This window comes from Poromitra crassiceps (assembly GCF_964638095.1).
Source record: "Poromitra crassiceps genome assembly, chromosome: 4".
NCBI classification, from domain to species: Eukaryota; Metazoa; Chordata; class Actinopteri; order Beryciformes; family Melamphaidae; genus Poromitra; species Poromitra crassiceps.
Window position 1 is genome coordinate 11160795 of NC_139626.1, and position 143045 is coordinate 11303839.

The window sequence follows — 143045 nt, forward strand, 5'->3', positions numbered from 1 at the left end:
TTGGCATCAGTAAGACGTCAGACATCTAAACAATAGTTTTGAACAGTAATTTCCTCCATAACAGCAGGAAACACCCCTCTCCTTCAAACTCCTCCCTCCGTGTGTGTTCTTCTTGGCTGCAGCGGGCGTGTCACAAGCGAGTTGCTGCTGCTGCTGCTCCTGTCTGCTGGCGGCCGCTGGGCAAGTCTGGATGGGCTCGCTCGTTTCTTGGGGTTTCGGTTGAGAAACCCCAAGAAACGGGGTTTCTTTTGCGATTCTGGTCTTATTTATGCTGCGTGTTTCAAAGTGTGTTGCACCCATAATCTATTATGCAAATTTGCAATTCCCCACCGCCAGCAATCAGCGCGAAAGCGAAAGCGTTTTCGCCAATCCATTTTACAGTAAGAATGGTTTCATCAGGCGTTCCCCTGCAGTTTTGGCTCGGCTTTTTCTAGAATGGAGAGCACTGTCGCCACTTAGTGGGTCGGTGGAATGGGTTGTACACGTTCGGTGGCTTCAATATTTATATAAGAGATGTAAAAGGGTTAGATCAACGTCCCACCGTCAATTTTTTTTTTTTTTTTTTTTATGTATTAACACGTCATTGGCAGTCAACCGTTGGAGTTTTTTTTGACGTATCAACACGTCATTGGCAGTGAATTAAAGATCACCTGTCAATCAAACAGTGTGGGCGGGATTGGAGTTTCTATTTTGTTTGAGTGTTTTGAGATTTGGTAGGGGGCGCTCTTTTGTTTCTCACACATAGACCATAAAAATATGGACGTTTTGAAGCGTTTCAAAGTTTTGAAGGAGTTTGGCATTTTGACAGTCGCCATCTTGCTTATTTGGAGCCAGAAGCAGCTAGTCCGAGACCAGGGGTTTCCCACAGAACCGCCTGCTATTGGTCCGCGATTGGCGAGCTGCGTAGATCACTGGACAAGCAACCTGTCAATCACGATCCTCATCAATCCTGTAAACATAATCTGTTTTAATATTGAAGAAGACCTAAAACTAGGGATTAAAACCATAAACTCATTAGGAACGTGTTTACTGAGGTCATAAATCAAGTGAGAAGTAGGGTCATTTTCCAATTGACTTCCATATAATCTGATTTATTTTTGCAGCCAGTGGAATCGCCCCCTGCTGGCCAAGCATGCAGGTTTAAGGCACATCCGCATTGGTTTCGATTTCTGCGCCGGAGGTTGCCCCTTGTTCTCACAATGGAAAAGCAAACTAAGGTGCTTTCATCCACTGGCTTGAATCACTGTTGTGTTATATCACTCTGCTGCACTGGAGAGTAGCAAAAACAGACACTTTGTTATATGTCACCGAATATCATTATCGATACTGGGATTGAACAATTCTGCTCTGAACTGTTTACCAGGCAACAAGGGTCAAAGAAACTGAAAGTAAAGCGTTTTTACTCAGTAAGGAACTCTTGATGGAAGCTAGGTGCCAACGGGTATACTTTCCCCTTTGTGTGTATTTTGGCTAAAGCTCAGAAGGCCCTGAGAAGAGCTCTATCTATCTATCCATCACATCATTCATCAAGGAGTTGAGCTCTGAGTGCTGGCATCATTTGTCATCAGTGATAAACAGCAGTCAATGTGCAGTCAGGTGACAGGATGTTGTCATCGGTGATTCACAACAGTCAATAGGCTCGTTTGAGTTGACTGCCGCCTCGCCTGGAAAGCAGACGAGAGCAGGCGAGCGTAGTCAGGCGAGGCGTCAACAAGTCGAACACCCCCGCAGCACACTGCTGCTTTTCTTCTTCTACAGTTTTGTTTAACTGCGGTTTGTAAACAAATTAAAACATGCATTAGCGCCACCCACACTCACTGCTCAAATGACACAGCCCTTCAGATTCCTTATTTTTATTTTTATGTAGGCATTAGAGGTGGTATTTATGTAAAATATGGAGTGACAGCTTGGAATAGATATAAAATTGAAGTTTCTACACTTCACTGTGGGTTTGTGATGCACCTGTGTTGAACCAATGGGCGCTCAGCTCGATGTGTTTCTCGTCATCCTCTGTCATCCGCAGTCGGGCGCAGCTGGTGGGGAGCAACTGCGGCGCCTCGCTCCAAATCTGCGCCCGCCTCGCTCTCACGAGAGTCCCGTGGCTCACGCAGGCGGAGCAAGTCGGACAACTTTTCTAACCATCATGCAACGGGGCAAGCAAGGCGCTCGTCGAATCTGCGCAGAATTTGCTCATCTCAAACGAGCCTACTATGCAGTCAGGTGACAGGATGTTGTCATCAGTGATAAACAGCAGTCAAGTGTGCAGTCAGGTGACAGGATGTTGCTGACAGAGCTGCCGGAGAAATCTGTCAGAATGTCTCCCTCCCATCATGCATTTGGACACAGGGGCTTCTCACTGCAGACGGGTGGCCATGGGCTGGGGTGGTGCGGTGTGGTGGGGAGGGTAGTGGTGGTGGAGGGGGGGGACGCTAATTCTGGGCCCTGGCATTCCCGTTTGGATCTCTCGGCTCTTGTCAACTCCCAGAGGTGCGGCTGCTCGGCTGTCAGAGCCACTTCAGGAGTCCGGATATCGGGCTTGTGCTCGACCGCGGCCGCATGTGATCTTCCCCTGTGTTGTACAGTGGAACATCTTAATCACGGCTTATCGCTCCGTTGTCTCGCATGGCGTGACGTTGTGCGCGGGGGCCCGCCGGGTGCTATTTCAGGGACGCCCGTGAACATTTCACCTTATGTTGTTCATCTTGTTTAGTCATACTCTTTGGCTCTCTGGAAGCCAAATTGCATTAAAAATGTATTTAAGACGCAAATGATGATCTGTGATTCCATCTTTGTTTAGCTGTGATCAACATCAATGACCTCGGGATTCATTGCAAGTTAACACTTTCATTAAATGCTACAGGAAATAATGTCCAGTCTTTGCCTTTCTTCTCTCAATCATGATAAATAATTGTTGTAATATATTATGTCTGTTGGGGACGGAGTTAAAAAACACCGTTCATAGCGACGTCTCCCAGCACTTTGAACATGAAGGGAGGCACTATTCAGAATGAATGGATTATCAGGAAGCCGCCCGGCATAAATGACTAAATAAAACGGTTAAGCAGGCAGCCAGTGGGAGCCAACAAGATGAATCGCAGGCGTTCTCGCTCCGAGATTGGATTTATTTTGTCTTTTATTTCTCCTTTAATGACTAGCCGTGAACACCGCTCTTAATATATCGCCCGTGTTCCTAGATTACCAGTGACTAATGAGGATCCAAAATGGCCGTTATCTACATTAATGTCTTTTTATTTGAAAAGTCAATACTGCCCGTGTGCGAGAGAGAGGGAGAAATATTCGAGCGAGAGCGACCTTCAGTGGAGTTATCCGTTATAAAGCCGCGCAATTAAAACGGTTTTGGAAAACATCCCTTGTCGGACGTTAAAGTCTGCGGGCATTTCTTGCGAGGGGGTGCGTGCCGTTAAGATTTGTATGAATGAATTTGCACCACTGTTGATGTTACTCATTCGGATAAGTGCGATGTTTCGCTCCTCCATACATCAGCAACTACATCTGAATTATTAAAACCTTAACAATGTCTGCTGCGAGAGTGTGTTGTCGCCTCTTTTCTCTGCAGAGAATCAATGCTGTGCATTAGTGGGATAAATGAAGTCATACTTTACCCGGGCGTGTTGCTGTTCTCACACTGGATGTATGTTGTTGGTGGGAGCGCTCTCAGAAGGCCGTGTGGAAGCAGAGGATATAGCTCATTTTAATGAAAGAGTCCAGCTTAGTAATGACCACCGTGATTCATATATCCGTAAAGGAAATCAATCCCGCATCAGCTAAGTGCAGAAACAGGATCTTTCGCATAGCCTTAAATCTTGGCATGAGGTAATATACGCTGAACTGTAGATTACATTCAACTGAAACGTGTCACTGGCGTGCAGAAGAAGACGGATGAAGTTCATTACGGGGCGCGTTTCAGACGCAGGCAAAAACATGGGAGTGCAATAACTGCTTGTTGGAGAGGATGGAGAAGCCCGAGGCATTGCTTTGTCACTGGGCTCGGACCGGACCCGGACTTTCCGTGTGTGATTTAGCACAGCGGGGCATGGCTCCATGGCACCCATGAGAGGGCTTGATTTTCATGTTTGCCAGTCTGCTTTTATACCTGCCCGCAGTGGCCATAAATACACTTTTATGCCTCCCGGAGAAATGCTTAAAGAAAGCCTTTTGTCCACGTCCTGCGTGGCAATATTCTTGATTGATGGGCAATGGCAAAGTTTAGAAGACGCCCAGGAGAGTTTTGCAATCTCATTTGTTTGGCAATTGTAACATTTGAGTGAAGGTCCCACTTGGTTGTGTTTATGTGGGTTTTTGGACTCCAGCAGGCGTCTCTCAGAGTCTTTTGTTTTCACAGTACAGTAATGAGGGGAAGCACGGGCGGCGGCCATGTTTGTCTCAAACCACAGTTTGTATGGGGATCCTGAGATGCGGTCAGCCTCAGAAGACTAGTGAAGCATTTCTCAAGCTGAGATAAGGAGAAGAACAGGAAAGCTTCAATTACACAAAATGTCTCCCGGAAACCTTTAATGGATGCAATTAAATTGGCGCTGACCAGTTAAAGCTGTCGAGGATCATTGATGGATTTGTTCTGTATGTGTGTGTGTATATATATATATATATATATATATATATATATATATATATATATATATATATATATATATATATATATATATAGCACAACTCCTGTTAGAGATGAGCCAAGACTTTTGAGGTTAGAATCAAGTTCCAAAATATGAGGATCAAAATGATACAATTCACTGAGTCACTCCAGATCCAGATGGATATATGCCCTATAAAACAAGCTGATCAGCTTAATAGTATACTGTAGCATTTACTTAATATGGGTTTAAAGAAAATATTTGTTCGATGTTTTTTGGTTTTTGTTTTGGTCCGAGTGAAATGTTCTATGGGGTCTCTCCCGATTCTAAATATATCTGAACCGTTTGGTTTGACCAAGTAAAAAAGTATTTTTATAAGCATTTTCCGAAATGTCTATGGGAAAAATAAATGGCGGATAAAAATACAGTGCTGAAGCAGGAAGTGACGTTCACTTGGCCTCTCTATAGTGGAGTATAGACATTTCTGAATTCTTGACCACTGCCTGACTGCAGTTTCAAACATTTCTATTTGAAAACAGAGTTAAAGGATTACTCAGGTATACATGCTGTCAGTGCTGTTAGCACCTTGCCACCTGCTTAACCCCCGTTCGCTAGGCGCTATGCTGAGGCCGACACCCTGGGGGGTCTGTCTAGAAGATGAAATACCCCCAAAATAAAACCCTGCTGAGCTATACATAGAGAAGTGAGTGCCCCTTTAGCTTACTCTGGGATTGATATATGGCAGCGGAGGACTCCAGTGAAGCCGCCACACCCAGCCAGCTCTAAGCTAGCAGCTCTGCTGGTCATAAATCCCTCCTTTCACATAGCGGGGCGGGTCGCTATTGTGGTGCAATTACGCTGATAGTGTGTTTTCACGCAAAGTCTCTAACGTATTCACGTCTCAGAGCTCACACTCATTTGTCCGTGACACGTTCATCAACGGCTCAGGCCTCGGTGTCAACACTTTATTCTTATGTCGAAGAGAAGTTGATGGCGCACTGACGCACGGACGGCTATTTTAATACACAGTATCAAATTCGTAATCGCTGTCATCACTTCAATCCAAGGCAGAGCTAAATGAAATGACGCTATTTTGTGTGTGTGTGTGTGTGTGTGTGTGTGTGTGTGTGTGTGTGTGTGTGTGTGTGTGTGTGTGTGTGTGTGGAGGAACTAAATTTATAGCTTTCAACAAATAGGAGGAGTGTCCCTGAAACAAGGGGACACAAATGTGCACACATCCTAGTAGGAGTGAGATCCTACAAGAACAGACGCAGTGTAGGGCAGGCGAACAACACAAACTGAAACGGTGGGCTAAATGTTCAGTTGTAAGTCAAAGCCAGATGGGCTGGGCAATAGGCACAACATCAAATCACAATATTGTTGACCTCAGTATGGATATTGCAACAATATTGTAGAGGTGACTATTGGTGCTTTCACAAAAATATTTACACAATGAGATTTTTGATCATCATCAGTAATGTGCATAACGTGGACTAAGTGAGTAAAAGTTGAAAATGTTTAGTATAAATATTTAGTTGAAAATGACATCACTTTACTGTAATGCGGCCTTTAAAACCAGAGGACAACACTTATGCCATATCACGATATTACGATATCCCAAATCTAAGACGATATCTAGTCTCATATCATATCGTTATAATATTGATATATTTCCCAGCCCTAACTGGATGAATGCACTCTTGTCTTAAGTTTCCCTGGTGTTTTCATGACTGATGAAGGTATTGACACATAGTCAGAGAAGTGGCTGATGTGGGGTAGAAGGTGACGGAGGCGCTCCGGGGCCACATGAGGAATAGAGACTGAGAGAGCAGGCTGAACAAATGGCCTCCATCCTCATCCAGACAGATATACTGTAACGTAGCATTTAGAGTCACATTACATGCTTTCCCAGTCAATAACGAGATGATTGGCTGGCGGTGGCACGTCTCGTTAGCGGGGACATTGTAACGAGATGATTGGTTGGCAGTGGCGCGTCTCGTTAGCGGGGACATTGTTGCGCTTGACATTTATCCTAGCTCCAGGGTCATGAACCTGAAGCTAAACAGCAACTGAATCATTCAATGTGAACGGCCACAGCGTTGCCGTCTCCAAGGCACTGACATAAGTGTTCTCATGCTGAAAAGAGTGACTAACTTCCTCGAAGCTAAACACGTCTTTGTTGGAACTGGGACACTATGTGCTCGGAGGGAGACCAACTCTGGGGTTGGCAAAACAATGGCCGCTTTAACAAGCAGATTATTTGCAGCATTTGATATTAATACCAATGACTATTATGCATGGATTGAGTGAGATGGATGGATTGTTCCCGAGAGGAAAGTCATGTGTTTTCTGTGCAGAGGACAGGCCAGAAGGAATGATTACCATTCTGATTGGAGAAACGCATCACATCCGCTGTAGGCTTATACAGTACACACGGGTCTTATACCAGAACTGGAGATGACTATAATAACTGTACTATGTTCAGTACCACTTGACTTAACACTTGGCATAAGGATTAGGTGCGGGGATGGTTGAATTATCCTTAATTGTGTAAAATAATTGCCCCATATTGTCTGTATGGCAGACTTTCTAGCCTTGCCGTTAGATTTCTATTTAGTGACATCTCCGCCATGTTGTTTGCCTCTACATTGGAAAACTGGCTATTGGGGCATCTGGGTAGTGTAGAGGGAAAAGTGCTCGCCTACCGCCGCGGGGAGCGCAGTTCAATTCCCGGTAGCGAGCGGTACGTCCGGCTTGGTCAGACCTTCCTACAGACACAATTGACCGTGTCTGTGGGTGAGAAGCCGATGGGGCAGCAGGAGTCCTGGTCGCTGCACTAGTGCCTCCTCTGGTCGGTCGGGGGGGGACGCCTATTTGGATGGGGAGGGGAACTGGGGGAAACAGTGGGATCCTCCCACATGCTACGTCCTCGCTGTCGGGTGAAAAGCAGTGGCCGGTGACTGCACGTGTCGAAGGGAAGCATGTGTTAGTCTGCGGCTCTCCCCGGATCGGCAGAGGGGGAGGAGCGACGCCCGGGACAGCGGGGGGAATTGGCCGAGTACAACTGGGGAGAAAATGGGAGAAAAATCTGGAGAAAAGAAGAATAAAAAGGAGGCTTGCTTATCCCATTGATACCCGATGCAGCATTTGTGTGTGTATCCCTTTAAGACTGCGGTTCGCGGATACCCGATGCAGCATTTGTGTGTGTATCCCTTTAAGACTGTGGTTCGCGGTCTTAAAGGGATACACACACAAATGAGGGATATACACGCAAATGCTGCATCATGTATCAATGGGTTATCAGATCAATTCATTCACGATGTATATTCAACCCAACAGCCCCTTTTTTCCACTCCAAGCTTCCAAGCAAATAGGGTGCCCAATAAAAACATGGCACTGGCCCTCTCTGTTAAAAAGAATCAATATCTAGAGGACAAAGAAGCTATAGCCATCACTTACTTCTCTTATCACTGTGATTTAGGGGACAAGGATGATGTTAAAGAACTGTAAATCCTTATCTTTGACTTTGTGGGTGGTTTATGGCAGTTTCAACAGCAGTTCAGAGACAGAATGTCCATACCTTCCGCAGGATACACGATTTATAGCTTTATTACTCTTTGTCTAAAAGAGCAGAGAAACATAATAATTGAAAGGAAGAGATAGCAGCTAGCGGGCGGAGGAGCTGCAGAGAGAGAGGGGGGGTGGGGGGGGAGCGGAGGAATTGAGCGTCATCATTGCTGGAGACATATCACGGTGACACTTTTATGGCTAAGGAACCGGCCCCTCTGTGGGGTGTTTTTTTGGGGGCTTGCTGTTCACGAAACGAGCAAGATCCAATTTTCTGATTCTTCATCTGCAAATGGGTCCAGATTGAGTTTAGTATTCCGATGCCGTGGCTCCAGAACCCGGGCGGGGGCACAATCCTAGAGGTCACCGGGAGGCCTCGGCCTCGGCCAGTTGGAAGTCACGAGTTTTTGCGCCTGGCGAAAACACTGTCGCAGGCCCCCACTCATATTTCTGCCCCCCCCCCCGGTGACAACAGGCCCCATTGTTGTCCCTGATAAGGCTTCAGTGTGCACAGTAATGGGCATTAAGCAGGGCGTAAGTCACACACAAATTGGGTGACAGCAGATCGATAGATAGTGGCGAGGCCCCTGAGGGACCATTAGTGAAGAGGAGCCCTTTGTTTGTCTGGCGCTGGGGGAGAGTAAAGTGGGTGTTTGGCGTTTGAATTAACGGTGGAAACTAAAGAATACACGGAGTTCATAACGGAGAGGAACAAAGAAAGGTGACACGACAGGCTGTGGATTCTCCAAGAAAGTCACATGGCGCTGTGGTTTTCAGCTTTGCTATTTTTCGCGAGGAAACAGGCGATGTATTTTGTTACGGGGAAAGGGGGACCGCCAATCGCCGATCAATCCAGAAATCAATGCGTTACGTTCGCAACGCCGCTCTCGGATTTTCTCTTCTCGTCTATGTCCAAACGTGTCCCTGCCGAAAGCCGTGTGCAAAGCGTCTGTGCTGTTGGGAATAAAGTGAACAACGCGATGAGGAAAAAAGCCCCCGCAGGCCTAAGGATGAAAATGCATTAGCGCTAATCTTTACAGTGTTCAAAATGATTAGCCGGAGCATGTGACAACTCCAATAAAACTGATTCGCCCATTAACTTCTTAAGGCAAATGCATATTGTGGCCATCACTCTGGGACTTTCCCCCACTTAAATGCACAGATAATTTGTTGTTGCATTGCCTTATTCCCAGGCCCCACACCCAGACTCCAGCAGAGCGAGCAATGTGCCAATGATAACTAAAGATATTAATTAGTATATGATGATGGCGTTTTCACAATTAATAAATTCCAACTCGTTGGGTTGTGATTTAATTATGAATTATGGAAATGGATGCCATGAATCATTTAGGCCTATGCATTTTATTAACTAAATGGGGGGAGAGAATATGAGCAATATCACAATGATGAGGAAGTACACTTTCATGTGATGACAGCAGAACTAAGAGAATATTTCGCGGCCACATCACAACTACATACAGCCGCCTTGCTAATGGTAAAAACACATCCCAGATGAATGAATTATTGACAAAAGAGGTTGTTTAATGGCTATTAAAAGGGTTATGTTTACCTATAGGCGTTAGGTTTTAAGAGTTTCTCAGTTTATACATTAGGATTCTAGCACTGCATTATACATGATTATCACAAAAACATTCACATTTTATTCACCTTATTCTTTGCCCATACAAGGACGCTTCAGCATGACATCATTTTGTAATCGTCTTTCCGGTTTTAGACACGGAAGTAGATTACGCCTACCGTAGTCATTTTTAGACTTGCCAAAAAGCTGTTTTCAAGCAAAAAAAGTTGTAATGTTTTTCGGGTGAGAACGTAACATACTGTATATGTGACCAGCTTATCAGAATAACGCCTATTTGGAAATCTTTAACGAGCAGCGAGGACTGGCTGTGCTGACACCGGTCGGACTAGCTATCTGTCAAACCCTACTGTAGGCTACTGCCTGGCAGTGAGAAAACACTGTCGACGTGCTTTTGTAACTAACGTTAAATGCCGACCGGGTACAGCCATCGGCTCCTCTCAGCAGTAACGCTATGAACATGTAACTGAAGTTGGCCGCAGTGTAGCTTAATTCTGAATGTTGCCAAACTCCAGTCATTATTATAGTGACGTTTTGTTTTGAAATTGGCCGCCAACTAGCGCTGAACCGGAAGAACAAATACAATTGCGTGTAACGCGGAAGAGAGAAAAAGTGGGCGTGGTGAATAGAACACGAGCTTACACATGCAGTCGATGTTTCTCAACGTGTGGTCCGAGGCCACCAGGGGTCCTCGAGGGGGTTCCAGGGGGTCCCCAGGGAAAATTCATGAAGTGTTAAACCAGCATTATTTCATGTACAAAGAAGTGAACACAATGAGAAGAATGGCCGTTTTGATCATAGTTTCTGAACTACAATATGGAATTCTGTACAAAATCATATTTAACAATAGAAATCAATTTAGATTTCGGTCAGAAAAATAAAATTTCATCAAATGGGGGGTCCGTGGCTCTAACGAGGACTACTCATGGTCCTTGATATGAAAAAGGTTAGGAATCACTCTTCTACATCAGAGGTTCTCAAATGTTTTTCAGCCAAGGATCCCTTACAAGATAGAAAATATACCGGGAACCCCCTCATTCTGATTTGTGATTTTGGGCTAAGCTTAAGTGTTTCCACGGTAACGTGGTTTTAGATTTAAAGCATACAGTATTTTCGTTGAACTATGAAGCTTTTGCAAAAAAACAAACACATTTTTATTTTCCCGAAAACTTTTCGCGGACCCCCTGGCAAAGTGCCATGGACCATTTGAGAACCACTGCTCTAAGTAACACTTTTTCTTTCATACATGTTACAATATACAGCTGCTGCGTTGTTGCTTCAGCAATGAGAGGAATTGTTTGGAAAAGGAAATTGTTATCTAAATATTCAGTCATTACAGGAGCACAAGGAATAATCAGCAACCAGCTGTTTGACAGGCACATGTTTTGTCTAACAATGTGAAGCACACGTGCATGGGGGGGAACTGAACTTCGGCTATCGCAGTTTATGAACAATTGTTATCGGTTATTTTCAAGTGAAAATGTGTATTAGAGTATAGAAATATCTACTCTTTTTTTTTTTTACCACTTTCTTCTTGTCAAGTTGATGTAGTGCTGGGAACAATGATGTAGTGCCGGGAACAAGGAGTATATTTAGTTTGAAGAGGGCTGTCAAATCAAACTGTCAGGCTGCACTTTCTGATGGAGTCATATCGCTCGCTCATCTGTCAATCAAAGAGAAAGACCACTGCCAAAGTCAAATTCAAGAGTTGAGAGGGGCGGAGTTACAGAGTCGACGGGGGCGGAGTTACAGGACAAGCCAACATTTCATTGTCTGGGAATGCAGAGATGTCTGAAGGACATAGTTCAACTCTTGTTAAAAAAGAAAACGGTTCAGGGCATTTTGGCTTTTGTTATAAAGTATATTGGAGCGTAATAAGGAGGTGGATGGTTTAATGGTCCACCAGGCTGAGGAGTGTCTTCATCACTTAGCACTTAACGAGTCCTCGCAAATCCCGTGTAAACGGAGATAATAGCTTACGAGGTTTCCTGTAAGCTGTGATGTAAAACAGAACACCGCCTCATCACGTATACAAGAAGGGCCCCGTGCGTCTCAGAGCGCATGAATCACGCGCCCGGCGCGTCACGCCATGAAACACTTTCCTCAGCCCGACACAATCGACTCGAGCACCGGCCTATAAAATGCAATCATCGCAACAGTGTCAGACATTGTGCTGGCATACCGGAAAATTCCCCCCCAACGCAGCGAGCGAGCGCGCCTCTCTCTGCTGGGAGTGTTATGGTGTTTACTCACACAAGAAAGGCGGTTGCACCCCAAGGCGGGCCGGGCTCCACACACCTCACTGGCCCAGTTGTAAGTCTCCCAGTCCCCCCTGGAGGAAACACTCGATCCTCCCCTGCTGTCCGGGCTCTGTCGGTTAGCAGCAGCTGCAGGCGGCCGCCGGCCAGTGCTGCGTGCCGGGGAGCTAAGAGATCAGTGTGCAGAGAGTGGATCAGCTGGCAAGCTATTTATCAGATACAGTGGGTAAAGAATAGCTGTAATGCAGAAAACAGCAGCGGGCCAAATCGTGCTACTCTATGAACAGTAATATCACTGTGACACTGGAATAACAATCTGTTGACTGACACTGTTTTTCATTTGCGATATGGATTTCCTTTGTCACTCATTAGTTATTGCAAGGCCCTCCAGTTATTCATAGTGGATTATATTGAGGTCACTTATATCTTGGTATTCGGCAGCCTATCAAAACAAAACAGCTGTTTTTTTTTGTGATCAAATAATTTTGCTTTTATTCGCTCTTGTCTTAGAACATGTAACAATATAATAAATAAATAAAACAGTATGAATAGACAATAATGTATACATTCATGGAGGTAACAAAACAGCTATTGATGCTCTTGAGTGCCCTCTAGTGGAAACATTTCAGCCATTGCATTTTCTGCTTTGTATACTACTCTCTACATACATACAGTATCCACATCCATTCTCAAAACAAGGCGGTCCCTTTCAATATGGCTGTCTTCTACAGTACTCTTTGCTACTCCAATGCTGCCTGACATCACTGCTGCCAAGCTTGGCCTCCACCTCTCTAGCCTCCACCTCCCCAGCCTCCACCTCTCTAGCCTCCACCTCCACCTCCCCAGCCTCCACCTCTCTAGCCTCCACCTCCCCAGCCTCCACCTCTCTAGCCTCCACCTCTCTAGCCTCCACCTCTCCAGCCTCCACCTCTCTAGCCTCCACCTCTCCAGCCTCCACCTCTCTAGCCTCCACCTCTCCAGCCTCCACCTCTCTAGCCTCCACCTCCCCAGCCTCCACCTCTCTACTTCAGAGTCTTAACATGGCTCAAATGTTCATCGTGTTATTTAATGCCTTGCTTTGGGCTCACTCTTGTATACCCATGGGGGGATTCTGCATTGTGCTCCCTGATTAGCTTAGCATGCTGCTGGGCTAATCCAGGGAGCATCTTCTGTAAACAGGCATCATCAGCATAACTGTATTTCCATTTGTTGCAATAAATGGTTAAATCTATGACGAGTGTTCCTGAATGAAAACGTACCTTTAGTCCATCATGTTGTAGTAGTGCAGATACAGCACTCACTGTGTAAACAGACAGACATTTAGACCCTGTGTTAGCACTGTGTTAGCACCAGGGCCGGCGCCAGGATGAAATGACTGAGGGGGCTGTTATAACTAGCGAGGGGGCTGATTTTTTTTTTTTTTTTTATGTGATATTTTTATATCGTAAAACATAGGTTATATACCCGCTATGCCTATTTCTGGACTTTTTAACCATAATAACCTCTGAAAAGCGCAATAACAACACAAGAAAGACTACTATTCAAAATCAAATAAAACATTTATTTCACAGCAGCAGATTAAGGCATTAATAGAGGTTCAAGGGTTCATAGGTTCAAATTTAATAAATAGCTACATCTCTGACACCTTGTGACAACCAAAGCACAGCAAATAGCGCTTCCCTGCCAATTCTGAAACAACTTAAACTGATCAAATTTGATGAAGACTGCAGAAACAGCAGCCTAAACATGTCAGGTACAAACATTGCCTAACTGGCCTTTATAGATTAACTATTCTTTAAAAAAAAAAAAAAAAAAAAAAAAAATTTCAAGTGAGGGGGCCGAAAATTGAACTCCCTTAGGCCCCCTCGTGGCGCCGGGCCTGGTTAGCACTGTGTTAGCACTGTGTTAGCACTGACCACCATATCGCTTTTTACACAATGAGCCAACACAATAAACAGAAGCCATGTGTTTGACATGCAGGTTAGCCCCACCCCTTGGATGACGGGCTGCCGGCCTCCCTGAAGTCAATTATGGATAGCACTTCCCTCTGACATCATGCTTAATAACCACTTCCCTCTGACATCATGCTTAATAACCACTTCCCTCTGACATCATGCTTAATAACCACTTCCCTCTGACATCATGTTTAATAACGCGAGGTGCTCTTGACCCCCTGCTCGTGTGTCTTTAGGCACATGAGAGCCAGCGACACACAGGCCCGGCCTCGTGATATGGCGTGTGTCTGGGGTTAATGCAGGGAGCAGTGTGGCATGCATGCCCCCCCCCACCACACACACACACACACACACACACACAGGCTCCCACTATCAGAAACACACAGACAGATACACACTATGACTATCACATGGTCACAGACTTGTACGTGTGAGACATCTTGGCTGTGTTTGGCTCTTTGGCTACAGATCACAATCAGGCCTTGTGGGCTAGCTAGTTCACCAGTTCATTGATTCTATTGTTATTTTTTGATAGTGCACACACTGATGCTATGATTGGATCGATATACTGTATGGGCTTCGTAAACATATATCAGACCAATATTAGACTTTTGTTAAATATAGGATATAGGCCAGCCATGCCATCTGATAAGCTGATCAGATGGAGAAAAAGTCTAAAATTGTTCCATTGGATGTAAAATTAATAATTTATTAATTTAAAGTCCTTCTGGAGCAGTGGTTGTGGTTCTCAAACTTTTTCACCTTAAGGACCCCTAAACTCACAAAAATTAGACCACAGACCCCCATTTGATAAGATTTTGTCCCGGGGTCCCCATCTGATACTTTGGTGTATGACTCCTCTCATGTGTTACTTCCGTGAGCCAGGTTGTAACATATGAGGAGAGTCATACACCAAAGTAAAAGTTGAAACAATCACCTTATTTTTGGCGGCCATTTTGCCTTACGTTAACTATGGGTTCTATTTCCGGTGTAACCAATTTAGATAACCCCCCAGCGACCAAAAAAACGTCTATGAGGATTTTACCCTTTTACAGCAGAGCCATTCTGCTCTACAGCCGTGTCGTTCGGGTGCTGGGATAACGTAATGCATTGTGGGTAGTCGGCTACTAACTGTGGCTAATGTTAGCAGCTAGCTAGCTATGTTACATGGCAGTAAAACGCCACCAAATTGATTTAACTTTTAACCATTTCGAGTAACACACATTTCGAGTTTCCATACGGACCTCCAGCGTTGGTTAGTTGTTTATAACGTGACTTTATTTATAACTTTTATAACGGACTCCAGCTTCCGGTTTATAATTCGGGTCTGCAGCCAGAGTATAACAAAGGAAATGGCAAGCGGCAACAATGAGTCACGTTAAACCGGACCTTGTACCCACAATTCTTTTTTACAGTGGGGCATTCAAAAATAAGGTGGATAACTAAAACTACATTAAAAAAATTAACAGAACAAAAGGTGAATCGGTAGGGAGAGAGACTGAATGGTGTGAAGGCCAGGCCGGGCCAAGGTGCACCCAATCAGACTAACGACCCCAACACCAGGCTCCTGCATGACATGGCCAGCAGGGGAGTGGGAGGGTAGTCACACTTTTAGATATTTTATCACAGAAAGTGTATGAAACCCATGACCAAAATAGTCATACATTCTGTAATTGTGTTACTTATTGTTGGAATTCAAGCTAAAATAAATGAGTAGCCTTTGTGCTGGGGACCCCCTGGAACCCCCTCAAGGAAACCCTGGGGGCCCCCAGACAAAAGCCACTGTTCTAGACGTATTCTACAGTTTTCCCTACAATTGAATAGGTAGGGTGAGAGAAGGTGACATATAGGTGAGATATTGAATATCAGTCCAACATATTGGCTGCAGGTGACTTCAGTTTAAACATATTGCTATCGGCAGTGAAAAATCAGGAGTGCCCATCATAAAGTGAGGCTCAGATTCAGATTCAGATAGACCCTTTTCACACAAAAAGGTCTATTCAGACTGGCTCAAAACCAATGTCAGTATGACTTACGAAGTCATGAAACAGCAGCATGATGCCTTCACAGCTGCAATCAACAGAACAGGGAGCAAACGAACCATTATAAGCTGGGAGGAGGCTTTTCTGAGCTTCATCACAAGGACAATACTGCCCCCCTCTGTATGAACGCCTGCATCACATTTCTGCACATTGATTCACCCCTTTGCTGTGGATGTAGATTGTTTTTTAACCATATTAAAATATAATTTCAGCTGTGACGTGGATGGGATAATAATTGTGATAATATGAACAATGTGTTTATTATTTTTCTATTACATTCCATGCAACAGCCTGCAGTCTGGACTGATTAAGTCAAGCCAAAGTTGATATGCTGCACAAACAGCTTGTTCAAACACAGAGTTAAATGTCTGCAGAGTCAGACTGTTCACACATTATGCAACCAGGCAAATCATCTGCACTTTTACCTCATTAAAGCAGCTATGCCTGTTGCAATGAATATGTGTGCAGTTTAATTGACAGCTTGTGTATTGCTCCCTATGCAAATTTCCGAAATGCACTATAGAGCGACATCATCCACTCTATTGTGAAATGTTTACCCCCACCTCCCCAAACTCCTAACGTTACTGATATGAAGTTGGAGTGTGACATCTCCATTGTGATGTCAGTAAGAGTGACATCATCCACTCCATTGTGATGTCATCCACTCCATTGACACATTGATTTAGTGGACCAACATTTTTTTGTGGACTGACTGACTGACCAACCAACTATAACCCACCCACCAACCAACTAACCCACCCACCAACCAATCGAGTGACTGAGTGGGACCATGACTGGTCACAGCTAAAAAGGAAAACATTCTGGATTGTTCTGGCCCTGAGGGGGGAAAACTAGCAAAAAACAAAACATAATACAATAGTTTATGCAGTGCTTCTCAAAGTGGTCGTTGAGGGGGCTCCTGGAGGTCCCCAGCAAAAGGGGGGACAATTGATGACACAAGAATGTATGACTATTTTGGTCATGGTTTCATACACGTTCTGTAATAAAACATCTAAAAGCTAAATTCTTATCGGACAAAATGTTATCAAATGGGGTCCATGGTGTAATGCTAATTTCTTTGTGTCAGTTTACGGGTCCTTGAAGTTCGACGGTATACATATAAATTATATTATTACTTACCGCAGGTCTGTGGTGGTAACACAATAGCAAACTCGTACTTGATGGAATCACTAATGAACCTATCGGGCATGTTTTACTGTGATGTACCCCTAAAAGCCCATGGCACACCAATCTAACATTCTACAACAAACACAGACAAACATAGATGTCTGTTTGGTGTGACATGGCTGTCCTTGTTTACAGAGATGTTTGGTCAGATTCATCATGTTATTCTTGTTTGTCTGTGTTTATATTAGTCCATGGCACACACCGTTTGATTTGTGTGCCATGGACCTTTTTTTTTTTTTTTTTTTTTTTTTAAGAGCAATCCAACTGTGGGCGTGACGGCCCTATGTGGGCTACACACGTGACGCCACGGGCTTGTGTTGACTGGCATTGTAAAATAATTTTGTATAACCCAGCGAGCACAAAACGTTTTTTCAACGTTGATTTTTAGTTGAAATCTGGGTGATATTGGGTTTGAACGTCTAAGACCTAATTTCACCCTCTTTTCAACCGGCTAAAATGCGGTTACAACGTCAACGTGTAAAAAAACACAATTTGGTGCATCATATTGTTAAAACATTTGTTGTAGCTTGGAATAGAGGCAATATTGATAGTGTGTGAATTGGCATTTGTCCATTTTATTGTGTAACTGAGAGTTGAAATCTGGTCTATACGAAAACTACATTTCAACGCATTTTATGTCACATGAAATATCATAAATATGGGACTATATAGGCTATGTGGTGCCAGCAAAAAGCTTCCAGGACACAACTATGGTTAATAGTTTAGCGCAATACTATAAAATAATGAATTCAGTTCCTGCAGCAACGCAGTAATGCAAGTACTTACTTGCTAGCTATACTAACCGTGACTGACTAGACTAGACCAAAGCAAGTCTGCACCGGTCTGCACCAAGTGCGGAACGAGGTGCTCTGGGCACGCTATGTTATTGTACAGACTGTATACGAGGCTCTGTGTACCTCCTCAGTCTCTGGTGTTAAATGAAGTTAACCTCTGAAGCCATAGGCTACAGCCTATAGACAACACACACACACAACATAATTTTAGTCTGTTACATTAATATAATAGTCTCGTACACACATCACATAAAATAACTTGTCCTCCGATGTCGACAATCATGTAGTCTACAAGTTGTGTGCGAGATAGAGTATATATGTGCCCAGCTCTCTACAGAGTATAAGAAAATATATAGCTCAGCGCGTAGAGCGGACTGGCTTGAATGTGGGAAAGCGGGGTTCGAATCCCGTGTGCGCTGCTGAATTTTTAATTTAATTTCCTGGTGAAATATGGTCTAAATCTGAACGTTCAATAAACGTCTGCAAATAGTGGGTGAAAAAACTTTCACTTTCAAACCTTCCTTGCACGTTTTTTCAACGTTGACCCTAAACGTTTTTTAAACGTCTTTTCAACCGAAAAATGCTCGCTGGGAACAGGAAACTAACTAATATAGCCTATGTCACTTGACTTAGACCCTCCCACCATCCAGATCCACACAGCCATATTTATCCAAGCTCCGAAAGTCAAGACCACCGGCCATCACAACCGCTGCAACGTCTCAGTACAGTCTGTCTCTGCCATCGGTGAGTTGCTTTATGCGTTTGTTTTTTCCATTTTAACAGGCTGTTTCGCACATGTAACGTTAGCTATGCTATTTAGTGCAAAGCCGAATTGTCGTCTGACTCCTGGGATATAACGCTAAAATGATGTTTTATAGGACTTGTCTTGTTCAAATGGATTACGCATATAACTACATTTAAAAGCTGCATTTTCCGAATATGATGTTTGACTTTTGTACTCACCAAGCAAATGGCAAATGCTGAGCAACAGTTTAGCTCACGAGCCTGTTTTTAAGTGTTGTGAATGACAGTCAGTCACATGTAACCTCGCGTCACCAGGCTCTTCTCGGCGAGAAAGAGCCTGGCTCCCGCCCACAATTGATTTTGTCACCCTACTGGTTCCCGCCTAGAGCCCGCCCTAGACCGGATGGCAGCGTTTCTAGCTCGTCAACTTTCACGTTAATTTGACAATTTGACCCAAGTATCAGAATCCTCTTTCACCGTTTTGACCGGTGTGTCAGGCGGTGGTGGCGGAGATGCCATATTGCATAAACGTTTTGTTTTATGTAACGCTAGCTTTGTTTTGATCAGACTCTAGTTTAGGTAACATCACCGCGTCAAGCTAACGGCAACAAAGACGTTGTTAGGCGCATTGCCATCCGGTGTTAATTCTGGGTCCGGGGTTTACGCCCCCATGACAAAAAGCGGGGTGGAAGGTGCCCAGACTAGTCACATGACTGTGAAACCCGAGTGTGTGTAATACACGCGCCAAAGGCTTCAGTCATGATTGAGCCGCGCTTCTATTCGCAGTATTACAGCAGTAGCGTGCACGCCCAGCAAACACGGAAATCCTCGTGGTACGTTCGGTAATAGAAGATCTATGCAGTCATGTCTTTTCGCAATATTTCCAAAGAGGCACTGATTGGATCCGCCACTTTAGGAGTCTTTTTTGTCGCTGGTTATTACTTGGGTAAGAACGAAGACCACAGCCTCATGGGTCACTTAATTAAAGCTAGCCTAATACTTATAACTGCACTATTAAAATGTAGTATTGGTCAAACAAGTACCTGTATATAAACTGTTAATTGTCAGAAAAGATTTACAACTGTGTAAGTTAATATTTGAATCAATAGAAACGAAGCAGCACCTAAACAGCACCTAAACAAACCCTGTCACCCACAGCCACAAGGCACAAGCCACAAACCTCCTAATCTACTTTTTGACACTAGGGGGCGTGATAATAATATGACATTTCAGTTTGCAGCATCGGTTTGCTGTAATCCACTTGTTTCTATGCCAGTGCAGGACCTACTAAAGCAGAACAAATTACTACAAACAACTAAGCAATGACATTTACAAAATGTCCACTTTGTATGTAGATCTAGCCGTAACAGTGTGGAGAGCCAATGCATATTTACACACTGTGTGCATGCTGTACATGGTAATAATTTTAAAGTGTAAACATCTAATAACCTGTAAATCTTTATTTGCTTTGTTGCATTATCCTGAACATGTCCTTCACTCACTATTGGCTCTATTCTTTTCCTGTTCTCTGCTGTTGCAATAACCCAATTTCTCCACAGGAAGCATTCAAGTTTCATCTAATCTAAATCGAATAATTAGACTAGAGCAGGGTTCAATTTCCTGGAGGATGTACTACTAGGCAGTCATTAAAGAGTAAAAATAACAATATCATGTTTAATAAACCAAGCCAGGTCGTTGGTACCATGATGTCATGCTCTTTAGATCCTCATCATCATGATTGTCTCATGTTCTCCCCTCAGGGAAAAGGAAATCCGCATCATCCAGTATGGACATTTTCAAAAGTCACACTGGGGCCAAAGACAACCCGCTGATGCAGTACGTCCTCAATCACTCACTGAGGGAGCATCCCGCCCTGAAAAAACTCAGACTGGTGAGGAAGTCTTGGTATCAATGCTGTTCATCATTCAATTTAGGCCCTATATTCTCCAAATCTGCAATGACACACACACACACACACACACACACATATACACACACAATCACGACATAAGGATGTTTTACAATGTAATTTCCTAAACTAATATAATCTGTTTCCCCTCATGCTTTTCAGAGGACAATGGAGGATTCCTGGAATTTCATTATGGTCGCCTGTGAGCAGTCACAGTTCATGGCTAATCTGGCAAAGCTAATAAAAACCAAGAAAGCAATAGAGATCGGTAATGGAATTAGATTCTACATCACATGCAATCACTGAAGCACGGCTCTCATGGTTAAGATTACACTATGCTTTATCTATAAGGAAGACGCGCAGAAATAGAATGATGTCGGCTCCATATCTAATTAAAAGTGAACTATTTTGCTTCCGTTGAAGATCACTCATTGACTTTATGACCTGCTTGTTGCATGTCTAGGGGTGTACACAGGTTACAACACTTTAAATGTGGCACTGGCTCTGCCTGATGATGGAGTTATGGTGGCCTGTGATGTCAACGAAACCTACACCGATATTGGGAAACCCTTCTGGAAAGAGGTAAAATGTCATGTGTGGCCCCTGTTTGAGGCTCTACTACTGTGTTGGTTCGTCATTGGACCTTTGGAGATACTGCTAAGCTAAATACATCAGCGGGTTAATACATCATGCGTAACACTACTGTATTATTCCCATTCTGCTAAGTGCTGATCAGTGCAGAGGAGTATCATGCACCCACAGGTACCGTAATAGACGTGCTTCTGACTAAAGCTAAGCTGTGCATCTGCATGGGACACAGGCTCTTTGTGTCTGTCTGACTTGTGTGTGTGACAAAGGAGGTAGCAGTCTAAAGAAATAACTTTCACTTTGAAATCCCTTTTGTATTATTTGAAGTGTGATGTATCACTATAAAGAAGCATGGTTACAATACATTTCAATTCAATTAAAAGGAACGTGTGATTTGCATCAGCAATGCCTTCAAACACTGAATTTACACTGGTGTCCGTCTGAACACACACCTCCACGTGCTTCTCAGTGACTGTGTTTACAAGCATGCAGTATATTGGATAATATCTAATCCAAATTTAGATATTGGGGGTAAAGATGATTATATGCTTCTTCATATCCCTTTCACAAATATCCCTGTAGGGCTATGCATGAATAATAAGAATATCATATAAACTGATATCGCTATAATCTTATTTAGGTTTATAAGCTAATAGAAAAAACTAACTATAGTAACAGAATATTGTCATGCATGTAAACACACTCGGGTAAGAAATCCTCATATACAAGGAGGATGCCTTGGTCTAGCTCTCATCTGTTATCAGATTACTGTATGTGTGCAGTGTGCACCTAACTGTCCCACCACTTTCAGGCCAAACCCTGGAGAAATGCCTCTTTTGAAAATATTGTTTTTCTTTTTTAATTTACAGGCTGGGGTTGATCATAAAATTGATCTACGCATTCAACCAGCGTTGCAAACTCTAGGTACAGTCAATTCAGCGGTTTTCTGAAGGAATGAGGGAGTTGGTTAATTTTCAAGTTTTGTTTTTGTTTTCTTTTACTATATATATATATATATATATATATATATATATATATATATATATGTATATATATGTATATATGTGTGTGTAATAATGTGTAATAATGTGTAACAATGTGTAATACAAATCGTGTGCTGTTAGACATGCATTGTGAGGTTGTGTTACCTTTCACTGTTGGTACAATCTGATCAGTCTGAAACTCCATCCAACATCCCACTGGCAGATAAACCTCTAAGCTAGTTGACACCATGGACTGTCCTTCCTGGATTGATAATCAGTCATGTGACCACGTATCAAATAGTCTAGCTTTAAAGAGACACGTCTGATTGAATTGGCCCATTGGCTTTTCCAGATCTTCACAAGTGTAATCCCTCTCTGCTTCACTTTCAGATGACCTGCTGGCAGCTGGCGAGGCTGAAACATTTGACTTTGTCTTTATTGATGCGGACAAAGTGAATTACGATAACTACTACGAAAAGTCACTGCAGCTGTTGCGGAAAGGAGGCATCATTGCTATTGATAATGTAAGTTGTGTTTCCAAAGACATATTTCACTTTGAGCTGGGGCGTCTGGGTAGTGTGTAGAGGTAAAAGCACTCACCACCACCACCACCACCGCGGAGACCCCGGTTCAATCGGTTCAATTCCCGGTAGCGATACTTCCGACTTGGTCGTGTGTCCTAGTTGCTGCACCAGCTCTGATCGGTCGAGGTTCTGTTCTGGGAAGGGGGGGAGGTGAACTGGAGGGAATAGCATGCTCCTCCCACGTGCTACGTCCTGCCGATGAAACTCCTCGTCGTCAGGTGAAAAGAAGCGGCTGGCGACTGCACATGCATCGGAGGAAGCATGTGAGAGTCTACAACTGGCAGATTGGAGGAGGGGGTGGAGCAATGACTGGGACAGCAGGAGGAATTGGCCAAGTACAATTGGGGAGAAAATGCAAAGGAAAATAAACATAAATTAGTCTGCACACTAGAAAATAATCAGGGGGAAAAATTAACTTTGAACACTTTAGATATTGATTTAAGGATCAATCATATCAAGCTGGTTACCTTCTGAACACTTTGATTCTTACCCTGCAGGTGCTGTGGAGTGGGAAGGTGGTGAACCCTGCCCCTGATGATGCAGACACCCAGGCCATAGACAAGCTGAACAAGAAGCTGCACCGAGACGCCCGCATCAACCTCAGCATGCTCACTGTGGGAGACGGCCTCACAATTGCTATCAAATTGTAGTTGAAGATCATCACAGTACTTCACGCTCATCATCATGACAAGAGCATGTGGTGGTACCAGAAACTCAAGCCTACCTTCTCTTTGCAGCTCCTCGAAAGGAATAGTTCACCCAAAAATATATCTGTAGGTGCTGGATACCTGCTATGGCCATTGTCCCCAAGCCACTCATTAAATGGCCAGATAAGGAAGCCATACTTAAGAATATGCCCCAAATCTTCACGCAGAACTTTAAAAAAGATGCCGGTGCATAATAGATTATACTGACATTTTCTAAATAACCTGACCTACTAGAGAGTAGATTGTGATTGTGTGTGGTGGCCTCACAAACCCCCCTGTAAGTGTTGTTCCCAAATGAGTGAATTATAATTTGTGTCATCTCCTGTCATTGTAGGATGAATTGTCAAAACATTTTTGACACCCCCTCCCTCTTAATGACTAAATATGTTGTATATTGAAATATACAACATATTATATATTGAAAATGAAATTAATATTTCACTGTTGCATTGTCACTGCATCCATGTATGCTTTACAAAACATGTATTTGGGTTTGGGACTTCAAGGTTGACATTGTCAATAAATCCTTTTTGAGATACTGAATCCTAATATTTATTCCCTGCATTTTTTCAAGGTATATACTAGGGGTCGACCGATTATCGGCATTTTCGAATATCGGCGTCGATATTCATCATTTTGCCAATTATCTGGATATGTTTATAGTGTTTTTTCTGTTTTATAAAATTCAACATTTTATCAAATTCAACATTAGAATTGATATAAGAATACCTGAGGGAAAAAGAAAGTATGTTATTTTAAGAATGATTAGTCTAATCTGTGTGATCGACAGGAGAGATGATCAGAGCGGCGGAGCTTTTACCACCATCATTATTACAGGGTCTGAAGTATGGGTAGTTTCTCAGTGAAGGTGCAGCCAGTAAAGGAGTAGATAAGAACAGCCGCATCTACATAGATCATAAAAGGAGACCAGACCCTCCTCATAATCCACAAACACCCCCACCTTCTGAGGCTTCATCTTCAGAGAGAGGACACCAGGGCCAGCATGAGCTTTGTACTCATTTCCATTCCTCAACCATATACCGTAGTCCAGTAGCCATTCACGGGGCACAGTGGGATTTCTACCTTCCTGTTGATCGACCCTCTGGCCACTCCTACATCCCAGTCAGTCTTCCCTTTAACCTGAACCTCGTAGTAAAATCTTCCTGAAGAGAAGCTCTGCTTTCCTAAAACATTGGCAAATTGAGAACATCTCTTCGGGTTGTCTGGGAGATTGTTCTTTACATCACCACATCATCACTTGTTTCCCATCGTCAGACAGGATGAGAGAGGGATATGCTGGATCAGGATCCAGAGTCACATCAACTGCATACTGCTGGACCCTCTTCAGCTCAACATCAACAGAAAGCTTCTCCATCTCTTTCCTGAGTGTCTCCTCCAGCTGAGCCACAGCTCTCCTCACAGTCCCATATATCTTATATGATGAATGATGGACACTGACCCCTGTCCAGTCCTTGGTGTGTAGAGGAGTGTTCAGGGATGGGAAGCTTTGGAGAAGGTGGAGATGGTCTTCAGTGCGTGAGAGTTGCTCCACCTCAGTGCTTCTCTTCATCAGCTGAGATTTCCTGTTCCAGCGCTTTGATGAAGCCTACAGCCTGCTTCTGTTGTTTTCTGCTTCTCTTCGATCATCTTCTCCACAGACTGCATCAGAGCGGTGAGGACCCGCACACTGTCTGCATCTTCCTTGCTGAGCTCTACTGAGTGTTTGAGCTCCTGAATCTTCAGTCATCTCTCTTGGATCTTCTGCTGAATTCCAGCCTGTCTTCCCCAGTTCAGCCTTCCTTCCTTCACATTCTTCTTTCAGAGGAACAGTGTCATGTGACTTGTGGTGTAAAACAGTGCAGAGCAGACACACATGCACACATCTGGTCAGTCTTGCAGAACAGCTGCAGTGGTTTATCATGCTCTTTACACATCCTGTATTCCAGGTTCTCCACTGGATCCATCAGCTTGTGTCTTTTCAGTCCTGTCATTGTCTGATGAGGCTCCAGGTGAGTCTCACAGTAGGAGGCCAGACACACCAGGCAGGACTTCTGGGCCTTCAGATTGGGCCCAGTGCAGATGTCACAGGGCACTTCTCCTGGTTTGGCACATGGTTGGACTGGGCAGCTGCTGGCTTTCATCTGAGCTGACTTTCTGAACTGAGCAGCCATCTCAGATATGAAAGTATTCACTTGCAGCTCAGGTCTTCTGTCAAAAACCTTTTACACATGGGACACTGGCATGGGATATTACTGATATCAATCGCACTGAATATAGAATTTCCATTTTTGGGTGAACTATTGCTTTAAAGCATTTTACTGTCAAAATGTTAGCAACTTCATAAGTTTCTCAAATCTCAGCTTCAGTTACAATGCAAAATGGGGAATTTGAGTTGTGATGGAAATAATTAAGATCAACTAGGTAAAGCAGTGTTTACAAATGACGTGTATATCTATAATAAAACGAATTCAACATTTTGTACATCTATCTGACCATAGTGTTGATTTAATACCATCCTCCATGTTGTGTATTGTAATATGTATTGTATAGTAATTTCCCACAAAAGGAGAACACAAACAAATGTATATTTAAAGACTTTATTGCAAAGGTAGACATACACACGTGTACGCACACAGGGATCTTGTTCCTGATTCGTGTCCCAGTCTTCAAATATGGGGAGGGGAAGGTGGAGGATATCCATTCGCTCTCGTCACACTGAGGAAACAGAAAATCCTTTTGGCATTGTTTTGCAACTTCTTTATTAATAACTTAGAAGGAGGTACTCAAGATAGTCGAGGTGTGAAACTAACCACACAGCATGGTTAAGCCTCTCTTAAGATATAAGATAAATAAAGATCATTTCGTCAGTTATTTTTTGTAGGAGCGATCCTTTTGATGGCAGAACATCACGACTAAAAGACAAACAAAATGTGCAAATAGAAGGAAGAGCAGAAATAAGGTATATGCTACTGTGCAAAATGACAGCTTAAGTTTACATTCTAGAAGATTATCGCGCTTGAGTAAAGTAACGAGGAACAATTCATGGGTTGTCATAGGGATGAAGCCAAAGAACAGAGATGTCTGCCTTAGAGGAAGGACACATTTGACTATGGGAGGACAGAGTGATACAAGCGTTCGTCTAATAACACATCCGTTAGAAACGGGATGAGTGATTATGACCCCAAATGAAAAAGAGGGTGGTGGCGAGGTGGGCGTCTTAACAGTACTTGAGAAGTGGGTTTCTTTTGCTTTGGATTCATCTCTTTGAAAGATCATTTGCTGCTGAGCGGGGAGCAAACACACTTTCTGCCGGTGATCCTCACGCCTCCAGTTCCAGCCCCAGACCTAGTTTGTGGCCACCGGCATTGATGCTCTTCCCATCCACCAGTGCTGACAGGACTAGCTTCATACCTTGGGGGGGGGGAAAGGTGAGAAGAAGTTACTGGAAAGTCCAAAGTCCACAATCACTGGAGTTGGATGGATCATAAAAAGGAGATTGTTCTTACCGGGCCGCAGAGTCTGGGTGTAGCCAATTCCTACCAAGCTGGCATTAGTCACTTTAGCCTGGAAAAGACAGGCATTAAATCATTCCATATAAGACCAACCAATTGAAATATATATCTATAATAATTTATATATATATATGTTTCCTCATCATTATAATGCCATTTGTCTTTAATTATTCAGTTGTATGACCCAACTACGCCATTTAACCTACATCCACAGAGTGGAAGGGACATCAGGATACAGTAGGGCATTCACGACTAGTCCCTAAAGGTAGTCGACTACCGGTAGTCGTTTTTTTTTTTTCATCTTTAAGAAAGAACATGAGGTATTTACACGACATACTGTACATGGACTATCATATCCCATATCCCCCACAAAGAACATCAAAACACAACAAAACAAAACAAGAAAACTGCATAAGATACACAATAATCCAAGAACAAACAAGACTATTGGACAAACAACCAAACAAAAACAATGCATTCAGCTCCTATCCTGATAAGCCTAATGACACTGGGGTAAAAAGTTCTTAAAGTCAAACTCTGTATGTGGTTGCCATATTTTGGGGATGTCTCAGAATCTGCCTTTGCTCTTGTAGTAATTGTTATCCAACGTATGGTAGCTTGAGAGTTCATTCCACCAGTGAACTACAGATGGGGGATTGGATGCTTTCCAATTTAAAGCTATGCATTTCCTAGCTGCCAACAGGGCAAGATCTATGTATTTACTTTGAATGCATTGTTTTTGTTTGGTTGTTTGTCCAATAGTCTTGTTTGTTCTTGGATTATTGTGTATCTTATGCAGTTTTCTTGTTTTGTTTTGATGTTCTTTGTGGGGGATATGGGATATGATAGTCCATGTATGTCGTGTAAATACCTCATGTTCTTTCTTAAAGAAAAAAAAACAAAAAAGACTAGTCGACTACTAAGCACAGTGTCGACTAGTGGTTTTACTAGTCGACTAGTCTGTGAATGCCCTAGTATAAAAGAGTAATGTCATGATAGTCAGAAGCAAGGAAGATAATACATTGTCATTCCCTGCCTTCTTTCTCTCTGGTACTGTCCTTAAATCATGTGGAGAGGTTAAATACTTAGGACACTATCTGACCGATGACCTGTCTGATGATAGGGACATTCAACGACAATACAGAATGATGGACGCTCAGGCTGATATGTTGATACGTAAATTTAGTATGTGCTCATCGTCTGTGAAGATTACTCTGTTTGAAACGTTTTGCCACTTGTGGCGGCGCTACAAAAGTAGAAGTATGCAGAAACTCAAGGTAGCATATAATGATGGCATGAGGCTGCTGCTGAAAGTGCCAAGAAGGAGCAGTGCAAGCCAAATGTTTGTAAGTATTGGTGTTTCGACATGCCCTGCTGTACTCAGGAACTTCATGTACAGTTTTATGTGCAGGATCTCTGAGTCACCAAATAGCATTATCTCAGCACTTGTAAACCCTGCCATGAGTATGGTTAGGTTCACCTCAAGGCTTTGGAACCACTGGCGCTTCAGCCTATATGCAAATATTGGAACTATATAAATTTGTATCTGTCTGTATTTTATTATGTTTTGTATTCTGTATATTTTTTATTGTGATGTACTATAGACCGCCTCTGTGTCTGGAATAAAGTGTTGATTGATTGATTGATATACAGTAGAAACGGCACTTACGGACAGGGAGGCACTGGCGTCTAACTGGTATTTGGCAGCAATACCGAAGCGAGTGCTGTTGCTGCCTGCTGTCCATGCAAGGTTCACAGCAGTCTCCAGTTGGTCGTTTACCTTCTGGTAAATGGACCCGCCAAACTCTGAACCATCATTACTGGAAAGAGGAACGACGGGCACAGAAGACAACAGAATTATATTCCTAAACAGTCTCACTTGACAACCTGCCATATGAGATGTCGATCAAGTCGATACTTGACAGGAGCTTGAATCGGTCACTTGTTAACGTGTAACGTACACGTTAGTATGGAGCTGGAAGTCGCCAGTCTTGTAGCCAACGGCAAAGTTGCTCTGAGTCATCTTGGATTTGGCTGTGTCAAAGGTCATCTGGTAGCCAGCCAGCCATCCCTCGTAGCCGGCAACTGCTGCTCCGTGGATCGCAGGACCGGCAAAATCAAAGTCCACATCGACGCCAGCATTGAAATATTCACGTTTATAGGCTGTCTTGACTTTGCCACTCTTCTTGCTGTCAAGATGACACAAAACAAAGGAAAATCAGAAAGTTAATTACATCATGTTTGATTGATTACAGAGCATACCTTGGCAGGATTATTTCTAAGCAATATTTTGATGTTTAATTATTTTTCATTAAAACAGACTGACTAGCATACCCAGTATTTGGTGAAAATGTAGTGTCAAAAGTAAGTTTCAGTCCTTTGGTGATCTAAAGAAGAAAATCATTTAGACAGGTACTGTACATTTAATGTAATGCCATTTGATTTCTGATATCATCAGTTGCATGCCGGGCCGGCGTTATTAATTTACCTGATCCTCAACACAAATTTCTGTCCCAAGTGTGTTGTCGGTGGTCCACTTCTCTGTGAATGTCAGTCCATATTCACCCCACTTGTACTTGGTTTCCAGGGTTCCATTGACCTTGCTGGTGTCTGTGTTGGACGATCCAGATGTTTTGAATTCCTAGAGAATAGTGTTGAGAACTTTAATTACTGTCACTGGAGTCTGATGCAGACAAGAAGCCGACTGACACATCTATAAACAAGCGCGAATTCACAATAGCTGCGACCACATATGCAAATTTCCAAAATGCAGGAGGGCAGGGGCAGCCCGCACTACTCTGCCAGCCTGCATTTGACCACCGCAAATGTCTGCCTCCTAGGGCGAAAACTGTGGCCGCTAAAGGATGGTGAACTTTTTTTGTACCAACCAACCGAGTGCCTTATAGAGCTGCTTGCTGGTCGCAGCTAAAAAGTGAAGAAATACATAAATAAATAATATTGTCAGTTACCATTTTAGGCTGTACTCAATTAAGATGCAGATAAATTAACTGACAGAAATTGTTAAAAGCAGGAGGAAACACTGAAAAACATGTAAATATTGCTATGTTTTAAACCTATTTGTTTTGTTGTTGTTGTTTTTTTTATTGTACTGTCTGTGTTTTTGTACGTATTTTATATGGACCTGAGTCTGGAATAAAGTTTTATATGTAAATTTAGTTAGATTACTACTACTACTACTACTTTTAGTGTTGCAGTGATGTAAATAGGCTCGTGAGGTCACAGTGACCTTGACCTTCTGGAATGACTGTTAAACTCACCACTCCACTTGAAGACTTGGTCTTCACATCAAGTTTTACCAGTCCAAACCCTGCAGAGACATTCACATTGATAAACCAATTAGGCCTGCCTGGTAGTGTATTTCTCTTTCACACAGTAGGCCTATTCTGTGAAGGTTAATAAATAATAAACACTTATCAAAATGCTTTAATGTGCTTTGAATTACCATATCCTTTGTTGAAGATATCCTTTGCAGATTTTCCAAGGTCTGCGTATGGTGGAGGGACCGCCATTATGCCTGTCACACAAAATGTGGCATAGTATTAAATAGCGACACAAGTACATCTCCTAAATCATTATAAAGCAGAGCATGTGTCAAATGAAAAGCACCACCCTTACAAGTTCACAGAAATCGACTTTAATTATTGTCAGACTAGTCCGTCATCACTTATGCAAGTGTTGTCATTGCTCTGCAGTAACGTTATGTCTCTGTGTTGCGCGTTATTATGGAACCCACCGCAGATTTGGGCAGACGGAAGTCTTATCGTACACTGCAGTAACTAATAAGACGTTTGTTAAAACAAAAAGTACAAAGTCAGCCAAAGTTGGCTGCTTAATGTGGAGAAGCTGGCTAGCATTAGCTAGCTACGTTATGTTGTGTAATCTTTATGCCTCTATCACATAATGACGAGACGGAGAGCAGAATATCAGGAACGTGATTTACTCTTTACTTTACGTCTGACCAGGACGTTACATGTCCGTCACATAAACCGGTCCGTGCGGCAACATCAACCTATGACTAGAATCCACATTATAGGACATGTTGGCTTTGCTCACAGCGGTTTCTGTTGTGCATGACTGACAACAGCGTTAGCCAATCAGCGTCCGTCATTGGATTTTCAACCGGAGAAAAGTAACCTCGCGTTACCAGGCTCTCTCAGAGGGAGCCTGGTATGCGTTACTGAGGCAGGAAGACAGAAGAAGACCCGCCCCCCGGCCTGTGCCTGTGTTCCGGTGGGAATGCAATAATTGAGCGGAATATTTTTTCTGGAGCACAGCACGGTCTTCTGCCCATAGCCGGAAAACTCAGAGCGAGGTTTTTCCATCCAGGCTAGGAGAAAAGGCGTTTGCACATGGCGATTCCAGACCAAGAAGGGCCAAATTCACAACTGTGGGGTGGGCGTGGCTTCGAAGGTCTGGAGCCAGGCTAGTGTCGCATGGTTGTGACGTCAAACGAACGACAGCTAACAAGCTAACTTTTTTTTACATCTCCCTCATGCAGTCAAATGTTTAAATGTCAAATGGTTGCTGTGCACCTTTATGCACTAAAAATGGATATATCAAATGTATACGAATATATGTGTACGTAAAAACATATGTTAGCCAATTAATGTTAGCATTTTAGTGGTTTGAACTGTTTCACTTGTCAAGTTACCATGTATCTGGTTCTCAAATGGCACAAGTGGCCTCTGTCTAGGTCTACTAGGACAATAGAAGATTTCGTATTCATGTCCGAATACGGGGAGTTAGGTTATGGCTGTTCCAGTAACGTGCAGGGAGAGAGTCCGGCAAGCAAGAGACTACAGTAACGTCGACAAGAGACAGAACACAGTGAATCTTAACAATAGCGTTAATGGGGACTCTCCTGTAGTGTCTGCCTTGCCCTTCAGCGTCATTCCCCTCTCACAATAAGGACGTCAACAGGACACAGGTGCCTTGTTTTTGCTGTCAGTAACATTACAACATCCAGCAGCCACTGACACCAGCTGAGCACTGTGAGCAGTAATGTTTGCGTGATAGTAAGCTAACAGCTAGTAGGAGGATAACCGGGACAGGGGCCTCTGGCTGGCAAATTAGACGGTTGATAGCCATTTTGCTAAGTAAACGTTACTGCGAACTCCATTTGGGATATAAAAACAAAAAACATCATGCGCATTTGCGAATCGGACCGTCACGACATAGTATTTTCAACTAAAGTAGTTACTTACCGAGGCGCTGTGGTACTTTTAATGTTACTGTCAACTTTGATGAAGAAAAATAGGCCGGCCTGCTGTAGGGCGATGTGAAGGAGAGACACAGGAGACAGGACCACTGACCTAAGGAGGACCCACAAACATAGCTGTTTATTTTTATGCCCGTTTGAAATTCAAGCGCGACGAATAGTTGGCGTGATTCTCCACCAGTGTGTATCCAATATCTGGACTGATATTCAAGAGGAATAAACTTATACACATAACATGTAAAAGTCACCAATTTTCGAATCAAATTTTGTGCAACTCCTCCAAGGCAACCGTAAGTCCTCTATATCACCATGGTAATATTCAGAAGTCCATCTGTTGTGAGTGGATGCCTGGTAAACAGGATGGTTTTTTCTACGTCCTGAAATCTCTCTCTCACACTCACACACACAATATTATAATAAGAGTCTTGCCCTTGATTTTCAACTGTTTAATAATGCAAAAAACTGACAGACACATGGAATTAGTTAATGTGGCTAATGGCTATGCAAGAGCATATCAACACAACACCATCATGCCTCAATGAATGGATGGTTTAGCTAAACTCAATTTAGAAAAATGATGTAGACCTATTAATACTAAGATGCCATTTATGACCAAATCAATTACAACTATTATAGTCGCAAGTTGTTTATGTGTCAACTAAATTAATTGCAGAGGCAAATCTGAAATCAACCTTGCACTTAAAGAAAAAGCAGATTGTGTTTAAAACAAATACTGTGAGCAACTGTAAACATATTTCTCAATGTGCATGTTGCAAAAACTTTGTATATGAAATATAAAAATACCTATTGACATTTACAAAATGAAATAAATTAATACAGTATGAACAAATACATACAAATTTAAGGGTCCTTCTGAGGAACTAATACTAGAAATTCAGAAAACAATGCCAAGGGATTCATATCCTGGTTCAAATTGTACTTCAGTCTGGTATTTACACCATATCATACTGATACAAATTTACACTTGAAAGATATGGGATTTTTTTTAATACAGTCAAATGTATTGTAAGTGTGTAACACCTAAGGTAATTGGCAAATGGAATGATATTTAAGACAACTGTAAAACATTTTTTTTTACATATTTTTTGGCTGATTTCAAAATGTTCTTAACCCTATTCTTCACTAGGCCTGGTAAAGAAATGGCAGGATAATCGAACGACACAAACAAAGGAAATCCAGGTCTGCTGTAGTTATCTTACAATGAACCATGAATTACCGTACTCTTTCAGCCTTTACTAACATGGCCAAAAAGCACAGAACGATCTCAAGGAATGCAGAAGACTTCGCAATACTTTAAAGCAAATGGCAGACAAGTAACATCTGTTGCACAAGATGATGAACTATATATTGCTATACAGAACTGAGCAACAGTGTTATGTAGATCCTTTAAGTATTGCTTTTAGTGTGGTCCATTGAGTTTTGTTTGGAGAAATTACTAAAGGGGAAATTAAGACAAATTTCATTGATGTATCCTGATCCAAACCCCGACATAATCAAGAGCTTTTACTTGGACAATAATGCTAAATTGCTGAACAGGATTTGGTAAAATGATGCCTGAGGATTTTTGTTGTGGATTCCCTGTGTGCTATCCGGATACTTCTAGCCAGATACTACTGCATGTTGGGGAGGTACTGCAAAATGCAACACATACTACAAAAACGTTTTCCTTTTGGAGGGAAAAATGATGAACTAATAAATGCAACATCTCCTCACTTTTCAAATGACGCAAAGGGAGCTTATAGGACTTAACTTTTGTGGATTTTGGTTAATCCCCCCCTGAAAGTGGTGACAGGGAGGAGCGCGCAACAGCTAATTCGCGGAATATGAGGAGTGATGACTCTGTACCCTGTCAGACCATGGTACTGATAGGATCACATAAACAAAGCCATCTTCAGTACTCTGGAGTTATGTCAATGAAGCTATCGCATACCACCACAGTTGGCAAATTGAGAGAGCAGACAAAATAGCACAGGCTAAGCAGTGTCTATCAGTGCTGCGGCTGCTGCGAGTGCAACCTCCTCCCCAAGCAGCCTCCGTCCTCGTCACGGCGGGCCTGGAGAACCTCCTCCCCAAGCAGCCTCCTCGTCACGGCGGGCCTGGAGAACCTCCTACCCAAGCAGCCTCCTCAGCACAGCGGGCCTGGAGAAGGGCCAGCCGTACTCGTTGGGCACAGGCCCGTTGACGTTGCTCTCGAAGAAGGAGAACATGGGGAACCAGATGCGCGCACGGCGGCTCTGCTGGTAGGCGCGGGTGTTGGCTAGAGTGTGGTAGTACAGGAAGAGTCTGGTAGTGATGTAGAACGCTATGAAGACGTCGATGGAGTAGTGTTCGTGGGCGGCCAGGATGAAGAAGATGCCAAACAGATTGAGGACCCAGGACAGGGTGTGGATGAAGTTCCAGCTCCTTGGAGTGTCTGTCAGATAAACAAAGAGCACATTGTCAGAATTCTGGCTCTAGCCGTGGATAGTTCTCTGAGCTTTGCAAAACACTGGATGTTTACTTCTCCCCTACATCTAGCACTTCCTTATTGGACTGATCAACATTGCACAATCAGTCTGAGGCGAGTCTGGGTTGTTTTTGATTTAGTTGCAGTACCAATGAAGGACACTGGATGGCAACAAAAGGCCAATGTTTTCCACACACAAAGGTCACAGTGTTCTTCCACCTTGTCTCCCTAACTAAATAAAGTATTATTACGGTATTATTAAGTGCTGTAACATCCACCGACATATCAAGAGGGGTTACTCACACTCGGTGACAAAGAAGTTGAGCATGGTGAGGACCACCGTGTGGCCACTGAACATGTAGTCACCACATGTATGGACTCCTGTCAGGGTCATTCCAAAGCCAGTCCAGATGGCCACGGCACGTTGCAGTTTGGCCCACATATCACCATATATCTAGAGAGGGAGAAGAAAAGATAACTGCCGATGCTGCGGCCTCTGTAGGCGACAGTGATGTGTTTAAGAGACGGTACATACAGTACGTCAGGGTTAACAACAAGCTATAAGTGAGAAGTGGAATTTATACAGTCGACCATAGTCAATGTTACCTTTCCTGAGCACTGCAGGTGCTGTCCTGGCACAGACAGGGAGGTGACAAACATGGTGATGCAGCGCAGCATGAACACCGTCCCCATGAGGCTGCACAGGCGCCGTAGCAGGATTGACCTACAAGTTGTGAGAACATAGTTGACAACCGGGTCCCCTGTGTTCCTGATTTAAGGGACATGCCAGTATCCTACCTGTGTTTATGTAGGTGGTGGTGATTGGCTGGTGACTGTCAGTAACCTACCTGTGTTTATGTAGGTGGTGGTGATTGGCTGGTGACTGTCAGTAACCTACCTGTGTTTATGTAGGTGGTGGTGATTGGCTGGTGACTGTCAGTAACCTACCTGTGTTTATGTAGGTGGTGGTGATTGGCTGGTGACTGTCAGTAACCTACCTGTGTTTATGTAGGTGGTGGTGATTGGCTGGTGACTGTCAGTATCCTACCTGTGTTTATGTAGGTGGTGGTGATTGGCTGGTGACTGTCAGTATCCTACCTGTGTTTATGTAGGTGGTGGTGATTGGCTGGTGACTGTCAGTAACCTACCTGTGTTTATGTAGGTGGTGGTGATTGGCTGGTGACTGTCAGTATCCTACCTGTTTATGTAGGTGGTGGTGATTGGCTGGTGACTGTCAGTATCCTACCTGTGTTTATGTAGGTGGTGGTGATTTGTGAATGCTAGTGACTGTCAGTATTCTACCTGTGTTTATGTAGGTGGTGGTGATTTGTGAATGCTAGTGACTGTCAGTTATGTAGGTGGTGGTGATTGGTTGGTGACTGTCAGTATCCTACCCATGTTTATGTAGGTGGTGGTGATTGGCTGGTGACTGTCAGTATCCTACCTGTGTTTATGTAGGTGGTGGTGATTGGCTGGTGACTGTCAGTATCCTACCTGTGTTTATGAAGCAGCAGAACCAGCAGCCAGATGTTGCAGAGGATCACTCCGCATGCCTCGGCCATGGCAAAGGCCCATGGTATCCTAGGCACACTGTAAAAAGAAAATGAGAATGATTTATTTTGTTGCACACTACTACTGCATCTTACCCAGCCGCGGCAGCAGGGCTAGTATTGTTTTCACCGTGTGTGTGTGTGTGTGTGTGTGTGTGTGTGTGTGTGTGTGTGTGTGTGTGTGTGTGTGTGTGTGTGTGTGTGTGTGTGTGTGTGTGTGTGTGTGTGTGTGTGTATGTAACCTTGGCAAAATGTGGTCCTGGAGACACCTATTGTCTGTCTGTGGGAATATTTTGTTAGCACGTATTTTGTTAGCACGATAGTGTCGAAACCGTGCAAGGCGCAGTCACGAAACTGTACAGGTGTGTAGTTGACAAAAAAAATGAAGGCAGAGTTCGAAAATGGGTGTGACCCGAGCGAGTGGGCGGGGCCCTCCACTTTAGGCCCCTGGCCCACATTCCTTTTAAGTCGCGGTGGCTGGTGTGATCCCATCGCAAGATGGTCTTCGAGTTTTGTTTTGTTATTGAAAATCCATGAGTTAGGTCTAGGCAGGCTCCCTCTCTCTAAATCCATTAGTTAGGTCTAGGCAGGCTCACTCTCTCTAAATCCAATAGTTCGGTCTAGGCAGGCTCACTCTCTCTAAATCCATTAGTTCGGTCTAGGCAGGCTCACTCTCTCTAAAGTCCTTTGAGACAGGTTTTGTGATGAATGGCGATATAAATGAACTTGACTTGAATACTTCTAAATGCAAGCTAAGACAACTGTACACCCGTTAAAGCTCAAATAGATTTCGCACAGCCTCTATCTTCTGTGTCCAAAAATGACCGTTTCTACTTTCATGACTGATTTCAAATAGCCAAACATGCACCTAAGTGGTACACTAAAATCACTACATTCATGGACAATCTCTAAGACTAAAAGTGTCACATCTTAAGTTGAAGTTACGATAACCAGTTAATTGATGCAGCCAAAGCATCGGGAGCTTGGACAACCTGCCTCACAACGTCTCATCCTGCCAAACGCCAAACTGCTCTCGCAGCACGCCAAGACATTCCATGCTTGGCTCAAAGCTGGCCAGAAACAAAGGGTCAAAGCATTTACTGGCAAAGTAGACCACTCCAAAAGATCTCTTTGAAGCAAGCTGGCCTATCAGAATACTTGAGGACAATAATAGAGGCTTGCTACTAGAAAGTAGGGCAATTATAGTGTCCACCATCTGGTATGATATTCCGACAGCTGATTAAAAAAATAATAATAATAATCTTGCTTCACCCTGACTTTGGCATTTGGGAGCGGACTACTTCTGTCATGAAAGCAATGTTGTTGTTGTTCTTCCTGGGCTACCTGGATAAGACTTGAGATTGTCCTCACACCAAATGAGAGCGGTCAGAAACCCACCTGTCAAGGAAAATATCTGGCAGCGGGGGGTAGGTGCGCATGTCAGGCACCCTCTCGTGCACTATGACCATGACGAAGGACGTGAACCCGAACACGAACACCACATAGACAGAACTCAGCATCGTCTTCCAGTATTCTGGATCCAGGCGCCTCGTCTGCTGCTTGTACTTCCCATTAGTGTACTGGTGGTACTCCTCTCCGGCCGGTGCCGTCTCAGTGTTGTCGCAGTCTCTGCCCTGGTCTCCGTTACACATCCAGTCCAAACTACCTGCAGAGCCTGTGGGAGACTGGCCGTCAAACGGAAGACCTAGCTCCTCCAACACGTCAATGTTCTGCTTCTGGAGTTTGCGGATGGACACCATCAGCCGCTTGATGTCCCCCAGGACCTTGAGCTCCAGGGGTGGCGAGCGGAGGTCATACTCACTGAGGGTCAGCAGGCTGGTGCCGTCCAGCCGGTGCTTGTTGCAAAGCAGGTCTACATAGTCACAGAAGCCCTCTTCCTTCAGCCACTTGGCTACGTGTTTGGTGGTCCAGCGACGGACCCTCAGTTGGGCCATTTCCTCCTCACTCTGAAGACTGGGGGGAGAACGAAGAATATTTCAACACATCGGATGCTCTAAAATGCAAGTGAAACAGTTGTGTAGCCCCCTCTTGTCAATATCAGCGACATGTCGACTTGCTGACAAAAACCAGCGGCATCCTAAAGAGAAGTAGGAACTATTAGGCACACTTTATTTCCACTGAATCAGCGAAACAAAATCCACTTGAATTTTGCAAGACTGCCACATAGACAGAAAATAACTTTAGTTTTAGTCAAACACGTTCAAGACAAGTCATGACCTAGACAGGCAAGCAGAGATTTTCATAACTTGAGCAAACTTATGAGGCAAGCTTTCGCAATAAAAACTGCAAAGCAATAGTTTGCACAATGAAAGCCGCACCCTCTATTCAGTGATGTAGGTAGGTGAGGGGGCAGACCGTGCTTAGGCCAGACTAGGGTTGTCAAAAGTATCGATAGTATAGATAAAAAATAAATCAATACTAAAAAATTTAAACAGATACAATACTCATTTGCAACAGGTATCGATATTATCGATAAGTATCAATACTAAACATTTGAAACGGATACAATGCTCATTTGCAACATTATCAATATCAGCAGTGCTTTCTCTTTAATGAAAAATCAAACCTACTACTGATTTCTCCCTCCCTGCCATTGGTGGGTATCTGTTGCTTCAACAAGCTCAAAGTATTCTGATAGGCTGATGACTAGAGCAGGGGTAATCTGCTGTGTTGTGATAGGCTGATGACTAGAGCAGGGGTAATCTGCTGTGTAAGTGCAAAGTGTTTAATGAGTTATATCGGGCCTGGATTTTGGAGAAGCGTCCATCTGTCTTTGTTTATTTTTTATGCCTCTTGATGTGTTGTCACACGCCCAGCGTGGTATCGAAAATGGTATTGAGTATCGATATTTTCCAGGGTATCGGTATCGATGTAGAAATTCTAGTATGGTGACATCCCTAGGCCAGACCCATGACAGAAAGAGCTGCTCTGCTTGTCATGGATTCACAATCCTGAATTTCCCCAAGGGGATTAATACAATGCTATGTTATGCCATCTTGTCCTAGCTTATGACTGTTATTATAGCCCTACCCCTAACACTACACTTGACATTAGGGATGTAACGATAACCGGTTTTAATGATAACCGTGATAAAATTCCTTACGATAACGTACACTTTTCAAATTTTCATTATCATTAAAACCGTGGTACCGTGATTACCGTGGTACCATGAATCATGATTACAGTGCTTTGAAAAACATGGTAAATACTGTCCAACCGTCTCCCAGATGCCTTGGAGAAATTATTTCAGTGAGTGTATCAATCCTTTTTGGTTCTGAGTTTTCAATATAAAACTTGGTAAAATGATTTCTGTGAGTGTATTAGTACTTTTTGAACATTTTACACACAGCACATTTTAACAAACCGTGATAATACTGATAACCGTGATAATTTTGGTCACTATAATCGTGATATGAAATTTTCATATCGTTCCATCTCTACTTGACATAAGCAACATTAGCAAGGTGGGAATTGGAAATTAGCACCAGCCCCATGCTGGCAAAATATGAAAGTGGCTGGTAGATTTCAGACACAGGCCACATTATTGAGTGGCTGGCGAATTTGAAGATTAACTTTTTTCACATTTGAAAAGTGAATTTTCCACCCTGACCATTAGCAGGTCTACTTGTGCCATCTAGACCTGTGCTTCTCAAAGTGGGGTCCGGGGAAACACAGGGGTCCTTGGGGGTTCCAGGGCGTCCCCCAGCAAAAAGGCTAATAATTTATATTCACTAGAATTCCAATCATAAGGAACACAATGACAGAATCCAAACAAGTTCATTTCGTCTATCTATTATTAACTATTAGTTTTTCTTATTGAAAGACTGTGTGTATTTTGTCATACCTGACAGTTTCGACTGCTGCAGCAGTCGAAACTGTCAGGTATGACAAAATACACACAGTCTTTCAATAAGAAAAACTAATAGACAATGACAGAATGTATTATTTTGGTCATGGTTTCATACACTTTCTGTAATAAAACATCTTAAGTGTGATGACCCTCCCACCATGTTTTGCAGGTGCCTGGTGTTGGGGTCATTAGGCTGATTGCACCTTTTGTTCTGTTCGTTGTAGTCTGTGTTGTTCGGTGAATGACTCCCCTCATGTTACAACACGGCTCAAGGAAGTAACAAATGAAGGGAGTCACCAACGTAATTTAAGTTAAAACAATAATTTATTAACAAAAACTATAGGGAAAATATCTAGACAACAAACTACATTAAATAAACAAACAAACAAAAGGTGAATTGGTGAGGAGGGAGAGACGCCCAATGAGTTCACGGGCCCAGGTGCACCCAATCTGACCCCAACAGCAGGCTCCAGGGACCAGGAGAGTGGGAGGGGCGTCACAAAAGATGAAATCTGATCAGATCAGGGACCCTGGGATCTTAATAAATGGGGATCTAATGGTCATCTTAACCTTCTTTTTTTCCTCTTTTCATTTTGTTCAGGGATGCAATAGTCACTTAAATTATTTCTGAGTTTGTGTCTGCCCTGGTATCTGTCACATTGTTCACTACCATGGGTTTAAATCCATCCCTGGTTATTTCTCCCCAGTAAGAAGTGAAACTATAGCACTCTTGTCTTGACTGTTGGGTTCGAGTAGCATTGTCAGCTCATGACGGTCAGCAGTCCAGTTAAACCTATGAGTTAAACCCATCTTTGTTCAATGCAAATAACACATCCATGGCCATAGTGGTGCCAGGGGTAACGTTAGTAAATTAGCTAACCTGCCAACTGACAACATGCAAAACCAACCAGAACCCTCTGCGATCACAGGCCAAATTCAGCTTATGCTGAGCTCAACTAGCTAGCTAGCTAATGTAATGCGGGTACCATGAACTCACCGGGATTCCGATGTAACAGAAGATGAAGCGACACGCTATTTTGGTTAGCTAGCTATATGGCATCTCACAAGAGTCTGAAGAAATCGTATTAGCATTTTTTACAATAATAGCAGCTTTGTTGGAGATCATTTCGCCTAGGTTCGCTGGTTAGCATCACTGTAGAAAACACACAGTCATAATATCCCGAAAAGCTGCGCACAAGAAATCACAAGTACAAGCATGAATGGTCTTGACACTAGCTAGAAAACAGTGACGGCTACTGGTCAAAAGAATGTACTGCAGCATGGCTAGTGTTAGTGCTGCAGTGTTGTGACTGTCCTTGCAAAAAGCAATCCACTCTAGACTGCAGCTGTATAAAGTGTTTACACTCAAAAGACAAAAATCAGTCCGCAAAGATCTTCACATCAAACTTGACTAACATTCAGAAATTGGGTCACTGTTTTAATTTTAGACTAAAGGGAGGGATATCTCAATGGCTCTGCGGGACACCTGTCCTTGTCACTACCAACATGGTTGTAGTAAAGCCCCAACGGACTTTGGCTGTAGGGATAAGCAAGCTCATTGATGGATAGTTTAACTTCAACATATTGTTGTGTGGGCTACTATAAGGGGCCAGTCAGTCATGAACAATGTCCAGGAAAAGAGTGATGCCTCCACTGACACTCCTTCTGTGAAAGACTTGGAGAAGGTTTTATATGGTGGAAAGAGGTTTGGCAACCATGTGGATGAAGTTTGGCCTAACCTGTTCATTGGAGATATGTAAGTTTAACAATCTCAACAATAAAATAAAATGCAAGTGAATTTCCTCTATGAATGTCTTGTTCTGTTTTTTTTTTATTTTATTTTTTTATTTTTTTATTGATGTTGTGCATGTTTTTATGGCAGATATTCCTAAACGTTCTCCTCTATCACAGGTCGGTTGCTAATGATCGCTACAGTTTATGGAAGCTGGGAATCACTCATGTTGTGAATGCGGCTCATGGGAGGATGCACTGTCAGGGAAGTCATGACTTCTATGGATCCAATGTGGATTACCATGGAGTGCCTGCTGATGACTCACCATCCTTTGACCTCTCTCGCTACTTCGACCCCTCTGCTGAGTACATTCACAATGCACTCCACACGCCTGGTGGTAAATACCACATCCTGTTGCTTTATCATCTGTATTTAGTTTTTTTTTACCTTTTATTTAACCAGATTAAAAAAAAACATTTATGTCAGACTGTGTACAAAATCAAAATAAAACCTAGGTATCTAATCCAACTCATGCTTTAGACACATTTTAATCTTCTTCTCCTCAGCTAGAATTCTTGTCCACTGTGCAGTTGGAGTGAGCAGGTCTGCCTCCCTGGTCCTGGCCTATCTAATGATCCAGCACCGCTACTCTCTCCTGGAGGCCATCAGAAAGATCAAAGAGCACAGGTGGATTTTCCCAAACAGGGGATTCCTGAAACAGCTTTGTGCTTTGGACATGAAATTACACAAGACATTGTGAAAACAGAACATGAACAATGAGTGCACTCTAACCACAGTCATGTTAAAAAAAAGAAAGAAAGTAGCCAGTTATGTCATCTGATAAAGTAGCCAGTTATTTCATCTGATATTGAATCTTAAAAGGTTGCTGAGGGAGATAATTCCCACTTTTAAGAAGAAATCAAGTGTCATTTTCTAGATACAGTATCTGCATTATTCTGCCTTGTTTCAAGAGTTTGAACCTTGTCATAAATATAGCACATGAGACTACATGAAATATGTATAAAGCAATGCAATTTAACATTTGTCCATAATTACATCCAACTGGCTCTATCTGCTTCATGGAATGATTCATCTCTGTTTGAAGTGTATTAAATTGGAGTCCCACGGTAGTGTGCTGCGGCAGTTGATGTTATGCCCTCTGACTGCATGCGTAAGACTACACGCTAGGTTAAGCCCCATGGGTTAAACACTAAATTGGGGAACGTCCAGTGACGGCAGATGAACACCTGCTCATACAGATCATCCTGCGCAGGAGTAGACAGTATAACAACTTTAATGCAACAAACATTTGGGATAGTAATTGATCTGGAGAGGGGGATTTTGAATGAAAATGTCGGCACTGAAAGACAAGAGGAAAGAGTATCTCACGGTGAAGGATCTGCAAAAGCTTTTGGACGCATGCAGACTGCAACTAAATCAAGTTGACGAGGTTTGGCCCAACATATACATAGGGAATGTGTAAGTATGCATTTTATCTCAACTTTGCGCTGTAAGCAAATTATAAACCATGTTATAACCATTAATATGTGTTATTAATATTTTCACATATTCATGTGAAACCATGTTAGAACCCTGTTAGAAATGTGAAACCATGCCATATAGGACATCTCTAATGTGATATCAAATGAAACGAATTCCCAAGGTCATATTTTGACCTATACTGACAAATTCATTATTCTGACAAGAAACACTGTGCTGTTATGCTTCTCAGCATGACATGAAATACTGTGCTGTTATGCTCCTCAGCATGACATGAAATACTGTGCTGTTATGCTTCTCAGCATTCACACTGGTGTTGAACCTTTTTTTTTGTCTCTGTCTTGCTAGGGCAATAGCCCAAAACAGGACTGCCTTGCAGAAATTAGGCGTAACTCATGTATTAAATGCTGCTCACTCCAAGCGAGGCAGCATAGGGGACCAAAGCTTTTATGGAAACGACTTTGTGTATTGTGGCATTCCTGCAGATGACTCCACTCACTTTGATCTGGACGTGTACTTCCACCCTGCTGCCCATTTCATTCATAAAGCGCTGAAGTCCCCCGATGGTAAGACTCCTTGAGCCTTCTCTCCAATAACATATCAATTATTACAATTACTGTGTGCTGAGTGATTCAATCATTATGCCATTCAATAGCTATAAAGACGTCTTGATTGAGTACTTTGACGCAGAGTAAGGTCGTTCTTTTCATTTGAGTTTCCTGCACATCACATAATATCCTTTATGCCACTGCATAAATCCTTAATAAACCCATTCATTCGACGTCCCAGTGTCCCCATGCTGTCTCTTCAAAGTCACCGGGCGTCTCAAAGCAATGCAGCTTGTACCGGTATAGAACTTATTAGAACCTTATTTTCACCCAGCAGTAGTAATAAGGGTCTTACCTTGCAGAATTTAAGTCTATAATGGCCATGGCTCCTTTCAGAGTAGCTATCAAGTAGAGGACAGGATGGGATTAAAGTCACAGTCTGCAAGGGACCTCAAGTGAACAAAGGCCATGAATTGTGGACACTATTTTTAGCTCACAGCGGGGGGGGGGGGGGGGGGGGGGCAGTCATGTATGATATTAATAAGATGGAGGCCTCTGGCTAATCCTTCACGTCCCTCCCCCCTTCCCCCTCATCCCCTCTGTTCTTCAGGGAAGGTTCTGGTGCACTGCATCATGGGGATGAGCCGGTCATCCACCTTGGTGCTGGCGTACCTCATGATCTACCATCACCTCACCCTCAAGCGGGCTCTGCAGAAGCTGGTCCAAAAGAGAGCCATCTACCCCAATAGGAATTTCCTGGCACTGCTGCTGGATCTGGACCTTCAGCTGACGAGGAAAAAGAAAACATGTCAGATCCTGTGACGATGGGGATTTCGTAAACTTTTCTGGGGATGTTTTTGGATGCAGCAAAAAGAACAAACGCAAATACCTTGAAGCCCACGCACGGCGCAGTGGTGTGGCCATTCGGCCTTATGGCACTTTAGACCAGTGGTTCTCAAATGGGGGTCCGGGGACCCCCAGGGGTCCGTGGCACTTTGCCAGGGGGTCCGCGAAAAGTTTTCAGGAAAATAAAAATAAAAGCTTTTTTGTGTGTGCAAAAGCTTCATAGTTCCACGAAATTATTTTATGCTTTAAATCTAAAATGGTTCATGGATTACATTTCAATCTAACAAACCTATCAATTTAAAAGTCAAGCACGTTACCGTGGAAACAAGCTTAGCCCAAAATCACAAATCAGAATATTCCAGGGGGTCCCCGGAATATTTTCTATCTTGTAAGGGGTCCTTGGCTGAAAAACATTTGAGAACCTCTGCTTTAGGCAATGTTTTGACGGAACTTCAACATCACGGCTAATTGTTTTCAACATTGAAAATGGTCTTAACCCTAACCCCACCATAACCCTAAAGCACCCACATCCCCCCAGCCACTCCCCCTACCCACCCCTCGAACCCCGACTCTCTACGACCTTCCTATCACTAGCTAAGACCGCTTTTCCCTATCCCCACCCCTTCCATCACCGCACCCCCTCCCACCACCCACATCCCCTAGCCACTCCCCCTATGACCTTCCTATCCCTAGTTATGGCCCCTCTTCCCTAGCCCCGCCCCCTTCCTGACCACGCCCCCTCCCACTACCCACATCACCCTAGCCACTCCCCCTACCCACCCCTCGAATCCCGACTCTCTACCACCTTCCTATCCCTAGCTAAGACCGCTTTTCCCTATCCCCACCCCTTCCATCACCGCACCCCCTCCCACCACCCACATCCCCTAGCCACTCCCCCTATGACCTTCCTATCCCTAGTTATGGCCCCTCTTCCCTAGCCCCGCCCCCTTCCTGACCACGCACCCTCCCACTACCCACATCCCCCCAGCCACTCCCCCTACCCACCCCTCGAACCCCGACTCTCTATGACCTTCCTATCCCTAGTTATGGCCCCTCTTCCCTAGCCCCGCCCCCTTCCTGACCATGCCCCCTCCCACTACCCACATCACCCTAGCCACTCCCCCTACCCACCCCTCGAATCCCGACTCTCTACCACCTTCCTCTCCCTAGCTACGACCCATGTTCCTCTTCACTAAACACCCGACTCTCTACCACCTTCCTATCCCTAGCTACGACCCCTGTTCCTCCACCTTCCTCTCCCTAGCTACGACCCCTGTTCCTCTTCACTAAACATCCATGATGAGTGAGTGTGAGTTGGGTTTGGTTGCAGAACCAACACAAGATGACTGTGAATGAAGTATTAAGGATAAGGGGATATGATGATTACTTAAGTCTTGAAACACTTGTGCGGTGGTCTATTTTTCAGCACCTCAGACATTTTGTATTACAGCAGAATGGACCAAATGTTTAAGGAAAATGCTTGAGCATGCATCAACATCATCACATTTAGTAAACTCAGGTGATGCGTCATAGAAAAGGTTTCTGTCCAAAAATGCGAAATTCCTGATTTGGGAATGTACAGCATATCACTTTTCTCAAAGCACAAATGAGTCCTACTGTAGGCTACCTTTTTACCTCAGTTCTAAGTGTTAAATAGCTGTTTATTCCAATCAGTTATTGAAGTTATTGGACAGTTTAAAAAAGTAAACCTCATGTCTGTTTTTTTTGCATTCTTTCACTAAACGATCAGTGTAGCGAAGCTTGTTGGCTTGCTGGAGGCAAAGCGTTTGGGCTTGCCTCGTGAAGTGTGCTGGATCGTGGATGAAGGCTCACGGGCTGTGACCGATCAGAATCACGGAGATGGAGGTAGGGACCGACTTGTCGGTCCTGGGACTCGGTTGAAATACCACTGGGATGACTGGGTGTAAGGCAATCAGGCACCAGGGCCTGGCCGGTTGGAAGATGGCCAGGATTCAGTTCGGGTCCGGGTTTGGTCGCGGTGAAGGTGAACATTATGAAGGAAAAGGAATCTCGGAGGAATCAAGCAGATCTCTCGAATGTGGTGAATCAAGCTGGGATCTCTTGGATGAGGTTAGTCAAGCATAGCGTCACAGGACACCTGGCTTATATGCTCGCGTTTCGGTGTATGACATCACGTCATTGGTGATGTCACAACGTTCTAGGGAGCTATGACATCATCGATGTTATGTCTGACATTGCCGATGACCTCACAGGTGAGCTCTATGCTATGACATCATCGGTGTCATTGTTGATGATGTCATCATCATTACGTCGTGGCGCGCCGGCTGGTGGGCATCGACTGCCCCAAGAACAGGCTTGACGGTGGGCCATTATGGGCCCTTTTCTACAGCCGCTCCCAGATTCCTGTGGGGAATCTGTATTCTTCCAGAAATGGCCGGAATGGCCCTCTAGTCCCACCTGGTATAGGCAGGGCTTGGTTGATTATTCTGGGAGTGAGGGGGGCTGTGGTCCGCCTGGCCACCGGCCGCACGCCGTTGTCCAGTCTTGTACATCACAAGAGCCAAGATTTGGTGACTGTCCTCGTTGGCCAGGATGTGTGTGGGATCCTACTGCAGTAGCGGGCTGTAATGGCCTCTGGGGGCTGGAGCTTCCAGTTGACGAAACTCAGCGGCGTGAGGTCAGCGCGGGAGCCGCTCAGGAGCCAGGGGTCTATCCATCCTACCCATCCTACCCAGCTACTGCGGTAGTGAGGAGCCTCTGGTTCTGGTGGCTTGAGTTTCCAGTCGAGGAACCTCAGCGGCATAGGGTCGGTGAGGAAGCAGTTTGTCTGCCCTCGTTGGAGGGAGGCCTCTGCCCCTAGTGTCCCGTTGGCCGCCCCGTGGAGCGCCGGTGTGGCATCCTCACTGAGGGCGCCGAAGGTCATACACTCCTCCGGCTTGGGGGGAGCCGACCTGAGGCCACCGTAACTCGGCTTCAACTCCTCGCTCTTATCCGCAGTCGTGTGGAGTCGGGGTGTCTTTGGCCAGCTGTCTGGGTTGAGAAGAGGGAAGGGGGATCCGCAACCCCGCCTGCTGGTGGTGAGTGCGGGAAGAGGCCTTCCCCACGCAGTGTCGACCACAACAGCTACCTGTGATTGCGGTGGGTCGTCCTCCCACTCTTCCCAGGCCTGCAGCAGCGTCTCAGGTAGAACTGGACCATCCCAGCCTGGCTCCCATCTCCATCGGTGGTGCACGAGCAGGACAAGATGGATCCTCCCGAACTGATGGAGGGGCAGACTCCTCGGGCGGGATTCCTGCTGCAGGGCGGTGATGGGGCAGGGCTGCTCGCCTAGACCAAGGTTCGGTTCCGCAAGGGCTCTCTTGGTGCAACAGGTCTGCTCTGGGCAAATTGCCGGCGAGATGATGAGGGAGACGGCCGCCCCGTGAAGCATCTGGGGCTCCTGCCTCGCCGTCCGCAAGGGCATGTCCACTTGCTCCACTTGCCCTGACTTCTTGGCCTCCCTGGGGGTCTTGGCTGGAGTCGTCTCCGTGAGCCCGGGCAGGGCCAGGAGGTGAATTCTGGGAATAGGTAGTTGAGATGGCTGGTCCCGTCCTCTGGGGGGGTCCCAGCTGTCGACCTCGGCTATCCTGGGGTGGTTGATGCCGTCCGGCTGACTGTGCCCTGTGCTGTTGGTCTCAACGTTCGCCATGCCTCCCTGAGTCTGGTGTATCTCGGTGGCGGGCTTGGCCGCCCCGTTGCGCTCTATGGTATGCTCAGGGTCGGCGACCTTTGTCGGTGGACATGTCCTAGGTGGGGGTGTTGGTGTTGGTGGCACTAGAGCAGTGGGTTCCGTAATTTGGGTTGTCGGCTCTGGAGCCACCGTGCTGGCCTGACCCTGGTCTTGGGAGGTGAGAGGCACAGGTGGAACTGCCGGGGCCCCGGCGAGCAGACAGGCGTGAGGCCGGGCTGCTACGTGCTCCTGCTCGACTTGCAGCCGGGCACGAGCCCGGGCCTCGTGGTGGGCCAGCTCAGCTTGCCGCAGGTGTCGGCTTCTCTCCAGGCGGCGGGTGATCCGCTCTCTAGCTTGGAGGGCCTCCTCTTGGGCCTGTTGCGCCTCAGCGTGGGCCTGTTCTTGGGCCCGTTTCGCCGCTCTGGTTTGCTCGTTCAGCCGCTGGTACTCCTCGTCAGCTTCAGCCTCCTCCGCGTGTTGGCGGCGAAGGTCCTCAGTCGCCAATCGTGTCATATATTCCTCGTAAGCTGCCGCTTGGGCTGGGGAATACGCGTGGGCGCGTACGGTTGACCGTGAGCTGGCGCTAGAGTGTCGCGATGGGCTATGGTGACTGCGGTAACTGCTAACGCTATGGTAGTGAGAGTGACTGGGGCTCCTCAACCGGGGCTCTGCTCGGGAAGAGGGTCGGGCCCCTTGGTACCGGGCTGACCCGTGGCCGCATGGGGTCTCCCGGTCATGGGCGAGGGCCTGGGCCGAGGATATCCCTTGGGTCCTTGGATCCTCCCACTGTGTGCACCGCGTGTTGTGGTTGACGAAGTACACCCTCCCATGGTCCTGGCGTGTCTCCCATCCAGGAGGCAGTGTGCCCTGAGGGTGATGACTCCTGCGCCCGCTGGGTACATGGGCGTCTCTGTCGTCATAGGTCGAACCTCCATGACCTGACCTGTCCCGGCTTGACTGGTGGCCGCCTTGATGGGACCTGCCAGCGTGTTGGGATTCCTTGAAGTATTCAGTGATGTCCCGGTTGGTCTCCCTTTTGCGCGCGATCTTATGTTCGAACTCGGCCCTTGTCTGGGCTGCCTGAGCGGGGAGTCGGTGGTGGCTGCGGATGAGTTCCTGCCCCTGGTGGATCTTCTGGTCGGAGTGTAGGGGGTCTCGCCCTTTAGTACTACTCCGAACGCTGGATACTTGGCTGTATCCAGTATCGATCTGGTGGATCTTCTGGTCGGAGTGTAGGGGGTCTCGCCCTTTAGTACTACTCCGAACGCTGGATACTTGGCTGTATCCAGTATCGATCTGGTGGGGGAAGGGTTGCTCCTCTGGTCGACGAGATGTCGTGACCAGGGCGAGCTCACCTGACTCCTGCTCCATCTCTGAGCGTCGCAAGTCCTCGATCCGGCTCGAAGGACCAAATTGTAGCGAAGCTTGTTGGCTTGCTGGAGGCGAAGCGTTTGGGCTTGCCTCGTGAAGTGTGCTGGATCGTGGATGAGGGCTCACGCGCTCTGATCGGTCAGAATCACGGAGATGGAGATAGGGACCGACATGTCGGTCCTGGGACGCGGTTGAAATACCACTGGGATGACTGGGTGTAAGGCAATCAGGCGCCAGGGCCTGGCCGGTTGGAAGATGGCCAGGATTCAGTTCGGGTCCGGATTTAGTTGTGCTAATGGTTGACATCGTGAAGGAAAGGGAATCTCTGGAATCAAGCTGGAGTCTCTCGGGTGAGGCCGGAATCTCTTGGATGAGGTGAATCAAGCATAGCGTCACAGGACACCTGGCTTATATGCTCGCGTTTCGGTGTATGACATCACGTCATTGGTGATGTCACAACGTTCTAGGGAGCTATGACATCATCGATGTTATGTCTGACATTGCCGATGACCTCACAGGTGAGCTCTATGCTATGACATCATCGGTGTCATTGTTGATGATGTCATCATCATTACGTCGTGGCGCGCCGGCTGGTGGGCATCGACTGCCCCAAGAACAGGCTTGACGGTGGGCCATTATGGGCCCTTTTCTACAATCAGCATCCTTCTTCCTTCCTACTATAATTGGAGAGCTGTCTGTCCGTTTGTTCAGAGTTGCAAGGCGCGCTGTTGCTTGCCGAAACAGGGGTCTGGCATGACAGGGGTCATTGTGACATCATTAGTGATGTCATCGTCATTTTGATGTCATCAGTGATGTCATAAATCCTTCCTTGCTGACATTATAAATTGCATGACAACATGGATGTCATCAGTCATAACTCATTGATGACATTACTCGAGCTATTGTGATGTCACAATCTATGTGAGTGTGAAGGCCTGCCCCACAATCATCGAGTGATGTGACTGATGATACCATGTCCTACAATCATCAAGTGGGCCAGTGGTGACTGATGATGTCACTATGTCTATGACATCACTGATGTCAAAAATGTCTATGACATCATCATCCACTGATGATGTCCCATTGATGATGTCATAGACAGTGTGTGTCATCATCAGTGATGTCATATAATATGTCATCATCAGTGATGTCACTTAAGCAATTGTGATGTCATCAGTGATTTATGACAGACACTGATGGGCTGATGATATCTGCACCGCTGGTGTGATTTTTTTAAACAATGTGCCCCACCTGATGGGGCTCAAAAATCATAACATTCGTGTCAGATTTACTTGTTTTTGGTTGTGTAATAATCTTTCTATCATGCCAGATTTGTTTTCACTGTAGTAGACTTATATTACTGTTTCTCAGTAAAGGAAGCTGACAAAGGCTGAATCTGCATTGTCTGTCAGTTAATGAATATTAATAATATTGTGCAAATAATACGCAGCTGGATTTTAAGATCGTTTGCTCTTCAAATTAATCTGTATATTGGAAAATGTGGTGGGAGGAATGGTTTATGTTTATTATTTGTTATTCTCTTTTTATTTGTGTACATTTTCTCACAGTTTTCAGTTCACATGCCTGCCTATGGCTATTTCAGATTTTCTGAAAATCTGAAGTGAGGGTTTGGCCACACCCCCCTCCTGATTTTGCATACTAAATTCTTTCAACCCTCAACAAATAGGGAGAACATATTTATTCAGATTTATCATTGTAAATCATTTGTATTTATTTATTTTTAATAAAAGCATGTAACAACATGTTAGAAATAAAGTTGAAAATGTTCATAAAAAAGAGGGTCATTTCGTACAAGCAGCGTTTGAACAAGGAAGACGGCAGCGGCGGCGGCGTTGAGAACGGGACAGGCTGCAGGACTGCTGGACCTCTTTCTAGATATGGCGGCAGCAACAGGACAAGAGGTGGAGCTGTATCTTGAATGCAATGAGCAGGCCCAGGCTGAGAAGAAGATCTGCTGATCTCACTCTATTTGGGCACCAAAAGATACCAGGAGGCCTTGGCACTTGGCTCCCAGTTGCCCCAGAAGCTGAAGAAGATGGATGAGAAAGCTCTGCTGGTGGAGGTTCAGCTCCTGAAAAGTAAGACATGCCACGCCCTCAGTAACTTGCTCAAGGCCCGTGCAGCCCTCACCTCAGCCGGCCAGGACCAGCGCCATCTACTGTGCCCCAAAGCTCCAGGCAGCGCTGGACATGACATGCAGTCAGGGATCATCCATGTGGCAGAGGAGAAGGATTGGAAGATGGCCTACTCCTACTTCTTCAAAGGCCTTCAAGGAGCACCATCAAAGAGCCATCACAGCACTCAAATACTTGCTTCTCTGCAAGATTGTGCTCAACTTAGCAGAGGCGCTACAAGCCCTGATTAGCGGTAAACTGGCCCTGCGGTACACCGGGTGCCAGACTGTTGCCAGTTTATTTTCCTGTGGGTTCAACTTGTACGCTTCTTTCTGTGATTTCAACTTAAGTCTTGTATGTTTCTTTCCGTATTGTCTTTGCAGCAAAGTAAACATATGCACCGGAAGCAGAGGAGACCGGGATATGGACGAAGCACGTAGTGCGTTTCTCAGACGACGAACTTGGCCTTGGTGGATGTGCAGCTTTTGGTAGCCGTGTCTGCGTGAGACTGGTAGCCGATAGTCATCTTCATGGGGATCCCCAAGCGCTCCTTGTAAACTCTCCCTATGTGCGTGACGGCGTCCCGCTTCTCGTAGTCCGCTGTCCAGATGGCTATTTTATCTCCTTTTGTGCGGATGTTGACCACGGCCCCGCAGACCTCGTCACTGTAGTCGTCAAAGGCCTCTCCGACTAAGCACAGGAGCGCGTCCAGCCAGAAGCAGTCCAGGTCTAATCTCCTCTGTTGCTTGTTGAGCGTGGTCAGCCAGCGTCCACCACGCTTGTTCCTCTCATCCTCCCACATGGGCTTGATGCCATCCTTAAAGAGGGAGTAATCGCAGCCTGACATGAGGTTGCTTGGCAACTGGATATGGTTGTAGAGCGCCCAGAAATCTTCCACCGAGTCAAATTTAGAGACGAGTCGCAGGTTGGCCTGCCATGTTTTGCTCTTGTCATTCTTGAAGAACCAGAGACACCATCTGTTCTGGAGGGGGTGTTTGATGTAGGCGTCTGGGCTCACAATCTCTTGTCCAGTCTCCACATGTCCATCTCCGTCACCTTGGTGTGCACTTGGGTTGGTTTCCGGTTCGGCGGCCGCCATGTTTGGAAAGCTGCTTACTCCCTCTTGAATGGGTGCAGGATTGATCTGTGAGTCCATTCTGATGTTATGAGTCATACTCATACGAATCCGTCTACTGGTCATATTTATACCACCAGCCGGGTATGATTTATGACATCACTGATGTTGTCACTATGCATGACATCACTGATGATGTCTCCATGCGTCAGAGGATTTGTGACATCACTGATGATGTCACCATGTGTCAGAGAGGATTCTGATGATGTCACTAGGAGTTATGACATCACCAATGATGTCAGAAGGCTGCTTTGAGGCGTTCACAGAATGTAGGGAAACAGTGGATGGATAAATCCAGAAGGAGGCGGTAATTCAACATACTGCCGTAAAACACCACAGAAGAAGAAGGCTGCTTTGATCTTTTCTGACATAGTGAGTTTGTAAATGCAACATGTAGAAAATGTTACAACCCTTAATTGTTACACCTCGAAAATAGTTCGTATTTGGCGTCACTTCTGCCAGCAAAAGCCTCGGCGTGCCACTGAAAGTCATCAGGTCTTCATTTCACAAGTCAAGAAGAACAGGTGAAGTTTCATGAACAAATGTGGTGAGCCTCCACAAACTGGAGAGACTGGTGGACTTCCGCACCCGGCAGGGACTGTGACCTGGTACTGACCTGTCTGGAGAGAGCCGTACACTTTGCAGATCAGCTTCATGTCATTGCCGCACTGGGGTTGAGTCAATGGATTTGGTTGTGGAGGACATGAGTGCTGACTGTGCACAGAAGAACTGCTCCAGCTTCCCAAAATATAAGATTGAATTAATAATACATAATATAGGGGGAGAGCTCAGAAACGGGATATAAACACATTTCTCCATAGTGAATCATCACTGTGGCAGGGAGGACATGCACAAATAGCACCTCTGATGTAATACTCCTGCTCCTGTCCTATCCCACTCCCTGTGCTGGTAGCTCGGATAACATTTGGGAATGCAGAAGATGATGCCAGAAGTATTTTGAGCTGGGATTCAGATGTTAAAATAGCAAAAAAGGTTGTGGGGTAGATTACAGAGACGAACACAGACAGTTGTGCTGTCGACCTACATGTAGTAGCTCTTGTGAGAGAGGCAGAGAGAAAGAGAGCCCTTGACAAGCAGCGTTCCCACCCAAGGCAAGTGTGTCTTACAATGTAATTCTTCCCAGCTGTGTTGAAGATAATAGCTCATGTTGCATATTACTATGTACAGGCCTATATAAAGTGCAGTGTATATATTTACATATTGTATGTTCCCCTTCATTTTGCAAGGTAAACATGTTTATGAAGCACTACGATGATATTGCATTGCATGATGGATGCATCAGCTCCACTTTTTTCTTGTATTAATTTGCCCACATATTCAGACGAGCCACATCAGCGAGGCTAAAGGGGGAAGTGTAATTCATAAAGCTGCCAAGAGGAGGCCTGGAGGAGGTAAGAAGCCATTTTTATTTGCCCTCCTTGTTAACCGTGGGCACTTTTCCCATACATAGCATCTTTAATTACACAGAAGTGGAGCGGGAAGCACAGGTTAGCCTAAGGGGGTGGAGGCTATGAAAGCTAGTGCTGCGGCTCAACATGTCCACCAGGGAAATCAGTTCTCTGCCCTGACGGTGGGAGGGAGGGAAGGCCTGTACTTATAGATCAATGAGGAGAAAGAAGAGCCTCCAGGTACTCTGTGCACATGTTGTAGTTGAGCAGAGACACACTTTGCGGTGCCGTCAAGATTCATGACTAACACATGAACATATACACGAGTGCAAGGAGCATATTATACAAGGTTAGAATGAGGGCTGGGTGATATGGACCAAAAATCATATCTCAGTATTTTTAGGCTGAACTGCGATACACAATATAATTGTATATCGGTATTTTCTACGAGGTGGGCTAAATGTTCAGTTGTAAGTCATAGGGCTGCATGGGCAATATGGACAAAATCAAATATCACTATATTTTTGACCAAATACCTCAATATCAATATTGCGACAATATTGGTGCTTTTGTAACGGCGTTGTGTAGGTGGTACTTGCAGCAACCCATGTTAAGGGCTTGTCCAGGGGTGGGATACGAACCGCCGACCTTCGGCTTACCAGACAGCTAGAACAGTCTGGTAAAAAGAGAAGACCACACTTATGCCATATCACAATATTACGATATCTGCTCTCATATCATAGATCAGTGATTCTAAAATGGGGGTCCGGACTTTGCAAGGGTGTCTGCAAAAAGTTTTCAGGAAAATAAAAAAATATATATATTTTTTGTTGCAAAAGCTTCATAGTTCAACGAAAATATGTTATGCTTTAAAGCTAAAATGGTTCATGGATTACATTCTAATCTAACAATCTAACACTTGGATCTTAAGCTTACCCCAAAATCACAAATCGGAATGATTTCAGAATGAATGAAATCAGAATGATTCCCAGGTATATTTTCTATCTTGTAAGGGGTCCTTGGCTGAAAAACATTTGAGAACCTCTGTCATAGATAATATCGATGTATTGCCCAGCCCGATACTTAGATGCAGGTTTCCTTGCATATTCATGTTCTTATGCATCTGAGAAGTGACATGCACGTGTTAAAGCCAGGAAGATGTTTGAGTGGACACCAAGACAGCTTTACAAATATGTCTCACACATCTGGTGTCAATGACTCATCCTATGGATGCTACAACAATAAGTCTTCAAACCCCCTGTGGCTGCTGTGCCACATTACGTCTCCATAAACTGGCAGAATGCAAATGGGAAGCTGAGGCGCACTCCATTTCTTTACAATGAAGACAATGCATACACAACGTTAGTATGGTCGCCAGCCTAGAGCAGAATCACACAGCTGCCTAAACAGATGTAAATGTATACAGTTTGCATAGTATAAGCCTGGCCAATGCCCAGTGAGTCCATTGTAAATGCACAGGTCGGACTTGCCTCGAGGAAATGAAAAGCTGACGTTTATAGTCCTTGAATACCAATCTACCGTATCTCAAGAGATAGCTTTTACCAAGAGAGCTACTGTGTCTAGGCTGTGGATTGGGGAAAAAAATAAATAAATAAAAAGATCATCATTAAGTCTTCTCACTATTGTGTGTTCCTATGTGGGGTGCACTTCTTCTTGGCATGGTTTGTGGTGTACATTAAAAGCCAAGGCTAAGATCATCCCACAATGCATTTCACTCCTAACAGTAGCAGTGTCATTTCGAATGACAATACTCCCACTATAAGACAGCGAGATGGTGTGTCTAAAACACAATAAAGTTCATCACAGTAGTACAGCCATGTGTGCATGTGTTTCCTTGATCTTGTCCTTGCCTGAAGACATGGAGGCATCTCCTGCCCTCTTTTGAGGACTTGCTCAGCACTTGGCGCGGTACCATTTTGCATCACATGCGAATGCTTAAATGACAATGCTGAGTGAAATTCCCACTTGTGGTATTTCAAAATGGCAATATGCGCTGCTTCTATGCAACATGCAGGTTGCAAAGCCAGAAGGCGGAGGAGGAGCATCCAGGTATGCCCAGAGGCATCATCAGCTGCTTGGCCAGTCCTGAAGGGGGCGGCAGCAAGTATGACACGCCCCCAGCCAGGTATGACACGCCCCCAGCCTCAGAGCTCCACAGGCTGATGTGGACAAAGAAAGGGACCAGCGGCCACCTGGATGAGGTCCAGCCCAGGATCTATATAGGAGACATGTGAGAAGTGTGCATCTTACAGCTTGCATATAAATGAGCAAACATTTGTATGTATGTATGTATGTATGTATGTATGTATGTATGTATGTATGTATGTACAGTATGTATGTATGTATGTATGTATAGTATGTATGTATATATGTATGTATGTATGTACATACAGTATGTATGTATGTATGTATGTATGTATGTACAGTATGTATGTATGTATGTATGTATGTATGTATGTATGTATGTACAGTATGTATGTATGTATGTATGTATGTACAGTATGTATGTATGTATGTATGTATGTACAGTATGTATGTATGTATGTATGTATGTACAGCATGTATGTATGTATGTATGTATGTATGTATGCATGTACAGTATGTATGTATGTATGTATGTATGTACAGTATGTATGTATGTATGTATGTATGTACAGTATGTATGTATGTATGTACAGCATGTATGTATGTATGTATGTACAGTATGTATGTATGTATGTATGTATGTACAGTATGTATGTATGTATGTATGTATGTATGTATGTATGTACAGTATGTATGTATGTATGTATGTATGTATGTACAGTATGTATGTATGTATGTATGTATGTACAGTATGTATGTATGTATGTACAGCATGTATGTATGTATGTATGTATGTACAGTATGTATGTATGTATGTACAGTATGTATGTATGTATGTATGTACAGCATGTATGTATGTATGTATGTATGTATGTACAGTATGTATGTATGTATGTATGTATGTACAGTATGTATGTATGTATGTATGTATGTATGTATGTACAGTATGTATGTATGTATGTATGTACAGCATGTATGCATGTATGTATGTACAGTATGTATGTATGTATGTATGTATGTACAGTATGTATGTATGTATGTATGTACAGTATGTATGTATGTATGTATGTACGTACAGCATGTATGTATGTATGTATGTATGTATGTATGTATGTATGTATGTATGTATGTATGTACAGTATGTATGTATGTATGTATTTACTGTATGTATGTGTGTGTGTAGGTGTGTGTAGGTGTGTGTGTATGTGTGTGTGTGTGTGTGTGTGTGTGTGTGTGTGTGTGTGTGTGTGTGTGTGTGTGTGTGTGTGTGTGTGTGTGTGTGTGTGTGTGTGTGCGGGCGTGCGTGTGCGTGTGTGTGTGTGTGTGTGTGTGTGTGTGTGTATGTATGTATGTCAGCTGTATGTATGTCATGTATTCTCAGCTGACATACTGTGAAGCTGTGATGATAGATACCTCTTCCTGTACTTATCTCAGCTGACATACTGTGAAGCTGTGATGATAGATACCTCTTCCTGTACTTATCTCAGCTGACACATGCTGTACCTGTTATTCTGCTTTCCATTAGGTATGCAGCCAAAGACAAGAGGACACTCCAGGCGCACCACATCAGCCATGTGCTTAACGCCGCTCACGGGAAGTTCAGCGTGAACACGGGGGCCAGCTTCTACCGAGACACAAAAATCACTTATCACGGAGTGGAGGCTTTTGACATGGCCACCTTTAACTTCAGTCCCTTCTTTTACCCAGCGGCCAATTTCATCAAGAATGCTTTGAGCTCCCCCACAGGTGAGGAGGGCCTCTCCCCACACACAGGCTATTTCTCATCCTTTTTTTAATATGAACTCAGTACAAGGCCGTTTTTTACCCCCTGTAAAGACTGCAGGTACGGAAACATTTGTCAGTCAATTCCCATTACAGCAACCCCCAGTTGTATTAGTCATTAAAATGCAAATCAAACACTAAACATCATATCAAGCTAATATCGTCCCCCCATGGTAATCTTCTCATGAGCTCAGACCTTGGACAGGAAAATTGGTTTTAAATGGATTGCCCTGGTAATTTGTAAGCAACACTTTCATTGGACATGGAAATTACACAATTATGTTTGTGGCCTGTGCTGCTCCTGTTATGCAAAGTGGAGGCAGTATCTGACATGACAGTAATAAGACGCGGCCTCCTCCTTCACATGCTGGCTGCTCGGGGGCTCCAGTGTGTGTCGGGGCCTACAGTAATCCCCAGGAGAAATACACACACACACACACACACACACCAAGACAGTGTGTGTCGGGGGCGGGGCCTACAGTAATCCCCAGGAGAAATACACACACACACACACACACACACACACACACACACACACACACACACACACACACACACACACACACACACACCAAGACAGTGTGTGTCGGGGGCAGGGCCTACAGTAATCCCCAGGAGAAATACACACACACACACCAAGACAGTTCAATTACGCGCTCCTCTGCGCCCTAATCCACAGGCATGATAAGAAAGCAGGGATTAGCCTGTGTAGAAACAGTTGTTGCAACATTGGTGGAAACTTTGAGGCAGCAGTTAGAAGTGCTCCACTCTGTGATGTGCGTGCGGGGCGTTTACGCTAATCCACAGAGGAGTCACAAATTAGACAGTTGGAATAAAGTTAACAACAATAATGCCTGGTGGTTTTTCCTCAGCTATAAAATGAGACATGAAGCTGCCTCAATTAACCTCAATGTTTACTAGCAATCTCATGCAACATGTTGTGGGATTTATGACATCGTGATGATGTCACTGATGATGTCACTGATTCCTAGGCTCGCCCGCGGCCCGTGCTCGCCCACCCTGCAGCTCATCGAGCTGGCCCTGCAGCTCGCATAATATGCAGCTCGGCTGCTGCGTGGCACTTGAGCAATTGTGATGTCACTGATGATGTCACAGACACTGCAACATTATCGTCTATGACATCATCAGTGACATCATCGTCTATGACATCATCAGTGATGTCACTCGAGCAATTGTGGTTTTTGGTCAATAAGGGCCTGTGTCCACCTAGCGTGTTTTCATCAGCTCTGGCGTCTATTTTCAATTGTTTCCAATGGGGGGAGAGCGTATGCCGGCGCACACAGACGTCTAGAGAAAGTGCGCTGCGTCCAGCGTCTATTTTCACAGCGCTCTGGCGTCTTTGTGCGCCCGACTCCCACCGCTCCCAGCTGAAAATATTTTAACTTTTCAGTGTTGGGTGCTCCTTTTCTGGCAACTAATCATATGGAAAAACTATCGCAACAGAGACAGAAAGGCTCAATTGTGGGATCAGATCGGCTAGACGCACTCCCAGCGTTTAACAGTCGGAAAAAGACGCTAGGTGGACACAGGCCCTAATGATGTCAGAATGCCTATGACATCATCAGTGCCTATGACATCACCAGTGATGTCATAAGATGATTTTGGGCAATAATGATGTCACTGATGACATCACTGATGATGTCAGAGACATTGTGACATCATCGTCACTAGTGCAGCGACCAGGACTCCTACCCCACCGGCTTCCCATCCGCAGACACGGCCAATTGTGTCTGTAGGAACGTCTGACCAAGCCGGAAGTACCGCTGCCGGGAATTGAACCTGGGTCTCCGTGGTGGGAGGCGATTGCTTTTAACTCTACACTCCCAGATGCCCCAAACCTCACTGATGTTGAGTTTTGTTTGGACCGCTTGCCAGGTAAAGTGTTGGTCCACTGCGCCATGGGCATGAGCCGCTCCTCTACCTTGGTGTTGGCCTACCTGATGATCCACGAGGACATGACCCTGGTGCAGGCTCTCAAAGCCGTCAGCGCCAACAGGAACATCTCCCCTAATGAAGGCTTCCTGGAACAGCTCCGAGAGCTGGATAAAAAGCTGCGCGGCCAGGGATGATGACGAGCTCCTGGAATCTTGACGGATGGACTTGAGAAGATACCAAAGAATCCATTACTTTGGATGTTCACGTTGCCTTCTTGTCAATATCTGCTATAGAAATAGAGGCTATGAATGTAAATAAAAGCACATTTTAAGTATATTTCATTATTAATTCCATGTTTGCCCATTGCCAATGCGTGAAGTAATTGAAGTGTTTGATACTGTAACTGCAATAAACTGCAACTAGAAACACTGCTGTGATTTGCTAGTAAAAGATATCACAACACAAGCAGTCTGGCTTCTGTCATCGTCATCTGAGGAATAAATAGAGCGCCAAAGTGAACGTCACTTCCTGCTTCAGCACTGTACCAGAGATTTTCTTCCGCAATTTATTTTCCCATAGACATTTCGTAAGATGCTTATAAAAATAGTTCAGCTATATTTAGAATCAGGAGAGACCATAGAACATTTCACTCGGACCAAAACTTTAAAAAACATAGAAAAAATATTTTCTTTAAACCCACATTTTTTTTAACGTTTTGGTCTGAGTGAAATGTTATGCGATCTCTTCTGTTTTAAATATATCTGTACCGTTTGGTTTGAACAAGTAAAACTCTTTTTATAAGCATTTTACGAAATGTCTATGGGAAAATAAATGGCGGATGAAAATCTCTGGTACAGTGCTGAAGCAGGAAGTGACGTTCCACTTTGGCTCTCTATAGCCTGCACCCCTCCTGCCTCGACACAGGCATGCTCAGCTGTCCCTTTCCAACAACGTGCAGCCTTGACACATTCACTGGCTCACGTCAAACAGAGCAAGGCACCAAAAGAGTTGACTAATTCCTTTTCCAACACCTACAGGAAGCAAAACAATACTTGGAGGATCAAAAACAGCAAAAGAAAAATAAACGTCTGCCCAACTTTCCAAACCAAGTAAATAAAAAAGTATGTTGGTAAGTAATCTAACTGTGAAACCTTTATGTTTGCTGTAATTTGCCATAATTATACAATCATGACTAAGGGCTATGTGAAGGAAGGCGAGATGAGCCCAGAGGAGGAGGAGCTGGGGTATCAGACACTGCCCACCTGCGATCTGCTCGACCTTCTGCTGAAGAACAGACGGCCCACCGGCGCCGTCAACCAGGTTTGGCCCAACCTCTACGTTGGAGATGCGTAAGTGACATTGGCACCTCAGGGTTCAGCTGCAACATGGTAAATTCAATATGACACTGTCGGTGCACGTGACGCACGATCTGCATTTGGCTAACGAAGGGACATTTGGAAATGTGTTTTGTTTGAAAAATGCATTTACTGAGCTTCACTGCAGGCAAACACAGCTGCCCTTTGTGCTGTTTGCAGGGTAACTGCTCAGGATAAATGCCTCCTAGTGGATCTGGGGGTGACGCATGTGGTGAATGGCGCTGATGGGCCGCAGCACATCGACACCGGGCCGGGCTTCTACCAAGACACCAACATTCTGTATCATGGAGTGGAAGCAGCAGATCGTAAAGACTTTGACCTGAGCCCATTCTTCACTGAGACTGCCGATTTCATTCACAAAGCACTGGCCCAACAAGGTACCAGTCCACAGACGAGTCTGAACACAAGACAAGACTGTCAGGGGTTCGAGGGTGGACCCAAATGCAGAACACATAAGGCAGGCTTGAGAATAGGCTACAACAAGAAGGTTTACTTGAAGACTCCGGGCAGGAAAATATACTAGTCTACAATACATTCAGGCGATGTCTCGTCATAGATGCGTTCTAGCTGGGGGGAGGCGGTGTGGTCAGCGTGGGGGGGGGGGGGGCGGTGTGGTCAGCGTGGGGGAAACCACTGTGACCCGACTGTCGACTCAAACCTCAAACACCTCAAACAGAGCGCGCTCCTTTCTAGCGTCCCTCGCCACGCCCGCTGAACTGGCAGTGCTCATTTCTACCGCGCCTCGTTGGTTTGGCCTCGAGCAGACGCAGCTCCCGCGCTACGCGCGCTCGCCTGGAACTCGGTCGCTGCGCGAGCTTGCACAAGCAGCTTGCACAAGCAGCTTGCACAAGCAGCTTGCCCGCTGCGCGGCCTCGCAGGCAGCTCGCCCATACGCGGCCTCGTCTGCTCTACTGCAGTTGAACAATTGTGCGCCACGCCACCATCGGCCCTTCAATTATAGTAGTGGAGATCGTTTTCACCAACCCCCACCAGTTTGAGCCATTTTCGTTTTTGAGCCATGAGATCAATGTTTTTAGTTTTTATTTATTGTTGTTTTTAATGAGATAAAAAGTGACTTCGACATTTTTGCATAAAAGCATGACTTTTCTTACTTTTCTGATGTGTACACAAAATGTACACAAAAAATGTGCACAAAAATGTACACAAAACTTGACCGAAATCCTGACTAAACAGACCCCACCCGTCCACCTAGGCAATTTTAGAGAGAAAAAAAAGACATGTCTATTTTGATTTATGACATCACTGATGTCACAATTGATTTATGACATCAAAGATGGTATCACAATGAAAAATGATGTCACAATGGGTAAATAGAGAAAGAGTTATAACATCACTGATGTCACTCATGTCCATATTGAAACATCGCAGCTTGTCATGAACCATTTTTTTTTAAATTAAGTTGGTCTGTTTAAAGCAGCATATCATGATCATCAATCGTTGCCCTTCTTTTCTCGATGAACACAAAGCGAGGAAGAATAAAACGTAATAATAAGGGAAATGGGGTCAAAAGGGCAGGAACAGGAAGCGCAGTGAAGGAGGAAACGCAGGGAAAAAGATGCCTGGCGGAGCAGGAATCTCCTCCTTCACTGGGATGTGATTGGTTTTTCCTGGTGCAAGAACGACGACAACAATAAGTCAAAATGGTGCTCTCTCTAAAAACAAAAGAGAGAAGAGGAGAGGGGGTTGCTCGCTGGGCTGTTGTTTTGTTCCGTAAAGCCGTGTTAGGATTTGATGCAGTCGTCATCGTCGGAGGTCTGGCTGCTACTACTGCTGTCAGACTCTGAGCCATCTTCAACCTGCGCCTCCGCCACCTTCCTCCAGGGGGTGAAGTGGAGGGTCACACCGCACGCCTTCGGGAGAACCCCGTTCCTCTTCAGCTGTTCGGTTTCAGTGTGGAACTCCCTCAGCTCATCCTCTGTCAGAGGCAGGAAGTTGTCATCATTTTCTGGGTATTCCTGCCAGCCCATGGCCTTCAGCAACCTGTGCTCTGCTTCCAGGGAGCTGGACAGGTGTTCCGTGTTGGAGTCACTGAGGGAGTAGGAGAGGCCGTTCTCATCGCCGCGCGCCCTCGGGAGAACCCTGTTTCTCTGCATGCCGTTCCTCTTCAGCTGTTCAGTTTTAGTGTGGAACTCCCTCAGCTCATCCTCTGTCAGAGCCAGGGAGTTGTCATCATTTTCTGGGTATTCCTGCCAGCCCATGGCCTTCAGCAACCTGCGCTCTGCTTCCAGGGAGCTGGACAGGTGTTGGGTGTTGGAGTCACTGAGGGAGTAGGAGAGACTGTTCTCATGGCAGACTTCCTCGCAGTCGACTTTGGGCTCTGGGGTGTTGCTCTCACCCGCTCCCGACGTCCCTGGGCTGCTGCTGGCTGTCAGCTCTCCGGTGCCCTCGTCCTGCAGAGCTCGCAGGAACTCGCTGTTACGGTCCAGACCGTGACGCATCAGCTTCAGCCTCGACGGGGCAATGTCGATGGGAGGAGTGGTGCTGGAAGGGCGTTGCTCTTTTGGGGTGTTGGGTGGTGGTGCACTGGTTGGGGTACTGGGTTTGGCTGTGGAGACGGGGCTGGTGAAGACTGAATCTCGGCATGTCATGTGAAGGCCAGACTTGGTGACCTCTCTACCACTGGGTTTCCACAGCGCGCTCTTGGTGGGGGCCACAGCAGGCTTGGGGACCAGGTTCTTGTAGACACTGGAGCCCGCTATGGGATCTTCGCTGCCATTGATCGGCAGGGCGCCTGCACTGGCGAACCCTGCAGAGAAGAAGGCCATACTGCATTCCTCCTGGGAAACCTTCTTGATAAGCAGCATTTTGGACACCATCTGTTTGACACTCGGGAGGTTTTCCCATACTGCAGCGTGGGGGGCCACTGCTCTCATCTGATTCTCAGGCTTTCCAGTTGTTTCAGGGTTGAGGGAGGGAAAGTCCTCTTCCACAAACTTCAGCTTGTTGCCCTTGCATCATATAGACATAACTCAACTCATGTCTATATGAATGTCTATATGATGATCACTGATGATGTCACAATTATTTATGACATCAGTGATGATGTCACTGGTGATGTCATGTCACAATGAAAACGTGACCAAAATCATGACTAACAGACACCGCCTGTCCATCTAGGCAATTTTATTGATGATGATGATAAAAAACGGTGGCATGTAAACAAACTCGCATTTAAAGGGTTAAAATTCTGATTAGGAATGAAATGTTGGTACCTACGATAAGGGCTGAAGTTACTCAAATGGAACAGAATAGAAACTATGAAATGCACCCTCCTTTCTGGCTAGAGAACAGGTTTGGTCCTCTAACACTATACGAGTGTAGGTAGTATTAAAATAGGGCCCAAGTAAACTAGTTGTGCCCTGCTATTGTACTTAGCGATGTCACGTTACTGCACGTAACAGCATGGTTAACACTAGAAGTCTCACAATTCCAAAAAGAACGGCCGTAAGTGATCATTTTTAGAGAAATGGGATCAATAAACTTTTTTTTGCAGATGATAGAAGAGAGTCTCGTCGTTCTTTGTACGTGTTCGGTGTTTACATAGTAATATCACACAATATTCTGTGGGCCTCGAGAAATCACTGAAAACGCTCTGAAAACTCTGGCACTGGGAGCGTCCGTTCTCCAAAAGTGGCTGGCACTCAATGAGTTAAGATCCAACCCATGCATCTTCAACCACTTATCGGGGCGTGGAGGTAGCAGTTCCAGCAGGGGACCCCAAACTATCCTTGACCTCATTCTTATACATGTAGAATAGATCATAGTTTAAGTGTTATCTCTCTACTTACAATACAGATGGACTTCTGGACAAAATCATATCTAACAATATACAACATATCCTCAGATTTGAAATGCAGCCCTGATGTGTACTAAATTAGGGGTCCTTGATATGGAAAATACTGAGAATCACTCACCCTACGACACTTATTTAACTGTATGAGTTACAGTGTGCAATCCATGTAGAAGCAGCTGACAGTTGAGGTGACTTCTCTCTATTGTCCATGCAGGGAAGGTGCTGGTCCACTGCGCGAGGGGAATCAGCCGCTCAGCCACTCTGGTATTAGCCTTCCTGATGATCAGGGAGAGGCTCACCCTCATGGAGGCAGTGGAGGCTGTCCGCAAGCACAGAAACATCCTCCCAAACGCTGGCTTCCTGAAGCAGCTCTGCCACCTGGACTCGTCCCTGGCCCTGGAGAGGAAGAGGAAGTGACATTACCACCTGGACTCGTCCCTGGCCCTGGAGAGGAAGAGGAAGTGATATTATTAGAGACTGACGCATCGAGTTTCCTCACATCCTGCATTTTGCATCTTGCATTTAACATACAATCAATATCACAACACATTTCTGAATTTGCCTCCTGCTTGTTAGAGCCACTCAAACAAATAAGACAACAGACAAAACCCTTCCCGTGCATGAACACACAGTGTCTACAGTACCTATAAATAAACACTACAGTACCTATAAATAAACACTACAGTACCTATAAATAAACACTGCAGTACCTATAAATAAACAATGCTCCACTTATTTATTCACTTTTTTCTCCACATACTGTGTCTAAACTGCTGAAATCCAGCGCCGCACTATTAAAAGTGTGATGTCTTAAGAGGCTTGATACAAGATGACAGAAATATGCCAGCATGGTTTTGAGCGTGTATACAGATTCAGGTCAGACTTTGAAAACGAGATGAAACACCGGAGCCATCTTAATAAGAAATGCTCTCCAGAGCACTCGCAGGAAGAGACAGAGAGAGGGAGAGATGCTGTCAAAATAAAAGGAATTGGATATCACAGGTTTAATGATTTCACTGTCAGAATGAATGATGGCAGAGTATGAAGATATGAGGGGAAAATAAAGGAGTCGGATGGTGTGAAAACTGTCTGACATGTTACCAGCTTCATCCAGCCATGCTGCAACACAGCCATCATCACCACTCACACTTTGGGAGCTTGCATACAGAATCAAAGGCAATGTGCCATCTTGTGGAAAAGCTCATCTGTCTAACAGTCTGACACATTTAAGTTCTCTTCGCCACGGGGGGGCCGAGGAGGTGCCGGTCTTCCTTCACGGGTATCGTGGAGCCTCCATCTCCAGGCTAAGTCGAGTCTAAGGCCATGTTCACACTACAGGCAAATCCGATTTGCTTACTAAAGTCATTATCTTGATTGGTTCCCCAAATCTGATTTGGGAGAGTGTGCCACAAATGCCACAAATCTGATTTGGGCAAGTGTTCAAGTCGGATCTGTGTGTCCAGACACAATGAGCCTATTATTATAGAAGTAGCTCCATTATGAGTGAAGTTTGCTAGGTGCACTGTGTTTCTGGCAGTGTTTGCATGTCTGCTCTCTGCTCTTCAAGTCCCCGCCCCCTGCAAAAGACACTCTCAAATCTGATTTGGGTGATCAGCGCGTCCACACTGAAGACGCATCAGTCGAAAAGCAGATTGGAAACTACCTCCATTATGTGGTTTGGGACAAGTGACACAAATCAGATTTGGAGCGTCCAGACTCATAAAACCAATCTGGATATAGAATCACGAATAGGTCATTAAAGTTCACACATCGGATTTGGCCTCCTAGTGTGAACATGGCCTAAAAAGATATGCAGGAAGGGATGAGAGAGACTGACCCAATATGAAGGAGTCTCTCATATGGCTGAGCAGAAGCTCAGAACGCCCTGTTTACTCCAGTGAATCCTAGTGCAAAGTTTGGATAAGCACGACTTCCTGCCAGCAGCGGAGATTAAAGCTACGTGTTTAGAAGTGGATGGCAGGTGACTGGGTGGAAGTTTTCCCCACAGGCAGGGAGCGAGGCAGCTAAGGTCAGAGGGGCGGGGGTTCGGGGGGGTGGGGGTTCGGGGGCCTAAAAATATCCCCTGCATTTGATGCCGGTCACAGACCACTTACACAATCTCTGCCCCCGACTCAAGCCGGCCAGAATTAAACCTCGACTGTTTTTAAGAACGGCTTGACAGCAAAATGAATAAACCAAATTCTCCCGTAGGAAAATCGAGGATTTCAATTTCCCGGTGAGTCGTGCCGTGCCTTTGCTTTGCCGGAGGTGTGAAGGTGATGCATGTGAAAATAATAATATGAGAGTATATCATTTTTGTGTATGGGAAAAAATGGAGGAGGAAAGGGAGCTGTGGCAAACCCAATTGTGATATCCTCCCCAAAGGTAATGCATCATGTGTGAATGGAAGCTACAGTGAGAAAATGGCTTCTCACCAGTCAAAGGCTGGCATGAAGATAAATGTTGCCAAGGCAGCGGAGGCATCTATGGATGAATATGTCACACCTGGGGGCTATGAGCTGGAGAAGATCCTTCACCGCGGGAGTGTGGCGTACACTCACGTCAACGACGTCTGGCCTAATGTCTACATCGGGGATGAGTGAGTGAGACAAGTTAGAAAGCCTGAATATAAAACACAAGATAACCGCTGATGCGAATTAGAATATTCACACACACTGGCTTCTTACAGGGAGACAGCGAAAGACAAGCACCACCTGAGGAAGTTGGGCGTGACACACATCTTGAACGCAGCAGAGGGGACGTGGAACAACGTGGACACAGGGGCCGGTTACTACAGCGACATGGACATCGTCTACTATGGCGTGGTGGCGGAGGATGTCCCCACCTTTGACCTCAGCCAGTGCTTCTTCTCTGCTGCCCAATTCATTGATGAAACCCTAAGCAATCCTCAGAGTAAGACAATAGACTTGCAGGGACAAACACACAAAAACAACAAGATCATTCATGTGTAATATTAGAACAATTCCCTGATTTTAACTACTATCATTTAGATCTAGGCTATGTCATGGGGCCATTCATGAATTTAATTGAGAATGCAATTAAATTCCTGGAGTTGGAATTGTACCAATCTCTAAGGAGACAGAATTGGAATTGAATTGGAATGACTGCAAAAAATAACTGAATTATATACCATTAAATTGTAGAGAAGTTGTCTTGACTTGCTAATCATTATAAATCAAACACTATGAATCAAAGACAAATATACAGAACAAAAATATAAACACAGCACTTTATTTTTCTTGAGTTGAAATAAAAGATCTAAGACCTTTTCTATGCACACAAAAGGCTTCTCTCAAATTGTATTCTCCTTTGCCAAGATAATCCATCCACCTGTTGAATAAACAGCAGGATTATTGCACAGGTGTGCCTTGGGCTGGTCACAATAAAAGGACAATCTAAAATGTGCAGTTTTATCTTAAAAATAGACGTTTATTGGCCACTGAACTATGAATCTTACATGAGCAGGTCTACAGATATGCAACTTTTTGAAAACCAGTCACATCTGTGGCCTTGTGTTGTGACCAGCCCACGGCAGAAGGCACACGTGTGCAATAATCATGCTGTTTAACCAGCATCGATATGCCACACCTGTCAGGTGGTGAAGTGCTCACTAACACGGATTTAAACACATTTTGTGAACACAATTTGAGAGAAATAAGCCTTTTGTGTGCATAAAAACTCATGAAAAATGGGAGCAAAAACAAGTGTTGCATTTATATTTTTGTTCAGTATATTCAATCATAATGTATGTATTATGATCATGTTATGCATCAAATGCCACTTGAAAGGTACTTTTAACATGTTGTACATTCAGTATTGATAATAGTTTACTTGCGTAAACTTACCCTCCACTATGCCCCTGGTATTGATAACACATAACACTACTTACTGTACATGTATAAAATGATATGAAAACATTAAGAAAAAACCCTCATAAAATTTCACACAACTTCATTGAATTAAACTTCCCCAATTTCCAATTCAATAGTCTCCTGTAGCTATTCCTACCCCCAGACCCCCCCACCCCCCACCGCCCTCAGATTCTGATTCCAATTCCACAGTTAAATTGGAATTGATTCATTCATGAAACTGACCCCAGCCCTGACTGATGTCTCTGCAGATAAACTCTTGGTGCACTGCGTGATGGGAAGGAGTCGGTCCGCCACGCTCTTCCTGGCCTACCTAATGATCTGCAAGGACATGACAGTGGTGGACGCCATCGATCACGTGAAGAAACGCAGGCGCATCATACCCAACTGGGGCTTCCTGAAACAGCTGAGACAGCTGGACACGCGTCTCCTGGGAGAAAGGACACGCTCTGTGGACGGACATGACGAGAGGAAAGAATGACCATGACAAGAGCGAAACATGACGCAGCCCAAAGGAAGCATTTCATTTGGATCGATGACACAAATACTGCATGTGCTGCACAGAGATGATAGGCTAACAAGTAGAGACTAAGAAGTGTCCTGTATCACTTCAAAATACTTGTCTGTACTGAGACCTGACCTGCTTGAATTATTATTATAGATTCAAAATCTATCTTGTCAACAAACTTTCAAGAGGCATAAAGGCTTCGAACGTTTGCCCCCTCCCCCTCAGTAAACGTATTAAATCAACAGAGCAGAATCATGTACATGGTCAATCATAATTTATTCTTATGCTAAAATGTACAGCATTTTAAGTGACTGACAAAAGGAGAAAAGTCATAAATACAAGAATGTCATTCTGTCCAATTTTTGTGCACATAGCCAGGTATTTCCCCCTTGTTCTTTACCAGCAACTCTGTACAGGTACAAAGGCTACAAAAGAGCAATATAAACAAAAACACAAGTACAAGTTGCGTTTTACATGCAAATCCATTAGCTTAGTTTGGTCTATTCACAGGCTCTACTCTTCTACACTTCGGTAAAATATAAATCCAACATTTTATAAAGATAGAAAACAAATCTACAGATGGAATGAAAATGTAACTTTAAAGGCATTATGTAAAATATCAACTTTGGACTAAATTTATAGTTTTCTTTATTGTTATTCATCATTATAATCATTTAGTTCTTTTTAAATTCTGCCACACTTCCGGACACTTTGAAATGTTTTAGAATTGTCAGGGTACAAACACTGAGATATGCTTTGTTATTTTGGACAGAAATCAGTCTGCTTCATAAAACAGAAAGCTGCCTCAAGGAGATCCGTTACAAAAGACTTCAGAATTATACATACATAGCAATAAAACCTCTCAAACGGAACAGAAAACAGGACTAAGTTTACATTTTTTATACATTATTAGAATTAACAAAATATAGTTTCATCTTTCTACCTGTGGAGGGAAACCTAATAAAGGCCAGATATCTTTAAAATGGCTTGCTATTAAGCACAACACTTGTTACAGTACTACTCAATGCACTGTCACTAACAGAGACTGAAGCATGCTAGTTGTCACTTTACAAAATAAGTACAATAATTTAAATATACAAAGGCATGAGTATAGTACAAACTAATTGTCAGCACTGTTAGACAGGTACACTGAACAGGTTCATTTAGCCACGGACTCCTCTTGTAGCAGGCACATTGAATGGCTTCATTTGAGGCTGCTACACAACTGCAATACCACTGATGAAATCTCTCCCCCCCCCGAGCTCTGAACCCACCTGCTCTAAAGACACATCAGAGACACTAACACTAATTAAATAGATTTTCATCATAATGATGTAAGGCTTCCCATCTGGAGGAACAAAAATACTTATACATAGCTTTAAAGTTTACTCATTGACGACAATTTTTGCATTCTTTCCAAGTGCTGCTGGTTTTTAAGTAATAACAAACGATAACAAAAAGACACCAAAAGAAAAAAAGAACATAAAGGCCAGATCTGTGCATCTTGAAAGAGTAAAAAATGCACAGGAGAAGAACCAGCCCGGTCCGACAGGAGAAGAACCAGCCCGGTTCCCGACAGAGTTACCGCCTGATGAAAGGCCCTTTGAGGGACTGCTTGGACATGCCTGTGTTCATGTAGCCATGGTGACCAGCTGGAGTGTACACCATGTTGCCATGTGGTGGAGCCTGCATGGGCTGCTGGGGGTATGGCTGTGTTCCCATCATGCCCATCTGCATAGAGTACTGGGGCGACTGGTTCATATAGGCATGGTTGCCATGGTAGCCACTGTTCATCATGGGCTGGCTCATGCTGTAGCCGTTCATGGCGTTGAGGGAGGGCATGTTCATGGAGTTGACGTTGTAGGCCGGCGCCGGCATGATGTTCACGCTCATGTTGACGCGCGGCATGGCTGCCAGCGTCCTGGGGGGCGCCTGCATGGCCACGGCCTGGGGCGGCCGGGCGTACATCTGTGGCTGGTGGTGGGACAGCGGGGCCGACTTGGAGCGCATGGAGATGTGGCCCTTGGACGCCATCTGAGTCTGGAGCCGCTGCGACGGGGGGAGGCCCATGTTGCGCTGCAGCACCATGGGGGGCGGGGAGCCGAGGCTGGGCGGCGGGGTCATGGTGGCCTGCACCTGGGGGCTGGGCAGCCTGTGCGGGGACTGCGACAGGGACACCAGGCCGGAGTGCTGCGACGACAGGGAGGGGCTGTTTGCATAAGATGTGATGGGGTGCGAGGCCGAGTGGTTGAAAGGCAGCGAGTGCGGGTGGTCCATCAGTGTGTTGGTGAGCTGCTGCAGCTTGGCCAGACTGAAGGTGGCGGAGGGCTGCGAGTAGTGCCCGCCGCCATACTCCCCCTGGTGGTTCATCCTCTCGTAAATGGCAAGGTTTGGGTTGCCAGATTCGGGTATGTCGGCCAGCTGCATAGGCGTGGCAAAGTTGGTGGGCATGGCACACTGTGCCATAGGCTGCTGCTGGCTGTGTTGACTGTGTTGATTGTGAAGGCTATGCTGAGCGTGCTGAAGGCTATGCTGAGCGTGCTGATTGTGCTGGCTGAGCTGATTGTGCTGGAGGTGATGATTGTGGTGGTGACTGTGCTGGCTGTGGGGGTTGTGTTGACTGTGCTGGCTGTGGGGGTTGTGTTGACTGTGCTGGCTAAGCTGATTGTGTTGGCTGTGTTGATTGTGTGGGCCGTGCCTGCTGTGGGGGTTGTGTTGACTGTGTTGACTGTGTTGGCTGCGCTGGGTGTGTTGACTGTGTTGTATGTGCTGGCTGTTGCTAGGCGGCCTCTCCACCACCACGCAGCCCTGCGGCGACTTGACGTTGCAGTGCTGCGGCGAGCTCAGGCTGTTCTGCTGAATCATGCCACAGCTGCCCGGGTTGACAGCAGCCATTTGCTGGCTCACGGCGCAGCTGCTCTGGGCCAGGCCACTGGGGGGGATGCTGCCATAGGAGCAGCTGTTCTGGGAGGGGCCCGCCCCGCAGATGCTGCCCCCCATGGTGGAGTCGTAACTGCTGGGGTTCTCGTAGTTCTCCGTGGTGCTCTCGATGCTGCCCAGGTCACTGAAGCCACTGTCCACCACCTGCTGCGAGTGGTCCGACACCGACGGCACGTCCATCATGGGACTCGTCTCCATATTGTGGAGCGAGGGGACCGAGATGGCGCTGTGGTCCGGGCTGATCTGCGTGTAGCCACTCTCCAGGATGGAGACGGCCGGGCTGTTGACGGAGCGGACCGACTGGCTGGGGTGGGAGTGCGCTGAGGAGAGGGGACTGCTGTGGTCTGACTGGGGGCAATCGTCCAAGGAGGTGAGCTGGGGGCTCTGGGCCACGTGGGCGTAAGTCTGGAGGCTCCTGCAGGCCTCCTGGCTCTCCACACAATCCTGGAACACGCTCTCCTGCTCAGCCTCCTGGGTTAGGGACTGAACGGCCTGGGCCGTCTCGGAGTCGATCTCTGGGCAAACCTCTGGGGGATCCTCCCTCGGCGCGGGGCTAGGTGCTGGCCTCTCTAGTGGCTGAGGAGGTGGATGATGGGGACGAGGACTGGGAGCGCTCTCCTCCTCTGACTCAGAATCCACAGGGTTGTCAGAGTCTACGGCTGCTACTGAAGCGACTGCTACGGCTGCTGCTACGGCTGCTGCTGTTGTTGTTGTTGTTGTTGTTGCTACTGTCGTTTGTGTCACAGCATCCTGGATGCTTTCTGCAGTGCTCGCTGGCAGCTCTTCACTACACGCTACTGTGGAAACCTGCTGACTCGACTCAGAGTCATTGTCTTCTTTTGGATCTAAAAAAGGAGGGCTGCACTCAGGCATTTCTTTCAAACTTGGCTCCAGCTCTGCCTTGCTGCTCTCGGGCTCCGGCGCCGCGATGTGACTTTCGTCCTCGTCGTCCGCATCTTGATCCTCGACGCGAGTCCGATCCTCTTCCTCCTCCTCCTCCTCCTCCTCCTCGTTGTCATTCTCCAGTGATACGGCGGCGCCCTCGGTGCTGTCGTCCAGATCTTTGGCCGGGGAGTCTTGCCCGTGCTCGCTCGTCTCCTGCGCTTCGTCCTCGGGCGGCTCCGGGGACGCACTTGTGTCCTCTTGCCTGGGGGACATGGCGGCAGGAGAGCCGACAGGGGAGCACAGTGGCGAGGCCGCGGGCGAGCCCTCCGGGGAGCTCGTCTTGTGTGAACCGTGCTCGACGGGACTCTGGGGCTCAGAGGGGAGCCTCTCTAGCGTCGTGTCCACACTCGCCAGCTCTCTGCCGGCTTTGCCGCCCTCCTCTGCGCAGACGGGCTCCTGGTCCGGTTCCCCCTTGGGTTCCTCGGTGTGGATGTGGTGCTGCTCCGCCTCCATGGGGGTTTCAGGGGGCGTGTAGAGGTTGAGCTTGAAGCCCAGCTTGCGCTCGTTCTTTAGCCTCCATTTGGGAGGGCCCCGCTTCACTCCTTTGGGCCAGCCTTTCTTCCGCTTCACTGGACGCACTCTGCTGGGTCTCATGGAGAGCCGGTCAGCTCCTACAGAGGAGAGTGTGGAGGGGAAACACATCATGTAGTACTTCTATATCACCACAGAGATTCAACACACTTATAGCACAATTTGTTAATAACACAGAATGTGCTCTGCAGAAAAGAACAAAAAACAAAAACAAATATCAGTCAAGATGCAAATACCGTCTTTCCAGTGTTCCAGATTGTCTTTCTGCACATTTTTCTCCAGCCTCGGGCGACCTCTCCGGCGTTTCACCGGGATGATCGGTGTCTTGACATCCTCTTCCTCCTCCTCCTCCTCCTCCTCCTCGTCCTCCTCCTCGCCCGCTCTGCAGGTGCGCTCCAGCAGGGGCATGGGCCGCTCGTCCTCGGAGTTATCGAAAGGCTCGTTCAGCACCTCCGTGGTCTCCGAGATGGTTTCCGTCGTCACGCTGCTGTTGACTTGTTTTCTCTTGCGCCCTCTCTTCTTCAGCACAATGGCTCTCTGAAGCACACCAGACACAAACAAAGGAACAATCAACCATCGGACGTGGAGCAAAACCCCCTGTCAAACTCCATTTTCCTTTTGTAGAAATGAAGAATGCAGAGCAGGGCACTAAGTTGGGAGAACCTCTGTGAGGATGAGAGGAAATCCATTCAGGGTTTTTGTGCTCCATGTAGAACGGTCAAACCGCACTGTGAGCCTAAATGTTTGAGCCATGCATTCCCACGGAGGAGGACGGCCTGGTGTGGAAAACCACAAATGAGACAGACAAGAGTCAACTCAAACCACAGTCCATATTCTACATTCTCCAGTGTTCCCCAGTGGGCTGCCTACTACACAGCATCAACGGCTCTCCTCTCTGAATCCTTTACAGGAAGAATGTGAAATCAATACTGTAACTAAACTGTAACTGTAACTAATGCGCTAAATAAACTCCCCCACAGCCGCCGCCATTCTCTCCCTGGATTCCACACTGTTATTGCTGAACAGTTCTGCCTGACATCAGGCTGTAATATTATCTCCAGCACAAGGGGGCAGTGCCATCTAGACAGAACAGATGTTGAGCAGGCACAGAGGAGGGCCCGTAAATTAACCATGACCATTGACAATGGTACAAGGTTTAGCCTGCATAGTCTCGACACCAGCAGTGAAAACACAATCTATTATCTACAGCTGCAGGGCTGGCTCAGGGGAGGCTCCAGATGAAGCCTCCGCTGAATTCATGAATAATTATCAGACCCTTCAATCTCACCCGAGCACACAACATGCTCCCTAATGACGGAAAATATCTGATGATATAAATTCAATTCAACTTGGTGCTGGAACAACACTACAGACAATCCACCAGATAATCCCACTGGGGAAATGGCCGACTTGTGTTGTGGTCGATGCAGAAGGGGAGTAGATTCACACAAGACAAAACACAAACAGCCACCTTTCTCTTCGCCGCGAGCATGGCGTGGGCTTTCGTCAGGATGGGCGGCGAGACGTCAGAGTCTTCGTCGTCGTCGTCGTCGTTGTCAGCTTCGTCATCCTCGCTGGCGTCCTCCAGTTTCTGAAGGCCCCGCTGAAGGTCCCAGGGGGGCGCTTGGCGCCGCTCGTAGGTCCTGTAGGGAACCTTGCAGTGGACCTTGGTGGGGTGATGCCGGCTGCCGTGACTCATCGTGTAGCAGCCCTCTCGCTCCTCCTTCTCCCAGCAACTGGCCTGCTCCTTCAGCCGCTCAGCCTGGTAATTAAACAGACAGCAGACATTATCATCTCAGGGGGGGGAAAGAGACGCACGCGCCGCTCCAACATCTGAGCAACCAGGCTAATGGGAAAACAAGAGATTGGAATTAACGTCATGACAAATGGATCAGCGCAGGTTCCTCCTGATAATAAGGACGGCCCCTTGATTGGATGTTTGCCGATCGCGGAGGGAAACATCTCCGTGAAGCGACCACGGAGAGATTGCATTTCATGGAATATTTAGTGCGATCAATTATGTAGTGAACTGATTTAGGGCAATTTTGCACAACATTAAATGCCTGCTGACAGTGAGCATGCATTACCCCGTTAATGGCCTGTAGTTGAACTCCCCGGCTAATCAAACAAGACAACTGACATAAAGCATGGCAGGCGTTTTGTACACAAACAACCTGCTCCCTAGTCTCTGACGGGGCAGCGGGCGCCGGTGCCCGCTGCTTAACGAGGGAACGTACATCCATCTCTGCCTCCCTCTCCTCCTCGGACAGGGCGGCGTTGAGGCTGGTGGCGGGCGTCCAGCGCAGGGTGTCGGGGTCCACTTGGTTCAGACGCGGGCTGGCCCTCATCCTCTCCATGTGCCCCTGGATCGATCGCTCCCTTCTGATCACCACGATCCTATAGGTGATGGGAAGAAAACCGACATGAGCAGGGAGGCGGTAAAGAGAGAAGTAGCGGGTGACGAGCGGTTAAATACAAGCATAAAGACGAGCTCTTTGGGAGAGCAGGTGCTCCGTGTCCTTGGGGGTGCTTAACCTGACTTACTTCTGTCAATATTCAGCGGCATTAATGGATACGCTGTTAAAAATACCCGCTGGCCTGGATAAGTCAGAGCGCACACTGCAGGAGCGGGAGGCGGCGCCGGCTGGAGAGGAGGCTGCGCGGAGCGTGGAAACTGACCTGCCATCCTGTCTGTCAATCATGCCGAGCTGCTGGAGAGTAGCGGCGATGTCGTGCGGACACATCCCAGTGGCCCTGCTGATTCCTTTAACGCTGATGTGTTTATCTGGGTGCTTATAAAGGTACTCCAGTATGACACTTTTCCAATATGCCAGGTAGGATAAGCGACCCAGATCTGACAGAGGCTTCTCCGGGGAGCCGGCTTGTCCTTCTTGCCTGGTGAGAAGGTAACCTAAAAAGACACAATTCAAACAAAAACACAATGCTTCAGTCAAGGCAAGCCAGAGGCTGCTGAGTTATTTCAGATTGCAATTCAATTTCCACCCTCCCTTGGGAATGACATATTCATGTTAAGGATGTGACATGAAACGCTGGCTGGGATTTCACCTTCAAATAGTATAGAGGGAGACGCTATGATACATGCTGGCAAGGGCGACAAAGCAGGTTGAGAGAGAGGAGGCAGATCTACAGACAAAGCAGGTTGAGAGAGAGGAGGCAGATCTACAGACAAAGCAGGTTGAGAGAGAGGAGGCAGATCTACAGACAAAGCAGGTTGAGAGAGAGGAGGCAAATCTACAGACAAAGCAGGTTGAGAGAGAGGAGGCAGATCTACAGACAAAGCAGGTTGAGAGAGAGGAGGCAGATCTACAGAGCAAAGCAGGTTGAGAGAGAGAAGGCAGATCTACAGACAAAGCAGGTTGAGAGAGAGGAGGCAGATCTACAGACAAAGCAGGTTGAGAGAGAGGAGGCAGATCTACAGACAAAGCAGGTTGAGAGAGAGGAGGCAGATCTACAGACAAAGCAGGTTGAGAGAGAGGAGGCAGATCTACAGACAAAGCAGGTTGAGAGAGAGGAGGCAAATCTACAGACAAAGCAGGTTGAGAGAGAGGAGGCAGATCTACAGACAAAGCAGGTTGAGAGAGAGGAGGCAGATCTACAGACAAAGCAGGTTGAGAGAGAGGAGGCAAATCTACAGACAAAGCAGGTTGAGAGAGAGGAGGCAGATCTACAGACAAAGCAGGTTGAGAGAGAGGAGGCAGATCTACAGAGCAAAGCAGGTTGAGAGAGAGGAGGCAGATCTACAGACAAAGCAGGTTGAGAGAGAGGAGGCAGATCTACAGACAAAGCAGGTTGAGAGAGAGGAGGCAGATCTACAGACAAAGCAGGTTGAGAGAGAGGAGGCAGATCTACAGACAAAGCAGGTTGAGAGAGAGGAGGCAGATCTACAGACAAAGCAGGTTGAGAGAGAGGAGGCAAATCTACAGACAAAGCAGGTTGAGAGAGAGGAGGCAGATCTACAGACAAAGCAGGTTGAGAGAGAGGAGGCAGATCTACAGAGCAAAGCAGGTTGAGAGAGAGGAGGCAGATCTACAGACAAAGCAGGTTGAGAGAGAGGAGGCAGATCTACAGACAAAGCAGGTTGAGAGAGAGAGAGGAGGCAGATCTACAGACAAAGCAGGTTGAGAGAGAGGAGGCAGATCTACAGACACAGCAGGTTGAGAGAGAGAGAGGAGGCAGATCTACAGACAAAGCAGCTTGAGAGAGAGGAGGCAGATCTACAGACAAAGCAGGTTGAGAGAGAGAGAGGAAGCAGATCTACAGACAAAGCAGGTTGAGAGAGAGGAGGCAGATCTACAGACAAAGCAGGTTGAGAGAGAGGAGGCAGATCTACAGACAAAGCAGGTTGAGAGAGAGGAGGCAGATCTACAGACAAAGCAGGTTGAGAGAGATGAGGCAGATCTACAGAGCAAAGCAGGTTGAGAGAGAGAGAGAGGAGGCAGATCTACAGACAAAGCAGGTTGAGAGAGAGGCAGATCTACAGAGCAAAGCAGGTTGAGAGAGAGAGAGAGAGGAGGCAGATCTACAGAGCAAAGCAGGTTGAGAGAGAGAGAGAGAGGAGGCAGATCTACAGAGCAAAGCAGGTTGAGAGAGAGAGAGAGGAGGCAGATCTACAGACAAAGCAGGTTGAGAGAGAGGAGGCAGATCTACAGAGCAAAGCAGGTTGAGAGAGAGAGAGAGAGGAGGCAGATCTACAGAGCAAAGCAGGTTGAGAGAGAGAGAGAGGAGGCAGATCTACAGACAAAGCAGGTTGAGAGAGAGGAGGCAGATCTACAGAGCAAAGCAGGTTGAGAGAGAGAGAGAGAGAGAGAGAGAGGAGGCAGATCTACAGAGCAAAGCAGGTTGAGAGAGAGGGAGAGGAGGCAGATCTACAGACAAAGCAGGTTGAGAGAGAGGAGGCAGATCTACAGAGCAAAGCAGGTTGAGAGAGAGAGAGAGAGAAGGCAGATCTACAGAGCAAAGCAGGTTGAGAGAGAGAGAGAGGAGGCAGATCTACAGAGCAAAGCAGGTTGAGAGAGAGGAGGCAGATCTACAGAGCAAAGCAGGTTGAGAGAGAGGAGGCAGATCTACAGACAAAGCAGGTTGAGAGAGAGGAGGCAGATCTACAGAGCAAAGCAGGTTGAGAGAGAGGAGGCAGATCTACAGAGCAAAGCAGGTTGAGAGAGAGAGAGAGAGAGAGGAGGCAGATCTACAGAGCAAAGCAGGTTGAGAGAGAGAGAGAGAGAGAGAGGAGGCAGATCTACAGAGCAAAGCAGGTTGAGAGAGAGAGAGAGGGGGCAGATCTACAGAGCAAAGCAGGTTGAGAGAGAGGAGGCAGATCCACAGAGCAAAGCAGGTTGAGAGAGAGAGAGAGGGGGCAGATCTACAGAGCAAAGCAGGTTGAGAGAGAGAGGAGGCAGATCCACAGAGCAAAGCAGGTTGAGAGAGAGAGGAGGCAGATCTACAGAGCAAAGCAGGTTGAGAGAGAGGAGGCAGATCTACAGAGCAAAGCAGGTTGAGAGAGAGAGGAGGCAGATCTACAGAGCAAAGCAGGTTGAGAGAGAGGAGGCAGATCTACAGACAAGGCAGGTTGAGACAGAGAGAGAGGAGGCAGATCTACAGACAAAGCAGGTTGAGAGAGAGGAGGCAGATCTACAGAGCAAAGCAGGTTGAGAGAGAGGAGGCAGATCTACAGACAAAACAGGTTGAGAGAGAGAGGAGGCAGATCTACAGAGCAAAGCAGGTTGAGAGAGAGGAGGCAGATCTACAGACAAAGCAGGTTGAGAGAGAGGAGGCAGATCTACAGACAAAGCAGGTTGAGAGAGAGAGGAGGCAGATCTACAGAGCAAAGCAGGTTGAGAGAGAGGAGGCAGATCTACAGACAAAACAGGTTGAGAGAGAGGAGGCAGATCTACAGACAAAGCAGGTTGAGAGAGAGGAGGCAGATCTACAGACAAAACAGGTTGAGAGAGAGGAGGCAGATATACAGACAAAGCAGGTTGAGAGAGAGAGAGAGAGAGAGGAGGCAGATCTACAGACAAAGCAGGTTGAGAGAGAGGAGGCAGATCTACAGACAAAGCAGGTTGAGAGAGAGAGAGGAGGCAGATCTACAGAGCAAAACAGAGAAGCAGCTGGATGTCATTTCTCACAAGAGGCTGTACTTAAGAGAGATAATGAACAAGCAAAAAAAAGGAATAGTAAAAAGGTATGGGTGTGTAATTAGTTTTATAGCGGCCCTGTCAAGGGTCATCCATTATGAGCAGCATGAAATTAATTAATGCCTTTTAATGGCCACCCACTACTGAGAAGCAAACAAGCAAACCTAATCACCAAACTGAGCACATCATATTCCAGCAATCATGACAATATTCATTACCAAAGCTGAGAAGAGGAGCCAATGATAACAAACACAGAGCAATGAATATTCAAATAAAGCCATTACTAAAAGTCATATTTCATTCCATGTCATTTTACAAGTCTATTACCATTAATACACCAAAGCAAAAGAGCTGCTCAGAATCCTTTGAATTATGATTTGAAAAGGGAGCGTTTTTCACGCCGGCTGGCGAACCGCTAATGCTCTGCTCTCAGAGCTACCTGAGAGCCGACGTGTTCCTCTCATGCAATCCAATAGAACAGAACATCTTCATCTAAACAACTTCCAGCTCCAAAGCTACATTTTCCAATAAAGCCTTCAAAGAGCTCAGAACTCAGCTGTGTTCAATCTCCCCCCTAATCCCCGTCTTTGTTATCAGCACACTCTCAATATCACAGATCCTCTCTGCAGCATCTCTGTGGGTCTCAATGGCTCCCAAAGTGAACAGGAAATCAAATGCTCCATTACCACTCGCCCTCCCCTCCCCTCCCCTCTCTCTCCCTCACACTCGCACCACCTCTGCAAAGAGAAAACCCTTGAACTAATAAAAGTGCTATGATGACAAAGCTGGCCGAATCCGCTGCTTAAACACAGAAACCCACTCAAGGCACCACTTGTTTTCACAAGTGGACCGCGAGGCCTTCAATATTACATGGGCTGAATTTTGCCCGACTGAAACATGAAAACCAAATCAGCCCTGATACCTCATCAGAATTCAAATGGAGCAACAAAACAGGTCTTGAGGCAACGCTTAGGCCATCAAATAATAACGTCCGCCGAGAGAATCCAATGCGTTCTCTCACTCCTAATCATATGTGACTGCTTAAGCACTGAACATGAAATGCTCTTGATTTGACCACTTCAAAGCCATAACCAAATAACAGTACCTTGCCACAAGCCACAAATTCAGCCCTTAATCTGAAAAGGTTTGTAAAAAAAAGAAAGAAAGAAGAGAGTTTGGTGGGCTAAAAAAAACGCATTAAGGAACTTACTGAAATCAATCAGGAACCTTCCAAATCCTTGCCTTTGGTACTGAGGCATGATCATTATGCAGGAGACATTGTACTTCTGCTGGCAAAGCTTTTCCTGAGGGAAGGAGAAACAGATCAAGTATGTCAGAGCTCTGCTGAAGCTGGCGATTTACTGCACCTGCCACTGTCCTTGTCTAGAGCGCGCGCGCGCACACACACACATGCACACACACACACACACACACACACACACACACACACACACACACACACACACACACACACACCCACACACACACACAGATACAGATACAGATACACAGATACACACACACACACACCTACACACACCCACACACACACACATATATATATATACACACACACACACACACACACACACACACACACCAAGTGATAAGCTTTCATTAGAAATATCAATCCATTGTGAATATAAATCCACGTTAGAAAAACTGACAAATTACAGGAAGGCCTCTCTGTATCCGTATCACCATTCAGAAATCATGTGTGGTATTTCTTCATTTCCCATATAATCCCTCTATAATTCTTATAATATATATATATATATATATATATATATATATATATATATATATATATATATATATATATATATATATATATATATATATGTATATTTATATATCATATACCGGTAATCCCTGTATAATTCTTACCTTGGAGAAATAGCCCACAAGATGACAGCCTGTCTCATCATTCCTTGTAAGTATGTAGAAGAGGAAAGGCTCCACATCATAATACAGGGTCTTGTGATCCAGGAAAAGCTTGGCTAACAGGCAGAGGTTTTGGCAGAACAGTTTGCTGACATTTCCATCAACCTAAACGCAGGAATAAAAAGAGCAAGAGGACATTGTTCAAACAGTGATATTTCCCCCCTCATCCCAGAAGCCATTCAGTGGAATCTCATGCACCATACAGTTATTGCTTTATTGCTGGAAAGGGCATCTGACCTCAAACACAGAAAGGCCGTCCTTCCTGTAGATCTCATTGGCTGGCGGGTGGAACCAGCCACACTTCTTCCTGTGTCTCTGGAGGATGTTTTTGCTTCTCATGTACTTCAGACAGAACTCGCACAGATAAAGCTTTTGCAATCTGACAAGAGACAAAAGGGAGACCTGCAGTTTGTACACAGTGTAACAGGCTGCACGACGAACAAGTACGAATCCGGCTCCGCTAACGAAGAAATGTGCGATAATAATGGGGCAATCAGCTCTACCTTGAATACTCAGGCGGGTACGGTGACGAGTACCAGGTTTGAATCTCGTACTTCCCAAACTCAATGATGGCGGGGCATCGTGTCGAGTCGGTGTTAATCAAAGATCCGGTTCTCTGAAAAGAGACCCGACCAAAGCAGACGGATCAATGCAGCGCCACACCGACACACTACAGTACATTTCCAGATGATGTTCAAAGGCGTTTCGATCACAGCGTTTAAGACCAGACGTGCAAGGAAGTAGCGGTTGCCGGTTTTCTCACCTGCGCAGAGAGTTCCTGGACGCGTGTGAACATCTCCACATCCTCCTCTGTGACGTGGTCTCTCGACATGGCCACAAAGCCAGCGTGGGCCACCTGCTTCACACGCAGCTCCCCCTTGTGGCCTGTTACCGGCACAATAACAACACAACATCAACACGACCGGATAGCGCAATCAACCACGGGGCCTTGTTTGAAGTAGCCGTGGCTGAATAATCTCATAAATGCATTCTATGCAAATGTGTTTGTGAGTATTGTTGCTGAGCCTGTGTTCGAGGCCGTGTCTCTGAGGAATTTCATAATGTATCATCTTTGCATGTTTATATGAAAATCCCCAATGTAATGAAGTGAAACTAAATCACTCTAATTGCGTAACCGCTTTCATGTGCTTAGTCATCCACCAAGACAGTTTCCCATGAATTAAGAAGCAGATGCAGTGAGGGGAGCTAGTGTCGACATGAAAAGCAACTCGATGTTGGAAAAGCAAGCAGTAATTTCATGAAATACATCAACGCCATGAGTTAACCACCAAAACAAAAAATCCATTACAATTGGAAGTGATTTGTCATTAACATATTTATGGAAATCAGCTACTTGAGTCACACTGGCAGTTGTGCTCATGCACTGTATTGGTTAGAACCCCTTGAAACATATACACATGTGACCTGTTTCCCTCTACCCTCTTGCCTCAAAAGTACTGCCGCGGTGGTTGCGGTAATGGTTGGATCCCCCCTTCCTCCCCCATTTCAATATCATCCAACTGCAGCGCTGGAGCGCCACCGTGTACGTTCTGACACTTGAAGTGTACGCGCACAGACCCCGAGGTACTTTCCTTCAAAAATAAAAGCAGTTAGTTGCGAGCGATACAGGCGAGCACTGCAGCGGCCAAACACTGATGTTAGCACGCAAGCTAACGTTTGATACCTCACGGGGGACGGCTGGCTGTCTGTACCCCAGGAGCGGTGCTTAAATGTGGGCCACTGGGTCAGCAAGGTCCGGCCAGTGCGTAACGTATTTCCCTGGAGGACAACGTCCTGGCGGGGCGGGGGTCTGTGTGTAGCCTGGGGAGGGGTGCTAATAGTGGGTATGCAGTTGGACAGATTCATGGAAGGTGGGTGGGGTGAGGGGGCTGTCCTGGGTCTCAGAGGCCGACCATGGAGCTCATACTAGCGCGGGTAGGAACAGGATGGACGAGTTGCTAGCCGATTAACTAGCCAGATCAACCCCGGGAATGTGATCAATGTTGGGAGGAATTGTCTGTCAACATCGGTCATGAATCATACAAACATTCAGTCATCCTAAAGACACTAATGCACGCAAGCATAGAATATCATACCTACGCCGATTTAAAAAGAAATTTAAAAAGAAAAGAAATATCGTCTTTTATTTTTTAAGGAGTAGGTCTGTGGTCTGTACGCGTACACTTCCGGGTCTGAGAACGTAGACGGTGGCAATAGGGTACTTTGAAACAGGTAACATTTGTATCCACTTGTTTTTTTCTTGCTTGTTTTTCAAACTGCGACCATCTCCTGATGACAGTCAAAATGTAATGGCTATTGCAATCATGGTGTGAGGCGTGAGTCAACCTTGGTGGGTGAATCACTGGGTTGTATGTGTCTAATGACCATCGGGAGCTGGAGTGGAGTGGTGACAGTGATTGTGAGAGAGGGTGGAATGGGAGGAAGAGTGCTGATGCCACTACAGCCACTAGGAGGCAGCGATCACAATGTGCCAACTACTGCAGAGGGGTCAAGGACAGAGCAAGGAGCAACATGAAGGAGTTAGTGGGCCATGCAAACTATGACAAAAGCTGACGGGCAGGAGGATGGAAGCCACGTCGATTCCGCAGCCAAGTCAAACGCAACGAAACTGGGTTAAGAAACTCAATGAATTCAAATTAGGTGGCATTGGATTAGTAGAGAGCTGTTAAAATGTTGAGGGTGCCAAAATGAGCCTCTCTCTCAAAGAAAAGATTAGCTCAAGACTGGAAAAAAAATTAAATAACTGCGAGTGTCAAGCTTTGAGTTAAAAAAATAAAATAAAATAACATAAAATAAATAAAGATTAAAATAGTGGAGACGCAGGTCTTGGTTGGAGGTTTCGAGCCTTGCTTACCATGATTGTGCTCAGGCTTAATTCTTCCGTCTGTCAAGTCTCCCTTCCCTGGTGAGGGCGCTCCCTTCTGAGGGCTCACTTTATACCTCAGCCTGCCTAGCGTCCTGTGCTTTTTAAGAAAGGGGTTACGTTTGAAATGACTGACCATCTTAAACGGGTGTCCTCTGGGTCGGCCCGGCCCAGCCGATGTGGAGTGAGACAGTAACCTATTTTTGTTAAACTCTTTCTTTCCCAGGCGCTGGGGGCCCGTTTTGGACGTGAAGGACAAGTCCTGCTTGCGGTGCATGCGCTTAGGCGGTGCGTAGCAAGGTAGTCCCTTTTTCCGCGACTGTCCCTGAGTGGCATATATGTGCGAGAGTCCATCAAAGAGTCCCTTAAGTTGGTTGCTATTGCAGAGACTACTCAGGGAGGGAACACTAGACTGGCTGGAAGAGCTCTGGGGGGAGTTAGCGGAGGTGGAGCTGTTGGACACCTGCGAGGGGGGGCTAAGTCCTGGCAACGTGGGAGGGGGTGGAAGTGCAGAGTGGGAGGGGGTTAGCTTTTGAGCGTCGTCGGCCGCGAAGGCGACCGGCGGCGGTGGCTCGGGCAGTTTCTCTGGACCCTCGTCCCGAGAACAAGACTGTTTGGCGGGCGACTCTAAGCTTGCAGCTCGCGACCTACGGCCGACGGGGGAAGGGGTAAAGAATTTGGAAAGCCCATCGATAAGCCCTTTGGTTTTCTTGTTAACGGTGAGTGTAGCTGGAGTGGAGGTGGGCGTGAGGGGGGGAGTGGTGGTGGGGGTGGAGGTGGTGAATTGGGTGGCGTCGCCCGCCCAACAGGGGTCTGCAACAGCCAATCTGTCTCTGGCGTCCTTCACAGATGCAGCATGACCAGATGAAGGTGTGGAACAGACGGTAATCTTTTGACCCCTACCAGGTGGCCCCCTTCCTCCAAGTGCTACCATGGAGCCGTCACCACTGGTTACAGACCTGCGAGGGGGAAGCAAACCAAAGGATCATTCACAAAAAGGAGAAGAGATCGGGTGAAACAGCTGGTGTGCAAAATGCACTGGGGAAACTACGAGGCGGGGCGACACCATTATGAGTCGTTCTTTAGCAAAAGGAAACGGCAATATTCAGATCAATATTCAGATCAATATTCAGATCATGATCATTCAGATCAATATTCAGATCGTGCCAAACTTACATTCTTTGTTTGAGCTTATTTCTGGGCCTTCCAATAGGCTTTGCATATCGACGTTTGATCTGATCGGCTTTCTTGTGCAGCAACTTCTTCCCGTTCTCCTTTGGCCTGCAGACTTGGCAGAGCCAGGTTCCTGGAGGGGGTCCAAACACACAGAGCATGGCTTAGGCGGGGTTCATCGATTCAGAGGACATACATTCACTTGAAACATTTCCTTTTATACCGCTCACACTGACAATCAATTACTCAGCACAAAAGGAAAATCCATAAGAAAAACATTGGTTCAACTCACTGTCCACTGAAATAGACTTCATGTCAGCTCGTTCGAAGCAAAGTCGTGTGACTTGTATGAAGTGCTGCCAAATGTCCTACCACGTGCACAATCATTACAAGCCTCGCTGTAGGGCCGGTGCTGTAATCCAGAGATAGCAAATCTCCCCAGGGATGCGGGAATAATTTGATATGCATGCAAAGCTTCTAATAAGCCATTGCTGCCTCACTGTGCTGAGTGACAGCCCCAAAAGGCCTTCTATAAAGAGAAGGCTGTGGAAGTGACAGGACAGAGAGAGGGAAACACCTTGTACCTTTAGAAGGCTGTGGAAGTGACAGGACAGACAGAGGGAAACACCTTGTACCTTTTGGCATTCTTGAAAGCGGTGGGTCACAGCATTCCATGTGAAAGCCCCGATCACATGAATCGCAGAACAGCATCTCATCCTGAAAGGGAGCAGGAGGCGTGTGTTAGGGATGTAACGCCCTCTGTCATACATGTAACGCCCTCTGTCATACATGTAACGCCTTCTGTCATACATGTAACTCTGTCATACATGTAACGCCCTCTGTCATACATGTAACGCCTTCTGTCATACATGTAACTCATTCATACATGTAACGCCCTCTGTCATACATGTAACGCCTTCTGTCATACATGTAACGCCCTCTGTCATACATGTAACGCCCTCTGTCATACATGTAACGTCCTCTGTCATACATGTAACGCCCTCTGTCATACATGTAACGCCCTCTGTCATACATGTAGCGCCCTCTGTCATACATGTAACGCCCTCTGTCATACATGTAACGCCCTCTGTCATACATGTAACGTCCTCTGTCATACATGTAACGCCCTCTGTCATACATGTAACGCCCTCTGTCATACATGTAACACCCTCTGTCATACATGTAACGCCTTCTGTCATACATGTAACACCCTCTGTCATACATGTAACGCCCTCTGTCATACATGTAACGCCCTCTGTCATACATGTAACGCCTTCTGTCATACATGTAACGCCCTCTGTCATACATGTAACACCCTCTGTCATACATGTAACACCCTCTGTCATTGAACGTCTTTATACATGTAACGCCCTCTGTCATACATGTAACGCCTTCTGTCATACATGTAACGCCCTCTGTCATACATGTAACACCCTCTGTCATACATGTAACGCCTTCTGTCATACATGTAACACCCTCTGTCATTGAACGTCTTTATACATGTAACGTCCTCTGTCATACATGTAACGCCCTCTGTCATACATGTAACGCCATGTAATGCCCTCTGTCATACATGCAATGCCCTCTGTCAAACATGTAACGCCCTCTGTCATTGAAGGTCTTTATACATATAACGCCCTCTGTCATACGTGTAACGTCCTCTGTCATACGTGTAACACCCTCTATCATACATGTAACGCCCTCTGTCATACAGTACATGTAACGCCCTCTGTCATACATGTAACTCCATCTGTCATTGAAGGTCTTTATACATGTAACATCCTCTGTCATTGAACGTCTTTATACATGTAACATCCTCTGTCATACATGTAACACCCTCTGTCATACATGTAATGCCCTCTGTCATACATGTAATGCCCTCTGTCATTGAAGGTATTTATACATGTAACGTCCTCTGTCATACATGCAACGCCCTCTGTCATACATGTAATGCCCTCTGTCATTGAAGGTATTTATACATGTAACGTCCTCTGTCATACATGCAACACCCTCTGTCATACATGTAATGCCCTCTGTCATTGAAGGTCTTTATACATGCAACGTCCTCTGTCATACATGCAATGCCCTCTGTCATACATGCAACGTCCTCTGTCATACATGCAATGCCCTCTGTCATAGATGTAACACCCTCTGTCATACATGTAATGCCCTCTGTCATTGAACGTCTTTATACATGTAACGTCCTCTGTCATACATGCAACACCCTCTGTCATACATGAAACGCCCTCTGTCATTAAAGGTCTTTATACATGCAACACCCTCTGGCATACATGTAACACCCTCTGTCATACATGTAACACCCTCTGTCATACATGTAACGCCCTCTGTCATTGAACGTCTTTATACATGCAACGTCCTCTGTCATACATGCAATGCCCTCTGTCATACATGTAACACCCTCTGTCATACATGTAACGCCCTCTGTCATACATGTAACGCCCTCTGTCATTGAGCGTCTTTATACATGTAACGTCCTCTGTCATACATGCAATGCCCTCTGTCATACACTGGCGTCGGAACAAGGGGGACATGGGGACATTTTGTCCCCCTTAAAATTTGGTCCCCCTAAAAAAAAAAAAAAAAAAAAAAGTTTTTTTTTTTTTTTTTTTTTTTAAATCTGAGGGGGCAACTGCCCCTGACGCTTAGAGCCCACTTTACACTGTTTACACAGCCTGTGATGCTTGTTAAAGCCATGATCGTTGTGGGATTATTACACCTGAGACAGACAGACCCAGGGATCAAATTACAGAGAGCCCACTTTACACTGTTTACACAGCCTGTGACACTTGTTAAAGCCGTGATCATTGTGGGATTATTACACCTGAGAGACAGACAGACCTGGACTCTGTTTGCACTCACTGTCATTGGCTGCTGCTATAATCGTATACGGTTATTGTTATTTTATTTTAGTGTTTCTGCCTGTGTTGCTGTCTGTTGTAGTGTAATTGTAAAATGACCTAAAGGGAGAGCAGGTCACCAAGTGAGTGAGAAAAGGAGAAAATACTGAATAATTACATCACTACAGTATAATCCTAATGTTAATTTAAAATTAGATATTCCTCTAAATATGGCTAAAAATCATCCAGACGTTAAAAAAAACATAAATTTTTCTTGCCGGCGCCCTGACGGGAGCCGGCAAAAAAACATTGAAAAAAATAAAATTTTGAAAAAAAAAAAAAAAAAATGACAAAAAAAATTTTTGACAAAAAAAATAAAAATGTCCCCCTAATTGCAAACTCGTTCCGGCGCCACTGCTGTCATACATGTAACACCCTCTGTCATACATGTAACACCCTCTGTCATACATGTAACGCCCTCTGTCATACATGTAACGCCCTCTGTCATTGAGCGTCTTTATACATGTAACGTCCTCTGTCATACATGCAATGCCCTCTGTCATACATGTAACACCCTCTGTCATACATGTAATGCCCTCTGTCATTGAACGTCTTTATACATGTAACGTCCTCTGTCATACATACAATGCCCTCTGTCATACATACAATGCCCTCTGTCATACATGCAATGCCCTCTGTCATACATGTAATGCCCTATGTCATACATACATGTCATTGAAGATCTTTATAAATGTAACCAGGGTGGGAATTTAGTCATTTTAGGGGCAAGGCCATTTAGCCTTCTGCGTTGCAATTTTTTTAGGGCACAAGGTCACATGCCAGGGCACAAAGGCAATTTCTCTATTGACATTGTTTCTGAAATGTGTGTTAAAATTATTAAATTAAACCTCCTTTGCATAGAGCAGCTACGTTAAACTGAGACCACTGATGCTTTTAAAGCAACTGACAGTAGCAGGCTGGTAGCAGGGCACCGCCAAGGTGGCCTTAGGGATCTCAGGCCATCACGGCCAGAGGGAGGGGCAATGGAGGCCATGGCCTTCAATGTAATTCCCACCCTGCATGTAACATCATACATGTAACACCCTCTGTCATTGAAGGTCTTTATATCTGTAACGTCCTCTGTCATACATGTAACCCCCTCTGTCATAAATGTAATGTCCTCTGTCATTGAAGGTCTTTAAGTTTATACCTGTAACGTCCTCTGTCATACATGTAACGCCCTCTGTCATTGAAGGTCTTTGTACATGTAACGCCCTCTGTCATACATTTAACCCCCTCTGTCATACATGTAATGACACCCTCTGTCATTGAAGGTATTTATACATGCAACGTCCTCTGTCATACATGTAACCCCCTCTGTCATACATGTAACGCCCTCTGTCATTGAAGGTCTTTATACATGTAACATCCTCTGTCATACATTTAACCCCCTCTGTCATAAATGTAATGACACCCTCTGTCATTGAAGGTATTTATACATGTAACGTCCTCTGTCATACATGTAACGCCCTCTGTCATACATGTAACGCCCTCTTTCATTGAAGGTCTTTATACATGTAACAATGCCCTCTGTCATACATGTAACCCCCTCCGTCATACATGTAACGCCCTCTGTCATTGAAGGTCTTTTGGAAAAATAAGCCCAATTGTGCACAAGAGAGGCGTTACAAATCTGAGGCAGATCCGACAAATCCTCGGAGAGACACAAAAGCCGAGGCTACAACAGTGAAAATGCTGTGATTTAAGAACTGTGCAATAAAGTACTTACAGCGTTTTTCCCCTGTATTCGACAGGAACTGCAGGTTTTGCATTCGATACACTGCCACCGTAATCTCTTCACATTCGAGGTTAACTCCGGGGAAAACTTCAGACATGACGGATGCCCTTCACAAGTCATTAAAAAGGCATATTAGCGTTACACATTTATACCATCTATGACTGTCAGTGCTGTTACACATTTATACCATCTATGACTGTCAGTGCTGTTGCACATTGATACCATCTATGACTGTCAGTGCTGTTACACATATATACCATCTATGACTGTCAGTGCTGTTACACATATATACCATCTATGACTGTCAGTGCTGTTACACATATATACCATCTATGACTGTCAGTGCTGTTACACATATATACCATCTATGACTGTCAGTGCTGTTACACATATATACCATCTATGACTGTCAGTGCTGTTACACATATATACCATCTATGACTGTCAGTGCTGTTACACATATATACCATCTATGACTGTCAGTGCTGTTGCACATTGATACCTTCTATGACTGTCAGTGCTGTTACACATATATACCATCTATGACTGTCAGTGCTGTTACTCACACTGTACAAGGAGGTTACATATTCACATATTGCATCATCAACAATGGTGGCTCTGTATGTCCGGAACTCTTTTTTTTTCTAAACTGCAAGCTGTGTCTAAAAAACAGTACGATCAAACATCTGAGCCGCTAATTACAGATAATTTGATCTTAATGAGGCAGAAACAGTAGCAGCGCTCGTTCTAATGGAGGCCGATCCATGAAAGTCATGTAAAAGCTTGCCTCCTCTCTCACCCGGCTCCCTCACATGGCTGTAAAACAGCTGCTCTACAGTGAGAGCACCATTTGTGTACACTATGAGCGGTTAATGAAAACCACCTCAACGCTACTTAGTCAAATTTGAGCTATAAAAATGTCACCGGGAGAACAATTCCTTACGGCATTTAAAATAATTGTTCAAACACAAATGACTCCTTAGGAGAGGTAATTTTATGGAGGGGGGTTTGGTAGGGGGGGGTGGGTAGCAATTTTGTCTGGAACAAAAGAACAGTAAAGGGAAATGCCACCAATCTGCAGCGGAAAATGGTTGATCTCTGATCCGCTCTGGCGAGTCTGCTGCAGAAGAAGCTAGTGCAATCTGAATTGTGCGAAAATTACTTGGGTGATTTCAAATTCTAATGGCCACTTACAGAGCATCTGCCCTTCTTTAGTCCATTATAGGTTGCAAGCAATTTGGATCCCCTCAGCGACTCAATTTCAACATTGTTCTTCCAACAAATCCCTTCAAGGGAAAGAATTCAACCCCCGGTGCAAAAACATAGAGCAGGAATTTGGCATCGGCCCCGGCAATGTTGAGCGCTGCTGCTGCTGCTGCTAGCAGTTTAAAGGCATCACACGCCTCACTGTATTTAGCCATACATTCACACTGTGCAGACCACTGTGAGGGCCTCACTGTCTGAGCCTCGCTAGAACATGCTCACAACCTCTCAGTAGATTGTTATGTAGAGGGCGGGGCTTAGGAGAACATCCCTGTCCCACTGTGTTAGGGCGAAGTGGTGCACGAGGCGACTCACCACTGCTCCCACAGTCGGCACAGGACAGCAGCTCCTCCGGCTGCTTGTCCCGGTTTGACTCTTTCGTCCCCAGACAGAAACTGCAGATTGGGATGGGGTCGACCCGGAGCTGGGTGGGAAAACAAACAGAGAGAAACGCTTTAGATGTGTACCGTGTACGCACACAAACCGTCATGTAGAGAGAAACGCTTTAGATGTGTACTGTGTACGCACACAGACCGTCATGTAGAGCCTGTGTGGACCAGTGTCTCTTGTCAGTAAACGTGGATTTGAGATCAATGAGAAGAAGAATGAAAACATTTGTGTGGCAAATAGGTCACATAGAAGCTCAAAGAATAAAACAAAACGATCATCCCTGATTTGAGTTCTCAGAGGAACTTCTCACAGAACCAGAACCGACTCGGTAACTGGTCTCCTCCAAAGAGGGACGGTGCGCTCGAGGTCCTCCTCCTTTATCCATCAGATCCGAATGGGTAAGTGATCTTAGGAGTTGAAGGTCTTAATCCACTTCTTAAAGCTTTGCACTACAGTCTGAAAGGATTAACCAGCATGTCATCAAATTACCTCAATAATAAAACTCATTGTCGCTGCAGCGATCCCTTGTAGATGCTGCACGTCTCAGAACAAACACTCATTTAAGGGCTTAAGAGTTAAGTTCAGAGAAGTCGAAAAATATGAGCTCAAGCCTCAAGGTTTAAGAGGATTTCCCCATTGATCACTTAAGACTTAAGAAAGGCAGACCTCTGAAAGGTGGGCAAGACTTAACTCTTCATATACTAGCCCGTTAAAGCCAAACCAATCATTGGCTGAAAAATCACCATGAAACTAAATTCAGACTGAAGCAAATGGCTTTCTTATGACACACCTTGACACACAATAATAACATACAGAGGCCCCTTGAGGAGCATCAAACAGACTGCTGCCTCCTTCACTGAGAGGAGGTTCTTGAAGGAAAAGGAGACAAGCTCACAGGCTGGGACCATAAATAACCCACCTCCTCATCACTTTACACACTCAGGCCTCATCAATTGACCGGGGCTTGGAAGAGCACTCCGGGGATGTCCGTGATTAGTTCCTAGTTTCTATGAGGCAGATCCACATCCTGACCTCAAACAAAATGTTTGACCTCTCCAGTCAGATCTCCATCGGTCCCGACTCCCGACCTCCTCCTGAACTCTGGGAGGGGAAACCCAGCCCGAGAGATACAGCGGGAACGCGCTCGTTGTTCCTGGCTGTTGTATCAATTGATTGATACGGTGAGGGGAAAGCCGTTTACTGCCACATCGATGATTACTCCATTTCGCAACCTGCCAGGTCAATATGTGAAAGCGAGCACTGGCATTAACAGCTGATTGCTGCTCCACGGAGCCATGAATATAAACTTTACCCCCACGTCAAAACAACACGGAAATGCTACTGTGTGTGGGATGGCTGAACCTGTAGTAGGAGATGACATAGTAGTGGCTCAAAGGTTATCAGTGATTTCCATACGGTGTCTCAACTTAAGTGGGAGTAACACATCTGATTAGGTATGTTAGTCAGGTCGACAACTGGAAACAATCTCGCTGAACACGCCTAGCTGTAGATATTGTTCATATTCCAAATGCACAAACATAAACCCCTTGTATGTTTTCAATGCACATACACCCTAGTATGTTTTCAATGCACATAAACCCTAGTATGTTTTCAATGCACATAAACCCTAGTATGTTTTCAATGCACATAAACCCTAGTATGTTTTCAATGCACATAAACCCTAGTATGTTTTCAATGCACATAAACCCTAGTATGTTTTCAATGCACGTAAACCCTAGCATGTTTTCAATGCACGTAAACCCTATCATGTTTTCAATGCACGTAAACCCTAGCATGTTTTCAATGCACGTAAACCAGAAGCGTCATGCCCATTGTAACTGAGGGGGCAATTGCCCCCTCAGATTTTTGAGAGATGTTTTTTTCTCTCATAATGTCATTTAATTACTATGGATTTTATAACGTGTAGTTATGATCATTTTATATAAAGAGTCAAACATATAGGCTATGTCTAATTATGTCATAAATCAAACCTAACCAAAAAACACACACCCCTCCTCCCGCTGATAATGGTTTCTCCCAAAAGACGTGTCGGGTCGTCTAGTGTCCTCTAGAGAGAGAGTGGCGTCAGCGGAGGACCAAAATGCGAGACTCATTATCCAATGAACAGCCAGGAATGGGTCTCGCGCTACTTTTGCATGCTAAAATAAAGCTGATAATGTACAATTTGATTCAAGGGGAGAAAAACCCTTTCAGAGTACAACACAAACTGTCTATTTTGCTGCAACTCGACAGTGCTGCTTAATCCAGGACCTTACTTCCTGGAACTCTTGAGAGTAAAAACTGGTCCATTGGAGTGAATGGAGATGTCGGGACTCTTCTATCTATATGGCTCTGGGGTCGTCCATCTGGCTTTCTCACTATGGGCGCTTCCAGTGCTACAGTACGTAGCAAAGCCACCCAGCCAGCCACCCACACGTCACAGCACAGAGCTGACAGCAGTGTTTTTCTGCTTAACTGGTCAGTATAGTGCATCAATCCCATTTTCAAACATGTGAAAATGAAATGCTGTTAAGTTAGGCACAGTTTGCATAGCAAGTTAGTTGGCTACTTGCACCAGGCAGCTAAGGTTAGCACTGCATTGTAATGTTAGCATCCCTCATGTTGTTTACACATCATGCCAGCTTGTGGTAGCATAGCATCAATTTGGTGGTAAATGAGAGCTGTGTGAGTGTTATGCATTGTGTTATGGCAGTGAGCTGATAGACTATCAGCTCACTGCCATAGAGTGGTGGTAAAAAAAAACTATCAGTGATAGTTTTTTTTTTACCACCACTCTATCACACAGGTTATATTGTAGGCTAGTTAGCAAAACACTGAATTCCATTTGATGTCTCCACTCCAGCCAGGTCAAAATGCAAAAGAATAGAAAGTCCTCCCAGCCCTGTCTTCAGTGAAGAGGTTCTGTGAAGAGGACATAGAGGTTGATGCAAGGGGCAAGTTTAGTGATATACTATTTTTCCTTCATGGTAATGCATGCAGAATTATTTTTAAGATTTGTGTGGTCTCCCTTTTTTGTCAAGTCCATTGAGCCTGGGCAGTGACAATGTATAGTACTTAGTCTGGTGATTATGGATCTTTCCAGGAGGCTGAGCAGTTTGGAAAATAGCCTTGGATACACCTGCTCAGTCTGTTAATTTAAAATGAGATATTTCTCTAAATCTGGCTTCCAACCCCCCAAATTTGTCTGAAGTGCACCGCCAAGAGTTCACCCCCTCAGATTGTTTGCTTGCATGACACCCCTGACGTAAACCCTAGTATGTTTTCAATGCACGTAAACCCTAGTATGTTTTCAATTAATTATGCACGTAAACCTTAGTATGTTTTCAATGCACGTAAACCCTAGTATGTTTTCAATGCACGTAAACCCTAGTATGTTTTCAATGCACGTAAACCCTAGTATGTTTTCAATGCACCTAAACCCTAGTATGTTTTCAATGCACGTAAACCCTAGTATGTTTTCAATGCACGTAAACCCTAGTATGTTTTCAATGCACGTAAACCCTAGTATGTTTTCAATGCACGTAAACCCTAGTATGTTTTCAATGCACGTAAACCCTAGTATGTTTTCAATTAATTATGCACGTAAACCTTAGTATGTTTTCAATGCACGTAAACCCTAGTATGTTTTCAATGCACGTAAACCCTAGTATGTTTTCAATGCACGTAAACCCTAGTATGTTTTCAATTAATTATGCACGTAAACCTTAGTATGTTTTCAATGCACGTAAACCCTAGTATGTTTTCAATGCACGTAAACCCTAGTATGTTTTCAATGCATGTAAACCCTAGTATGTTTTCAATGCACGTAAACCCTAGTATGTTTTAAATGCACGTAAACCCTAGTATGTTTTCAATGCACGTAAACCCTAGTATGTTTTCAATGCACGTAAACCCTAGTATGTTTTCAATGCATGTAAACCCTAGTATGTTTTCAATGCACGTAAACCCTAGTATGTTTTCAATGCACGTAAACCCTAGTATGTTTTCTCCAACTTACTGGAGAAAGTGTGACAAACAGGGCCCCATTCTGCTTTATAGTGAAAAAGACAATTGACTAAGAAGCCAAGTGGTTTAAGTAATGCACAGCTGGAGTTGCAGTTAAAAACAAGGCGTCACTGTTGTCGTTACTGAAGAGTCACGGTGGATGACTCGGTGGATGACTCGTTACTGAAGAGTCACGGTGGATGACTCGGTGGATGACTCGTTACGGAAGAGTCACGGTGGATGACTCGTTACTGAAGAGTCACGGTGGATGACTCGTTACTGAAGAGTCACGGTGGATGACTCGTTACTGAAGAGTCACGGTGGATGACTCGTTACTGAAGAGTCACGGTGGATGACTCGTTACTGAAGAGTCACGGTGGATGACTCGTTACCGAAGAGTCACGGTGGATGACTCGTTACCGAAGAGTCACGGTGGATGACTCGTTACTGAAGAGTCACGGTGGATGACTCGTTACTGAAGAGTCACGGTGGATGACTCGTTACTGAAGAGTCACGGTGGATGACTCGTTGGTAAGGAGTTGCATGCGAGCCATGTTTATTATTATGTTCCAGAGACAAGTTCAAATCACTGAAAAAACAACTGTCTCGTGTTCCAGAGAATTGTCGACCAATCAGGGTGAAAATGAGTCATAAATACAGGAGAGAAAATAGAGTTTGAACTTGATAATCAGTTGCTAGGATGTGTTGTGTGTGTGCATATTGCATAAATAATGCTTACAGTTAATAGGCCCGTTTTATAATATAGGTCTCCACTGACTACACTATGAAGTCAAATCCGGAGGCCACTGGAGAATTGATGTCCAGTAGGACTATGCTCCAGCCTGGTGATTAAACCCAAAGCATGGCTCAAAGTGCTCGTTGATTTAATCAAATTAAAAAAAAAAGATGAAAATGTGAAAATAGAGAAACCAACACAACACGGGCTGCCGAGGAGATGCTGCTGATTTACTTGGGGATTCCAAATTAAGTACATTACAGGAAATGATGCTGCTTCAAAAGAGCAGGCTGTCCTGAGTGAGGGGGTGGAGTCCTATTAGAACACTGCTGGTGGAGAGAGAGAGAGAGAGAGAGAGAGAGAGAGAGAGAGAGAGAGAGAGAGACAGAGAGAGACAGAGAGAGAGAGAGAGAGAGAGACAGAGAGAGACAGAGAGAGAGAGAGAGAGACAGAGACAGAGAGAGAGAGAGAGAGAGAGACACACACACACAGAGAGAGAGAGAGCTCAAGTGGTTGCATAACACAGCAGGGGAAAAAAAGTCTCATTCCTTGCCTTTGTTCCTGCCAGAGTCTCTTCAGAATCTAATAAACTCTAAAACCAAGACTGCTCTTTTCCCCCTCAAACTATCTTATTTTCAACACACACAAACGCGCACACACACACACACACACACACGCACACGCACACACACGCTAGCTAGCTGTGCTTGGAGCACTGAGCAGGCAGGACGACGACGTCTCCTGCTTTGAAGTGAATGGTAGAACCTGAACTAGGCTAGGTGATGTCATGGAGCCGGGAGCAATAGGTTGAAATGTTCCAAATGGAAAACAGTGGGCCCTACTTCAGCTATGAGAAGCATTGCAGGACACTGTGTCTCTCTCTCTCAAACACTTCTCCGTTTCACTTTGGGCCTGACCGCAGACACAGTATCGAGGTGTCACTTCCTGACGTATTCACTGTGAAACTGGTGGCGAGCGAGCGGGGCGGCTGATGTCTCTGTTCACCATTTGAAGATGCACGACTCTTTTTAAGACGCGCTATTAGACCGCACGTTATCTTCGCAAAGCTCCCCCGAGATACGATCTGCAGAAAGACAAGACTCGCCGCAAAAACTAGCGAGCGGTTTCGAGGACCCTGCCCTGCACAGAGGAAAAGCATTTTCCATGCAACAACCTCCGCCACTCGGTCGTGTCTTCAAATTGTCGAGCGAGTACAAAACTGCTGTCATCTGAGTGAGTGCCAGTGAGGCTCGATATCTCTGCAGGCTGAAACGCACCCCTGCAGCCTGCAAGTTTGTTTACATGCTAGCTTTGATTTCCCCTCTCGGCCATCTTGGTAAACAACACAACATTTGGGCTGTGTGGAGTCTCAGAAATGTTACAGGCCGACTGGCAGGGACTGCCCCCCCCCCCCCCCCCCCCCCCCTTGCCCTCATAAATGCTTACGTTTGAGTTAACGCTATGCAACTCGCAAGACAGCCAACAGTCACATCCTTAAAGGTCATTAGGCTAGAGTTACATAACTTGTGGGAAGCTTGCATCAGACTGCTACACTGTCAGCAGTGTGACTTTCTGATTATGGAGACCGGCAATAAGACACAGGAAAAAGACAGGTCAGGCATTCGTGTGGTCACTGAATGACAGTGCAGAGGCCGTGGTGATTGAAGTGTACCTGGTCTCTCTCGTGGGGCAGAAGTGTCACTGTTGACAGGACCCAGGGGGAAGCACTTGGACAGCGGGCACCCCTTCCCTCCATACCTCCATGGTTGAGCTTATACCGCGGGCCGTTCTTTAGCAACCTGCCGTTGTTAACGCACCGCTTGGCCCCCAGCCGTAACCTCTGCCGGAAAGCGGGGTTGTCGACGATGTCCGAGAGGTCGTCCTGGTTCCTCAGGTACCTCTCAATGTTCTTCAGCGAGGAGCCGTGGGTATCGTCCAGGCCCTCAATGGCCCTCTTAAGAATTTTATTCCAATCAATATGGCGCAGATCACTTGAATTCCATATAGATCCCTTTGATGGCACAGAGACGATTGCAGGCGGGAGCGATCCAACTCTCCCAGGGTTTCCTGGGTCCTTGTACGAGGCACTCCCCTTATTTGTAACCTTGAGAATAGAGCCATCATGAACACTTAATTCCAACTGCTCAAGAACAGTCCTCTTGTCCAGTCCATGTGATGTTGCCACTGCATGACAAATTCTCTCCTCCGAGGGCCTCTGCTTTTGCCTTTTGATCTTCTGTATTGCTTCAAGAATCCACTCCGTGTACAGAGGGTTTGCAAGTTTTACCATGGTTGAATATTTAGATTCACGAAAAAGCGATCCATACAGATTCCCCCTTTCTGCTGCTAAACATTTGGTACATCCACATCTTCGATAGGGTCAAAAAGTGATGTTCCGCTCCAGCATCCACACATCTCTCTCAATCCTGGAACTTGATGAAAAGATGGCACTAGTAAATCCCACAGTGGTAGATACTAATTGACCTGGAGCATTATTTACTGGAGTTCCAGTTCAAATCTGGAGGGAAAAAAACACAAATTGGGGTCAAATACATAGAACACATGATTACCAGCATCTCTCAGTCACTATTATGTTAATTTGTCTTAATTTACCTAACATGTGGGTAATTCACAAACTTTCCTGTCATCCTGGGTCACTGTTTCTAGCCTACAGTATGAGAAATACAGAAGAGGAATCCAGAACTTTTAAAGCGTGATAAATCATGAGAAACAGATGGATATAAAGATGCAGGAGGGTCAGTTGTCTGCTAAGGAAATTGGTGACTTAATCCATATAGCCTGACACCATAATCCACAGGCCAAACCAGATTATCTATTTCAAATTCACAAACGTTAAGACTACTTTTGTTAAAGAACTGAGTTAGGCTATAACATGTAGGGGGCAACTTCTACCGAGATTTAGAAAACTGTAAACATTCTCCTCGATAGACGATTATAATAGAAAATATATCTGTATTTTCTGTTTCAGATGTATTTTTCGACAGCAAAATCTCGCAAATTAACATTTCTTCTACTGGATGAAAATGCCAACAGTGTCGGAAATGGATTAAAAATACACAAGCGATCTAAACTGTAAAGTTTAACCGTTAGTTGTCCGCACACGACTTTGACAGCTTTAATGACAGTTGCTATAATCAATGCTCACTTCCTGACAGCTGCCGCTGGATGTTTATAGTACGTCTGCAAACCATTACGCAGCCTAACGAACGACGAATCGGATAATAACTGTGTAACAATGTAACAAACCTAGAGTTGTGTCCGCTGAGTTGAGCAGATAATATGACACAATGTTGCCAGAGCATTACTGATGTCACCTAAACAGTCGCCATTTTGTTACAATGTTGTAGTTTACATGAATCCGACATGACGCTGATTACAATCCAATGGAGTCTCATTAAACCTTACCTACACTAATGTGCCCTCCCTAGCAACTTCAATATTGGCTGTAAAGACAAGATCCGATTTCTGGTTTGATAAAGCACATGTCAATCTTTATGTATGAGCTCACTCTCAAAGGCACGGCACTGGCTGCATGATCTGTCACTTCACTCAATTGACCCGCCTCTTAAGGTGCCCCGTGTAATGAATTCAGATAATTTACCTTTTACCACTCGCCTGATTTGGCCTAACGGCTCTATGGCGGTGCTAGGTTATTATCAGGTTATGCTACACACTATGACGCGAGATAATTGCCATAATACAGATGAAACACGTTAGAAATGTAACGATAGTTGCAAAAGCGGTTAACACCAGCCCACCTTTACTTGGATTCCTCCTTGAAACAGTTGGTTACACTTGAAAGTGATTTGGATCATTTTAGACTTTAATTGGCTGTTTGTTAAATCCATCATTTGTTTGCATAAAACCTGCAAAGGCTCGACCATTGGTTTAAAGCGGCACGTTTTCTCTCCAGGTAGCATATTCCTCGGGTTAAACAGACCACTGCAGGCTAAACGTGTGCAAGCTATCGCCTTTCCCCCCCCATATTCTTCCCTTTCACTATTTCCCCAGCTCCGACAAGAGCTCCTCTTTTAGTAATATAACATCATAAACTTGTGTGGCGTTAAATTGGGCAATAAATAAACCTTCCGTGTAGCAAAAAGTGGGCTTTCCGCCTGCCAACGACAATATTAACGTCCTGTGTTAGTCTAAGGCAAAATGATGGCATGACCTCGTTATCACTATTAACTAGCCTATCAAATATTTCCGATGAGAAAAATTATGAGCCGCCCGGAGAAAAAGATGATCTGCGGGAAATAGAAGTTACACGACTATCGGGAGAGTAGCTCATCACTACCTCCTCAATTATGTATCGCTAGTTTCTTTCGCTCCCATTTCTCTGCTCGTTTTCCATATTATATTAGGAAATGATACACACAGCCTGCTTGAATCTACATCGTTTTGCTAGATAAACTAGCCTACCTCGCTGCCGCCGTGGGCGAGGAGGCTAAACAAATTACGCCAAGTTTCTCATGCAAGGATGAACATATAACTAGTGTTGAGGGAAAAAAAAGAGAGGGCACTAGGCTACCGTAAATATTTGCTGGTAGTTTACCTCTTCAAGTTTGTCCCCCCCTCGGATACTCCTCTTCATTATCGGGATGATTGAAACGTCGAAGGATAAGCATGCAGCGACATATCCATGCGATTTGGTGGTATTTGATCTCTTAAGCGAAGGCTGAAAAGCTCGCACCGAGACATAGAGAGGACCTGATAACAACTAATTGAAAGGTTAATCTACATAGCAGCCTGTGACAAAGTGGTACCCTCCCCCTTCTGCTTCTTCCACCGTAGACATCCCTACTTCAGTGTAGTGGAGCGGACCGTCGCCCCTTTAGTGCGCTCCTACAATGATACTGTCAATTTCACTTTCCCCCCTCCATCAACACGACCAGCGATGAGCTGTGAGCAATGGCACAAGCAAACAGTTTTCGCACTTGAATGTGTCCCCGATTAGTCAGCTATTACATGCCCCACATTTTAATGCCATAACACAGTCTACTGCTATTCTGCTAACGTTCATTCTTTCTATGGGCAATGTTAACTTCCATGCATATAGAAATAACCAGTGTATAGTTAACTGGATAGGCCCACTACAAGATGTTTTTGATTTTCATATTTAAAGACATAAATTCTGATTTTTATTATTATTATTATATATATTTTTTTTACCATAAATATCATAAAATAGGAAATGTGTCATATTGGCACTAGCTGATAACTCTATCCTGGGCAGTAGAGTGGGATATTATACACACTTTAACCCAATAATTATCCGACTATGCCCAAGGAAAAGGGATATTTTCAATAAAGTTGCCCATTAAATTTCCAATCTTAAAGTGTGCAGCCCCGTCCTTCATAAAGTCTTTAGCAGTATTAGGTGACAGAATGCTTATTCGCCATGATGCAGCAATGTGTAATCTGAGAGAATTGGTATTCCCATAGGATCATACTGTACTAGAGCCAACTTTGAATAGGCTGTATGCTGTATGAAAACATTTAACATAAAAACATGAAATAAAAACGTTTTTATGCATTTACATCCACTAAACTCATTTGTTTAGTGCTCTTGTCATGCTCCCATTAGGTCACACGGCTCCATGAGATCCTCTGCTTATTACCGTGATGATATTCTTGCTCTTTTCTATCTGCCTGTAGACCTTTGCCATATTTGCAGTGCATTTATTTTATTTCTTGTCATACAACTAATTACATTCATTTTCATCTAGTAAGTGTTTGTAAGAAATGTACACAATACTTTGTAATACGTGTTTAATGTAACAAGGGTAGACCGTGAGAGGATTTGTGGATGAGAGTTGTGGTTTGATGAGGTGAGGACTGGTGGTCAGCACAGAGGCACTGACCAAACCGGCTTGTGTCTGCTCATAATGAATGCCACCCTGGGCCCCAGCAGGTCCTACACTGCTGCCTGGGTCCACCCTGGGCCCCAGCAGGTCCTACACTGCTGCCTGGGTCCAGGGATCATTTGAATCGGAGCATGTGCCATTGCAATCTGCCCATCCCCCTACTCAATCTCTGCCAACTGCCACACTGGTGTTCACAAACACTGCTGCCCATCTGCGGGGCGAAACACTGGCCGGGGCCCCACTTACTCCTTTGCCTGCATTCAAAGAGGGGATTCTGGCCGTGAACCCGCATTTGTAGGCAAATACCAGAGAGTCAAGTTGTCCCCACTACTTTCAAAGTAGTCAACAGCGTATATTGTCCAGAATCCTCACAGCTAAGACAGATTTCCACACAATCAAAATGGCATTAAACATTTTCAAGTTTGAGGTCCATGTCTGGACAACAAGGTAAATTCATTGTGTTGGTTTATTGGCTGTTTTTCCACCTCTTGCATTCATAGATTAGCGCAAAGTTTATTAGGGAAAGTGTGAAATGTATGTTTAGTCGTTTCCTTGTTGTGGTAAGCAGCATTCTCATGACTTAATCATGGCTCCCTCGTTTTGTGTTGTGTTTTGCCATCTGTCATCTTGAGAAGCAAATGAAGCAGCTGCCATGGAGTGTGATCTTGCCCAATCAGAAATGTGCTCCTTTTCAAAGCATCTGTGTGAAACCTTCAAAATGCGGATGGGAAAAAAAAGTGTCTCAAAGTTGTTAATAACGTTTTGGCTGGAGAATGTTTTCACCTAGATGCCCCCAATTAGCATAAATGCATAAACTATGCCTTATTACTGGAAACGGAGCCCTGGTGCAGCGAGTGTGAAAATGGATTCCTCCTGACATTTAATAATGTCCTTACAAAAAGTAATAATACAAGAAAAATATGATCTAACAGGTGGTTTTCGAATAACATAAAACGGTGTAGTCAGTCACACGTCTCAAGGCGATTGATTCTGAAAACACTTTTTTGAGACACACACCGACCAACACTTGTGCTGGCCCACGCTCGGTGCGAGGGGGAGGGGCCTCCCTTTTGATCCATGTCTCCAACCCCCAGCGACAGCACAGCTGGGTACGAAGGATCCGCCTAATTTTCAGGTCCCTCTAATGATCACCATGAAGAGCAAACCACTAATCCCTTAACTGAGAAAAATGACCTCCTTCAGCTGTGCCACAGAGATCCAGCCCTGTGTGAAGCAAGCGGCCAGTTAGGACCCGGGCAAGCACCAGTGGAGATGACTGAGCGGAACCAGGACACCAGGCTGGCCCTGGACCCCCCCTGCTAATGAGAGGGGCTGAGCTGTCCACAAATGATTAGCATGACGGAGCCTGTCCTTCATTCAATGATGCTGCGGAAAAAGACACCAGAGTCTGTGCTAGAACATTTTTTGTATTTCTCACCCAAATTGGGTCAAAGAAGTGGGCATACTGTATGTGACTACTTGTCAAAAATAATAATCGTATGTGGATACTGAATGTTTTTGGAAACAGCTGGGTAGTATCCTGGTTAGGATGAGCTAGATGTTGTTTATTTTATTGTACATGTAATAACAACAGTAACATTTGTCTCCCATTTTGTCCAGTCAGAATTGTCAATGATTGAGTAGCATAGCATTCCAACTTAAGGCAAACAAAGCTAGTGTATTGTTTAAATTGTATTAAAACATTTGAGATTAAAGTCTGAGAAGAAGAAGAAGAAGAAGAAAAATTCAAGTTGCAACACCGACTTACTCCGATGGAGTCACTGTAAATATAAAAAATGTACACCAATAGCATACATATACAAGCATCTTAGCAGAGGACAGGGACGTGCACAGTGCTGGGATGCATCAATGGAACTGTGGCTTCTCGGGGAAGGTGCAGCCGACCCGTCTGATGATGACGTTGGCTGCATAGTGTCCGGCCCGGATGCACTCCTCCAGCGCTCTCTCCTGGACCAGCTCGGACAGGAACCCTGGGTGGGCAGAGGAGTCAGGGGTCAGGGGTCAACCGTTTGTTACCTCACAGAGGAGCAGGGGTCAGGGGTCAACCGTTTGTTACCTCACTAATAGATTGGGGGGGAAAGTCGCCATTCACACAAGCCTGGAATGGCATTTGAAATATGGCACGACCCCGTTTCATCCTCAACAGGATTGAAACGACGAGTACTTTATGTGTTGCCATGATCAGTTCATACAGGGTGAAACAGCAGGCTAAATGTCAGGCTCTTATAATCTAGAGACATCACTATGTCACGTACTGTAGGTGGTCTATATATAATCTAGAGACATTACTATGCCACGTAATGTAGGTGGCCTATATATAATCTAGAGACATTACTATGCCACGTAATGTAGGTGGCCTATATATAATCTAGAGACATTACTATGCCACGTAATGTAGGTGGCCTATATATAATCTAGAGACATTACTATGTCACGTACTGTAGGTGGCCTGTATATAATCTAGAGACATTACTATGCCACGTAATGTAGGTGGCCTATATATAATCTAGAGACATTACTATGCCACGTAATGTAGGTGGCCTATATATAATCTAGAGACATCACTATGCCACATACTGTAGATGGCCTATATATAATCTAGAGACATTACTATGCCACGTACTGTAGGTGGCCTATATATAATCTAGAGACATTACTATGCCACGTAATGTAGGTGGCCTATATATAATCTAGAGACATTACTATGCCACATACTGTAGATGGCCTATATATAATCTAGAGACATTACTATGCCACGTACTGTAGGTGGCCTGTGATCTAGAGACATTACTATGTCACGTACTGTAGGTGGCCTGTATATAATCTAGAGACATTACTATGCCACGTACTGTAGGTGGCCTATATATAATCTAGAGACATTACTATGTCACATACTGTAGGTGGCCTATATATAATCTAGAGACATTACTATGTCACATACTGTAGGTGGCCTATATATAATCTAGAGACATTACTATGCCACATACTGTAGGTGGCCTATATATAATCTAGAGACATTACTATGCCACATACTGTAGGTGGCCTATATATAATCTAGAGACATTACTATGTCACATACTGTAGGTGGCCTGTATATAATCTAGAGACATTACTATGCCACGTACTGTAGGTGGCCTGTATATAATCTAGAGACATTACTATGCCACGTACTGTAGGTGGCCTATATATAATCTAGAGACATTACTATGCCACATACTGTAGGTGGCCTATATATAATCTAGAGACATTACTATGCCACGTACTGTAGGTGGCCTGTATATAATCTAGAGACATTACTATGCCACGTACTGTAGGTGGCCTATATATAATCTAGAGACATTACTATGTCACATACTGTAGGTGGCCTATATATAATCTAGAGACATTACTATGTCACATACTGTAGGTGGCCTATATATAATCTAGAGACATTACTATGCCACGTACTGTAGGTGGCCTGTATATAATCTAGAGACATTACTATGCCACGTACTGTAGGTGGCCTGTATATAATCTAGAGACATTACTGTCACGTACTGTAGGTGACCTATATATAATCTAGAGACATTACTATGCCACATACTGTAGGTGGTCTATATATAATCTAGAGACATCACTATGCCACGTACTGTAGGTGGCCTATATATAATCTAGAGACATTACTATGCCACATACTGTAGGTGGCTTATATATAATCTAGAGACATTACTATGCCACATACTGTAGGTGGCCTGTATATAATCTAGAGACATTACTATGCCACGTACTGTAGGTGGCCTGTTTATAATCTAGAGACATCACTATGCCACATACTGTAGGTGGCCTGTGATCTAGATACATTACTATGCCACGTACTGTAGGTGGCCTGTGATCTAGAGACATCACTATGCCACATACTGTAGGTGGCCTGTATGTAATCTAGAGACATTACTATGCCACATATTGTAGGTGGCCTGTGATCTAGAGACATTACTATGCCACATACTGTAGGTGGCCTGTGATCTAGAGACATCACTATGCCACGTACTGTACTGTGATCTAGAGACATCACTATGCCACGTACTGTACTGTGATCTAGAGACATCACTATGCCACGTACTGTACTGTGATCTAGAGACATCACTATGCCACGTACTGTACTGTGATCTAGAGACATCACTATGCCACGTACTGTACTGTGATCTAGAGACATCACTATGCCACATACTGTACGGTGATCTAGAGACATCACTATGCCACATACTGTAGGTGGCCTATATATAATCTAGAGACATCACTATGCCACGTACTGTAGGTGGCCTGTGATCTAGAGACATCACTATGCCACGTACTGTACTGTGATCTAGAGACATCACTATGCCACGTACTGTAGGTGGCCTATATATAATCTTGAGACATTACTATGCCACATACTGTAGGTGGCCTGTATATAATCTTGAGACATTACTATGCCACGTACTGTACTGTGATCTAGAGACATCACTATGCCACGTACTGTAGGTGGCCTATATATAATCTAGAGACATTACTATGCCACATACTGTACTGTGATCTAGAGACATCACTATGCCACGTACTGTAGGTGGCCTGTATCAAAGGTGTTGGGAATTGGGAATGGACACAGAAATCAAGCTGTGTTTGTAGAGAATAATTTGTGCATGTCTGGATCACGCTGTACCTCCCACGAAGGCATCTCCTGCTCCATTGGTGTCCACAATATCATTCTGGTCGATGTCCAGAACAGGGAACATGGTCACCTTCTCACCTACAGTCAGGGCAGAAACAGAGGGGAACACTGCTAATTAAAGGAGAACACCAATGGACACTGGTGTTCCAATTTCTGGCTTATTATCTCCTTAACTGGATATGGCTATTACATTATTCACTGGGCGTTGCACTCGCTCGCCATGGCTTTGTTAGCTTTTGTGACTCGTTTGACCATGCATCACCTGCTCATTGGTCACATGAGATAAAATCCAAGAAGCACAGGCTGTGTTTATGGCTGATACATAACCCGTGTCAAATTATGCCAATAATCAATTTCAATACATACTACTTTATTAATGTCCCCCCTTTGCTGTTTTCTCCCCAATAGAGTATTGCAGGGGGTGACATATTTTTCTAGGCTTAAGGCCCAATTATACTCTACGTTAAAGACGGAGATGGGGACAGACCGAGCCTTCTGTCCGTACTCTGCGTTCATTTCGTGCGTTTTCTGTCCGTCCTCTGAAAGCTTACGGATACGCATGAAACGGAGCAGAGCCACTCACACACTCATACATTTGACTCTCTATTGCCCACTGGTGGAGGTATTGCTTAACATGATACCAACGTGAAAGACGCATGGAAGTATGTGGGCAGTGACGATTACACCGTTTGAAATGGACGCATTTATTCTCGTATGAAAATGGATTATAATTGGGCCTTTGACTAGAAATCGCCGCCATTTTGGTTCATCAGTGGAAAATTCTATGGGGTTTTAGAATGGGGATTTCACTTAAATGCATAAAATAAGGTCTGTGGTTAACAAACGCTTATGGGAGCGCGAATTTGGGTTCAGCAGGATAATCTTCACAAACGTGAATAACTTTGATGCCTTTTGAAGCATTTTCTAAAAATTTGGTTTAAAAAAATGCATTTACATTCCAAAAGTCATTAAAAAGTTATTCACGTTTGTGACGATGATCCTGCTGAACCCAAATTCACACTCCGCAAAGTTGAATGAAAGACAAAGTTGAATATCTGCCAACAGTTTTAGAAAGTATGGGAACCTATAAGCCACAAAAGCTCTGAATCTCACAGCATGCTGTGCGCATTGAACAAATGTCAAAGTGAATTGGAAACCACAGAGATGAGTGGAAAACCTAATGCCACCTACTGTATATTTTTTCCAACGCCTCGGTCAATCAGATGTTGAATTTGTCATGTAAACATGAACTGAGACTTTTGTAAATAAAATACTCTCATATGCTGCAATGGCTTAGAATAAATAGTAGAGGAGTTGAAAGCAAATCCTCGACATCGCAGAAGTTTTCGGCGAGCGCTACGACGAATAACTAACGACGCAAGAACAGTTACGCCGTTTCAATTCAAAAATTGAATCCATTAAATGAGGGTCTCTTTATTATCTTCAGTGGATTATATTGCTTCAATTATCAGTAGCATATGCACTTCAAAGAAACTTCCAGTTAAAAGGGGGGGGAGGGAGAAACAAAAAAAATATACCAGATGACAAAGTCTTGAGGTGTAGAATGACATTAAATCAGCAACTTATGTCAGAACAATCTAAACCACACACACAAGCTTCAAACAACCCAAGGTTTCTGGTGCCGACATGAACCTTCAAAAAGGTGCAGGAGACAAAAGACTGACATGTGGATGAAAGGAACACGGGGAGGCTGACAGACCTCTTATTGAGAAAGAGAGGTTGGGAGTTTAAGCAGACGCGAGGGAAAAAACGACTACAAAAAGTAGTTTAATGAGACCCCCTGCTAATCTAACTATGGCTCACAGAATATCTGAGCTGCAGACAAGACACCCAGCATTATCAATTTGAATACACTCCTGTCCTTGTCTTACAGGGCAATAGGCCGTCGCCTGGCATATGCTCAACACCTGATATTGTTCATGTGAATTACTAAGACACTAACTTGACACAACTAACACACCGATCATTGGCAAAGGAGCGGCATAAAAAGAAAGGAGCGGCATAAAAAGAACATCTTACACAGAAGAATGTCAAGTTGATTCAAGGTGAGGTGATAAATTAAGCTCTTTCAGATAACAAGTGAGACGTTGTCATAATGACATAACAAGCACACATATGGTTTGATTGAACGAGCATTCCCCCTTTTCAGGAAAGCCGCTGATTGTCACTTTGATAACAAATTACAATAGACCGAGATCCTTTTAGGATCAGCTAATTAGTAGCATAACGACTTTGCTTAATTAATGTCGCAGACGAAGCTTGAGAATCCTCCTCCCTCTTGAAATGATTAAGCGCACATCTTACATGAAAAATGTGCTAATAATAAATTATAGTTTGTCATTTACGCCACGGTTAAGAAATTGAAAATCATTAATTGTGATTGCGCGTGTGCGACACGCTACTCAAAACAGAGACCAGGTGCTATGTGGGCTGTGACAGAGAAATCTGAAGCTGGTGCAGTTGTTCGGCATGGGATTTTGCTGTTGGGCAGACCCAGGAACATCAAATACAAAATGCACTGTTTACACACTGGTTAAAGCGAATGGTTCTTCTCTCCAGTGTGGGTGGTGCAGGCTCACATCAAGTAGATGTTCGTCAGTGTGATAAAGAAGACTTCACTGAGTGACTGGCACCATTTTACTACTGTAATAAATTATATGTAATTACAGGGTTATTACTGAGCAAGTTTATGTTATCTTATTAAAATCCTCTAATTACTGTTTAAAATAGGTGGAGATTATGTGTAAGAGCTTGTAACACTCAAGATCTGTCTGACTGTCTGTCTGTCTGTCTGTCTGTCTGTCTGTCTGTCTGTCTATCTGTCTATACACATATACACACACATAGATATTCAAATATTATTATGACTTGACACATGTAAACGCCATGTCCTATTTACAATAACTGGAATAAGTCCATATTCTAAATAAGAAACCCAGAACATGCTAGCTGGGTTACACCGATATGAAGCAGTATATTCTGGCATGTAAACACTATTCATACACTTACTGTATCTATGTACTATGTACACTTATTTATATACTACACTGTTTATTGTTGACTTTGGAAAGCAGTGCATGCGTTTCCATGGAGACACACGCATGACAATAACGCGCCACTAATGAACACAGTGAGCCAACTATATAACGTGAGACCATCTCCATGTATGCAGGTACATGCACAAACTGGTCACTGTAAACAGCATATCCTTAGCCGGGACAAGGCTCATATTCTAAACGCACTCCATGTGGCCTGTATCATGTCGTTGACGGCATTTACAGTAAGCTGAACCGCCATGGCTGGAAACGCTGGCACGGGACGTCCCGCATACCCCAGTCCTCTCCCTTCAATCAGCGTTGCCAATACTTGCACTTTTGCGGCTCGGGAACGTTCACATAACCTCGCCGAGGCAAATTATTAAATTTGACGGACATGTTAGCTCAGGTTACGCTCTAACAAAGAGCTCATTGGCAAAGGTCTGTCATGGAAATGGCAATAAAAAGCTCTCCTGCCAAAGCGCGCTGTGTCTCTGTTGTTACTGGCTTGTAGCACGTCTGAAAACATCGCTTTGCTGAACTCATTTCACTGTAATGAGAGCGGCCGCCATTATTTGCAGTCAATAAAACGTTGCCGTATACGTTCCCCTCGTGCAACACCGGAATAATAGAAAGGTTCTAGATTTGGGTCTGCCTGACAGAGTAAGTGAGCCAGCTTGTGAAAGTGAGGGACTATACTTTAGTACGTGTGTACTTTGAGTTAACCTGCGGACAAGCATTATTGAGAAACTGTAAGGCTGGAAGAATTCAAATACTTCCTTTCAATAAGCTGTAATTGTGTGCTTTTGTTAATTCACTCCTCATAATGCCCTCATTAAGAACCCTTGAATGGTGGTGATTAAACTCGAGACATTCTTTCAACAATTAAGCGACTCCCTTTGAAATGAGTATCAATTAAGCCCTTCATTATTGGCTATTCTTTTTAACGATGCCAATTCACACCACAGCGACGACAGAGAAAATGCCCCCCGAAAATAAGATAAAAAAGCCAAATAAGGTCAACTTGATTGGAAAATGATCATATTAAGCATTGTTTGGACTGTGAGACTATTACATGCTTCACTTCATTCTCTGCCAACAGACAGCGAAGCCGTCTCGACGACAGATTGCAGCAGGTAGAGCAACTGGTTGGCAGGTCATTAAAAATCAACCGTGGCAAATGTAACATTTTATTATCAACACAAATTCAACAATTAAAAGATCACAATAAATCAAGGGCACTGCCAAGTCGGCGGAAATGAGAAATTACTACTTTGCTCAAAGGCACGCTCTCGAGTATACGATGGAGTTTATCTCCGTGTGAGAAACTTGCCCAAGAATACTTGCTGGAACACTTCCTTCTGCGCTCCGGCCAAAAGCTCTGCCTCCGAGAGGAAAACAACATTACCATTTCTTGGCAAAGGTGGCGGGTTAGGGAGCGAGTTGACATTCAATCTGTTTCCTCATCATAACCAGCGTCTTTGCTCACAATTGAGTTAGAAAAAAAAGTCCTACATATGCCCGTAATGACTGTAACCACAGGCAAAAGATCATCGCAAAGCAACATCCTTCAACGAAACATGAAAGACAAACACTTCCACGCGAGATGCCAAGCACGAGAGAGGAGGTCACTCTCGGCGCCTAAGCTGTTAATTGATTCGGTCTATTTTTGAATTTGGAACACAAACATAGCCTTCCCCCCCCCCCCCCTCCCTCCCACAGACAATCTTAAAGATTCTCTCAATTAAATCTTAAAATAATGCCACAAAGTTGAATCCATATCTGGTCAGAAATTACTAATCACTCTTTACTTTTTCGAGCGAGGGGAAATCAAACTATAAAACCTTGACCCTCTCTAGGCAATATTTGCAGCAACCTAACCGCCTCCACCTCATGCGATTAGCATGTATAGATCAGGTCATGCGATTAGCATGTATAGATCAGGTCATGTGATTAGCATGTATAGATCAGGTCGTGTTTCTGCCAGTTTAAATCTGCCTCCCTCGCCCCCCTCGAGAGCCCGAAAAGCCGGCGAGGAGCCCACTCAGGCTTTATCAAGTCCTTATCAGTGATTAGCGCGCCGCAACCCCCGCTGAACGCTCCTTTATTAGATCTCCACAGCGTTCAGGTTCAGGGCACAATGATCTTAATGAGTGCTTTAATGGCTGTATAAGCAAAGAGCCCAGTGTCGTTCAGCGGCCCGTTACCTGCCTGCTCGTGGCTCTTAACCCTTGTACCCTGCTAACCCGATAACCCTTAAACGTCTGCTGGTCCATGTACATGGACCGTGATATTAATTCTTATTTTTGATAGTCTTAATTAATTATTTTTTTATTTTTTATTGATTCTTATCCATTGGTAACTTCATCTCTCATACCTCATATCAACATTTCATGCTCACTGAATTTTAACCCCTCAAATGCCAGTTTACTGTATTTTCTGTACAATAAAATTTTCAGTAGAAAACACAAAATATTATTTTTTTCCCTTCCCATGAATGCCACCTGGTGGCGCTGTGGTGGGATTAGCATAGCTATGGATTGATGACATTTTTGGCGGAGGAATTACTTTATCCCAGCTTCCATCTTTTGAGAATTGCAAATTTGCATTTTTTTAACTTTCATGGATCTTGATATTAGTACTTGTTTTTTATATTTATAAGTAAGTATTTTCTTATTTTTTATCGATCCATATCCGTTCCTGATTCCATTCCTCCCACCTCATATGCGTAGTTGAACATCCTGCTCAAAACACACGCTTGAGCGACACCATTTAGGCCATGAGTGAGGGAGCACAGAACTGGCCTCCATGGATGACGCTCTGACCGCCTCCGCCGCCCAAGGCGCTCCTTCGTGGGCATCGGATGTTACTGTGGCCCGCTGCGCCTCGCAGCTTTTGCCTGTCTCAACGCGGAAGTCATTGAAACCTCTTAGAACGGCAATGATCGCGACAAGATTACACATCTAGAGTCACTTTTTGATGCCGATTCCGAAAATGCTCGTCATGAGTCTCTAAAACGAACGGGCGCGGAGATACGATGTAGTTTCAACTAAGGTAAGTTTTACAAAAAAAAACATGAAACTGCCCATTTTCGACTTCCAGCTAGTTTTCACAAGAAACGCAAATGAGCTTCATCCTATGGAATCAAATAAGGGCCAAGCTTCAAATAATTAGTTTGCACCGGAAAATCCGCGTTCCCAGGTCATATGACCATTTTTCCATGATTGATAACTGCAGGGTACTTTTCATGTAAATCTCCATGTAATTGGTTGCTGTGCTGTGCTGTGTGATGTGCTGGGGAAATAGCGGGGGGGGGCAAACACAATAGAAACTACAAATTTGATGTCTTGAGTCGAACTGAGAGGTGTAAGATCAGAAAAATAATTATTTTTGGGGAAAGTGGCTGGGAGTCGATTTTTTTTTTTTTTTTTTTTGCAAAATTAACATTGAAGTCAATGGGAAAACTATGCAATGGAATTGAAGCCTTGTAACTCAACCAAATGTTCAATAAACCCGAAGGTTAGATATTAAGGTCAAATTTCAAGGTATTTGGTACAGGATGCCCGCTGAAAAAAATTAAATACATTAATTTTGTAAGAATTTCCTGGAGGTCTCAAAAAGGCGGTTTTAATGGGAGTCAATGGGCGTGCCGGTGGACCCCAGCAGACGTTTAAGGAGTATTTGAATTTCTGGGTGCCACGACGATGTTTTTCTAATTTTTTCAACGTGAATTACCATAATAAACCATAAAAATAACCTGTGCTTAATCTTACACTTTTCGCTCCAGGATTTTCCAAATTACACTTACGCGATTATTGCTTCGCACCGGCTGGGTGGACCAGCAGGGTATATTAACAGGCACGTCTGAAGCAGTGGGGTGTTGCAGGGCGGGGAGGGGGAGGGGGAGGGGGGGGGGGGGTCTGATAACAATAACAAATCCACATGTGTTTTTTTGGAGTATCCTAACACAGGGGAAGGCATTCTCCCATCTTTAATCACTATCAAACGCTTGAACATGACACGCAGAGGCTGGCCAATGATCAAGTCCTGTCAGGAGGACAAATTGCGAGCAAAATGAGAGATCAAGTTTATTACAGCCCCGCCTCTGGGAAATGAAAATCTTTAATTCTCTTTTTACATTGACATTTATTTGGCTGGCGTGAATAGCAATGTTCTCACACACACACACACACACACGCACACACACGCACACGCACACACACACGCACACACACGCGCACACACGCACGCGCGCACGCGCACCGATTCCGCTGCACCTACTGTACGAGTGTAACGGCTTCATCCCAATGCTAGCATGTTCAATGACACTGATCACGTTTGCCTTTGTAGATGACATGTGAAACACATTGTGTTTCATGGCGCCTGCATTCATCATGTACTTGATATAAAGTTCACAGAGGCAGCGCGGTGCTGTCTCCACGCAGGAGCAATGAGCCACGCGGGGAGGAAGTATCCATCACTGTGTGAAACACCTCCAACACAATGGATGGCTTCATTTTCCCTTTGAAAGCGCCGGGCTTCTGGAGTTCCACTCAAATATTTCTTTCAAAATAGGAGAAATTAACGTGCAATAACACTGTGCTTCCATAATGAAACATCTAGATTGTTTGTTTGTTGGGGGGGGGGGGGGGGGGGGTGGTAGTGCAGAGGTAGATTCCCTGCCTACCAACATGGTACCTCCTGCTTGGTCGGGGCGTCCATACAGGCACAAATTGGCCGTGTCTGTGGGTGGGAAGCCAAATTAAGGGTATGTGTCCTGTCCTGGTCGCTGCACTAGTGCCTCCTCTGGTCGGTCAGGGCGCCTGTTTAGGGGAGGGGGGGGGGGGGTTGCGAGAAACTGGGGGTAAAAAGCGCAATCCTCCCACGTGCTACGTCCTACTGGGGAAACTCCTCGCTGTCCAGTGAAAAGAAGCGGCTGTCGATTGCACATGTATTGGAGGAAGCATGTGCTAGTCTACAACACAGATCATTGCACATGTGTTGGAGGAAGCATGTGCTAGTCTACAACACAGATCATTGCACATGTATTGGAGGAAGCATGTGCTAGTCTACAACACAGATCATTGCACATGTATTGGAGGAAGCATGTGCTAGTCTACAACACAGATCATTGCACATGTGTTGGAGGAAGTATGTGCTAGTCTACAACACAGATCATTGCGCATGTATTGGAGGAAGCATGTGCTAGTCTACAACACAGATCATTGCACATGTGTTGGAGGAAGCATGTGCTAGTCTACAACACAGATCATTGCACATGTGTTGGAGGAAGTATGTGCTAGTCTACAACACAGATCATTGCACATGTATTGGAGGAAGCATGTGCTAGTCTACAACACAGATCATTGCACATGTATTGGAGGAAGCATGTGCTAGTCTACAACACAGATCATTGCACATGTGTTGGAGGAAGTATGTGCTAGTCTACAACACAGATCATTGCACATGTATTGGAGGAAGCATGTGCTAGTCTACAACACAGATCATTGCACATGTATTGGAGGAAGCATGTGCTAGTCTACAACACAGATCATTGCACATGTGTTGGAGGAAGTATGTGCTAGTCTACAACACAGATCATTGCACATGTATTGGAGGAAGCATGTGCTAGTCTACAACACAGATCATTGCACATGTATTGGAGGAAGCATGTGCTAGTCTACAACACAGATCATTGCACATGTATTGGAGGAAGCATGTGCTAGTCTACAACACAGATCATTGCACATGTATTGGAGGAAGCATGTGCTAGTCTACAACACAGATCATTGCACATGTATTGGAGGAAGCATGTGCTAGTCTACAACACAGATCATTGCACATGTGTTGGAGGAAGCATGTGCTAGTCTACAACACAGATCGGCAGAGGAGGTGGGGCAACGGCCGGGACATCTTGGCAGAGGGGAATTGGCCAAATACAATTGGGGAGAAAACCAGGAAGACAAAACAAACACAAAACACTATTGGTCATGGAGGATATAGTACCTTTAGTACCATTATCTAGTCTATTGCATCATATTTCCTGTGAGAACAACATATAAATGATATATACTTTAATAGCTTGGTGTTTGGAAAAGTTTGTCCCCGTTCTTGCCAACAGTGTGGCGCTGAAGACAACCCATTTGTAGACTGGTGCTGGATCAATGCTGCCGGTGTCCAGGAGGAGTGCTAACAGCGCTGCTCTACTGTTAGCTGTGCTTCTCTCTCCGGTCCCCGGTGATGAGTGATATGTTTTTACCTGAGGCCATCTTCCCCATGTGCACGTCTCACTGCTCTGAACTGCAAGGGCAACGAGGAGAGACACCCCGTGGCTCGCGACCAAGCCCAAGGCTCCCAGCAGTAATCGGAAACCATCATCTCTCCGCACATAGCTTACCCCGGCCACCCCCTGCACAGTTACCATGACACCGGCCTTTTAAAGTCCACTAACAAATATGCCCCCGTATCAAAGACATGCGATTGATTTGAGGACCATGCTGTCAACCTCTCCCCCAAGGTCGCGCTGCTCCAGCGTTACGGAGGGAGGGAAAAAAAAGAGGGAAAGGATGTAAGAGTTGATGCATTAAAAATGGCTGAGGACCGGTCTGGAAGCGGTCCAAGATAAAGTTAGGAGGACTTCCCAAAATCGATGCCTGCTCTCTGCATCCTCCACATGCCTTTGATGCTGTGAAATGAGTGAATGTAAGTGTGAGCAGAGCATTCTGCTCTTTTCAAACATCTGCTGTCAATATCGGAGGTTCACTTCAAAGAAATTACTGATAGCATTCAGCTCGCTTCAGTCGGCAATCTATCATCTATTTAAGACGGCGTTCTGCAATTTTGAGATATGAGGTTTAAGCGAAGGGTAAAGATGGCGAAAAGGAGGCCGAGGTTGGGGTGGCTTCAAGTTGTGCTCAAGTGCAACAATGCGGAGATAAGCAACAAAAAAAATACAGAGTTTTGCCTACCGACAGTGGCGACGGTGTCGTCCTTGCCCTGGGTGAAGACCACCACTCGCTGTCTCTTCTGGTTCTCCTTGGGCAGGTTCTGGGCCTTCTTCGCAATCTCTGCAATGTCATCCGTCTGCGAAAAATACAAGACCAGTAGAGTGAAGTAACCAAGTTTATTTTATCCTCCCCATTTTACATGTCCACCTTCCCCCTGCCTAAGCAGTCCCAATCGCTGTTCCAGCCCCTCTGCTGATCTGCGGAGGGTGTGTAATCTCACATGCCTCCTCCGATACATGTGGAATCGCTAGCCGCTTCTTTTCACCTGACAGCGAGGCGTTTTTTACCCGGGTGGGTGTAGCGTGTGCGGAGGAACACGTTATCCCGCCCCTCCCAGGTCCCCTCCCATGCTAAACAGGTGCCACGACCGACCAGAGGAGGCACCGGTGCAGCGACCCGGACTCTCGTACCCCCACCGGCTTCCCACCCGCCGACACTGCCACTCGGGTTCATAGGAACTTCTGACCAAGCCGGAAGTACCGCTGTCGGGAATCGAACCCGGGTCTCCGCGGTGGTAGGCGAGTGCTTTCACCTCGACACTCCTCAAACACCCCTGAAGTAACCAACGGGTTTAACATCGTCCAAATGAATATACAGTCATGAGAAGACATTTCTGTGGAGTTAATCAAAGATCACGAGTGTGAGTGAGACAGGCCAGGCCTTTGCAATATCGGCAGGGGGATCAAGCGATAATGAAAGTAGATGGGCTATGAAACCATCTCAAAAGAGATCAATAACGGTGGCTCAATGGCACTTGGATGCAGTTAAGAGCGCCGCAAAAATATGAGAATGCCATCTTCACTAAGTGAGATGAAAAGAGCCTCGCGTAAAGATCTCCAGATAAAGCTACTTTTTGTGAGCTGAAGAAGGGATAGGTGGTGCATGTACTGTATCATTCTCTTCCTGAAACAGCCTGGGCCATCTCTCCTCAGCATCTGCACAGAATGGAGATTCGCCGGGAGACGACAGAACTCTCCGGAGTGCTTGCCTTTGATCACGAGAGGGATAAAAAAAAAACACACCTGTCAGTGGTACATTATTATTAACTCATCGTGATGCATTACGAGCGGGTGGAACGTCTTCATCGCCGTCTCGCTAGTGTGTGGGGTGGACTCCACATTCCCGCAATAATACGGCACGCTGAGAGCTAGCGCTAAGGGTCGCGCGACGCGTTCGGTATCATAGCTAACGCTCGAGGACCTTCGGGGGCGGGGGGGGGGGGGGGCGAGCGAAAGGCTGCGGTGATGGGAGTTAATCAGAGAGAGATAGGCTCCATCCTGATAGCACTAGCTACACTGGCTCTCTCAGGCCAAGGAGGTTTTAACACCTCTAAATGCTTCCCAAACGTGCTTTAATCTGCCCTAAGAGGTCCGGGGAGACCTTCGGGCAGAGGGAGAAACGGGTATAACACTCTAAGTAAGTGCTAATGGTGAGGTTAATATAGAGGCTGTTAGCAAGGCAATGGCAAAAAAAAAAAAGCGATTTGTCACTGTGACTGGATGTAACCACAAGCACTCCTCCAGACAGCCAATCACAAGCACTCCTCCAGACAGCCAATCACAAGCACTCCTCCAGACAGCCAATGCTAAACCACATCACGGGTTTGGCACGTTGTCACGCGTGGAGTTTTATGTTCGCCGACATAAAAAAGGCACTAGACTCAGGTTTAGGACCTGCCAGCTGCTAGGGCCAGAGGTGGAAGGGTAAGCATCACGGTTGTTGAGCAGGGGAGGAAATAACAGCACGCACACACACCCATCCACCCAACACACACACACACACACACACACACACACACACACACACACACACACACACACACACACACACACACACACACACACACACACACACACACACAACCCACACACACCCAACACACAACCCACACACACCCACCCACACCCTCACTCCCCTTTGCCTGGCACAAATAGACCACTTACCTGACAACTTCCAATGGCAAAAACAGCACAGAAAAATAATAACGTTCAATGTGAGTGCAAAACAAATTGACAAATGATATGGTCAATTTGGTTCACTGCTGACAAATAACAATAAATATGATTGTGAGGCAATTGATCAGACATAAATCAACAAAGCATGAAATATGAAAGCTTTATAAGGCCGTTAAATTGTGTTTCTCTATTGAGTCCAATGAGAAAATTGATCGTCTCCAATGCAGGCTGCTCGTGAAACACTGGCAGGGAAAGATTCAATTACTGCCACTGTGCAGATAGTTCCTTTGAGCATTTAAAGGAAAGAGATCACAATCGTCATGGTTCAATCAATCGGCCAATCAGGGCAGGCTATACTAAGTGTGTTCGGATCTACTGATTCCTGTTATGGAGAGGATGAGCTTTTTTTTTTAATCTTGTATTTCAGCTGAAGAACTGCTTCTGACGTTTCCCTTCGTTTTCCATCATGTGACAATGCACAGCTTATTGAATTATTTAAATCAGGGCTGTCAAACTCATTTTAGTTCACGGGTCACACGGGACCCAATTTGGTCCTAAGTGGGCCCGACAACGAACATCAATGCATAATACACCTATAAACAACACCTCCACATTTTCCAGTTTCTCAGTGTAAAGAATGAAGCTTACAGGTACATTTGAACAAGACAGTTTCACATAGGGTTATCTCAGCTACCATACACCTATCATGTGCACTACTAACTGTGCGTTACAATTGGCGGCAACTCTTGCAATTCTTCTCTATATTCAAGACAACTGAAAATAGTTGAGCATTTAGTGATGAGTGCAGAACACTTCATATTGTAACTTGCTCCTGAAACCTGGCACCTCTTAGCCTTCACAAGTGCATCAATATTAGATGTCAAATCCTGAGCTTGGAAAATGGGATTGAAGGAATTCACTTTGTGAAGTCATACTATGGGCCTGAGTGGACCCTTTGGCGGGCTGGTTCTGGCCCCCGGGCCGTATGTTTGACACCTCTAATTTAACGTGTGGCATGCAGCATTTCTGGGTCACACATTGACAAGTGTGGAGGAATGATAATAATATCCAATTATAGATCTTAAACATGGCCATGCTGACCATCGACTGTTGTTGAATGTAACTATTTGGCCCTAATTCCATGTGAACCTGTATGGGGACCTGCTCGTACGCACGCACACACCAAGTGAACTTGTCATCAAAAGGTGACAAATTTTGTGGAGGAAATTTCCTTCAACTACAACCGTCTGTAGAAATAAGTACATCCTCGCGCCACACGTTATCTGAGAAATCACATCCATCCAATGCAATTTCACAAGAGTGTTCTGGCAAATCAAGTTGACACAGAAAATGTCAAAGAATTGTTACTACAAGGAGAGTGTACGCTTTGGCCTTTCCATATTCCCCTGCCTTCATCCCTTCTCCTCTCTTCAACCTGTCACTGCACATCACACCTGCATTTCTATTCCAGTCACGTTGATCACACCGTTAGTGATTCTGGATGACAATTATTCACACGGAGCAGAGCCATATTCAAGGCAGCTCTACCTTTGAAAGGGAGACGCCACTTAAAATACCTGAGCCCATTTCGCAAAACCCGAAAGGCAGCCTATTTTCAGTTTTTTTTTATTTCGCATTTAAAAAAGCCGAGTGGAGTGTCATTGCGAATATGCAAAATAAAAGCGCAAAAAAAAAGGAGCGACTGAGTGAACATTCATTTGACACTGAAGAGACAGCCCCACTTCAGGTACTGTACATTCTATGGACTAACAAGCAGTGTAATTCTCATTGACATAATCATCTAGAACCACAGGTGTCTGTAATTTGGTTATTAAAAGACGACCGACTGTGTGCTTCAAATTGGTGTAGTGCTACGTAGCAGGCGAGGTGCCACACAGCAGGCGAGGGGAGACGCAGCATCATCCCCGGGTTGCAATGAAGCTAATGAGGAGAGGCTTTTTAAGCAGGCAACCTGACGAGCCTGGAGCCTCTGCAGAGAGGACGGCTTGAAACCGTGCCCAACTTCTCCGGCTTCCCAAGAGGCTTTTGAAAATTCAATAAATAACATCTGTAGGCGATGTTGGGTGCAGACCGAGCAGAGTGCGTCATAACAGAGAGCAGGCTGAACAAAGAAACCATGACGACTGCCAGGTTTCCATAGCAACTGCTGCAAGGCCTGGAGAGTATAATAGCACATCAATCACTGTCCAAAAAGAACTTCATTATCAGCAAAAATAAACCTTTAGGATCTGTTTAGTGTGCAATTGCTGGTCAACTCACCTCGAAGCCTTGCTCTTTGGCAAACGTGGCCGCTTCCTGAAATAAAAACACATAGGAGGCAGTTAATTATGGGAGGCACAGGCGGAGCAGGATGTCACACTCGCAGACATAACGCACAGACGTCTCACTTCCTGTGAGCGGGCCCCACTCACTCACATGTGTGGCAGTGTCACTTGATAATGGGTAACTGGAGGTGGCCATTGCGATGCCAACTCCTGATTTACTAGGCATGCAGCCCACCCCATTTAATCTATTGCCCCGCTCCAGCTCGCCTTACAACCAGCCGCGGCACGAGATAACGACACCATCTCACCCCCGCGGGGCACGAAACTACCACTGAGAGAGCATCGATATGCTGCTGATACGAGGGGGAATCCCCCCGCAGCCACGAAACTACCACTGAGAGAGCATCGATATGCTGCTGATACGGGGGGGAATCCCCCCGCAGCCACGAAACTACCACTGACAGCATCGATATGCTGCTGATACGAGGGGGAATCCCCCCGCAGCCACGAAACTACCACTGAGAGAGCATCGATATGCTGCTGATACGGGGGGGAATCCCCCCGCAGCCACGAAACTACCACTGACAGCATCGATATGCTGCTGATACGAGGGGGAATCCCCCCGCAGCCACGAAACTACCACTGAGAGCATCGATACGCTGCTGATACGAGGGAATCCCCAACACCCAAATCCAACGCCGCTCACGTCAAATACCCCACCTGCTATATGTGGCTTTAGCCCCGCTAATAACTAGTCCCCTTGCTTCCTTGGGATGCCACAGCAGAAGGGCCGGTGCGCCACTCAATTCAATATGGCCGCCGCAAATCGTGACAGACAACCTCATGGACTAAATTCACTTTTGACCCCCTCAGACGGAGCGATAAGTCGATGCTATGATGCTAAATGATCCAATTATATGGAAAGGGGGGCGGGTGTTTGCGTGACCTTGGGGAGAGGTTGACAACCTGCTCGTCCAACAGAAGGGGAGGAGATGACATGGAACAATGAGGTTACTGCTCCCAGGGGAGGAGCCTCATGGCCCCTCTCTGCCTTGGATCAACCGCACAGCGTCAATTCATCACCCCCACAAGCACACAGACACACAAACAGGCAGGCAGGCAGGCAGGCATGGGGCTAGTCAATTAGGTGCACTACTCAAGCCTTTTATAATGAGCAAAGGTGAGCTAACCCCCCCCCCCCCCCCCCCCCCCCACACTGCCTCTTCAATCTATCCAGCGTTTAGGTCTCACATTTGTTTTCATTTATTTACAACCTGCATATTGACTTTTCTCCTCAGGAACATTCCATCACAGGCGAGTACGAGGCGTCGCGCGTGGGCTACGAGCAGCTTGAGAAATGTCTTGTCAAAACAGAGATATTTCATCTCAAAGTCTTTAGAAAGCCTTTAGAACGACACATGAATGAAGGCTGAATAACAGTGTTGCTGCCGGGCGGCACACACAACGTCTCTCTCTCTCTCACCCGCCCTCGCTCTCTCGTTAGCAAACTGTAGTCTCTCTCTCTCCCTCTCTCCCTCGCTCTCTCTCTAGTTAGCAACTGTAACATTTGTGAGAAAAGCCTTTCAAGAGGGGAGTGTGGGTGTTAGTAGAAAAGATAATTGAAGCAATTTCTATGAGCCACCTGTGTGCAGTGTATAATCCCTTTTAGGAATGTATTAATTTCTATGGGCTGTATGGATGCCTACATCAAAACACCCGGTGCTATAAGCTTTAGCGAACGCTAATGTATTGCTATGATAAATATGCTGGTAAATATGCAATTAATTCGACTGCACAGATGAGCTAATAAAACTGAGCTAATAATGGGCAATAAAAAGTCACTATTGCTTAAGGGGCTCACAAGTGTTTTAATTGATAACATATTTGAGGTACCGGTGCATGACATGTGCTACGTTTGACGTAGCGCTGTCTTGGTATGTTGTGGTAGACAGTCTTCACATGATGGCCCGTAGTGCTTCTTCTACAGCTGTCACTGCAGTGACAAGTGCTCGAGTGACACCTGGGCGGCGAAGTCCTCCACGTCCTAAAGAGACAGCATCTCATTGGTTGGAGATTGCAGCGATCGTGTGCTCTCTCTGTGATGGTCCGCTCTAAGTCTAGGTAAAAAAGACGACTGATGCAGATTTCGGGGCGAAGGGGGGGGGGGGGGGGGGGGGGGCGGTGTCATGAGTTCTCCTCGTTCTCTTCCTTGGGCGAGCGAGGTAGAAGATAACAGGCCAGGCTGAGAGAGAGAGTGTGTGAGATGTTGCTGCTGTCAGAGGCTCGTACAGTCACAGGGATATTTTTAGAGAAGCTTAAGCTAATAATCCAGAGCCCAGTCAGGGGGGCGGGAGCCTACAGTTCTTGCCAAGCAAAATGAGGCAGAAATACACACTTCATGCAAAAAGGGCATTTTTCAAAAGATTCACACTTTATTTTATTAATTTTTTTTTCCTCGAGACTATAAGTGACAGGAGCCAACCATCATGGCATGGATGTATCCTCCATGAGGTTATCCACGAGCTATGGATTTTCTTTTCTTTCGCCACTGAACCACACACACCGCCGAAGCCGCAGACGCACCGCGTTCTTTCCATTCAAAACTATTAGCTTTATCATACATATATCTCACATAACTATTAGCTTTATCATACATATATCTCACAACACACATTTCCTCTCAACTCCCTTTTGGCCTGGACGGCGCTAAACGGGTTTGATAAGGAGGGCCACAAGAAAAGATCAAAGAATAAATTAACACAATCGGAGAAGTTATTGGGCCCTTGAGCTAAAATAACACTGTTCTAACAAACCGCAACAAGCCTTTATTTATCTTTTCCCCCCTTCTGTGTAACAAGTTGTTTGAGCATATGTCACAGAAGGAGAGCGAGAGGGGGGGGGGGGGAATCCTATTTCAGAGTTTCCCAAAGAATCTCAATCAAAGCGCAAAGCCCAGTGCTGCTAAGGTTAGAGAAGTTGATAAGCTGAGAAGCGTAACTCCCCCGGGCCATTCACAAAATAGGCATTTGCTTGACCGTGTTAGCCGGAGCTGATGCCGAGGCAGGAATTGAATTGTGTTTGACACAACTGTGGGGAGGGGGGATGGGGGTGGGGAGGGGAGGGGGGATGGGGGGTGGGGAGGGGAGGAGGGAGGGGGGAGGGGGGATGGGCTACTGAGGAGGGTAAGTCTGACAAGTTATTTACGAGACCTGTGTTTTCTTCTTCCTTTTCTGGCCATTTCATAAGCGCTTGTTTTTCAGCGTTATGGAAACCATTCTAAAGAAACCGATTTCCACCGTTATAATAATAATAATAATAATTAATAGCTATAGACTTTGTTTGAAACACAATATGACAAGGTTGCGAAATAGCTCTTTTCGACTGGCTCTCTGATCAAACCGTGCAAACCAGAGCAAAACAAACGATCAGGCCGGCACAGAGGGTTTGGGGGGGAAAAAACAAATCACTTACGATCCCTTTAAACGGAATTGGATGTGATCGGGTCGTGACATCGCAAATAATTCCGCCATTTATCACTATTTACACATTGTGAGAGCGTGTGGCATATGACATATTCACTGTTTTCTCCGTGCCGGCGAACACATCGGCGAGGTGAGTCAGAGCTTTCATGAAACGCCCAGTAAAAAACAACATCTGGCATTCAATTCATGCGCTTGTTGCCCAGATGACTCCAGCATACATTACAGTGTCAAGTCATCCAGGCGGTGTCGTGGGCGTGCGCGGGTGACCTTGAGGCGGCCTCGGGGTCGCGCGACACGGCTCTCGCTGGATGTCGCCGTGTCAAACCCCCCCCACGGGCACGAGGCCAGCTGTGCTGCTGTACGCCGGAGATGTGCGCGGCGCGATAAGTGCCGCAGACCAGGTGATTATTAATATGATAATGCGAGCCGATAGCGCCTCCCTACTGCCGGCCGCCTGCTACTGCGGAGGAGACAGATTAGGAGGAATGAATCACCTGTACCCCGGTGCTCCTGGAGCTCCCAGGAGAATGCAGCGTTCCTGCTCAAGCATGACGTGGCGCGCACAAACAACACGCTGCAGAGAGGCAGCAGTCGCTGTTACCGCCTCTGGGAATTGACTCAACAACAGATGATGGCATGACTTTATTTTTACTGAGCCGTTAAGTGGCGCGTCTTCGACTCAGCCGAGTTCATCTGGCACATTCTGTGAGATCGGATGGGTTCAATGATCTGCAAGTCGGGGTTGTTTATTGTTGACAATTGACAACTGGCATGCACAGACAGTTTAGCTTGATTCCCAACAGGGGCGTCTTCTAGCTCCCAAATGAATACCCTCAAATTTCAAATTTGTCTTCTTTTATCGGGGTTTTTCTGATCTCGCGAAGCAAAGTTGTGAAAAAGCACTTTACAGGAAAACACCTGATAGTGAGATTATCTTCATTAAACCGAGGCTATGTGCATTATATTTAATCCATTGCTGCAAACTGCAATGCCACTTTTGCATCGAAAAATTGTTTCCTGGTTCCTTTTAGGGAATAAAGTGGATAACAACTGATAAGTAGAATTTTAATCAATGCACTCCGTAGTTTAAAATGTTCAATATTTGCACCGCGTCGTCCGCCCAGGGCGAATTGCGAATCTGCTTGCGTGTTTGCATTGACTTTGTATGTAATCACATGGCGTAAATGTGGTCTGAATGCAGCAGAACGTTTCATTAGACGTTCACTTACAGTATATAGCAACACTGCAGGGTGTGCAAACACATCAGCAGCAGCATGGAAATATGCAAATGAATGGGATGCTACAAATCACAAGTTACAACAGACCAATTCAATTAGAAAATGGGATAAGTGGAGGATGTAAAATAGTAGCACAATCAAGTAAATAAAGTGGGGGGAAAAAATCCAAGTATGATGAGATTTGTCTCTAAACTTGATGGTAACCAAGTGCAGCGTTGACCTAAGCTTTCATCCAGCCAATTTCAACAGCGCCCCCGCCTGCCATTCCATTACACGACCTCCAGTAACAGCCTGTGCTCCCATCTATCTCCGTCTGTCTACAAGGGCAGCAGAGAGGTCTCTTACCAGGCCCACAGGGACCGCGGCAATACCTACAGCGCAGGTCCAAAGGTTAAACAATGGGAAACATGTGCAGTACATAAATATCTCCGCTGATAGCCATCTCAGCGTGGGGAAAAGCAGGGTTTGCATAGGGGGGGCCTGCAGAACACAGGATGTCACCTCGGATGGAGCAGGAGAGGAAGCGAGCGGCTCCTCCGGTGGGCCTAATGGCAGCAGGAGTAGCAGCAGCTTTGTGCTGGGGGGAGTTGAGTTATCAGCCTTATCAGCACTAAGGGCCTCTATCACACATCTCACCTCTGGGCTTGAACATGGGGTCGGTCAGCAGCACACAGCGTCAGAGTACCAGGGACCGGCTATCTCTCAAGGAACCAATGAGATGAGGGGTGAAAATGGCGGATGATCTCCTCTGCGCGCCAAATTAACTACAGCTAAAGGCTTTTCACTAGAGATCGTATAACTCCCATTCAAGCCTACTTACATTTTTCTTGCAGTTGAATTTTAGAATTGAGATTTTATTAATTTATTTTGAAGCAATAAATAGATTGGCCCCGGGTTACCTAATGAAGCTATCTCCCCTGGGTTACCTAATGAAGCTATCTCCCCTGGGTTACCTAATGAAGCTATCTCCCCATGTTAAAAAATCTAAGTCTTAGATCTACAGACAAAACTCTCTTGACTGTTCTTAAGTCTCTAGACTCAAGTTAAAAACTCATTGAGCATTAACATCAGCGCCCCTAACGCTGGAACAACTTGGCTGAAACAAGCAGCTCACTCTCTGTCTTCTGAACTGAAAACTTATTTTGACCTCGACCCACAATGTTTTGTTTTCGCCCCTGTTTGTCTGTCAGCGGGATATCTCAAAAACTTGCATATTGATTTGCATGAAATCTGGTGGAGAGGAACAAGGAACAACTGAGGAGATTTTGCTGGTGATCTGGCTCTGGGATTACCGGCAGTAGCCAATTGTTTTTTTCAGCAATGTCTATGAAACAATCAAATCTTAAGGGTATGTTTGCAGGGTCAAGAAATCAACTGAAACATTTTAGGGATAAGAATGATGAGTTAAGGAATTGAGTTTGGGGTGGTTGAGCGCCTCATAAACTTGCTCGTAACTGCAGTGTTCACATTATGATTTCGCAATTTTGTTGATTTGTTTGTGTCCAAGATGGTCATTCCCTTTTGGTTGCTGCTCTTATTGGGTTTGCTGTATTTATTTTTGTCATTTTATTAAAGCATTTTATAACTATGTCTCAAAAAGCCCTCTGCACTGTCATAATTACTATTATTACCTCCACCAAGGAGGTGATGTTTTCAGTACCGTTTGTCCGTTTGTTTGTCTGTTTGTTCGCAGAACTACGTAAAAACTACTGGGCTGATTTTCACGAAACTTGGTGGGAGGGTGTAGCATGAGCCAAGGAAGGAACCTACAAAAGTTTGCGGATCTGATCCGGGGCGGGACTAGGGTAAAAGGGGTCATAACTAGGGATAGGAAGCTCGTAGAAAGTCGGGATTCGATGGGGTGGGTATAGAGGGAGTGGCTAGGTGTATCTGGGTGGTGAGAGGGGCGTGGTCAGGAAAGGGGCGGGGATAGGGAAAAGCGGCCATAGCTAAGGATAGGAAGGTCGTAGAGAGTTGGGGTTCGGGGGGTGGGTAGGGTTCAGGGTTCTGATCCAAATCACAACATTTGCATATCATAGCAGACTGGAGTAATTGGCCTTGGCAGAGTTCTGCACTCTCAGAGTGCACTTGTAGTTATGATGATGACGATGATTATTATTAATAATCACAGGAAATATGAAGAACCAGTACATGTCTTCAGTCTCAAACCAACACATGCATAGTTGTGTTTGGTTTGCTTCCCTTTCTCAGTGCTCAACCATGTATTTGAGCAAATTGCATATCTATATTTATGTAATTACACATTCATGCGAGTTAAATATAATCTGGCAATGAAAAGCTGTGATGAGGTTGTATCCAGTCGAGTCCATCAGTTTCTCAAAGCTTTATTAGCCGATCTATTTAATACATATTTGATTGCAGCCTCTGCAAAAACAAAAGGTCAAGAAAACAAGCAGCTTTTTTGATCAGTGCTGAATTGGAGGGAACGGCGATGGGGCCCTCCTGTGTATAATAAACATATGAGCATTTGGCCTGGCCTATTTACCTCCTAACGAGAAACAAAGATCTGCTCTGGAGGGATTTGCATGCTTCAGACAATGAAAAAGGCCGGGGAGAAAAAAAGCCCTCCAAAATAATTCAAACCATTTGTGTGCGCGAGCGACATGAGAGCTTTGTCTGAATACATTGGCCATACAAAGAATTGAGATGATGTCCAATGTGCTATCTGTTGATGTGGCACGAGATGGTATCTGTTGATGTGGCACGAGATGGTATCTGTTGATGTGGCACGAGATGGCCACTTGCCAGATGAAAAGCAGCGTGCAGGGCAGGGGCCCTTCGACGGCTAGCTAGGCTAAATCATTTCACATGCATGCACACAGCTAGCATGTGATAGGTGCTGCGGGGAGAGGGAAATAACCGCAGGACTTTTTTTCGAGAAGGAAATACTTGGCATGATGCAATCAAAAAGGCCCACAATAATTTAGGTCATGAAAACAACCAATTCATTCAGTTGAAGTGGGAGCGATGGGCAGACTGAGCTAAGTGAGGTTTCTAAAACAGGCCCATAGGTTCCATCCTCCATGGCGTGGAGCAAATTCATTCGGTATTTATGGGTCGGTAAATTATGCCGATAGTGTCTGTGTCGTTTGGAAAACTGCGGGGATCATTCCATGGTGTGTGGGATAGCATTTCTCATCCAGAACTTGCTAACCATAAGGAGGGAAGGGGAGTCCACCAAAAGGCGCTGGAAAACATGACTGTTCTGCCTGGACTGTGGGAATACAATCACGAGTAGACAAAGGGCAGTCCTCTCCGCCAGCTCAGTGTCGGATAAGAGGCAGCCAGAATCCACTGAGTTCCTCCGGCTCGGGACAGGCATGAGGGCTGTGGGACAGGCATGAGGGCTGAGGGACAGGTATGAGGGCTGTGGGACAGGCATGAGGGCTGAGGGACAGGTATGAGGGCTGTGGGACAGGCATGAGGGCTGCAGGACAGGCATGAGGGATGCAGGACAGGCATGAGGGATGCAGGACAGGCATGAGGGATGCAGGACAGGCATGAGGGCTGCAGGACAGGCATGAGGGATGCAGGACAGGCATGAGGGATGCAGGACAGGCATGAGGGATGCAGGACAGGCATGAGGGCTGCAGGACAGGCATGAGGGCTGCAGGACAGGCATGAGGGATGCAGGACAGGCATGAGGGATGCAGGACAGGCATGAGGGCTGTGGGACAGGTATGAGGGATGCAGGACAGGCATGAGGGCTGCAGGACAGGCATGAGGGATGCAGGACAGGCATGAGGGCTGCAGGACAGGCATGAGGGATGCAGGACAGGCATGAGGGCTGTGGGACAGGTATGAGGGATGCAGGACAGGCATGAGGGCTGCAGGACAGGCATGAGGGATGCAGGACAGGCATGAGGGCTGCAGGACAGGCATGAGGGGACAGGCATGAGGGCTGCAGGACAGGCATGAGGGGACAGGCATGAGGGCTGAGGGACAGGCATGAGGGCTGAGGGACAGGCATGAGGGCTGTGGGACAGGCATGAGGGGACAGGCATGAGGGCTGCAGGACAGGCATGAGGGGACAGGCATGAGGGATGTGGGACAGGCATGAGGGCTGAGGGACAGGCATGAGGGCTGTGGGACAGGCATGAGGGGACAGGCATGAGGGCTGCAGGACAGGCATGAGGGGACAGGCATGAGGGATGTGGGACAGGCATGAGGGCTGTGGGACAGGCATGAGGGCTGTGGGACAGGCATGAGGGGACAGGCATGAGGGCTGCAGGACAGGCATGAGGGCTGCAGGACAGGCATGAGGGATGCAGGACAGGCATGAGGGATGCAGGACAGGCATGAGGGCTGCAGGACAGGCATGAGGGGACAGGCATGAGGGCTGCAGGACAGGCATGAGGGGACAGGCATGAGGGCTGAGGGACAGGCATGAGGGCTGCAGGACAGGCATGAGGGGACAGGCATGAGGGCTGAGGGACAGGCATGAGGGCTGCAGGACAGGCATGAGGGGACAGGCATGAGGGCTGAGGGACAGGCATGAGGGCTACAGGACAGGCATGAGGGGACAGGCATGAGGGCTGCAGGACAGGCATGAGGGGACAGGCATGAGGGCTGTGGGACAGGCATGAGGGCTGCAGGACAGGCATGAGGGCTGTGGGACAGGCATGAGGGCTGCAGGACAGGCATGAGGGCTGTGGGACAGGCATGAGGGCTGCGGGACAGGCATGAGGGCTGTGGGACAGGCATGAGGGATGAGGGACAGGTATGAGGGCTGCGGGACAGGCATGAGGGCTGAGGGACAGGCATGAGGGATGCAGGACAGGCATGAGGGCTGTGGGACAGGCATGAGGGATGCAGGACAGGCATGAGGGATGCAGGACAGGCATGAGGGATGCGGGACAGGCATGAGGGATGCAGGACAGGCATGAGGGATGCAGGACAGGCATGAGGGATGCGGGACAGGCATGAGGGCTGTGGGACAGGCATGAGGGATGCGGGACAGGCATGAGGGATGAGGGACAGGCATGAGGGATGTGGGACAGGTATGAGGGCTGCAGGACAGGCATGAGGGCTGCGGGGGCACTGGCCGGGAAGCCCGTCGGTGTTCGAACCTCGGCGAGTGGACCAGCAACAAGCCGACATCCTGCACTCGCCCCCCTGCTGTGACACAAATACACTGGCCTCAGCGCCAGCGGAGCGCAGGCGCTATCGATCTGCTCCCAGCGCAATATCTCCTCTTACTTCCATAATTGTTCTCCTTCAGAGAGGACTCCGCCGTGTGGCCTGGCTGCCCGGCTGGCTGCTGGCTTTCCGTCCGCCTCCTTGTTAAAGATGCTCTCTGCTCTCACATTTCGCGTCGCACTGCCAAGCGCACGTCTTTTTTTAACCCAAATTTTAAACCCCATTTTCAAATATTTCATGGTTCAATCCCGGGGGCTGGGGGGGGGGGGGAGGCGGCTTCGGCACGGCACAATTACAGTGGTTAGCCGGACTCCTCTGGTGGAGCCATGCTGGCTCCCAAACTACCATGACTCGCAAACAGGCAGGCCAGGAAAAAACAAAAGAATGTTGGGGAGATAAATAAGTCTTCTGCACCAGTGGTTCTCAACGTGCCGTCCAGGGACCACCGGCACCGGGGATCGTTGAGGGGGTTCCAGCAGGGTCCCTGGCAAATTGACGAAGTATTAAACTTCGCCATCATTTCATTCACAAGACATTAGAGAATGTTTTTCTAGTCTCACTGTTATCTCTCTACCTATAATACAGACAGTCATGGAATTCTGGACAAAATCATATCTAAAAATACATCTTACAAATCTCATCAAATGGGGGTCCGTATTTACTGCAGTATAACTGGTCGATGAGAGTCTATGTAACGCCAGAGAAGATCAATAAATACAATGGTGCCATTCCGGATGTATGTTTCAAGTGCCGAAAAGAAAAAGGTACACTTTTCCACTGTCTATGGCAGTGTAGCCAAATCAAATCACATTTTGGGACGCAGTAAGAAAGTGTATCCAGGACATATTGTCCATACAAATACCTTTAGATCCAAAGCACTTTATTTTAGGATTATACCCACTTAATTTTAACATCAGAAGGAGACAGAAAAGGTTTTTAGATATAGGTTTACTTTTGGCCAAAAGAGTTATTGCCGTAACTTGGAAACAGGTTGGTAGGCCGGGTATCGGGAGATGGATCTCTGAGTTAACAACAACCCTGCCTATGTATGGGATGTTTGTATTGTAATTTCGATGGATGTTTAAATGTGTTAATTGAAAATAATAAATACAATGTTGGGAAAAAAAACAAATGGGGGTCCGTGGCTGTAAAGTAGGTGTACTAAAGTAGGGCTTCTTGACATGACAAAGGTTGAGCATCCCTGTCCTGCACTCTGCTCAATCTTCTCTCTGCGTGTGTGTACAGTACATGCAGAAAGAGGCTGATTGTTTCATTGTAGTGGCTGTAATGACACTTCATATGATCTACTGTTCAATTAAAAAACAAGGCCGCGTTTGCATTTAGCAGTTCACCTCGTCCAGCGCGCGCGCCATGACTCATCGTACGAGCCGCTGACTGCACGTCACGCTGAAGGTCACTGACGGAACGCGCGCGTGACTCATCACAGAAATAGCACATTCAATTAAAAGTGGGTTGCAGGAAGACACAGAGGAGAGCAAAGGAGCTAATACTTCATGTCTTCTCCTCCAATGACACATTGTGATTGTTCCGCTTGACTGGGCTTTGGAGATGGCTCCGTGTTCGTCCTCCCCGGTTGGCCTGTGGGGCCTTGTGAATAAACACATCGGAGGTTAATGTCTCATGTTCTCCCCTCTCTCTACAGACAGCTCTGACAGGAGGAGAGAGAGAGAGAGAGAGAGAGAGAGAGAGACACAGACAGACAGAGAGAGAGAGAGAGAGAGAGAATGAGGGAGAGTGGGAGCCTAAAAGGAAAGACGGTTTCGTAATACGTTAATCTGGCTCTCGTTGGCTTTGTTTTAGCCGGGGGGAGACGCCATATTTTCCCCGAGCTACTGTTGAGAAGAAGACCCATCTCCAGTCCGCTGTGGGAGATCTGTCAAGGGGAGATTCTTTCTCTCTCTCTCTCTCTTTTTTTTTTGGCGAGAACAGCCCTCATACCCTCGGGGGTCTTTAGTGAACTCGCCATCATCCAGTGTTGGGGGTAACGCATCGCAAAGTAAGGCATTAGTGTAATCACATTACATTTGTCTGTAACGAGTAGTGTAAGGCATTACGGTTCCTAATTCCAGTAATCACATTACAGTTACTAAATCAAACATTATGACATTGCTTGCATTTCATAGGTTGGTTCAGGCCAATCAGAGGGCTTTCACACCGGCAGGGCTCCGTGCCGGTTCCGGTTCCCGAACCCAAATTTGAAGCGGCCGGCGCGTTCAGACCGAAAAAATAATTGGTTCGGAACCTGAAAAGTTGGTTCTCAGCGGAACCAAAAAATTGTTGTTTTTTCCTTGGGAACCGTGACATCATCAGTGGGCGTGTCTCATTCTAGGCTGTGACAACGAGCAGGAAGGAGAAGAAGGCAGTGACAACATGGAGAAAAATAATTTGCAGTGGTCTCCTGAGGAAACCAAATGTTTAGTGGCGATTTGGCCATCTACCGAATCTCAAGAAAAGCTAGAAAGCGTGGTGAAAGTGTGGTCTACTACAACTTTTGAGGGGTGGTGATCTGCTCATTACCTTCCATCTCAGGCCATGTTGAGGAGTAACGCAAAAGTAATGTAACGAGTAGTGTAATGAATTACTTTCTCCACGGAGTAATTAAGTAAAGTAAAGCATTTGTTCTAAGTAATGTGTAATATATTACTTTTTTGAGTAACGACCCCCCCCAACACTGGCCATCACCCACACATAGCAACAGTGTCAGCGGCCATAAACAGCCACAGGCCACAGAGCCACAGAGATAAGGCCTCCTAGCAGTCCATCAAACAAACAACGGCAGATGACCAACCCAGGGAGATGTTGAGAAATGACGCCATATTGCCCGTGTATCTCTGACTCCTCCCCCCCACCCCCATGTGCACAAACACACAGACAGATACACACAAACACACACACAGACAGAGACACACACACACACACACACACACCGAGGCAGAGACACACACATATACTCACACACCCACTTCAGCCTGTCCTGGAAAAATCATTACAGCCCCCCCCCCCCACACACACACACACACTGCATGCAGATGGAGGAAAAGTAGGGCTGAGAGCCAGAGCGCCTGAGGGGCTCTTCATGACAATAACCTTCTGTAGAGCTGCTTGTATCCCTCCACCTAGATCACGGAAAGGTGCTGAGGGACGGGTGGAGGGGAGAAGAAGCAAGATAACCACACAGAAACACGAGGCGAGGAACATTCGCAAAGTCACTCACGATGAGCAGGAAGGAGAAATGCGTGTCATTTTGCTCTCATGGCCCGGGGAGGCGGCGGCGGCCTAAATGCTCTTTAAAACAGCTTGAACATAGAAGATGATGATGGCTCCTTTCGCCTGGGCAAAGTACATTAATACAGCGCCATATGCCATTTCCACTTTTGTTAAATGGCTCGCCTATTGGGCTTTAGATTACAAATGGCGGCCTCTGGTTTGGAAGATGGGACTGGGAGCCACATAAATAAGCTCCCTCTGAGTGTGGAGTTGCAGACGGGATTGCACAGCGCTGTGCAGCATGTGGCGCTCCTGTACGGGGGTGGTATATAATGTCAATGGCAGAGGGGAGAGAGGAGGTGGGGGAGCAGGACGAGGAGGAGGAGGAGGAGGAGGAGGAGGAAGGGGGTATTGGCTGTGGGGCAAGAATCTAAGCGCCTCATCTGCGGTACCGTTTTATGGAGGGGAGCACATTTTTCAAGCGTCTCGCTGTTACTCCTGCTGCCCAGATAGAGAGGAGGGGGAAAACGGCCCAAGTGCTTGAAATGATCTAAATTGAGACAGACATGAATCCTGGCTTATGGAACATCAGTCAGGGTGATTAATTCAGTCTCAATTAATCGTTCCATTTGTCGATGATATGTCTAAAATTCCACAATACAAATCCGACAGTAATGGTCCAATCCTACCCCCCCCCCCCCCCCCTCCCTTCCCCACACCCCCCATTGTGTGGTTTATCTCCGATGCTCAAATGGCAAAAGCAAATTGTGGCTAATTTTATCGGCGAATCCACTGGCATGTGGTTTTTCCAGCAGTAATGATTCCCTCATTCGGGGTCTAATTAACTGTAGCCATTAAATGGAAGGAAATGTAATGCCCTGGGTTCCATGTCAGGTAGTCAGAAGAGGACTCAATTAGGTCCTGTGCCTGTTCGCAGGTTATCACGCGACATGTTTGCCAATTAAGTGAAGTAGGGTCTGGTGGCGCCTCAGACGCCCTGGCACCATAGAAACTGCCTCTCTCCTCTCGCCTCTCGCCTCTCCAGCGAGCGGAGGAGCAGACACTACACTATGCCCCAAAAAGGCAGTAATTACAGGAGGGATGGGAGACTGTTATATAAGTGCACAGGCTGCCGATAGGCCAGGCAGGCCTGCTGCTGCCGATGCCAGGTTTCAAACAAGTACCAGCAGGATGGAGTTACAGCAGAATTACCCAGGGCAGCCTCAGTCACAAAACACAGACACATTTCAACATCAGAAGCCGGGGCGAAAAACAAGAGCAGAAACACACACACAGGCTATTGACATTTGGGAGTCTCTCTGGTGTTTGCCGGATTGTTTTGAAATTTCAAAAGGCGAATCGGACGAGAATCAAACGTGATGTGACTGAAATCGGAGCCTGATCACGGCAATTAAAGGAGTCGCTTGGAACACACAGTGTTTCAATTCTCAAGAAGGGGGGATTTCAATCTCACCCCCAAAATGATGATTAGTCATTTTGAAAAGATCAGATTTGAATAAAGCTGTGTGAACACGATTCTCTCCGCTGCACGGAGGTGGTGACGGCTCAAAACAGAGGCTTGGTCCATCCTGACTGAGGCAGAGGAAGACAGAGACAGAGACAGACAGAGACAGAGGAACACAGAGACAGAGAAAGAGACAGAGGAAGACAGAGACAGAGGAAGACAGAGACAGAGACAGACAGAGGAAGACAGAGACAGAGACAGACAGAGGAAGACAGAGACAGAGACAGAGGAAGACAGAGACAGAGACAGAGAGAGACAGAGGAAGACAGAGACAGAGGAAGACAGAGACTGAGGAACACAGAGACAGAGGAACACAGAGACAGAGAAAGAGACAGCGGAAGACAGAGACAGAGACAGAGACAGACAGAGGAAGACAGAGACAGAGACAGAGGAAGACAGAGACAGAGACAGAGAGAGACAGAGGAAGACAGAGACAGAGACAGAGGAAGACAGAGACAGAGACAGAGAGAGAGGAAGACAGAGACAGAGGAAGACAGATACAGAGGAACACAGAGACAGAGAAAGAGACAGAGGAAGACAGAGACAGAGGAAGACAGAGACAGAGACAGACAGACACATTAGCCTTCCCTCATGGCATATTCTACAAGGCTACGGGAGTCAGTCTGTGTGATCCTGACTGTCAGTGACTTGTTATGAAAGCATCACGGGCGGAGGCTGATCCATCACTGGAGGGGGGGTGGTAGTGGTAGTGGTGGAGGGGGGCGGTTGGAGCGAAAGCGGGGGTGGGGGTGGGTGGGTGGGTGGGTGGGAGGGGGTGGGTGGGTGATGCGTGGGTGGGGGGTTGACCATGGATGAGTCAGCCCTGTTGCCTGTCACTCACACCATGCACCCACCGCAGCATGACCGTCAAACTTGTCTGGCTAGCGCACAGCGGGAGGTCCGCGGCTCCACTGTATGAGCAGTGGTCGCACCCTCGCGGCGGTCCGACGCGGGACCAAACGGACTGAAAACAGTCCTGCAGGGCCCCCGGAGGACCTCGCCGCTGGGAGACGAAGGGCTTAGCGCGCGAATATATACGCTCAGATTTCCAACGGAATCTGTTACTTTGCCGCTCCTAACGAGCTCCGATCCCGGGGAGCAAGCCCCGACAGAGTCTCACAGAGATAATCTCCTTCAACAAACGCACGTTGTAATTATCCCTCGTCATTAAACTGTAATGACGGGAGGTGTGAGCAAACTTCTTAAGCAAACAGTCACAGTGCCACCCACCCGAAAAATACATCACGTCTGCAAAATGTACCTACACCCTGCTGGAGGAGACACAACTCACTCCTCACGGCAATTAGGAGAGAGAGAGAGGGAGAGGTGGGGGGAGAGAGAGAGAGAGGGAGAGAGAGAGGGAGAGGGAGAGAGAGAGAGAGAGAGGGAGGGGGAGAGAGAGACAGACAGAGAGAGAGTGGGGGGGGGAGAGAGAGAGGGGGAGAGAGAGAGAGAGAGAGAGAGGGAGAGAGAGGGAGGGGGGGGGAGAGACAGACAGAGAGAGAGTGGGGGGAAGAGAGAGAGAGAGAGATGGGGAGAGAGAGTGGTGCATATGCAAAAGGGAGGTCTTGTGGAGCTTATGGAGGGAGAGAAAGGAAAAGAGGGGATAAGCTGAAGTCAGCAACAGCAATAAATCCTCAAATGCTGAAGCCGTTTCTTCCAATTCTATCGTGGTCTGTGGAGCCCATCTCCAACCCCAAGAAAGTCTCTGTTTAGTAGCTTTAGCAGCAGGGAGGTGAGTTCAGTCCAGATACATGCCCCGCAGCCCTCACCACCCCCTCTCCATCTATACAAAGCCCAGCCCCCCCCCCCCCCCCCCCCCCAAAGGTGCCGTTTGTCGGGGCGGTACCTCCGAAGTCGGGGCGGCCCCGTCAGAGGAGACTTCCCAGCAGCACCGCAGCCCGTGACCACAGCTCGACCTCCAGCCCACCACTCGCTTCCACACGGAGCCAGAACAATCAATAGATTAACTGGCATGAGACGCTGACGCGATTAAGATGAATGATTATTACCGGGCTAATTCTGATCCATCTCTTTATGGGACAGTGGCTAAGTGAAAAGTTAAATGGCTACTGGGGGAAGAGTGGAGAGGAGTGAGAGTGGACGGACTCAACAAGGTGAGAGGATAAGATCTTTGAGATGTAGTCACATGCACACACAAGACAGACCCACACCTAAAGCAGAACAATGTGTTCTGAACGTAGTGGACAGAGTAGATCTCTCCTAGAGGCCCCCTGTCAAACGTCCTGTTTCACTTACCGTCTCGTTGCCAAACAAGATGTCGACGTAGGGCATGACCTTCATCAAAGGCTCCTTAAAGAACTGGCTGATGAACGGTGCCGAGAGGTTCATGCAGAAGACTTTGTTGTTGTCGGACGCGTGCTTAGCCACCTTCAGGATGGACTCCGGGGACACGGTCAGGAAAAAACCCTGGAAAAAACAAAGAGAATTATATTCACTCGCATAATGTTCTCAGTGTTTTAACCAAACACAATAAGGACCATCTCCCCCACAGCACCGGTGCACAGACAGCATCGTCTGTGGGCCTGACTGGGCCAGAATGGACTCAACTAACAGGGCCTCCCTTTGGTGCTAAGAGACTTCAAAACTGCTAATTTGTGGCTTTTGGATTTCTGACAAGGCAATTTTAGGGTGACGAGGCACGGTATTATTAAAATAACACATCTGAGGAGAAGAAGAAGAAGAAGAAAAACAACCAGCAGTAGCTCTCTTAAAGCATTTATCTGACATGGTTTCTTGGAACATACACAGTGCAACAAAGAAAGAGGAAAAAGGCAGGAAAAAATGCATCCAGGACAAAGCTTGTGGCCGCGCTCCAAGGCTTGTACTGGAGGAAGCAACATGCACGTATCCGATGATCGGGGGAACAAAAGTCTTGTCTGGACTCTCCTTACTTGGAAACAAGAGAGGCAGGTCCACTCTTTGTGTGAATGAATACAAATCAGGTAAGAAAACACCTTTGTGTTTCAGGTTGAAACCTGAAGCGAGACTCTCCTGCAAACCGCACAAAAACACTCCTCCTTTGATACTGATCTTCTTAACCTTGTTTTTCAGCAACAAGCTTCTCTATAAAACCACTGTGTCACAATAGGGGCCGGGGGAAAGCGGTCGCGTCGGCGGCGTCGCGGGGAGGAGGTGGGGGGAGAAGAAGTTTCTGCATGGTGATACATTTAATCTGGCTGAAAAGCTTCCATTGTGGGCAACAGTGCACTTCTCATTAAAACACGTATGACATTTGCAGCAATGGAAGAGCGACCTTCACGCAAAAGAATGGGCGATAATAGCGGCGAGTGGAGGGTGACCGTGTAGTCAATCAAATGTACAAGGCATTACAACTCAGCGGTGCCAAGTGGCTGAATACTTTATTACACATTAAATAGCGTCTTTCAACTCGCTAACCTTCTCAGGACTTGACAGCACTGCGTGATGATGGGCATGTGTGTGGGGGTTTTCGGGGGGGGGGGGACGTCTTGAAGTTTAGGACTTGGGTCAGTGCAGGGGAGGGGGTTGCTGACTGTGTTATGGTACCATCTGTTGTTAGACCAAAGGTGTTCTGAATGGGTCCGCCAACACAAAAGGAACCCACTCCGGGCTAATGGCCCATCATTGACCCTGACATTTTTCTTTTGCCGTGTGCCAGTGTGTCAGAGGAGGGGAAGATTGTTTTCTGACACAAATGGTCTTTTTGTAGTTGGAAATAAACTGTCATGGTTACCATAATGTTGGCGCTGATCAAAGGGCCCACGGCTCGATCAAATATCCTGAAGGGCTGGTGAACTTTAAAAGCCGTGCCTCTCTAATCGCACACTGGCTCCGTGTCATTTCGCTCTAAAACGTCACGTTCCCTGCCAACGCCGTGGCATTAGATTGCACAGAACTCTAAACTGTGAACCAGAATCCAAACCCCTTTAGATGATTTCTGGGTCAATTGTATGCATTCATGTAGAGTATGGTATATCTAGTTTTTTAGTAAGATTAACCACTCGATTACTTATGGACTTAACTCAAGGCATTGTTTTCCCTTCAAGGCACTGAAGTGTTCTCAGTATGTTTCTCAATTTTTATTTTTTATTTTTATTTTTTTAACCCATTGATACCTGATGCAGCATTTGCGTGTATATCCCTCATTTGTGTGTGTATCCCTTTAATCCCATACGCGAACCACATATGACGCGGTTCGCGGGCTTAAAGGGATACACACACAAATGCTGCATCAGGTATCAATGGGTTAATCAAGTTTTCTCTTGTTTTTCCCATTTTCTCCATAATTGTACTTGGCCAATTCCTCCTGCTGTCCCGGTCATTGCTCCACCCCCTCTGCCGATCGGGGTAGAGCCGTACAGGTGTAGTCGCGTCTTTTCACCTGAGAGGCGAGGTGTTTCACCGGCAGTACGTAGTGCTATTCCCCCCCAGTTCCCTTCCCCAGCCAAACAGACCGACCAGAGGAGGGGCTAGTGCAGCGACCAGGACACATACCCCGCCCACCGGCTTCCCACCCACAGACACGGCCAATTGTCTCTATAGGAACGTTTGACCAAGCCGGAAGTACCGCTGCCGGGAATTGAACCTGGGTCTCCGCAGTTAGTGGTAGGCAGATGCTTTTATCTTGTAGTTTCTAAAAATCTTGTATTTTCTTTTATATAATAATAATATATATAATAATATATATATATATATATATATTAAAAGGTTTTTGTTTCTGTGTTTTAAGCAACAGAAAAGCTTAAAGAATCCTGTTCATAAAATAATGCAGGATTGTCTTTTCTAGTAGACTCCAAAGATTGCGAGCCCCAGTGGCTTGTGGGAAAAGGCAGGAGTCTGGGCCATGCGAGATCCCAGTTGCCGACAGGACTTTAGTCTCAATGCGGACTAAGAAATAGGAGAAGTTAAGTCTTTAGTGCTGCGGTGCAGATCATGTATCAAGAAGAGCAGATCCAGTTTCCCAGGTGTCAGAGAGCCTTGTGAAGTCGGGTGACGATCACATTTCCAGGTCAGCATGATCAAAGTGCTGGGTACACTTCATACAATTTCCATCCAGCCAAAACATTGAATCAAGTGTTCAGAAAGGCTTTTTCCTGGCAACCAATAATGCGCAGCAATGCTTGGCCGTGTCGGCCCGGCAATTTGAGGGAAAGAGTTGGAAGCAAAACACATCCATTTTCAGTGTTTACCCTAAACGAGAAATGACTTCCACTTTACTCACACAAAGAGAATGTCTAAATGCTATGTCTGAGATGAAATGTGTGGCCGTCTAACCATAGAGGTCTCACTCCAGTCTGAAAGCAGCAGTCACACTTTCTCTGCATTGTGTGGCTGTTTTTCCCGGGGGCTCCTCACATCTGAGAAGCCGGGTGTGATGGATGGCATGGTGTCACTGGGCTTAAAATAAAAGTGGACATCTGAAGGGTAGAAATGATCTATTTTGGGAAGGGCATTTTCATTTGCGCCACCAGAGGTGGTCATGGAAAAGGAAACGCTTCCCCCCCCCCCCCCGGTCTATTTTAATTCAGCCCGGGTACGGGGGGGGGGGGGGGGGGGGCGTGTCTACAACACTGGATCATGACGCCTTTTGTTTGACACGTCCCATTACTCAGAGGAAAGGGGGAGGGGCTACAAACGATGGCCGCCTGGTTGCAAAGTGTAAATATGACCACTACATTTCGACTGGATTCCATCAAAATGCGCTCATCACGGCTCCTTTAGCGAGGGAGCTAATTTCCTCGTTGCCTGGAAAGCCCAGGCGGTTTCTATCACAGCGGTTCAAAGGCTGGCCCGGCCATGCCCTCCCTGTCATTACCATAGACAGCGCGCCCCCCCGTCATGATCTCTGGCGGGGAGGGTTCATTACACAGAATTAGATGTCACACAGATCAGAGCGCGCGTGATGCCACACACTGTTCCCCTCCTCGCTTATCTCTGTGAAGCGCCGCGGCGAGGTGGATCGATAGGCGAGGTTTGGAGCTTCG

The 143045-nt window shown here is 45.8% G+C and overlaps 9 protein-coding genes and 3 pseudogenes across 16 annotated transcripts in view; 5 read left to right on the forward strand and 7 right to left on the reverse strand.

Annotated features, from left to right (window-relative positions):
• The first annotated feature begins 18676 nt into the window (after positions 1-18676).
• Positions 18677-24055, forward strand: LOC310774419 (catechol O-methyltransferase domain-containing protein 1-like). 2 transcript variants are annotated; one of them, XM_083634490.1, is made up of 7 exons: positions 18677-18755; positions 20516-20646; positions 20827-20932; positions 21128-21246; positions 22122-22176; positions 22626-22759; positions 23317-24055. In XM_083634490.1, exons 2-7 carry the CDS (start codon positions 20542-20544, stop codon positions 23467-23469), a joined length of 672 nt encoding a protein of 223 aa, XP_083490616.1. In that variant the 5' UTR covers positions 18677-18755; positions 20516-20541; the 3' UTR covers positions 23470-24055. The 2 variants fall into 2 exon arrangements, with proteins under 2 accessions (XP_083490616.1, XP_083490615.1); XM_083634489.1 differs by lacking the exon at positions 18677-18755 and adding an exon at positions 19578-19701.
• Positions 24056-24296: 241 nt separating this feature from the next.
• Positions 24297-25667, reverse strand: LOC310775593 (E3 ubiquitin-protein ligase TRIM21-like; annotated as a pseudogene). Its single transcript has 2 exons — positions 25566-25667; positions 24297-25163 (listed from the first exon to the last, which is right to left on the reverse strand). The product of its transcript is annotated as an E3 ubiquitin-protein ligase TRIM21-like (transcript).
• Positions 25668-26109: 442 nt separating this feature from the next.
• On the reverse strand, positions 26110-32349 carry LOC310775537 (non-selective voltage-gated ion channel VDAC2-like). Of its 3 annotated transcripts, none has more exons than XR_014552676.1 (10): positions 32264-32349; positions 30502-30573; positions 30317-30366; positions 29527-29679; positions 29373-29425; positions 29000-29227; positions 28708-28858; positions 27033-27090; positions 26754-26937; positions 26110-26241 (listed from the first exon to the last, which is right to left on the reverse strand). XR_014552676.1 is itself a non-coding variant. In XM_083635704.1 (10 exons), exons 2-9 carry the CDS (start codon positions 30566-30568, stop codon positions 26846-26848), a joined length of 852 nt encoding a protein of 283 aa, XP_083491830.1. In that variant the 5' UTR covers positions 30569-30573; positions 32264-32349; the 3' UTR covers positions 26110-26241; positions 26830-26845. The 3 variants fall into 3 exon arrangements, 2 of the variants coding, with proteins under 2 accessions (XP_083491830.1, XP_083491829.1); XM_083635704.1 differs by having other exon boundaries at positions 26830-26937; XM_083635703.1 differs by lacking the exon at positions 26110-26241 and having other exon boundaries at positions 26248-26937.
• A 370-nt stretch (positions 32350-32719) lies between these two features.
• samd8 (sterile alpha motif domain containing 8) lies at positions 32720-41291 on the reverse strand. The gene is made up of 6 exons (XM_083635702.1): positions 41163-41291; positions 37693-38268; positions 36239-36334; positions 35351-35468; positions 35048-35198; positions 32720-34711 (listed from the first exon to the last, which is right to left on the reverse strand). Exons 2-6 carry the CDS (start codon positions 38247-38249, stop codon positions 34407-34409), a joined length of 1227 nt encoding a protein of 408 aa, XP_083491828.1. The 5' UTR covers positions 38250-38268; positions 41163-41291; the 3' UTR covers positions 32720-34406.
• A 493-nt stretch (positions 41292-41784) lies between these two features.
• Positions 41785-42657, forward strand: LOC310775120 (dual specificity protein phosphatase 13A-like; the record flags this gene model as incomplete). Its single annotated transcript, XM_083635211.1, has 3 exons — positions 41785-41921; positions 42077-42294; positions 42464-42657. 3 exons carry the CDS (start codon positions 41785-41787, stop codon positions 42655-42657), a joined length of 549 nt encoding a protein of 182 aa, XP_083491337.1.
• Positions 42658-43248: 591 nt separating this feature from the next.
• Positions 43249-44767, forward strand: LOC310775076 (dual specificity protein phosphatase 13A-like; the record flags this gene model as incomplete). The annotated part of the gene is made up of 3 exons (XM_083635167.1): positions 43249-43376; positions 43746-43963; positions 44556-44767. 3 exons carry the CDS (start codon positions 43249-43251, stop codon positions 44765-44767), a joined length of 558 nt encoding a protein of 185 aa, XP_083491293.1.
• A 7669-nt stretch (positions 44768-52436) lies between these two features.
• Positions 52437-53087, reverse strand: LOC310774408 (eukaryotic translation initiation factor 4E pseudogene; annotated as a pseudogene). The gene has a single exon. The product of its transcript is annotated as a eukaryotic translation initiation factor 4E pseudogene (transcript).
• Positions 53088-56604: 3517 nt separating this feature from the next.
• Positions 56605-65923, forward strand: LOC310775594 (dual specificity phosphatase 29-like; the record flags this gene model as incomplete). The annotated part of the gene is made up of 6 exons (XM_083635759.1): positions 56605-56783; positions 58164-58384; positions 60317-60499; positions 61530-61665; positions 61852-62069; positions 65721-65923. The coding sequence occupies 6 exons, from the start codon at positions 56605-56607 to the stop codon at positions 65921-65923; spliced, it is 1140 nt and encodes a 379-aa protein (XP_083491885.1).
• LOC310774864 (vasculin-like protein 1 pseudogene) lies at positions 63435-65461 on the reverse strand (annotated as a pseudogene). Its single transcript has 3 exons — positions 65447-65461; positions 63807-64661; positions 63435-63590 (listed from the first exon to the last, which is right to left on the reverse strand). The product of its transcript is annotated as a vasculin-like protein 1 pseudogene (transcript).
• Positions 65924-67929: 2006 nt separating the features above from the next.
• On the forward strand, positions 67930-69877 carry LOC310775595 (dual specificity phosphatase 29-like; the record flags this gene model as incomplete). The annotated part of the gene is made up of 3 exons (XM_083635760.1): positions 67930-68105; positions 68196-68419; positions 69648-69877. 3 exons carry the CDS (start codon positions 67930-67932, stop codon positions 69875-69877), a joined length of 630 nt encoding a protein of 209 aa, XP_083491886.1.
• A 286-nt stretch (positions 69878-70163) lies between these two features.
• kat6b (K(lysine) acetyltransferase 6B) lies at positions 70164-102267 on the reverse strand. Of its 2 annotated transcripts, none has more exons than XM_083635410.1 (17): positions 102103-102267; positions 99199-100044; positions 92711-92819; positions 91124-91239; positions 87112-87193; positions 86480-86609; positions 85295-86262; positions 83183-83304; positions 82923-83035; positions 82657-82798; positions 82363-82524; positions 81686-81779; positions 77000-77231; positions 76558-76717; positions 75792-76082; positions 74557-74857; positions 70164-74400 (listed from the first exon to the last, which is right to left on the reverse strand). In XM_083635410.1, exons 2-17 carry the CDS (start codon positions 99814-99816, stop codon positions 71486-71488), a joined length of 6555 nt encoding a protein of 2184 aa, XP_083491536.1. In that variant the 5' UTR covers positions 99817-100044; positions 102103-102267; the 3' UTR covers positions 70164-71485. The 2 variants fall into 2 exon arrangements, with proteins under 2 accessions (XP_083491536.1, XP_083491537.1); XM_083635411.1 differs by lacking the exon at positions 102103-102267 and adding an exon at positions 100794-100878.
• A 2716-nt stretch (positions 102268-104983) lies between these two features.
• The window catches only part of adkb (adenosine kinase b), a 136384-nt gene continuing 98322 nt past the window's right edge, over positions 104984-143045 (reverse strand). The window contains exons 6-10 of the mRNA XM_083634681.1: positions 139318-139488; positions 122421-122456; positions 118147-118261; positions 108114-108200; positions 104984-105405 (exon numbers count right to left, since the gene is read on the reverse strand). Coding sequence (XP_083490807.1) covers positions 105281-105405; positions 108114-108200; positions 118147-118261; positions 122421-122456; positions 139318-139488 — 534 coding nt within the window. The 3' untranslated portion in view covers positions 104984-105280. The remainder of the gene's footprint in view (positions 105406-108113; positions 108201-118146; positions 118262-122420; positions 122457-139317; positions 139489-143045) is intronic.

Coding starts and splice junctions, on each gene's coding strand:
- LOC310774419 (XM_083634489.1), top strand. CDS start 19,620: ATGTCTTTTCGCAATATTTCCAAAGAGGCACTGATTGGATCCGCCACT. Junction 20,647..20,826: donor CCCTGAAAAAACTCAGACTG/GTGAGGAAGTCT, acceptor CATGCTTTTCAG/AGGACAATGGAGGATTCCTG. Junction 22,177..22,625: donor ACCAGCGTTGCAAACTCTAG/GTACAGTCAATT, acceptor CTTCACTTTCAG/ATGACCTGCTGGCAGCTGGC.
- LOC310775537 (XM_083635704.1), bottom strand. CDS start 30,568: ATGGCGGTCCCTCCACCATACGCAGACCTTGGAAAATCTGCAAAGGAT. Junction 29,680..30,316: donor CCAAGTCTTCAAGTGGAGTG/GTGAGTTTAACA, acceptor ACTATTCTCTAG/GAATTCAAAACATCTGGATC. Junction 27,091..28,707: donor ACGCCAGTGCCTCCCTGTCC/GTAAGTGCCGTT, acceptor TGTCTTTTCCAG/GCTAAAGTGACTAATGCCAG.
- samd8 (XM_083635702.1), bottom strand. CDS start 38,249: ATGGCCCAACTGAGGGTCCGTCGCTGGACCACCAAACACGTAGCCAAG. Junction 35,469..36,238: donor CTGCTGCTTCATAAACACAG/GTAGGATACTGA, acceptor CACAACTTGTAG/GTCAATCCTGCTACGGCGCC. Junction 35,199..35,350: donor ACCTGCAGTGCTCAGGAAAG/GTAACATTGACT, acceptor CTCCCTCTCTAG/ATATATGGTGATATGTGGGC.
- kat6b (XM_083635410.1), bottom strand. CDS start 99,816: ATGGTAAAACTTGCAAACCCTCTGTACACGGAGTGGATTCTTGAAGCA. Junction 92,820..99,198: donor TGCCCCACGAGAGAGACCAG/GTACACTTCAAT, acceptor TTTCCCACCCAG/CTCCGGGTCGACCCCATCCC. Junction 86,610..87,111: donor GCTTTCAAGAATGCCAAAAG/GTACAAGGTGTT, acceptor GACCCCCTCCAG/GAACCTGGCTCTGCCAAGTC.